At 40.2% G+C, this 144179-nt stretch overlaps 2 protein-coding genes across 3 annotated transcripts; one reads left to right on the forward strand and one right to left on the reverse strand.

The window, feature by feature from the left end:
- Positions 1-462: 462 nt before the first annotated feature.
- TAF4B (TATA-box binding protein associated factor 4b) lies at positions 463-69562 on the reverse strand (the record flags this gene model as incomplete). Its single annotated transcript, XM_084226811.1, has 15 exons — positions 463-627; positions 11581-11700; positions 23920-23976; positions 24936-25061; positions 29460-29590; positions 32258-32427; positions 37474-37579; positions 38179-38314; positions 43308-43886; positions 47025-47114; positions 49181-49303; positions 49410-49577; positions 53670-53777; positions 54507-54655; positions 69289-69562. 15 exons carry the CDS (start codon positions 69560-69562, stop codon positions 463-465), a joined length of 2502 nt encoding a protein of 833 aa, XP_084082937.1.
- Positions 69563-90506: 20944 nt separating this feature from the next.
- SS18 (SS18 subunit of BAF chromatin remodeling complex) lies at positions 90507-133088 on the forward strand. 2 transcript variants are annotated; one of them, XM_084209731.1, is made up of 11 exons: positions 90507-90671; positions 94165-94241; positions 95489-95573; positions 107247-107400; positions 113788-114009; positions 121997-122164; positions 122875-122979; positions 125149-125241; positions 125982-126104; positions 128771-128904; positions 131040-133088. In XM_084209731.1, exons 1-11 carry the CDS (start codon positions 90603-90605, stop codon positions 131064-131066), a joined length of 1257 nt encoding a protein of 418 aa, XP_084065857.1. In that variant the 5' UTR covers positions 90507-90602; the 3' UTR covers positions 131067-133088. The 2 variants fall into 2 exon arrangements, with proteins under 2 accessions (XP_084065857.1, XP_084065858.1); XM_084209732.1 differs by lacking the exon at positions 125149-125241.
- Positions 133089-144179: the final 11091 nt, after the last annotated feature.

The following is a 144179-nucleotide window of genomic DNA, read 5'->3' on the forward strand; positions in this document are numbered from 1 at the left end:
TCACACAGGCAATACATTAGCGTGTTTACTGACTGCTGGTTCATTATTAAATACATGCTATGCTGTGCCCTTATAATGTTATTTGTTTCCCTAAATAAGATGGGGTTGGAAGTGGCACTACACACAGAACAGTTGTTGCAGACTCTGGAGTACTGAAGCAAGTGGCATACATAAACTAGGGACCTTTATCAAGCCGTCAGAGCTTGTAAGACAGTTCAATGCAAGCAGATAGGTGCTTATGTGTGCAGCTCAGTGTTTTCACTGGTTTACAGACAGATTTAAGCCAAGTATTATTAAAAACCTTATAGGTGCTAAGTCAGGTATTTAATAAAAATGTTTATCTGTAAACAAGAGTTATCCTTACAACGGATCATTTTCCAGAAACTGGAATTTCAAGACAGTGCAACAATGCTTCAGTGTTATCTTTGGCAGTAGACAGCACGGTGAAATGCAAGATTCAAATCACTTCAGAAGGGCACGGTACAAGCGTAGAGAATGCTTCATCTCCCTCTCTTGTTCCATGCAGAATATCAAGTCCCTGAGACAGACACGGGTTACTCGTGGACAGAGCATCTGCTTCGTAAGGCTAAAACCTGATGATCCAGCAATTCCATTGCTTTTCAAACCCTAAATGGAGGAGAGAGGAAGAAAAAACCCATCAGAAACATTAGAATTTCATGTAAATAGAAGTTTTAACTCAACTGGTTGGATTACACTGCCTACTTGTATAAAACTAGCCCACTGATGTTCAGCTTTCCACATTGAAAACCAGCAATCCAAAAATCCTTGCAGATTAGATACTGAGAAAGACAAAGCAAGCGCTTGCCAGCTGATGGTTTATTTCAGTCAAAGCAACCACAAAGTTCTTTCTTCCTTTAAAATTATACTAATATGGTAAGATAAATAACTGCCGTTTCACTGAAGTCTGCTAAACAGACTTGCACTGAGACAGCATCAGCCAGCTATGAGGAAGGTACTAACACAGTACCTATGCAGAGCCCCAGACTGTGCACAGCTCTTACTACCACTTGCTCCAGAGGTTTCCATCTCTTCTTGAGGAAAACTGTCACTGTCAGTGCACCCTAGCTTTGGAAAATGGCCAGGTGAAACTCATCCCAGCCATCATCTGTGCTCTGTCCTTTAAGAGGGCAACAAATACTCAGTGAAAGCATCCAGATATTCAGAACACTGTATCTGAGCCTATCCACCTCAGTGAGCTGCCTTGCTTGGTTATGAAAATACAGTTGGTAGGAGATGATGACATTGAGTAGTTTTGTATTCAAGCTACTGGAATGAGCAACCCCCACGTTTTCCAAAATGCCCCAAGATTTATTATTAGGGGTGGGGAAGAGGAAGATTACCATGAGCTGCACAATAGACTGGCTACTTATCTTGGAGCCAATCTGTGCTGCACAGCCAGTCTCTTATCACTACTGGAGGGTTCTTGGTAATGAATGTAATTTGTACAAATACGAGTGCTCAGTCTCTGTAACTTCAGCAGGGCAATGCCTGCCAGCATCAACACCACTTGGAGATGGTGTTGCTTGGATGCAGTGTTAACTATATCAATTCTTACCCTAACACTCTCTGCAAGACTTCAGCAAAATGACTTTGCCCACTTTGCTTAGAGAAATCTGTTTAAACCCCCCATTTATTAGAAATGACTACCAGTGCTGGACTACATATAGCAGCAAATGCTACTGTTGTTAGGGTGGAAGCGTTGAAATTTATTAAAAATATAAAGAGATTCACCAGAGAGCACATGCTAGCCACAGAAAACCCAGGGCACATTGCAGAAATGGAAGCTGTATTTTTTTACAAGCAGCACGCAGGGTATTCAGCACCATTTCATTTGCTTTACAGTCAATACTATTAAACACTATGAAATGCCATCATTTGAAACTTTCAGTTTGTTAAATGGCTCGGAACAAATGCGTGCGTGGGGAAGACTGCTGGCCACATTGCACAGAGGGCACTGCTGTCCTGGTAAGACACAAAAGGGTCACAGTTCAAGTTTGTCACATGACAACCCTGAAGGATCCAGGGAAAAGATAGCTCTGCAATGCAGCTGCCAGCACGGGTTGAAAAGGAGGTCAGTCCAACAGGATGCAGCAGAAGGCCCGAGGCAATGTTATAAATGAAACAAACCCCAAGGGTTTTCAGTAACCCAACAGCAATGTCCTTTATAATTCAAAGAACTTTATTGAGGTGAAAGTATTTTCTCTCTATATAAGTCATTAGACTGGAAGTTTTACCTTTAGAAAGACACCAAACAAAGCCACCTCAATCCTGTTCACTCTTACAAAAAGGGAGACAGACGGCACAAATCGCCCAGCCCGCTTTGGAAGCTGCTGTAGCTGCTCTAGCTGCAAGATGCTACAACAGGGCAGAAGCTGCCTGAGTTTGAGACAGAGTTATGGATTTGTTTATTCTTAAATTCCTACCCATCATGCCCAGTGTAGAGACATAAAGCGATATTATGCTGTAATACCACATCCAAAGTCAAAGCTTGTCCTGGGCCCCTGTTTACTAAGACAGCCATTCACAGTTCTAAGTTTCCCACAGCATCACTCTGGCTTATCAAAGCTACCGAGCACAGCATTTCAGGGGCCAGGGAGCTCTTTGACAACCAACAGCTCCTACCACAGGGAGCTCTTTGACAACCAACAGCTCCTACCACAACCAACAGCTCCTACCACTTTAAAAGAAAGTGTCCTTCTCTCAAAGTACACGTTGGTTTAAAATTAAAGAAGCCAACAGACAGCCTAGGTCATTCCAGTCCAGATAGGGACCATGCTGGGGAACCCACTTTAAGGAGAATCTATGCAGTGCTGACCACCATCTCCTGTTTGCTACTGTCTTCCACAGTTTGTATTGAAACACTGGTTTTTCCTGATTTTGTTCTGGAACCTGGACCAAGCAGTGGTCCAAGATGTGCACATCCCAAAGAACCATCACAGACCCCTCTGTTCATGTCCGAGACTTTACTTATGAAATGCCCAGCACTGAGCTCTCAAGCTGACACAAGGGACACTTTAGGGGAGGGTCATCTGCTGCTCCACTTGAGCAAATTCCTATTGGGCAGGAAGTCAACCTTGTCTGGCCCTTGGCAACAGTCAATAATCCTCTCCTTTAGATCTCACATACCCTTCCTCAAAAGCACAAAACTTTTGAGACCTGAGAAACACTAGCTGACTCCTTGCTCCCACACATCTCTATTATGCTCCTTCCATTCGGGCAGCAACCACTTTTGTCCTGCTGGTTTGGGGGATTCTTCACTGCTAGTCTTCAGCATACCCCAAGACAGCTTTGTCTGTTTCTAGGGGAAAAGTGCTGCTTTTCAACCAGGTCACAGACAAGTACAAAGATAAACAAATAGAAAATGCATCCCTGTAGAATCAGTTCTAACAAAGGTACTGCAATCAGCCTGCATCCCCCTTTTGCAACATCTGATTATTAGTGCTCGAACTAGCAATTTCTTCTTTTTTTCTTGCTTTTTTTTTTTGTTACCTTGTAGTTCCTGCCTTTCAGTAAGCCCTCACCATCCTGCCTTCCTTCCAAAAGGGAAATGACAGAGACACACAGCCCAGAAGGGCCAACTACCAGTGCAGATTCTACCAGTCAGCCTGGATATCCCAGCTGACAGACCCTGTTTGTAAGCCAGGTGAAGCACTACAGCAGTGTAACTGCACCACTGTAAACCACCCATCCCAGTACTGAGACAACAACTGGCTTAAAATCAGCCCCAGGAGGTCACAACAGCAGCAGTCCTCCTTTTGAACTATCCTCAGAATTGAGCCCAAATCAGCACCTTTTCCACAGCAGCACACTGTCACCCTTAGAGCCTTTTACAAACACCTGACAGAGATCAATTACACTCACTTGGCAGCAGAACCCATTGTTGTGCTCCTGCTGTAGTCCCAAGCTGTTGAACAGCTAGTTTCATTCAGAGGTTGCTCTGAAACCTGTTTAAAGATCTCTAGAGCTCTCTCCAGTGGCTGGATGGAGAATGAAATACCAATTCTCTGAAAAGGCAAGAATGAAGTTAATACAGAGCCACCACTCCCACCTTACTTCTAGTCTGCAAGGCATCTGGAGCTTGGCATCTGCAAGTTTGGATCATGGATACCAACAAGGATTTCAGAACTACTCAGAGCTATTCTGCAGGCCCTGACACAAAGCTCATAGAGGTCTGCAGACATTTCCCTCTCCACCAAGTTCCAGTCAGGTTCAGTGAGCTGTTCCTGGTGGAGTACACACTCCCTTCCCAAATTCAATGACTTCACACCAACCAAAATTCAAAATTTTAAAACTCTTGGGAGGGAGATGCTTTAAGGGAGAAAAGTACTCAGTCCAATGTTTAAAAGTCAAGCCAAGAGTTCTCATTTCAATTTTTGGTGTGGCATAAACATATCACGGGCCCAGAGCCAAGATCCCAAGAGAGCAAACTGTTATTGCAGCTCTGCTGCACATTATAAAAATACCACCAGCAGAAGGAAGCAAAGTCATGAGACACTTTTCAATGACATCCCCAAACACTGAAAAATGACAGCTGTGTGCAGCAGAGATGTTGCTGAAAGGTGGTAAGAGCACCTAGTGAATTGAAGCAAAAGCTCTGTCATGTATGGTCACACTGAGATCAGTGATATCTACTGTATGCTCTACTTGGTTTCCCAGCTGTAAAACACACAACACATTCCTGACTCATAGGAGGAAACAAGGGTTAAAAAACCATTAACACATTGTGTTCAAGAACTTACCGTAGTCTCCTCCAGCAGCCAGGGCAAAATTGTGACATTTTTGCTCTTACACACAAGTGCCTAATGTAGGCCAGAGAAAACAAAGTGAAAGAAGTTGATAGCAGTCTGGTGGCAAGCCAGCCTACTGATGCTGCCTATTCTAACAAAACTGGGTCTGACAGAAATACTCACACATTCACAACACTAAAATATTATGTGACTCAATATTTATAGGATTCTTTTTTTTTTTTTAATAATAAAGTTGGTTGTGTTAGGTTTGGGGATTTTATTTTTTTTAACCTTATAGACCATTAGGGTAGCTCAAGCCAATGGCTGAAAGACTCAGATCTCTATATCCAGACTGCTTCTTGTGCAGCTGAAAACAAATGTGTATTTATGATGTTATCAGCAGCCTACAAAAAAGCCTCACAGAGCTGTCAGATCTATATAATAGAAAACTCCATTCAATTACACATTTTTCTTCAGATTTCATTGCAACATTCCTACAAGTCTTTTCAAATGTAGGCAACAACATGTTTTACATATTGAAACAAATTACTGTGAATGCAATGTCAGTTTATTCACTATTATGCCCAAGATTCATGTACGCATGTCACTTCTTATGGGTACATCAGATGCTTAATCTGTACCTGGAGGTAATGAATCCTATACAAATATGTCATGTTAGTTAACAGACAATTATTAAGCTGAAATTTCCTGGCTCTTTGCCACATCATTTTAAGCAATGTATTGTCAACTAAATTATAAATCTCTTGACCCTTCACATGTCATCAACATTTGTGCATTACCAATATGTTCAGCCTAAAGCTACAATGCAATTAGTCATTTAAATTGCAGATCTCTTTCACATATAAGAAGAATTAAGTTCATCTCTAGCATAGAGAAGGCACGATATGGGCCAGTGAACTGTATTTCTGAAGTGTGTGAATGGCAGTTGAGAATATTTTTGCCTATTTACACGGGGAAAAAAATTCAGATGAAGTGTATAGCCTAGACTGACAGGCGCCAGGAAATTCAGCACAGAAACTGAAACTCTTTAGCTGACAGAGCTGTGCTTTGTTAGGTCTTGATACAGGTAACTAAGATGCTGAAGACATTTTATAATTGCAATAACTTTTAGCTCCCTTCTTCCCCAAAGGTATGACAATGTCATAGACACTTCAGTTGTCCAAGAGCTTAAATAAGAACCAGAAATTTAAATCAAGAGTCTGCATACATTAAGCATATGCAAAGTAGAAAAAACCTCACCCTTCAGTATCACTTAATACCTATGGGCTGGGGGAAGGGGTGACAGAGACAGAAAAAGACACAGAGAAAGTGAGGGAAACTGAAGTATAGAAACAGATTTTGTAGCCTTGTTATGAATACCTACTTATATATAAGTAGCCCAATTTGAAGTGATTGTTTTTAAATTAATTTTACACAGCTTCTAAGAAAATACTTTAGCAGACTATCATGTACCCATGCCAAAGACCAGACAGTGGCCTCACTGCACAGGGAGCTATCATTTGCTACAGAGCCAATTCATGCCTTTAAATTCACACTTAGACACAGTCATGTCCTTAACACCAATAATGAAGCTGATGAATTGAGCTAGTGTTCCCTCATCCGAAGAAGCTATTGCCAAAAAGAGTGGCAATAGCTTCTACAGTTACCACTTATAACAGCATAAACTCCTTCTGGAAATAAAAAATAATTAAACTAAACTAAACTAAACTAAGCCACTAGATTGTCACACACCAGGAAAAACAAACCACGTCTCTTCCCCAGCCACTTGGAAGAGTTGGGTTTACTTCCATTGCAGAAAGGACTTGTTGCTCAAAGGCTTAGTTCTTCCTCAGTCAACCTAAAGAACGTATCCAAAGCTCAAACAAGCACCATGTACAGAATATGTTTAATCAACGTGCATACCAGCATCCCAAAGTTGTAAAGCAAGACGGGTAAGTTTAAGTTCTGCTAACAATGATCAGATGTGGCAGACACAAGAGAAGATGACAAGCTCATTTCCTCCACCCACAGTCAATACTAAAAATGGAACAATGACCACTGTGGTAAACAAGGCATTTCTTCCATTTTTGCTTGCCAAACTTCTTTGCAAAAGGAGAATGCAAGTGTGGACTGCTGTATTACTTGTGCACAACCCTGGAAGTTATCACATTATTTTAAGTATGTTGGCCAGGGCTAGGAGTTTGACAGAACGGGAGTATTTGAATGGCTCTGCACTGATCACAGCGTATCAGCTGCATGATTTACTAACGTAGCAACTACTTGCAGTAGCTTATGTTTCAACAGCCTGTGATGAGACAAGACCCACACTTACTAACAGAGCAGCCAGTCTTGGCAGGGGACAGAACAGACACAAGCAGTATCTAGAAAGAGGAATTTCCTTTGCCATTGGATCTGGCAAAAAGAAAGAAAAGACATGAGATATACAAACCTGAGTCAGTCAGTGGAACCAACCTGGAAGAAAGCAAGTGAAGAACTTAGCACCAATAGCACTTCGGGGCAGGAGAGACTGCATCACTTCTCAGTGCTTAATGTGTTATCATGGAGCCAGAAAATCAACGCTAAGCAAGTGTTCTAACCCGAAAAATTACACAGAAGTACTGGTGTGCAACGAAGTTTTCCTATACAAAGTAGAAGAAGGGGCCAACCACTGTATTCAGAATAGGACCATAAGTGTAACAGCCAGTCTTCTGAGTCCACTTTCAGAAACATCTGCAGACTTTTTCCCTCCCTGGTGCATGATTTTGCACGAATACACAGCTCTTGGTTAAAGGCCAAAGATGACCTTGCACCCAAGACACCTCTGAATAGAAGGAAACAAAGTTTAAGGACTCAGAACTGTAGTCTTCAAATTTCTAAGATTTCAGTTACGGTGGAAATGAGAAAAAGCTGTTTCCAAAATGGCTTTGTCAACAGAAAAGCAGTAAAACTTCATAAAAAATATAAAAAATCCTTGACTATTTATCAGCATTGAAAACATTATGGGGCGTGTTACCAACCAGTAAAAGCTATGAAACAGAACAAAGAATTGGGAAAATGAGTCTGTGGTTTCAAGTTTACTTTTTTCTTATTTGTTTTAAAAGTCTCCTCCCTTCCCAAGATGAGTTAGTTTTCAATTCTTCCTACCCTTTAATTCATTACTGTTTACCACATGCCCTCAACTAGGGAAGGAGGAGAGGTGGGTAACAAATGCACAAACCCCAAGACACATATAAATGAAATCCAAAGGCCTCTCCTATTCATTGTATCCAAAAGTGTCCAGAGGGATAAGAATAAGAGAGATGAAGATATTGCCACCTCTGGATTACAAGTAGCACCAATTAACACATATTCACAACAGAGGGATTTTCTTACCAAGGCTTTCTCAAATTGCTCTTTCTGAACAATACCATTCAAATGTTAAGCTGCAGTGAAGAGAAAATGCAAAACTACCCAAACTAGTGTTTCCAACAAGAAAGGAAAAAGAATTCCCATTATACTGTTGCCTTTTCTTAATTTTTTTTTAAATTAGGCCTAGAGCATTAGCTTTATTTTTTTCATTCCATGATCATCATGGATTTGTCCCTACTGCTATTTCAACTTTAGGATACATAAGCAATCATGGCAACATATAATTATTCTGTTTATATTGCTTTTAGGTCCAAATTAGCTGACAGGCACTCCTCGGGACAAGAGCCTCTTTCTGTACTTGTTACACTATGAGGTGATGAAGCTCCTGGCAAGCAGGCTTCTAGCTGGAAAGCACATGCTTGTGTCACCACATGTTCTAGTTACCACATTAAAATGACCCATAACAGGTGTCCTGGAAAGACCAAGTAAAGCACAATTTCAGACATCAAAATAAGATGAACGGGCAAGAATCATGTGCTCAAGTATCTTGGGAAAAAGACTTTTCAGAAGAGGAGCAAAGCCCAGTGCTGGGGTGTGGAGAAATAGAAAACCTTGGGCTGAAGAATCATCCCAGTTAAACACAGATACTAATTTGTGAATAAGTTAGCATACCATGCTCCCTAAAATGCTGGTTTGAGCCCTTCACATTTACTGCAAGAGTAAGCAGCAGATCCAACCAACCCAGTCTGCTGAACTGAACTTTCCCAGTCTTCATTCCGTTTTGGTACTGAATAAAGAAAGGCAAATATATGACAAATTTGCTTACAGAGTTTCACTTTTTTAATACATACTGTAACTGATTATTTCTTGCCTGTCTGCCCAAATACATTAGGGCTTTGGTTTGTGTCAATAATTGCTTGAAACAATTCCTTTCCTTTAATTATTGCAGTCGGCAACCATAAAAAGAAGCTGTACAGAGCTGACATGGCCATAGGAGTACAAAGAAGATTATCCAAAGAAAGTTGAAGTTGTTGTTAAGAATCTTAGTCTTAAAGCATCAGTGATTTCACTCAATAATGTTAAATATCATTCATATTTAGGAATAACTTATTCCATCACACATGTCTACCAAGTTATCAGTCTTTAAAAACAAAAATAATAACAGTAAATGTCACAAGAGTATTGTGCACAGATTTACTTGCCATTGCACAGTCGAGAAGTTCTGACATTTAAGATTATTTGAGAGTAAAGCTCTCTGTATTTTGTCTGTATTTGCAATTTGAAATGAAAAAGCACATCCTGCCTGTTTAAATTATTCTCAGACAGGTTGCCCAAAAAGATGATTTTAAAGATGCCCAAATGTGTATCAGCCTAAGGCCATATTGTACTTGCTTTCAGTTTCAAAGACCTCCTTTCATCTCTGAAGAATGGAATGTTGTTTACTGCTCAGGATGTTTTGCCACGTTATCATGAATGTATTACAAATGTTCTGCTTCTTGAACTAGAGAGTGTTTGTCAAAACCATTCTTTATTCTACATGAGAAGTCTTAAGCCTTTTATAAATCCTGCTCAGATATATTGGGACACTTAAAAACATTTAAATCTAAACATCCTTCTCAAGGACTGCTATCCTGCATAATTTCACAAAATAGAAAAAAAAAAGGTCAGCAGAGAAATGCTTTCCAGTAGCACGAAGCCTAAGAACTAGGCACTGGAATGCGAGCTTGCATGCGAGAAACACAAATGGTTTCACTGTCAGAATTACTTTCACCTACTGCCTTTACAAATCAGTCTATATGGCAACCATATGAGAAGCTGCTTAAAATACAGCAGGTAAATTTGTGACAATGGAATGTTATCAAGGTTTATGGTCAGCTTTAGGTGTGTCGTGTCCACATTCTTTTAAAGTGGCGAAGTAAATAATGGATAACCAGCTTTCAACAGCAACACTGTTATCTGTCTCGCTTTGGCACAATCTCACGAAGCTTTTAATAAAGCAGAAATACCACAGATGATGAGAAATAACTGAAAAGTACTTAACAGGCAGACTTGTTAAATATTCAGAAACAAATCCGACAATAATTACAGAAAACCACTATGAAGAACAGGAATAGTTACCCGATAGAAGCTTGGGGGAAGATGAGAAAAGGATGGGGGAAACTGCTCTTGTGCTAGACTGATTTTTTCAAGTTTTTCCAGTGGTATTAAAAAAAAAATAACCATACATTTAGCTTCATGTGAAAGTGCATTAAAAAACTTCAAAGAAGAGAAGAAAAGCTGCTCAAAAGCTGTGAACGCTGCTTTCTGCAGCTTGTTTAGAGAAAGATTGCTTCCCTTCACTTGTGGTTAACAGTGAATATTCAAAGACCTAATTCTGTATCCATTTCAGGGAAAAAATGAGTTAAAAATTCACTGAAACAAGTCTATCTCACCTGCTTAGCAAGGCCTCTTGTCCCAGTCCAGATGAAGAAAAAACTACAGGACAGTTGCCACCACTGTCTCAGTTACAATGCAAATAACTGAGGAGGTCCTCCCAGACTCTGCTATGCTAAAATGACAGAGTATTCTCAATCCTACCATCTATTTAAGCTTCCCAGACTGCAAGAATGAAAAAGACTAAAGGTTCATCAGAAAGGACAACTTTACCACCACTGCCTCCACACAAGAGTTACTTTCCAGGTTCCCGATCGGTATGATTATGTCAGGCCAACCAGCCTTTCACTTGAGCAATACTGAGGCTTCATGATAGAGGGGCAAAACTGGCTGTAACAGTTATTTATCCCATCTCCAGCAAAGATGATGACCTCTAACAGAAGTGGGCTGTCAGTTTCCTCAGAAAGGACTTCTGCAGCCACAAAAGCTTCCCTACTGGGAACAGCTGCTCTTCAACACATTGAGAGATTTGCTCAGAAAGGGTTTGTTAAAATCACTTTCAGCATCTAACATGAGCCATAGAAGATGCTATGGCTCATTGCAGGAAGTGAATGGTCTTGCTTTACTGACTTAGTTACTGCTTTTTGGGAGAACCTAGCCAAGGTGAACTCACAGAATATTTGAGAAGAGTCCCTGTGCATTGTGCATGGATTAATGTCCACAGTCAATTGTCAAATCAAGAACCATTTCAAAAGCCATCCAAACCAGGAACTGAGTTCACCTCAGGGGCCACATGACACCCACTGTGGAAGGCCACCACAGCTTGGTTACCCTCCACTACAGATGGGAATTTCTCTGAGTCATTATTTCATTTAGTCCTTTACACACAGCGTTCTTATGCACAGTCTTTCCTTTAACACAAAATTACACACTCCCATCAAATTTACCAGAAACAATCCTTTCAAGCACCTAACACACAAACTAGGTTTCTTACAGAATGCCACAAAGCATTTTGTGTGAGAGAATTCACACTTCTTCCTACAGGGAAAGATAAATGTAATTCAGTATGAAGACGTAACACAAGGCAAGTCATTGCAACCCAGGTCTGTACCTCAAGCCCAGATCCAATGTTCAATGAATCCAATGGTCTTTTCTTCCTTGGTCCAATGGCTGCCAAAGCTGTGAGGTTGGCTTCTCTTTGTTGCATCTGTGCTAACTCCAGCTGTTGCATCTAATTAAAAAAGAAAACACCTACATTAATTATGATACACATTATGTTCAAGTTTCTTTTTAGAGCTGTTTCAGATGGCTCTGCAGCTCCTACAGAAACAATGTGTTTCACAGCATCTCTCCCCTCGTTCTGGTCACTTCTGACAAATTCTAGCCCTCAGTCATGCTTGGAGCCCTATGGACAGCACTGTTTAACTAACACCTTTTATGGAGACCACACTGCAGTATCAATGCAGCCTTAACACGAGCCTTGCAGCTGCTTCCTTACCTCCTAAGGTTTGTTGTTTCTGGTTAATAGAAATCTTGGTCTGAACTGGTTTATGAAGCTGGATTAGTATTAAATTTCAAGTTACCAGGTTATGTGACCTGGTTTTATTCTTATTTCAAAATCTCAATTCCTGACTGCACAAGGAAGATGCCAAATTTCCTCTATCACCTGAACTCAGCACTTAATATTGCCTTTGTGAAACATTGTACTACCCGATTTAACAGGATGCTGCTAGCTGACTGCTAGTCTTTCTTTTCCCAGTACATATTTGAATGTTCAGGAACATCTGAAGCAAGGTAGAGATACACTTAATGTTTATTTTCACTCACCTCCAAAACTGCTGAACACTAAGAAATCATTAGAAATAACCTTCACCTGAGTTAGGTAAACTTGGGATGGGATAGAAGCCCCCGGTAAAGAGCATTAAAAAAAAAAAGTTTAAAAAAAAGTTTAATTCTTGTATTTTGAGATGCATTCTATTCAATAATTATCTATGCCAGCTGCTCTGGAGCTCAACCCAGTCTTAGATCAGCCTCCTCAGTAATATAACCACACTGCTTCCAGATCCACCAGCTGTCCAACTTGGAGCATGGGTGGAGAAGGAAGCTTTCCAAACATAAACCTCTGGGTGATGTCAACCCTGGGATGGTCTGACCTGCAACTAGTATAGCTCTGTAACCCATGTCCTCTCTATTCCCAGGACTTAGGAGATTGCTCAGATAGGGATTCTCTGCATGGATGTGTGTGCAGGTCTTAAAAAAATTAAAGTACAACCATAGCATGGGTAGGAAAGCATCCAAATCTCCTGCCCTCCCCCATCATAAACCAAATGAATTACCTGGATTTCCTCACCCAGTCAATACAGATATCTTGCTTACCAAGCTTGTAACACTCTATGATTTTGCTTGCTTTTCAGCTCTCAGAGGTCCCACGTGGAGAGAAGAGCAGCTGATAACAACTAAGCTTGCAGCCCCTACATGGTGTTAGGTCCCCTACTTGCTACCACTTAAAGAAGAATCCACAACAACGAAATACTTTGGGGCTTATGAGGAGTGTTTTGGGGGAGAGAGATTTTGGCTGGGTGGTTTCTGGGTGGGTGGTGTTACAAGCCTTATTTCACATCATATAAGTGGACTTTAGTGATGGTGGCAGCTTCACATCAGGTACTGCACCAACTATTTTATTTAAATAAAAACAGTATTTCAGGGCAAGATTCCTAAAAGGACAATGTTCCCTAGAAGACTCAAACTGCTCAAGGTTTTTCAGCAGAAATCAGGGAAAGTGAGATTTTTAACAAATACGTTGAGAATAAAGTTTTCAGGGGGTTTGTATGTTTCAGTTTTGAAAACAGCCCTATTTGCAAGTCATCTTTGATCACCCAACGTAGACTTTTATTGTAGTAGTACTTCTTCACACAGAAGTATTTCTTCAAAGCTAGATACCATCATTCCCTTACCACACACACTATTCTTGCTTTTGTGTGCAGTATACACAATTAAAACATAGTTTATCAAAATTTACTCAATTCAGTCAGCTTGTTTTTAGCCAAATATACAGGACTGCTTTTAAGAATACACACTATGAACTTTCAAACTACTAGTATTTTGCAATTGTCTGAGGTTAACTCCAGCCAGCTTACTAGCATAAAATGTTTAGGATAAATTTTCCTTTTATTTCATATATAGATTAAATCCCTTATCTTTATATTAAGTAACACACTCCAGCCAATAAGAGATGGGGGAAGGTGAAAATAAATAAAAGAAACACTTGAAACTTCACAAACTGTGAAAGATTGAGGCAGGAACAATAAAATGCTTAGAATAAGCGTTAAATCTCAGCAATAAAATGCTGAGATTTTTGGCAGAGGCAGGTGCTGACTTCCAGCCTCAGCTGCCCAGGCCTCCAAAACCTGGAGCCACCCCTCCTTACAGGCAGCTATGGAGCATCCCTGCAGAAGTAAAGCACTCCTTCCTGCCAGCAGTGTAGTTCAGTCATCACAATGGTCACAGGTACACCACAGTCTTCTTGCCATGAGAAGGGGCATTGCAGCATGCCACACACACAGCACCCCTCTGGGGAAAGATTAAACTCCTAAAGGCTCCAGTGGAAAAGAAAACCAGGAAGGGAAAGATGATTTGCTTTAATTTCAGAACCAATACACTCAAAGTAAAATGACTTTTAAAACCATTAAGCTTAAGACGAAGCAAAACAAACCAAAAGCCTTTATTAGTCTAACCGTGTGCTTCCATCCCTAGGAGTCACTGAAAAACACCTCTCCCTTTCCTCTCAACCCTACAAAACACACACCAACCAGCTTTACTGCAGTCAGACTTGCCAAAAATTGTGGCTGCTGAACACCTTTGGCTTCGAGCAGCATTGAAATAAGCCCCTCTCTCCTTTTTACAGATGTTGTTGATGGGCAGCCATGGTCAAGTGTGAGGACAAAAGGCAGAGCTATGAATTAAATACCAAGAGGGCTTTGGGTTAGCATCAGCATGGGGTGGAGGGGAGTGGGCAAGTTGAGGCTCTCACGGTGGAGCAATCAGGATGCTGCTCTGGTTGGACTTGGCACCATCACCATTACCCCATGGAATTCTAGCGGACCAAGCGTGCTGCTGGCACAGACACACTGCAGGAGGGAGCAATGCTGCTGGAGGGCAGTGCTGGTAGAGGTAACAAAGGAGAGGATGACACATGGGAGACTATAAAAAAAGATGTGCTTTCTAGAAACAGAACTGATGCATCTTTGACCAGGCAGTTTCCAAGACAATGCTGGAATCACACGTCATTACCAACATCTGCTCTCTCCAATACATTTTCCACCTCCTAGGTAGTCAAAGGATTTTTCAAATCACAAAGAATCTCACCAGGGTTTGGAGCAAAAGAAGAAAAAAAATCATAGTCTTGTTGCATTCTACACATCTCAGGGATTTTTCTGAGAACATAATTAAGACAAATGAATTTAAACACTCAATTTCTATAATGGACTCAACAGATCCCTGTTAAGCGATATGGGCAGGCATCCAAATTACCCTGCTGAAGCCAGCAAAATCATCTTTTCATCAAGTTTTGTTCCATTAAAAATTGCAGATTAAATGTCTAAACATAGTGTGAGCAGTTAAAAGCACAGGATAAGGATAAGACAGGCAGATAATGTCAAGGGATACCCGAGGATACTGGCTGGCTAACTACTGCCCGATTTTCCTAAACAAGATTAGGAGAGAGCAAGAGGTGACTGTGTGGAGTCAAATCTTTCTTTAATGGTTAGTTTTGTAGCCCGTAAGTTAGGGAAGAAAGATCACTGCATAAGGGGCAGTAAAAGCAGTAGATACACTTTATTAAAATATAACATGGAGAAGCTGCATGGTTTCCCTTCTAGAGGTCAGTTTTATTAACATTGGTGTCTTTGAGTACAATAGGATACAAAGAGAACTGTCACACCCAGGTGAAATCATACCATCATACTCATCTTGACAACAGATTGATCTTCCTTAAAGACCAAAGCATGTGATGGCAATTCCAGAGGAGCAGGGGGAGCTGCACTGGACCCCCAAACTAACAGGCTGCCCCTCAACCTGACCTACTTCCTCTGCTGAAAGATGCTGCTCTTCCATCACAGCACAAGAACCCAACACATGCTCTGTTCAAAATTTGCTCCCCAAGAAGGGCAATAAGAGGGGATGTGTTCCAGGCAAGTGGCAAATGCATGTTCATGATTCCTTCCCCCCTTTCTGATTTCACATATGCTAAGAATTGCAGTACAAAGAGTTCTAAAAACCTGTGTATAAAGATTGAATTGCTATGAAAACGTCTCAGAACTTGTAAAATAGTCTTTGTTGCTGCTGGCCTTTTTAATAATAAAAATAGGGTTTAAAGTCTGGTCTTGCAGCAAGCAGGAATCTCTAGGGTGACACAATAACCATTTTAGTTAATCTGACCTGCAGCAGAAATCAGGAAATAAGGTACGTTTTAAAGTCCTTCCTTATAGTGAAATGGCATTTGCAGCATGGCTGTAATCACACAAAATGAAAGGTTTTAAAATTGACCTCTCTGTTCTTCACTCAATCCTCTGAGAAAAGTATTTTTTTCCTGCTCACAGAAACTCTCTCAACGTCTCATACTCCACATTTCAGAGAATACGCAAAATCTATTTTTACTGTTACACCAACGACATTTTTGAGGCACTTTAATATTAAAAAATAAATTTCAAGTTGTATTAGGAGACAAGAAGTACTTCAGCTATGAGATGCTGAAACTTTTACTTAAAACAATATTGCATATTGGTTTTAAACTCTTTTGGTTATGAAGCACATGATAATGTGGTTGCCTGCCTTATCAGAGCCTCAATAATGCAAGTTATGCAAATCTTGAGGCTTTCCCTAAAGAGAAAGAATCCCTTAAACACAACTGATGAAAAGTATACACTGCTACAAGTAAAGTCAACTAATTCACAGCAGCTAATCCATGTTGTGTACAGCAGAGGGTGGCTGTATTATCAAAGGTGGGGAAAAAAAGACTGTTATCTAGCTGAATACAAGTTCACCTTGGAAAAAGAGTAGATTAAAGTCTTCGTGTCTGGTCACAAAGTCCCCAGGACAGGATTCAGATATTTGATTTAAGCTTTCATAGAGGACAAAGTACATGAAACATTTGCTCTCTAGATCCTCAAAAAACGGTTTTACCAGGGAAGGTTTTTCTACAGGTAGAGATGAGATCACCTGTCTTAGCCAGGGCTCAGAGAGCAGTAACAGGACTGAGGTTAAAGAAAAGCCAGACAGGCAGCCCTTGTCCAGCAGATGACATGCCAGCATTGTGCTGGCATGAGAAATTCATACCACTGTCTGCTTCTGCAGGCACTTCAATATACAAAGTACTAGGAAACAAATCTGAGGGGCAGAGAAAAGAAATCTCTCTTCATTTGAACGCTAGGAACTTATGCCTGGGGAAAAAAAAGCCAAAAAATTGTCTTGGCAATGCAATAACAAATAAATACAGCCCCATGAATGTAAATGAGCTCAGAAAAAATGCTGGCAAGACAGATGTGGCTAAATACCACAATTTTGGACTTGGTTATAATTAATATAAGAGAAAGACTTAAAAGTACATGTACAAGATACTGGGTTTAATATTAAGTAAAAAGTGGGGATGTCTCCACATATGACATTACAGGCAGATAGAGTACAGGACAGATTAAATAAATATTTAAACTAACAGAAGAACTGGCAGGAAAGGAAACCAGGGAAGGCTGAAGACAACTTAATGTATGCCTAAGGGTTATGTGTGCTATCCAGCAATAAGTACATCAGGAGTAATAAAAGCACTAAAGTAGATGAACAAGAATTTTTATAAGACTTGTGGCGGGGGGGGGAAGGAGGGAATATAGGCATACAAAAGAGACAGAAGCTCCCAATCCTATCAGCTCCCTCAATAAAGAAACTAAACAATAAATTAACAAGTAGTAGAAGTCAAAGAAATTGTGGCCAAATTTCAATGTCTACCTTTTCTAGCTCGCATCTGTGAAAGAGAAACCTCAGTACCTATCTGAGCCTTTTATTGCCCTTTACTGTGTATTTTTAAAGAACTAAATACTGAGGTACCTTTTTAATGGGTCCACTTATCCCACTCAAATGACTTTTTTTTGTATCCATTCTCTCTTTTTGACCAGCTTTTTCAAGCAAGGTTTCACTGGGTTTCATTATGTCCTCTGTTTAGGGCTTTGAAAGTTGTCTACTGCTCTCAGTCACTTCTCTCTTCATTGTCTTTGGAAGAAAGAACTGCAATTTTTTTCACATTCCCTTTAAGCATTTTAAGGAACTTGAGAAGAAAATGAAAAATAAACCTTAAAATCTGCTTTCAATCCCAAGCCTCTCACACTGGTTGTCATAAAGCTCAATGAGCATTACTGCCTCCAGCCTCTACCTTTCCTATACAAAATTTTCTGCCCTACAGGTTGAACGCGGCTGAATAGCAGACTTCTCATATGGGGGACATTCTCTGAGGAAAACTGACACTTGGAGGCTGCATATTTAAACATTTACCATCCTCTCCTCTTGCCTATAATGCAATTTCTCTTCTTGCAATTGCTTCCTTTCAAACTGTTTTAATTAGCCATACAATTAGTTTCCACTGACTTTTCCCTCTGTTGTAATTTAGATTTAACAGCAGAAAGGCAGAATAGCATGCACTGGTTTGAAATGCAGTCCTGACTTATAACAGAGCTGTATTTAGTACAGCTAAGTAGATTTCTTTCAGGTTAATATCCCACATACCTGCTTCAGCAGCAGAACAGGCCCTGCCGTGGCTGTGTGCCCCAAGACCAGGTGCTTTGCCTGTCTAAAAGGGTGCAATTAACTGTTCTGGAGAACAACAGAACATTTTTCCAGGACACCCACGAAGTAATCTACCCATAAGAGGAGGGAAAAAACAATTTGGTATTTTTAGTTGATATTTCCTAATATATAATTAACACCACACAAGGAGAAAATCCAGGGTACACAGTGATTCCTGACCCCTTATTTTGCCTCCTCTTGGTAAGAATTTCCAATGTATTGGAGCGTGTATTTCCTTTTATGATTTTTTTTTGTTTGTTTGCTTTACCATTATTGATACATTTCTGTTTTCTAGAACACTTAGAACATAATTTGCCCTGTGCAGTACCATCAGCTTGCCTTACTTGGAGGCCCAGGGAAGTTCTTGGGCATCCGGCATCAAGCTCTCTATGGGCTTTCAGACACTGCTTAGGCTAATTTTGCTGCAAGGACAAGAAACAAGACTACAGGACCCCACAGCAAAGCAACATATTCCACAGTTTTGTTTCAGATGCTATCACTTAGAAGAATGTTCAATGACCATTAGCAGGCAGGTTTGTCCATCTCATCATGCAATTCACCCAACTCTTCTTGGCAGACAACTCTCTGCATCTTCATTATAATTTTCTTTTTGTACTTTCAGCCCTAAATTTTCCTCTATTAGCAAATTTCTAATCCAAGGCCATACTTTCAACCAGTTTTATGTTCATTCTCTGTCTCTCAGACAAACTGAGAAAAGGCTATTTGTAAATCCAAGAACACACTTAATGGAGTTTTGTGGGGAGGCTGTTTTTCACTATAGATAGATAGTTTTTGCAATCTTTCAGGCAGATGGTTTTAGGGTATTAGATGCAGTGTCCCAGCTGCTCTTTTTTACATTCCTTCAAAACACCAATATGAGTGTCACAAACAGGCATTTGGTTTGCTTTGTAGCCCAATAATCCAACATGTTGTGGAATTTCTATTCCTGACTTTCTACAAGACTTGTAACACACTGAATCTCAGATGATTGCCCTTTGTAATTTGTAAGGCTACACTGGAGCTAATAAAATTTATGTCTCTTTGATTATCATGATTTGGTTTTTTTGTTTTTCAAAACATGCAGAAGGAGGTAAGAAACACTACAGAACAATAAAGATAATATAAATCAGGCAATTAAGCAGAAGCTCTTAGGCTGCCACTGAAGGCTCATAAAAAAAGCCAATTGATAACAGTGAGGTCTTGTTTTGTTTGCAGCAACCTGTACTTGCTTTTTTGAGAAGTTATGGTTAACTTCTGCCCTGCCACAAGAGTGGTCTTAAATAATTTGAACCATTTGGTCCAGAAGACTAGACAGAGAAGCAGCACAAGAGGAAAAAGAAAACAAACAGCTTGAAAATGTGAGTTGGAGGTGGTAGGGCAAGCAGCAAAGAATCAAATTACAGTAACTTGAGAGTGTGAGAGGAAATAAGAGAGTTAGAAGGTTATATAAAACAGGAAAAAAAGATGGTAACCGTTGAAAAGACACTACAGAACAACTAAAATTCAGTCATTACTATGTAAGACCAAGAACACCCTGGAATCTTGCTGGCTCTTTGTCTGATGTTTTCTATAGGGGTCGTTTTGTCTCTACAAAAACCTTAGGGTTTGCCATTTTTCTCCCAGTCGTTCATACTAAAGGTATTGAATTTTCTCAGCATCTCATCTACTGCCATCTTGTATTTGTGTCAAAAAATGCACAAGGGTGTCAAGCAGGCAGGAAGAAGGAGTGGGAAGATCTGTGCAGTCCCAGGTGAACAGAGCTGCTGAGAGGGCAAAGAATGGAGCAGGCAAATCTGCTGTCCCTCAGGTGCTTGCTCCACACACTCCTCCCCTAGCTCAAGATGCAGCTGCTCCCCTTCATGCGCTGACAGGCGCTGCAAGGTGACACAAGGTAAGAGCAGGGAAAAAGGTGGCTACCGTGGAAATAAGCAAAGATGCTCTCAGTAAAATACCTCTTCACCTGCTCAACACCAAGCAGGTATCTTGCCCAGATACATTCTGAAAGGTTTGCCCAGGCTCAGCTGAAGCTGTACTGAAGCTGTACTACAAAAACACTCACTTTTGAAGAGGATGGACAGGAGTACAAAGTAACTGGGAAAAATTTCTTCACCCAAAGGGCTGTCAAGTGCTTGAACAGGCTGTCCTGGGAAGTAGTTGAGTCACCATCCTTGGAGGGGTCTAAAAAATATTTAGATGTGGCACTTAAGAACACGGTTTAGTGATGGCCCAAGACTTGGCAGTGCTGGGTTAATAGCTGGGCTCAATGATCTTAGAGATCTTTTCCAAACTAAAGAATTCTGAGGGATCAGAGTTTATATTTAGAGTCATAGTACACACTGTTTAATACAGACATTTTTACAGGTCTTCTGCAATGAATTGTTCATATGGCTGGCTTGCACGTTTGACAGTATCCTACACCTACTCAATTTAGGAAAGCTCATTTCAGGAAAGTGGAAGAAGCCACAGATAAACTATAAATTCAGCAACAAGAATCACATTGACTGAACATTTTCTTTGTAACTGGAAGCACTGTGGAAAGTAGAACAGGAAATAGCAGAAACCACCTAAAAAAAGTCAGGGTTTAATAGTGCAAACATCACGGACAATGAGAGGGCTGCATCCTCTCAGCCTGAAGAGGCAGATAAAGCAGAATGAAAAACAGGGGTAATTTACCCAGACTGAAGGAATGCCACTGCACAAAGAGCTGGTCCTTGAGGAGAGCAAGGACAAAATTCTTGAATGCACAAAGCAGCAGCTTGGGGCAAGCCTTGCAGCTGTCTCAGAAGGAATGTGCACTTTCCATAGGTATTAAAATCTGCTGAAACAGGTGAAAGAGGGAAATAAATACAGACTTAATTCATGGCAAGCTACATAGGCTAAGAATATAGGAAAGTAAATGACTTAGCATAGGGGAAGTTTGAGGCAATAGGTCATGCAAAAAGGGATGAAAAGGTCACAGCAATTATGTATAGCCTTTTGGATAAAAGAATCCACTGCAGAGTCTCTGGATGTACTTCCAGCAATGTTAAGATGTTCCTTCCAGCTACTGGATGACAGCACATCCTGGATTTATAAGTATTCATTGTCAGGATGTACACCCTGCATTTTGGGAAACTTTGCTATAGAACATGCTACAGTGCCATTACTCCACATCCTCTTCCTTCTCCCAGGGGGTCACCATCAACATACAAAAGCTTTGAGGAAGGCAGGTCCATATTAATTCTTAAAGAACTATAAGCAGACAATCAGCAGATACTTGACTGGAGTGACCTGGAAAGGATCTGATTCCAGATGACAGAGGCATCAAAGTTTCCAAGTTTGGTTCCTTAGGATCAGACTATAACCACAACAAGACAGACAGACAAGGGTAAGCCATTTCAAGCCTTCATCCCACTGTAACACAATGCTTCTGTGTTACCAGTTTTAGTCTTAGGACATTTGTTGATTTTTATTTTGCTCTTATTCCAGTCCTATTCATGCTTGCATTTTTTCAATGCAAATGTCTGCTGACCAGTTTTCTCCAAACTGTCAATAAAGTGCTAATTTTTTCCAGCTGCATGTGCTCTCATTTCCACTCTCCATCTTGAGATGGTCCCAGATGAAAAAGCACCACTGGCACAGAAGGTGGGCGTCCCCATTCTCCGTGTGAAGCTTGGAGAGAAGCTTCTAGCTGCCTCATTCTCCAGAGAACAAAGCAGCAGGACAGAGGGCAAGTGAATACCAACACAAAGATCTGTGTTGCCCCAAGAGGCACATCTGCCTCCTCTTCTTTTGGTGGAGCAGTTGGAGACTGTCATTCTGGGAGCAGCACAGCATGGAGAAACACACAGACAAAGAGTGATGCAGGTTGTGCTAGTCTGGCACAAGATGAGATGCACTGAAGGAGGGGAACTCAAGACATATTAGAACACCAAGCACTAAACTTATATGGCTTCCCTGCTCTTTGGCTCATTTTTTTTGTAGAGTACCATGCCATTTTTTAAGAGATCTCATGAAAAATATCACTGAATCTAACCTTCTTTGTGTTCTAAATATGCAAACCACAGAACACTTTTAATGATTTTACACATTAGTGTTCAGAAAACAAGAGAAAAGAAGCTGCATAAATGGATTACTTTGCAGTCTTTATTAAAAGAAAGTACACCTAGAAACGATCAGATGATGCAGAGGTAAAGTCACCTACAAAACAAGACAGATTAGCATCACCCACTGATTGTTGATCCTGGTGGCACTAGAGGCAAACTGGGAAGGTCTTTAGGGCAACTTTGTACTCACAGATTGTAGCAATGAAGAAAGAGTTGTAAGCAGAAACAAAGAATTAAAAGATAGATAGTAAAGCAAGTTCCTTCTTTCTCATTTTATAAATTTCATCTACTGTGGTGCAAATTCAGAGCATTGATTCAAATACTATTTTACTGGATTTCCATTTGTTTTGCCTGGGCTCTTACATTAATCCAAACAATAAGGGCCTTTAAAGCATTCATAAATAACCTGCTGCTGCTGGCACCTAGGAGCCAAGTGCAGCAATGTTAAGCAACAACAAATTTCATAGTTCAAGAGGCACAGTTAAGGAAAAAGGTTGCTCAGAAAATCACTCTCATTTAGCACAAAGATCCTTAAAAATTGCATGAAATCAGTCAAGTAACTATAGAAACCAATTTCTTCAGCTCTGTATCACACGTCTCACACCTCAATTGTCTTTATTATCGTCTGCTGTCAGATCCTTAATCAGAAATGTGAACAGGCTTGATGATTTATTCAGCAGGGACAAGAATCTGTAGGTCAAGTGAAAAATTTCACACACGCATACACACACACACACACATCTTCAACCTTAGGTACTTTCATTTCATTCTGTTCCCAGTAGCTCTGGGGGCAACTCCAGTGAGATCCAATATTAAGGCTCAATTAAAATAAGCTCCAATTAGTGGAGCTTTTTTCTCTCAGGCTAGAAAAGTCAGGAAATGGATATTGGGAAATGTAAAAAGTCAGCTACTGAGAGGAGGCTGCAGACATAAATGAACTTATTTGTTGATTTCTACAGTTGCTATGCAGAGGCCTCTGGGAGTAAAAGCTTAACCAGTCTAAGCTATAAACTAAAACCCCTGCAGCTAAACATGAACTGTGTGAAACAAGGGCTCCATTCCAGAACAGAAAACTGCTGGGCCCAGAAAATTAAAAGCCAGAGGCGTTTTCCATTTAAAACTAAATCCCAGTACCGCCTCCCAGCCAAAGAATTATAAGCAGTATCAGATTTACAAAACGAACAATTACCCTGGAAAAATGTAGCCTATTGTACAGTCCCAGATGCTAAATCTCAAAGTTTCTTTTTTTTTTTTTTTCTAATCCCACATTATATTCCTACCAAGTGTACTGCTGCAGTTTACAAAGGACTGTTTCGAGACAGGACTGAAACTGCAAAAATAAAATGTTAAAAAAAGAGAGCTCATAATTCATTGACCTCATTTGAAGCACTGCCCTTGCCTGTGGCAGTTCCTGTCCTTCCCCAAGGCCTCTGCAAATGGTATGCAGCAGCAAAATAAACCCTGACCTAATTGCCAGGACAGGGCTGCCAACCTTCTCTCAACACACAAAGGCAAGCATGGTAACTGGAAACTCCTACCTCTTTTGCTTTCTGCTTTAACCGCAGATGCTCTGGATCTTCTTTATTGGAACGGCTCTACCAAAGGAAGAAGAAAAAGATTGAATAGAAATTACTGGAGTCCAAACACCATCCTATCTGTTAAATATTTAATAAATGACAGTTTTCTCTGGTGATTGAAAGATTTAGCTCCAGGGTTGAATGCCTCAATCCAGACTGGCTTCCATCCCCCTCCATGCACATACGTGCACACCCCTCCTCATCTGGGCCGGCTGCCTCTGCTCTAGCCAGAGGCAAGACTAAGCTGAAAATGATGCTAACATTGTCAGTCAGGTCCAGTCTAGGCATGATGTTGTTCATGTCAGCAGCAGACACTTAAAAAGGACAGGAAGTATAGGAAAGAAAGGAGTTCTATTCATGCAAGCACAACACTGTTCGTTCAACTCTAGATTAGGCTTCCACCCAAGCAGCTCCAGAATTCGGCTTGAAACAAAACCAATAAAAAAAGAATCAACAGAAGATGGTCAAGTCACAGCTGATGAAGCAACATCTACTATTGTGGGGTTTTTTACCTCCTCTTCCTGAGGGGAAGGAAGAGAGAAGAAACTTATTCTGTACTAGCAAGAGCTGCATCAGGAGTTCATGGATGCTGTGGTACCAGCTCCAAGGCTAGCCCTCTAAACTTGACTACAGAAAACAAATACACCTGCAAGGGTGGTGGATCTCACCAGACTTCTGTTTCAGAGGCAAAAAGAGATACAGGAAGGACTTACAGATTTTTTTACTTCATTTTGACCAGTAGAAATAATCTCAAAAAAGTAGTTCACCCACCACATGTTTCAAAGAACTCTTGTGGACTTTTGGAAAAATGTAAATAGGTTAAATCCTTTTCTGTATAGCCTCAATTGTCCTAAACATTATAGATTTTCAGTGACAGAATTAATGGTTACTATATTTAAAGCAGAAGTAGGAGAAACCTGAAGATGGTCACCAATCTAGAGGACATGACTACTTCCCTTGGAAACCTTGAGTCTCACCTTGGCTGCCCGAAGCAACATTTCACGTTCCTCTTCATCTTTTCTCTGCTTTTCTAGGTGATCAAGCTTCTCAAGAAATCTCAGTTGTGCTCTGGTGTCACTACATACGATGTACTTATCACTCCCCTGAAAAAAGAACTTTGTTATAGACAACCAGGAGCTCATAAACCTAATGGGAACAATCTGAGAAGAACAACACTATTTTTCAAAGCTGAAAAGTGTGGGCTGTTTTTATAAAGACTTCAGGTGGTAGGCAGTCATTTACATGTCCCCTCTCCACTGAAGCATGTTTCCAGGTGTCTGTGACTAGGAAGAGGTTATTGAACAAGTTGACGTTAACAACATCCAGTCTATACTGACTATAATAACAGAAGTCTTCCCTAACCTTAGACTAAAGAAATTTTGTTTTAAACCACCAACTTATTATCCAGTAAACATGTCAGGAAAGAAAAAAAGAATTGTAAAGCAGCAGGGCTTAATATCTTTTCTCCTTTGAAGAGAAAAAAAATTAGTATTTGACATAAATTTCTAGTGCTTTGTGTCTAGTTTCGGCCATTTAATGCAGAAGTTGAAACAAAAATCACCTGGTATTTCCAAAAAGATAATATATGTATTGGAGGGTGGTCTAGAACCAGTTATAATGAATCTTAAGGGTGAAGAAGGTGAAATATACCCTATATGGTTTATTATAGCTTTAAGAATACATATTTTTGCCTCAGTGAATCTTTAAAGTCCCAGGATAGTTTATGTTGAAAGGTAACCTAGGGAAGTCATCTGGCACAGCCACCTGTACAAAGCTGGGCCAGTGAATACTAATGATGAGTTTTAGTCCAACAATCACTGGACACACAGGCATTGAAACAGGACTGAGGTCCTTCTGGTCTCAGGAATAGCAATCAGTAGTTTATTTTACATTCTATTTTTGCCCCCACTGGAATGCCTGATTTGACATTTACTTTAGCTCAGAAAGGCAGAGAAAGGAAAGATCCAAAATACGGTGAACTGGCAATGAACAGCTTGGTTTTACTACTCTGCTCTTCCAAAGACAGACCTCTTGAGCCACGCGTTGGCCAGATGGCAATTAGGCAACACAAGACGGGGAGCCCATTCTAGATGAGGCATGTCTGTGCCACCTGTTTGTACCACTTCTACTGCACGTCCTGCAGCTGTCTTCTTTCTCTGTTACTTTGTGAACTTGCCTTTTTTTTTTTTTTCTGAGAAATTTATCCTGGGGTATTTATCAGCCAAAAACACCGTGCACTTTCAGTGTCTCTTCATTCTATCTTACACCAGTCTCACATTGTAATGAAACAATTCTGACCTACAACTATTCTAAAAGAAGCACAGGATATTTTACAGCTGTATTTTAGGCAAGGTGGACTATCCACAACTTCAGTTACTCAGTTTTTAGTTTTCAAGGATACTATACTCAGCCTCTTCTTCTCACACCCAGTCGTGCATTATGAAAAGACAGAAGGAAAGTAAAAGTTGTCTTGTGGAGCACTGTTGTCTCCTGATCTGAATTTTCACAACTGAGTCAGAGCATGAAATCAATCCCTTTTCTGGTATTATGTTTGATCCTTTTCAATGAGCCACCTCATTGTCACATATTACCAACTGTGGCTCAAAACACACCATATACTGCAACCAGAGGCTGTCCCAAGCAGTATCTGTGGCTTTGCAAAAAAGTCCAGCAAACCTTTTCCTCTCCACTTCTGTCACTGCTCGAGTCTTTTTTTAACTGCTCTCCACAAAGCATAAGATATTTCTGAGTCACTCTCAGTACATCAGTACAACTTGTTTTGAAGCAGCAGTTTATAATAATCCACCACCATGCCACAATCCTTTTAAAAGGACAAAGAAGAAAGCTGTAGTACCAGAAGATTATTTTTTTCCAAAGTTCAGAAGTGTTTAGCTTTGGAATAGCCAGATATTTATATGCTTTAAGACAAATCCATGACCCTATACCAATCAGCAATGTAAATCTCTCAAGCAGAAGCTCCCCAATGCACTACCATGAGCTTATATGGGACAAGAAATAGGTGCATCTATTTCAGTAACAGTATTTCAGCTCATCACCTGTTTTAAGATAGCTTATTTCACGAATTTTTAAAAGAGGAACACCTGCAGTTATATTTTGTCCTACTCAATGAACTTCTCTGTGGTCATATAGCAGGGAATTGCTGAGACAGAAAACATTACATTGTGCCCCTGTTCATGACTTGTAGCCAGCACTGTTATGATGAAGCATTATCACCCACATCCCATAGCCCCACAGATAATGCAGTTTAGTGCTGTGGGATTTCAGGGCTACTGCATGAGGGGAAAATGTTTTCATGAACATCTTTTATAGCTCAGCACCACATCATGCCTCTCAGAGCCATGAGCTTAGGGCCTCCAACCACAGGAGCATGGCAGCTGTTTCATGCTGGGATGGATCCACATAAAAACTTTTTCTCTTTATGGTCTTCCAAAGGCTCTATATGAGCACTGCAACAAGAGCTGCATCACAGAAAGCAGATCCTGACCATCTGAAAGGCTATTCCTACTTCACAAAAAGAGACCACCATCATAGTTTTGTCCCAATTAAGTCAGTGACTTCCAATTATCATTTATTTTCTTAAATTTAACTAAAAAAGGACTAAAGTTGACAAGTCTACATGATGGCATAGCATGAAGCTTTTACCCTGCCAATTCACTCTGTCTGCAGGACTATCTATCAGATGAAAGCTGCTAGGCATGAGCTGAGCAAACTGGAAAGAAGAGTTTCCTGACTAGGATTCCATTAATTACTGCCCTTTTTACACCAACTCCCACCCTAACAATAATTACTTTGGTTTCACCACAACTAGCCCCATTACTGTCTTTTTGTAATGAAGATGCCAACCCTCCTGGAAAGACTCTGGGAATTTATCTGACATAGATGTGGCCCATGTGGTGCAGGGGTACCAATCAAAAGCCATGAGGGGAAAAGAGAACCGGGGGTGAGCACCAGGGCAGATGGAATACAGGGCTGTATAAATACCTATATTAATACATAACAGGCCTCCAGCACCCTGCAGTGTTCTCTTCTTGAACTTTGGATTTCTGAAAGCCTGTCAGCATCTCTCACAATAGCATTGCTCACAAAGGCAATCCTGTAGGACACTCCTCTGTCACGTAATACCATCTTCCTAACAAAAGAGAGTATCTGTGCCTCTAAGATTACTGTGCCAGTTACTTTTGATTTTTTTTGTTGTTGTTGTTTGTTTTGCTTTGGAGAAAAGAGGAAAAGAAAGCCAGCTTATTGCAATCTTATAATCTTATCACTGCTTCTGGCAATTCAATCAGACAAAAACCTGTTTTTCTATTGCTTTAGTTCAATGAGAGAGAAACTAGCCCTATCCAGCCTACTGTCCAAAACCATTTCCTTCTGTTCTTGGTGTTTGCAAGACACTATGTCCTACTGGTTACTCTGGACTTCAGTTTCCTCCTCACTTTAGCTCACAAGCTCAATTGTACCTCCCACTTTGGAGAAAACAACATACAACAAGTGCAGGTTTCTGAAGTCTTATCCTACAAAACTCTGTACTTGTTCTGTATTGATTTTCTTTCCTATTACATCTTCTTCTGGGAAGGAACAGAATACTCCTACTGCTCCAGAAAACACCATAAATACTCAGAAGTTTCCAAATAGTTGCTCCTCTTTACTATTGCTGCTGTGGTGCTGAAAAGCCTATAAAGAGCATTCAGTACAACAATAATTGCTATTCCATCAGTTGGTTGCTCTTGTTAAATTTCATTAAGTACAAAGTTCTTGTAAAAAAACTCAACCTGAACAAACAGTAAACTAAGAGCTGACAAACACATTTGCTTCTCACTTTTTTTTTTTCCTCAAACTGCTTCACATTGAAAGATGTAAGGATTACTATATTGCTATTGAATGACAAAAGAAAAAAAGAAAGAGCTGGTTCGGCCAGTAAATTATCACTTCCCATTTGCACCATACAAGCATCTTCAGGGATACTAGCTCACTGGGACACAATATACTTTATATTGAATGAAGCTAAAAAAGACTTGAGATGAAAAAAATCTTAAGATAAAATGGGCCTCTGCCTTCATGGAGAACTTTCTAAAAGTAAAACAATCAATTCAGTTTCCCAAAGCTTTTTACTGAGCCAGTACTAACTGCAATTCCACCAACAGCAAATGCATAGGGAAAACACAAGTCCCTAAATCAACCCACCATCAAGAGCAATCAAAGTCAGCGTTCCATTTACTACGTAAGAGACTTTGTGTAACAGCCACCACTGCTATGGAAGAGAAGAAAAATACGCGTTTAGTCTTATGTTGGGTTTTAAGAGCACCTGTCCAACAAGTCAAATGGAACAGTTATATGCTGGGCTAGACACAACTAAAACCAGCCTTAGGTAGATCCTGAGAAAGCAAATGTTGCCTGTGATGTGCCCACACTTGGAAGAGGTTTACCTTCAAGGCTGCGAAGCAGGAAAACTTTGAGCAAAACTTGCTAATGATTTCTTTTACCTTGTGGGTTGATACTCTGTGCCGAGCAATTACAGTTAGTTTTTCCAGGAGCCCTCGTAATCTTTCCTGTGTAGCGTGGGAGATCAAGTTCACAACATCAGAGTTAAGTTCCATAATGTCATGCCTTTTACCTGTGGAAGCAGAGAAAATCCATTACGTGTTTTAGTAGTAGCTGATAATTGAAATAATTAGCACAGCAGGTATTCTGTTCCCCCTGGAAGTCATACCCATTATGAATAAAGGTTTGGAGATTATGATTTTCCTGGTAAAGTCACAACTTCAAAGATCTTAGACATTACATTAATAAAACCTAGCCTGGAGCTTCAGAAAATATAGACATTGTTTCACTTAGCCTCCAGAACCACTCTCCTTGCAAGGTCATTTATAGGACAAAGTTAATAAGAACACAAATCAAGCTTCATGTTCAGGGAGGGGGAGAAGCGGTAGCTGTAGAAATTAGTGCCATATTCTGTTAATTCCAGTAATTAAAAAAATACAGAATTACATTTTGCCCTGCTTGACACCGTGCTTGTTAACAACTCATGACATTTATTTGACGAGCAGGAATGGGTTTTGCAGCGCACTCCAGGCACACGAGACCCTCCAAAGTGCCTTGACCGACCGACAGGGGCAGCCAGACCCAGCCGAGCCACAGCGGCCGCTCGGATTCCAGTCCAGCCGGGCTCATCCTGCCACCACCTTCAACCTTTCCTCTCGGGCTGCCGCTGAATCTCAGCATCTCAGCAGCTGTGACCGAGGCTGGTGACAGCTCCAGGCAAGGCTGTGCTGGCCCTGCACCCAGAGCTGGGCATCACCTCTGTGACCTTCCCGCGGCTGCAGGCTGCCGACAGAGAAGCCTTCCCATGGCTGACACAATCCATCACTCAGCGCCGCTCCACCGACACACCTGGGCGGCAGCGGCTTCTCCCTGGTAGGCAGCAGTTCCACATGCCTCATACGTTGTACCTGTCAGAAGCACTTTTCCTTGCCCTACGCTGCATTTACAGCAGCTGTAATACTTTATGATGCAATATACAGCACGCCTTCCAAACCCATTTCAGTATTTACTGCCAAGAGAAGTGTTAAGAATGGATAAACAGCGCACTGTAAAAAAACTAATCACCTATTTCATTTGCTTTTGCTACTGTAACTGAAAATGAATGACAATCTCACAAGGCAGGGAGAACCTAGAATGTTTTCCCAGATACCATCAAAGCACTCCCCTGTCTGATCAGTAAGCACTGGCCAGTAACTTAACTGAGTGCAAAGCTCATCTTGCTCAATCACCTTTCAATATTTCCTCTGCAGCTTCTTACTAGACTATCAGATTATTGAAACACCAACTCAAAAACAAAATGAAATCCCCCCAAACCCCAAGATCTCCCTACACATACATTTCTTAATCCAAAGATGGCTCGGTTCAAAAGCAGACATGTTAACTTTCTGAATTGCTCTACTCCCTGGCAGCATTCCTTTCCTCACAAACAAGCACTTATCATTTATGACATGAATTATTGATATTCCTATTATTATTATTATTAATTTGGAACAACTACTATTCTAGCTATGAAACAGCCAGGCTTCTATTTTCCATCTTTCAACACAATGCCTTTACATGCACAACCAGCAAATTATTCTAGAAATACTCTCTCTGTTTTTGCAGAGCTCCTTATTTTTCCATATATCCACTTCCCACGAATGACTGATTCATCTTCTACTGAACTTTGAGAACATCTTCTGGGCACCAGGTCTGACATGCATTTTCCCTTTGCCACTAGTAACAGAGCATTTGCTACCCCTCATAGAGTTTGAGATGACACATCTGGCAGGAGCACCAAGGTCATAGGTAGCATTTGCAGGTTATGTGCTTGTCACAGGCTGGCTGCTCACTCTGGACTAAGAATCAGTTGTGTGTGGAAAGACTTTGTGAACATGTACTTAAGCCACTGTGACAGAAATGTGCCTGTACTTTCAGGCTTTACTGGATGCTCAGCTGTAAAACTCCATGTTCCAGTACATCAAGTACTGGGCAGAGGGCACGAGCAAGGAGCTGAGCAACAAGCACCGAGTTTGCTGTTGACAGGATTGGGACCAGCCAGTGTGCTCCTACACAACTGCACGCTCCCTGCTCTGACATAACATTACTAAGCAACATTTACTATTTTTGCTCAAAAGAAGTGAAATCTACATTAGAAACTTCCTGTAACACAGGCATTCAACATACATTCCACAGTATTATTCATTACACAGAAAACAGTTTCAACATCTCTTTTAGATAAAATTAAAAAAAGTTTTTTTCCATGAAGGGAGTCATAAACAAAGCTGTGCTCTGTGTGTATTGAAGTTTGAAACTTCTTCTTAATGTTAGTCGATAGATACATATACCTGAACAGGCAGAGGAATGCAAAAACTGTTAGAGAAGTCAGTGTAATGCATCAAATTGGAGGCTGCTGAGACAGAAAAGCACATTTAAGTGTTTTGATGCTAGCACCTTTATGGTTGTTAAGTGTTCCATTAGGTTTAGGAGTAAGAAAGTTGCTCACTTCTCACATATAAAAGTGGCTGGCATCAGTTTCTTTTTTCAGGTTGTGCTTCAGACAGTTTCCATGTAAAGAAAACCTTAAAGAACAGTTGTTTCCTAGAAAGGAAAGTGAAAACTCAGTATTGTTTGGTAGAAACACATGAGATGGTAGATCATAATAGCTCCAGGTCCTTCTTCAAAGATTGGAGGCTGGCTGATGAAAGAGGCAAGGAAACACTACATCCACACATATCTGCTGTGTGTGCTTTGTTCTCACCTATGTTCAAGATCTTACTCTGAAGAGCTTCCAGAGACAGAAATGGTTCATCTGCGCAAGAGCGAATCACTGTGCCAATGAGCTCAGAGTTTGCTGCCAAAATGCAGGCATTCTCCTCACTGAGATTAACCCCAGCCATAGAAGTCACATCATTTAGGTCATCTTCGTCTCTACAAAAGAGGAGACCAACATTTTATGCTTTGTTTAGAATAAGCACAAAGAAAAAGTCTCAACTATCAACAAGCAGCCACATTCACATTTCCTATATACAACAGACGTTCAGCATGGGTGTGGACAGGGAGCTCCTAAAAGCTCTCACACTTCTGCAAGGTGCCTCTGAAACACTAATTTGGCTAATGCCTCAGTTGCTAGGCATGCAAATCCTTTATATGAAACTGAAATTTTGAGCCAGCTTGGAAACCTAGGACTGAGTTAAACCCAGATTAAAAGTTCCCACAACCCCTAACCCTGCACCACCACTCTCGCAGCCTGAAATTTGTTCTAAAACTAATTCACCAGGTAGAACCAAGTGTGGAATGAAGTTGAATGTTGACTCACTGGACTATAAACAAGCCCATTTTCTAACCAAGATGCATATCTTGCAAACTGAGGCTTAAAGCACAGGCTTATTAGCACAGACATGATCTTCAGTTTTCTTTAGCAAGTTCCCTTAAAACACAGGACACAAACACTCCTTGATTACTTACTAAAACAAATGCAGACCTTGTACTTTGAATCAGTCCTACTATACTTGTGTACACAGCAGGGAAGATGCCACTGCTTCTGAAGCACCATGCCAGAGCTCTAGCTGGTAACACCATTAGCTGGATTCTCATGTAGCAGCTTTGGACTATATGTTCAAAATAAAAACTCAGTTAGGGTGAACATCACTCAGACTAGCTTTAAAGCCTGTGTGCTTCAGCCTAATGTTTTTTTTAGACATCATTTAAGTTAAAATACTGAATTAATCTGATAGGGAAAAGTTTTTGCACTACTTTGGCAGTGAAACAATCCAAGTTTTTATCAAATGAGTTCAGACCATCAAGAGAAAGCATTTTTACTTCACAATGTGACAAAGGCCCTAATGGCGGCTTCAGGGATTTAGGATCAATCCATAACAGACATCCATAGTATTAGGACAGATAAGTAAAATCACTCAATCTCAACATCTTTTTATTTGGAAAGCACAGAAAACAAAACCAACACACACACACACACCCCTCTTGAAGAGTATTCTCTGGCAAGGCTTGATAAAGTTCACCTTCAGAAAACACTGTGTGGCCTCAATAACTCTTGAACAAGGGTTAGCCAGGAATTTGTCATTCTAAGGTGAAATGATATTTCTTGAAGGCTATCCCTTGCCTGACTAGAGGCAGAAGCTAAAGTTATTAGAACATGAGTTGGAGTTGAGGTTAAGCAATACTCAAAAGACACAAGAAAATGTTAGTATATTCTTCTTAGAACTATAGATGCATTTTCTCCTTTGGGTTTCAGTATGTTTCTATGCCACAATTCTTCTGCAAACTTCCAGTGAGAGATCCAGACAGAAAAGGAGTCCAGCTTTGAGTCCAGCCTTCTTCTACCCCTCCTTCCATTCGTGTGCCCTCATTGCTAGCAGTTCCCGTGTGTGTGTGTGTGTGTGTGTTCGGGGAAAAATAGACCCAAGAGATTCCCAAACCAGCTCCAGCTCTTTATGTCTAACTAGACACAATAGCCTCCCAACCAGGCTTGTGCCCCAAATCCATCAAGCTAAGAAAAGTGTTATATCCCACGACTGTCAGAACAGTTAGATGTCCACAGCTACAATTTAAAGCTGAAGCCAACAGTGCCAGAACAGCTTTCCTGCTCCTACTCCTTCCCAACCAGCAGCTGAGCAGCTCCAAGTGTATACTCAGGCTCTATCAGCCTAACAGAGACCCTGCACTTTCAACAAGCATGTCAATGAAGCTTCATGGGATGATAATTGAGTGCTAACTGATCTTCACAACAACATTCCACTTTCCTCTTCTTAGTGACCACTACAGAGCAGTCAGAGAGATGGCAGAGACAAGAGAGATGGCAGAGACAAGAATCCCACTGAAGCACAGCGACTGCCACATATCTGCTGACAAAATCAGCACAACCAGCACCAGGAACACACATCACAAGCTATCGGCGCTGGAACCTGACATTACTGCAGTGGAATTGTTTATGGAATCCCAGGAAGGACGCTTGCATCCCAGGTACAACTGCATAGCATGCAGTTTCAGGAAGTCATTTCTGCTTTTAATCTGGCCACATACTCAAAACACTCAGGCAAACCACAGATAAACTTCTACAATGTACATCTATCCATTTTTCTACATAGAGGAGTTTCATTTCTTTATAACCTGCCATTACCAGGTTACTATTTCTTGATTATTTCCATGCACACAGTCTCTCTAGTGGGTACAAGCATACAGGTGTTTATATGCAAGAAGACATCTCTACCTGTACTGTCCTTCAGTACCCATTCTAACTTATTCACTGTGAGACATAAGCTTGCATCAAGTGAAGCTTTGATGAAATATATGAAAACACTGTTGCACTTATTTTACTTAACCCAAAGAGATTACCACAATATTCCTTAGAAAAGTGCTCACAAAAGATTAATGGAAGTTTCAGAAGCCATGGTAAGTTCATACTTTTTACTACTCTTTTTTCCTTTGTTCGAACAAACTTCAATCATTTTAAGTAAGGTATCACGTACTTTGAGTAAGCTGTAGACATAATTCTACTAAGGTTATAAATTTAAAATATTACAGAGTGTACATGAAGGTGTTTCTGATGGATATTGACTTGCTTTCACTTTCAGCAGTCCCTCCATAAAGCCCCTTTTCTGCACCACTTCCTTTAATGCTCTTTACACTTGATCATGCCACACTCAGGAATGAGCAGGAAAAACTCACCCAGCTGTTACAAGCCTCCAGTGATTTAAGCTTACTAGGACGAGGTGGAGAGCAGAACTCAGGAGTTCTGGGAGATAAACCACACAAAGTCAGGTTTGACATTTCTACGGGATATTCACTGCAAAAGAAGCCTGAGCAATGCAGACAGACCGCACATCTATGAATTTGCCTGCTGCCTGAAAAGTGAGTCTGTGGCACCCTCTGGTGTCTGACGACAGCACTTGTCTCCTGAATCCCTCTAATACTCCATTTCATCCAAGAGTCAAAGGGAAAACTAGAAAGACACACAGAACCCAAACCCCTGTGCACCATCCCTGACAGCTACCAAGGCCAGAACAATTGCAGCCAAGCCAGAAAGCTGCATGTACATTGGACAACAACTCTATTAAACAGAATAAATTCAAACCAAATATTTGAAGATTAAATACGTGATTTTTTTTCCAGAGTGCTCTAGCATATACTTTACAGAAAGGGGTAGATCTGTTTACAAAAATCTTGATTTTTCAAAACCAAACTATTTCTTGACAAGCCATGGTGCAATGTCCATGCTTAGCTGAAACAACATCTAGAAGGCTCGAATGCTTTGTCTTTTGTTGGGTTTTTTTCCTGTTTGTTTGCTTGGGGGGGGCAGGAACTCACCATTCTTTCTACTGCTTAGCTCAGGCAACCTAAAGCAGCGTGTTAGAGAGCAGACAAGGTCAAACTGCAGCTAATTAAGTACAGCTTAGTGAGTAGAATGTCCTCAAATCCCAACCTAGCCTATTCACACTATGGCAGAGGGAGTCAGGCTCGATGACACACTGCAGTGAGAGGGCACAGTAAGGGCACTCTCATTAGTGCCACATGTATAATCACATCAATTACAAGACACTCTCTGCTTGTGACAAATTTCATCACAAAACCTGAAAACAGGCCATGGTGCCTCTCTCTGCCTCACACATGATCAGCATTTGACTGGTCATAAGTAAGAAAGTTTGATTATAGCAGTGAATAGAAGAAACACCAAGGGTGTATCCAAAGACAAATTCTTCAGAGACAAGAGACTCTACAGAGAAAATTTAGGGTGAGTTAGAGATTTCCTATGTAGATTCTCATGGACTTATGCTACTTTGAAGATCACAATTCAAAAGCAAGAAGAGAAATCTCTATTGAATCACATTGTAAAAGCAGGTTTTTTCCCTACAGTATGAATTTAACAATTCAGGGAACAACTTACAGGAATTCAAATTCAATATAAGACAGCTAATATATTCCATTTGGAAGATCACAGAAATTTTTTTCTTTTTCTTTTTTGGGCATTAGTTTGTTCATTGTTTCTTTTTTTATTACTATATTTATGAAGGGGTGCTTTTTTTAAACATCACTACCCAAAATTACATCCCACATTACATTCTAAAGTATATTTCATAAGACCTTGAGGCAGATGAACAGAGCCATTGCTTTAATATGAGCTTTTCATTTCAGCTTCTGGCAACCACTGTTTTTAAGTGTTCACTGTATACTGTATGTTACTGTAAACAGCAGCAGCTTTCTGTCTATACCAGTGCATTCAAAGCTGCAGCTTTCAACAGATGATAAGTCAACTGGTCAACAAGAGGTGTCAGCATGTCTGCTTTTTTCCCTTGGAAGAGCAATGTCAAACTTGCCCTGAAGTGGTAAGACTAATAATGTTTATGGCAGTCTGTACCTCTATTCCAACATCACACTTCATAGCTGCAAAAATAATTTCTGCCTTTGAAAAGTTAATCAGTTGCCAGAACTAAAAGCTTTAAGCACTCTTGCAATCTAAAGGCCTAGAGAACATGTTAGAAATCATGATTAGAGATGTAGTCAAAGACTTTCACCATGTGCACAGAAACAAGGAGCTAATAAAAGATTCTGAAATGCAGCACAGAGTTTTAGACAGGTTACAAGTCAGTCCAAGTAACAGTTCAATGCTATCAGACTATATGCAAAAACCACAGGTTCTATCTGCTTTAATCCTGTTGAGACTTTACTACAAGATATCTAGATTAGTAATTGTACTCATAGGATGGAAAACATGTTAGTGAAAAGCTGACACAAAACTCAACCTCACCAGGACAGTTTTCTTACACTAAGAATAATTAATATCTGCCTAGAAGTTTTAAGGTTACCCATTGCCCATGAGTATTGTGACGTGAAAAACATGTATCAGAAAAAAAGCTTCTGAAGAAAGTTGCTATTATTGGGGCTCCATTCCCACCTCTATACTTGCTTCTTCCTTTTCTTCCTTTTTATATCTTAACTTCTGATATTGTTCATTTTTACCTGAAGGATGTTGCTCCATTCTCTTTCATTTTCACTTTTTGAACAGGAGATGCTTGAAGCGACAGAATTTTATTTCTTGGCAAGGTAATTTGCTTCAGAATGGAACCTAAAACAAAACAATGAACATGCTGTAGTACAAAGAAAAATGCTAAAACAACTGTTTAGTTAGTTCATTATTCTAGGTAAGGCTGCTCAGACTCAGTAACAACTAACTGGGCCCATCTGAAAACCAGACACTCTAGAATCTTACATTCTACAAGTTCTGTATGGCCCAAAGCCTCACACTCCCAGCAAACACCCTCCCTTCTGTGCTGACCAGGGAAATGTTTCAGTGAAAACTCACTGCCTGAGACAAACTCTTATTGTGCATCAACCTGAACAAGTTGAAGGAAAAAGCAAGGCCTCATGAAGGAACTCTCAAAATCATCAGCTTAGAGGAAGTTCACCTCAAGGAGCTCAGTCACAGTATTTTAACAAGTACAAATATTTGATTGACGTGCTCTTAACGAGTGCCAGAAGTAGATGTGACATTGATTTTCTCATCAGAGCTCCAGACAGTAAAGATGTTCAACTTAATGCACAGAACTGGCTGCTCCCAACTGACAGCCACCTTTTTGCACTCCTACAATCCACCAACAGCCTGCACTTATTTCTATACCTCAGCAGCCCTCCCCCTTCTCCATGAAAGTGGTTCTTGCACTTTACCTGCAGGAAACTGGTTGGTTTGAACAAGTGTATTCAGTGGCATTTTCTTCTCAGCAGATGTCTGTAGGGTGAGTACTGAGGGCTGTGGGAGCGTGGAAACTTGCTTGACAATAGCTCCCGATGGTTGCTGGACTACCTGGAAGTGGAATATCCAATATCAACAGTGAGAAGAGCTAAAATACAGAGAAGTAAACAGTATCAATGCTTTCATTTAGCCAGAAGTGCCACTGGGCAGGTATGCTTGTCTAGTTTTCAGTTTAAAGCAAACAGCACGCTCAGAAAAGACCCTTTTTTTAAAAACCTGTCAAGAAATCTTAACAAGTGGTAGTGAGCTTTAAGCTCATTCAGTGAGTTCTAACAGACACTTCACCCCTATTCTCCACTGATGACTCTATTTGACAAGTGTCACTAATTATCACACAAGCCATTCCACTGAGAGGCTTTCCTCTACCTCGCTCAGCAGGCTAACTATTAAAGAGTGAGTCTGCCAGTACCTTCAAAAGGGTAGGTATCACAAACACCTAGTCAAAAAGGGAGACCACCAAAACAACTGAAGTCTTGCATGAAATACTGTGCCTGCTAAGAATTAAAGAGTACACGCGATAAAATTACTGATGCGTCTTTGGAATTGCAACATCAATTGTAAACTGAGATGCTGAGTTTCAAAGTGTTAAGCTAAAATACACTCAACAGCTGCCAGGAACATGAAGTACTAAATAGCAACACCTATAGCAAGTGGAGCCTCTACGCAAAGACACCAGTACACAGCTGAAGGGTAAAAAGGAAGGCAGTTCATAGTTTTGTTTAAAGAGACTCTTCAAAGAAACAAAACCAGACAGCAGGATGTCATCACAACACAAACCTACAGGCACAGCCCATAAATACTAATCCTTCCTCTTCAGGGGCAACTATTAAAATGCAAGAAAGTAATAAAATTGCAGCATCCCTAAAAATCTCACTTCTAAACCTCCTAGCTAGCAGAATGTGGGCTGCAGCTTTGATACATGCTTTAAAAAGTTCTTGATTACAGGCAGTAGAAAGATGTTAGTTCACCAAAGCATAAAATCAACATCTTCAGACTGAATCCTATTTTTTTAGCAGGAGAAAACTAACAATGAAAATGTCAGGGTCAAGAAGATATTTTTCTCCTCTACATCTTTCATTCTTACTTCAAAAAGTCTAAAGGGTGCTTGCACAAGTGTAATTAAAGAATTGACATTTACAATACTTCAGAAATTAGGCTCTCTCCCGTCACCTAACTTCTCTGCTCTTAATAAATATCATCAACATAAGCATCATACATTGACAAAAAGATACTTTGTGTATTAAAGAGTCAAGATAACATCTCAACCATCTCTGTACTGGTAGCACTAAGGCTTGGTGTAGCAGAAGTAATAGAATAACTGATCTGAAAGTGGTATCTGAAAACCGGACAGACAGTTAACATTAAGATCTAGAGGAGGAAAGAACTACAGGAATACAGGGACAGACCGTGGACAGAGATGAGGCTCACACCTGCAGCACTTCCTCATGGAGCAGAACAGATGCTAAGGTTTACTTCTATGAGTTTTCCCCAAAGCTCAGTTTGATCTCTCAGAAAGGTCTGGCTTCCAAAACTGCAAGTTGTGAATAGCACTAGCAGCGTCTTTTGTGCATTCAGGTAACTAATGAGGAGCCAACCTGCTTGGACACACTACTCACAGGCTCCACTAGCACCAACACACACCTAGAGATGCTCCTTCCCACCAGGAAGAATGATGCTTCATCTTCAGCATGCAAAACACTGGAACAGCACAGGAGGAAACATAAGCATTCCAGACTGAGGTACAGCAGACAAAAGAACAGAGACAGCAATGTTACAAAAATGGTCTGAGTGGAGACTGGGATGTAAGTCAGGTAACCAAGGAGGCTACATTGCCAAGAAACAGAGAGGATGTGCTGGCAGGAGAGCTCATTGTCTGTTTGCCATTCTAGCTCTAGACTAACAAAAGCTGGAAGTCCTTGAGAGTTGCAAGGGGAGAGAACAGCAATACTGGAAATTTCAACAAGGATCCAATGCCAGAATGAAGCATTACCAACATCGGTAGTATTTGTGAGAATATCCTTTCTTCAGGTTAGCAGCAAGAAATAATAAAGAAAAGGGACTGTTCCTTTGTGTCCTGTTAAGCAGGCTGACACACACATCAGAATAAAATTATTGATGTTCTTAAATTAAAAAAATGCAACAGAACATTCAGCTGACAATGAAGAGACAGCTGACTGAAAGAGACTTTGATTAGCCTCACTGAACCTGTTTTACATTCATAAAATAAAGTTTGGAGATCAGCAGAGGAATGCTGAGGTATCATCACACACAAGCAGTATTGCTTCAGGAAGGAAGCCTCACTAATGGAATGCAAGAGCAATAACCAGGACAAAAAAATAATGGAGAAGACTCATGAAAGCTCACCTCTGAGGGGTCATGACACTAACAACTGACTAAGAACAAGCAGTTGCAACAGCATAAACACTTCATTCCTTGGTTCAGTCATTAATAATCTCCAGGCAGTGTGTCTCACTGGTAACTGTGGGGACTACACCAGAAACCCCTAGCTGGTTATGCCTGACATGAAGCTGTAATCTCACAGCAGCTTTCTCACCAATGGATGCCAGCATTTGGAACGTAAATTTCCATTTATTGTGCTTTAACAAGAGACAAAGCAATACTAGAGCAAGACAAACTGTATTTCCAAGATGAAATGTCTTTGTAAGCCAACAGCCTTAAATGAGGTGGTGTTAAGAATGTCACAGCAGAAAATCCTTCAAAATATGCAACTGCCACAGCACAGGAGTGCAATCAATCCCAGCAGCACCCCTGAAGAACAGGCACCTCAGTGTCCACACAGAGTTTTGATAATAATGCTACAGAAATGAAAAGTTTCATGTTGCATCACTCCAGTCCCAAATTTGATACTAAAATACAGCAGTGCTGCACTCTTGAGCACCACCAACATTATAATGGAGCTGGCACATCAAAGTTCAAATTCTCTCAAGCAGAAGAGGCCAAAATTAGAAAGGGGCATACAGAGGGAGTGAATGGCATCAGACATCCCTGTGGGCTGAAAAGGGAAAAAATTGCTGGCAGCATTGTATAGACAGATTTGCACAGCTGGCAGTGTGCTTCCTTTTTCAGCTGGCAGTAGGACCCTTCTGTTTAGGGAGGGCAAGTCCAGATTTGTTTTCTTATGGGAGAAAACAGACCCTCTGCCCTTTCAAGAGAAGGCATCAGGGTAGTAGCCATAGGAGATACAGCCACTTCTACTAACTTGCCCTTTGTGCTAGTAAGTTGTCTGAGCAAACACCAAGCTCCTGATATGGCTAAGCTGCGAAGCAGTCAACTCAGTCCTTCAACTGTATCTGAGAAGAGCAAGTATTTTAATCACTGTGCCTACCCAAATGAGGATAAAAACATGTTTTGTAGGCAATTCAATATATGTAAAGCACAGCAAAGAAAGGCAATTGCAGCAGACTGCCACAGTGCAGCAGTGTAGAGGCAGAAGCCACTTCTTGAGTTCACCAATATCAAATTCAAGAAGTGTTTTGACTCCCCTGTGTGGAGCTAAGCTTCCTTGCCTATTTGTACAGATGGTCAACCTTTCCCCTGGATTACAAGACTTGCTGTGTAGCCAACAAACTGCTCTCCTGCCCTTGTACTACCTAAGAAATTCTCCTTTTCTTCTGGCTGGAATTTCAAATGTAGTCCTCGAAGACAATATGAGCACCGACTCCTTTTCTAATTTGACTTTAGCTAGTACTAGCCAAGATTGTCAGTGCATATGCTTAACAACTCTTCTTTGGAGTTTTGGGGTTGAGGGTATTTTGCCTCTTTTTTTTAACAAATACAATCAGAAAAAGGACTCCCCATCCATAAGCAAGTCTGGAAAGCTGCAAAGTGCATGCTTACACTACCATAGCATGAACTCTTTATTTATAATGCAGGATTCTTATATCTACCTCATTCCCTTTGAAAGGAAAGGAACTAAAAAGGCAAAACATTTTAGGGGTCTGAACACTGTTAAATCAAGTATACGCAATATCCAAGCTAAAGAGAAACCTCACACAGCAGATGTCCTACCGTACCTGTGAAAAATGAATCAAGTTTCACAGGAAGTCTAATGGTTTTCCCACTTTTTAAAGAAAAAAAAATTTACAAGGAATACCTTTGCAAGAATTGAGTTCTTTATCTGCCAAAGGGAGACTTATTCTCTCAAAATACTTGAAAACATTACTTACAGGTAGACCAGCTGGACACCATACTACTTGGGATCTTAAACACCTATAAGCCAAACCTAATTTATTTCACAAAGTTGGTCTTTCGGGCATACCTGTGATCCACAGTTTCTTGGTATTTAATATTAATATTAGGAAGAAGTTAACCTGTGCCAAGAATAAAAAATGTTAACATATTGCTTTGGAGGGTATTGTTTTAATAAGACAGTTATTCCTCCTGGAATTTGTTAGCTAATGAGGCCTGATAGAAAAAACTCACTTTTGGACAACTTCATAATTAACATGTCTTAGTAAATGTGGAGGTCAGAACTCAGCTCGGAAAAGCTCCTTGAGGTAGTTCATGCATTTCAGGTAACATAACACTGAACAATATCAAACCACCTGTGCCTGCCAAGTACCCAGGGCAGGAACTACCAGGGGAGAGAGACTGGCATCCCTGGTGGCTAGCTGAAGCACAGTGCTAACAGGGCATCCAGGAGCAATTAATGTAAGTATCCCATCAGCAGTTTCTGCTTCTGACACTTGCATTTCCTGCCTTTTCTTCCAGGTGCCAACCTGGCTAGTGGGGGCTAGATCTTGTATCCATCCCCCTGCGTGTTCGCCCTGGTGAAATGGTGGTCAACATGTGTTACAAGAGATTAAGCTGACAGCTTGGCTTTAGATTCACCTCTCCAGCAAGGGCTCAGCATTTCTAAACTATCACAAACATAACTGATGGACTCAAGACAGACTAGCTTCAAAAATTAAAAGAAAAAACAAAAGAAGAACCAGAGGTCCAAACAGCTATCCCTCTTTATTAAATGGCAAGAATCAAAGTAAAGGAGGCAGGTTATTACAGAGAAGCAGAGAATCCATCTTACCAGCTGCTTCACTTTAACCACCTGCTGAGCACCCGCCGACCGCGCCACGATGGAGCTGGGCTGCGAGATTTTAATACCAACTGGGGTTCCCATGCCTGGTTTCAGAGGCTGGAGAGGACTTGTCGCAGGAGATGCCACTGTAGAGACCAGCAGTGGCTTTGCAGGCTGCAGAGAGGGCGCTGGCACGGCAGAGGTGAGGACGGGCTTGCCAGGCTGGACAGCGCTCGGCGCGGACGGCGCCACGGCCGCGCTGAGGACGGAGGCTGCGGGGCTCAGCGCCGCCGTCGCCGCGGCAGGGGAAGGAACGGCCTTGACAGCCTGCAGAGGAGCTGCTGCCGCCGTGCTGGCAAGGACTGGTGTGATAACCACGGGGGCCGTGACCGCCGCAGGGGCAGGTGAGGGTTTTACAGCGGGAAGAGCAGCTGTTGCTACAGCCGAGGTCGGCGCTCCTGAAGAAGGAGCTGGTGCTGCAGAGGGACAAGGGGAAATCTCTTCTTGGGTTGGAGCTGGCTGCTCCATACACTGCTGGATAAAGCTCTGAGGATTAGGCATGAGCTGCCGTAGGGCAAGCACGCTTTTCTAAAAGAAAAATGAAAGAACATTGAATGTAGTAGCAGCAGTTTTCCACAATAATAACGCATTTGTAACTAAATCCTCTTCCTAATTTTCCAATTAAATTTTTCATGAGACAATAAATGGCAAACAAGTTTTGCTAAATTTCAGGCATGCTTAAATTGAGGACAACCCTTTTCAGTGAAGATGACAAGAAACACCAACACCAGCTGAGCAAAGGTCAACCATCACCACAGCTACACTACACATAGTAATCCCATCTATGGGGAAACTCACATATAACTTTGTTCTTCTGTTTAGAGTTTTCAATTTGGAATTTATGTTTCAGAGTAAGATGATTTTAACTGCTTTGTTACCTCAAAGAATTTTGCTTTGCCAAAAACCCCTGCTATATTGGAACAGCTGTGTTTATTTCATGGAGCCTGACAGGGAGCTACGAATTATCCAATAAAGTGAGGAACAAGCTCTGAAGGCAAGAACACTTTTATACCAATACAGCTGTATCTACACTAGGGGGGGATACCACTTTAATAATGTCTGTAGAGCTGCAGCAACACAACTTCAGCCAGCTACTTCTCTGCAAGAGGAGAACAAAAGTAAAGGAATCTGGCAACATCTCATTTTTACTACAGCTGTGTTTGAGAAGGTTAATGGACAGAATAATCTTCAAAGTCTCTACAGATTTTTCTCCTTCACTGTTTATAATCTGCTATGGCTCTGAACCAGGGGAAATCAGTTCTGCAGCTACCTGTATATTCTTGAAAACCCTTGTATTTTTTCCTCCTCTCTTAACTAAAGTTTCTAAAGTTTCTAAGAGCTCCTAACACAGTGCTGCCACTTTGGACTTCATGCAAAAGGTCTCACATGCTAGCGTACCAAGTGATCATCTTGTTTGCACAACTGGACCTTTTGCAGCCCATCTGTTTTCTAACATTCACTTCCTTCTATTTTAAAAAGCTGCTTAGCTCCTGATGCAATTTATGTACCAAAAGCATCCAGCAGACTTGAAAATCAAGCAGGCTTCACAGCCAAAGCCACTGTACTTTTTCCACCTCTTGGAACACACAAAACAAAACACATGCACAACTTCATCAAAAACCTGCAGCTCAAAGATAAGAGCTGGCTCCAGAGAGACCTCCCTAAAATTCCACTTCACCAGCTAAAAGTGGATTGGCAGAGAGCCGTATCACATTTCTTTCCAGACTCAAGCTGCAAACATTTCCCCCACAAACAAGGCCAGCACTGATCCTCTTAGCACCTTCGAGAAGTGCTCCTGAAGTCATCCTCCATTTGGCACTCAGTCCTGTCACAGCTGCTCAGAGTTACAGATCAACCTAATTGTGTGCATCAGCCACACATCCTTACAGCGCTTCAGGAAAAGGCAATCTGGGTGCAAGATGTTTTAAAGGATTGGCAACACTGCAAAGCCAGCTAACTCTGACCATGTCTGAACAACACTTCTGAAGTCACAGTATATCTTTGTTAATATAGCACACAACAGGGAGAGAGCACCATGCCAAGGATTATGTGGTATGGATACTGCCCAAATCAGAGAACCCTAGATGATGCCAGTACCTGGCAATGCAATGCAGAAGAAACACACAAGGGCTCTGCTGTGACAGGGCATGGTCTGACCCACGCTGATGAACCCAACTTAACCCCTGCAGAATTGTCTTGAGTTCTCTGTATGAAGTGTAGCAGCTCTTCACATCGTTGGATGGCTTCTTGTAACAGCTGAGCACTTCTGTGAGTGCCAGTCACACTGACCCTGTACTCACAGCCTGGTCCTTCTGCAGCCAGAGCCACACTGGATGCAGAAAACCCATTCTCAGAGCTGTTATTTTTCTGGCTTTTGCATGGCTATTTAAGAAGCCTCCAGGAAATTAAACAGGTAATAAATGACCAATCATAAAATTTTTTGTATCATAGAATCATCAAGGTTGGAAGAGACCTTATACCTTTCAGATCATCAAGTCCAACCTTCAGTCCAGCACTACCACTGTATCCCCTAAACCACTAAATCTCATCACCCAGCACCAGATCCAGATCCTATTAAACACCTCCAGGGATGGTGACTGCACCACTCCCCTGGGCAGCCCATTCCAACACCTGACCATCCTAACAGTGAACATTTTTTTTCCAAATATCAAATCTAAATCTCTAATCTCTCTCATCTTAAGGTCCTGCAGAGATGACTGCACTCTTTCAGACTCATGGCAAACTTGCTAGCAAGGCATTTAAAAGTTGCTGCTGTAAGGAAAATTTTTATCCCAGATTTGAGCAGATTAACACCAGCCATCTAGAGCAATATCAGCATTATCACATGCATTGTTATATGGCCTGTCAAATACCAAGGAAAAGGGCAAACACCAGAAAAACTCTGTCTCAGCTTTACCACTCAACTAATTTTCCTTTATTCACCATCACACCTATAATGAATGAACAGATCTAACAAACCTAAGAATATGGTGTACATTGGAATTTAGTAAATTTAACATAGTTTTCCATGTTTTCACTGAGATTTAATGCTTGCTGTATAATTAATTTTTATGTTGTTAATACCATTCTATAATATGATTACAAATCTCAAGGAAGCATTTTTTCCTTTATATGATTATTTGCTTGAACAGAGTCCCTGGGATTCTTTTGCTAAGCTACAGCAGTCTTGTCAGACCCTTTCTGGACCAAGGGGCAGAGATTTTCCCTGCCTCCAGCTAAACATAAGCCAGCAAAAGATGAATAGCTTTATGCAGATTCTTGATCTTTAACATGGCATAAGCTTGTGCATCGCCACTGTTGTCAGCCTCTGAGTTAGAACTCAGAATTGCAACAATTTTGATGAGAAAGTAGGAGGCCATCTTAACACAACTGCTCTACTGTAGATTAGATGCACAGCTTCCAACACACTAGTCTCCACTAACACCTAGAGGGCAATTACTCTACAACATTAGGAACCAGCATAAATTACTCCTCAAAAACTCCTCTACCCCTTAAGAATTACCTTTCAGAGCACAACAGTCACAGAGGTATCCTAAGCACCATTCTTCAACTGACCTGAACAAATCTGAATGCCCCAACTCTCTTCTCTTCTGGTCCTCCTCCCTTGCCTCTTTAAATACTACATATCCATATCTAGACACTTACCTTGAGGAAAGGAACTAAATAGGGTTGTGGAGATGACTTAAGCTCTGTGTACAACTTTTTTGTAAATTCTTCTGGTTCAATTTTTGCTTCCTAAGAGGAAAATAAAATTACAGTTGTAAGTTATAACTGAATCCACCTCAAGATAAATCAAAAGATCATGGAAACTTATATTGTCATGGCATTGTTCAATTTCAGTACTCAAATGCTTTTTTCATGATTAAAAAAAAAAAAAAGAAAAAAAAAGGGGGAGTTAGGATAGAATAATGTTGTAATGTTCATATAGTATTACCCTAGTTGTTTACGCTTTCTTCAGCTACAGGCAGTTAACACACTTAGGGATAGGTGTTCACACCCAGTCACTGAAGTGATAGAAAAATGTTTATAAGCAACACTGATCCTTTTGAGTATCTCACTGTTTATGCAGATGTATTTTAAATCAACTACTAGTACTTCTTTCAGTAAAGGCAGTTTATCTGCATAAAAATAAACTTAGAGAAATTGAAGACTAATGACAACTTAGCAGTTTTTGTAAGACAATTCTAGACTACTGCATACACAGCAGAACAGAACATTTAACAGAGTCTTTCCAAAGCAATCAAAACATTTCTGCATACCTCATGGCAACAGTCCTCTGAATTGCAGAGTAGTGCTCCCTTTCTTAATGCTTTCCAGCCTGTCCCAACACAAACACCTGACTCGAGGGCTTGGGAGGGTTAGGAAGCTGCAGCAGACTTCTGAGACCCCTCACTTGTACAGAGGGCTAAGCCCCACACTCTGCTGCCCTTCCTCACCCTCCCAGCATCATCAAGAATATTACCTCCTCCAAAAAGGTATAAACACACAAAGAGAACACCAATCTCCATTTCTGCTGAGAAAGTACTCCTCTCACCCATATTCCCCTCTGGAGAAACTGTTCCAAGTTGCTGTATAACTAGGACAGGGATTTTAGAGACTGTTTTTGCAGACAAACAGAGCTTCCAGCAGCTCTCCCATTTAGCCACTTGATCTGTGGCCTGTTAGATCTCACTGAGATGCAGACACGGGTCACCAAGGTCTCCCTGATACAGATGCAAGTGGCTTGGCACACTAAGGCTCAGTGCATACAGGGTACTTGACACCCACTTCATGAAACGCTGCCTTAAGGATCATTTCGCTGCCCAGATGCAATTTACTCATTTCTCTCATACACACAAATGCATTTAAATCATGCACATACCAAACAGCAGATTTTTAAACTATCACAAAAAGCAAATAAGTGCGCAGTTAACAATGCATTAATGTCTCTCAATAACTGCTCTTTAAAAAGAAACAAAACCAAAAAACAACAAGTACTGTAAGCACAAGAAAGAACAACTCAATTTTTCCCACAGAAGGAAAGCGTACAGTCCAGCAGGGACAGAAGCTAAGAAATCAAATCTCTGCAAGGCTGCATTCTTCAAACAATCTGCTCTCTGAAATTACACCTATCTACATCACACCTCCCCAGACTGAAAAGCCCTTTGGTACCACTAGCAAAGCCACCCCCCTCCACCAGCACACAGCCTTCTGCTACGGTGGAACAACAACACAGCGGCAGCGGTCAAATGCCATGACAAGAAGTGGCAGGAGAAATCGTTACCAGGAAAACCCAGCTGTGCTGGGATACAGCACGAAGCACCATACGGCAGCCACCTGCAAAGAGAGAGAGGCTGGCAGCCACCACGTTGCTTGCTCCATCCTACTGTTTCCAGCTATTGATAATGTCATTCCTGTGCCACTGCTCAGTTCTGTCTTGGAGTAAAGCAGTAGTACGGACTTAGCGCTGCACTGCAACCTCCATATCAGATTCTTGCTACTGAGGACTCAAACCTACACTAATAGGAAAAAAAGATACCCAGAAGCTGTGTTAACACTACCAGCTCCTCCTGCTAGTAGTTACCTGTGTGCATAAAATGAAACAGAAACGTGAGGGAGGGAAATAACACAGCATGGGATCCAGTTAAAAAAAGTAAGATTTATAACGTAAGACTTAACAAGGGTCAGATGCATTCAGCCACAAATCCAACTCCTGAGCTGTTAAAAAAAAAAAAAAAAGCTACAAAATAACAGGAACAAAACTATGATAAAGTAGATGTCAAAAATCTATACACGAATGATTGTTTAGATAAAAGTCTCACCAGTAGGTTTTGCACGAGATTCTTCACATTCTGCCCCATCTCAGGGGCTTGAGGTCCACTAGATGACAATTTTACAAGTGTAGCAAGAAAATTCTTGCATTTCTTCACATTCTCTAGCATCTCCTAGTGCAGAAATAAAGAGAAGACTGTTAGATGTTGCACTGTCTCTTCAACCTCTGATGAACACACAGAATGTTAATTTTTAATTAAAAACTTTTTTTTTCCTTACTGTAGAAGCGCTGGTCTGTGCTACTGTTGTGCCCTCTGCTTTCACAGAGACTGCCTTTTGGGAGATAGCTTGTGCAGGTGGTCCTGTAACTGGAAGTTTTACAGGTGTTCCAGTACTCAAAGGCTTTACAGCAGTAACTGTAGTAACACTAGCTGTTGCAGCTGCTGGCTGAAGAGAAAAATTAACACTTTTTAACCAAGGAGCAACGTGACAAACATACAGGATTCTGCTAGCATATAAGGTAGCAACTTCCCTGGATTCTGCTAGCATATCAGGTAGCAGCTTCCCTCCACACTGCTATTTGAAGCACAAAGAAACTATTCTCCTTGTTTTTAGAGTTTAGATTAATTTGTTTTGGGAGGCTCTATTTAATATAGTAAGTGACAGCCACAGCCATAATTCTATTTATAAATCAAGGACGGGGGGAAGAAATTACAGAGACACATCCACACCAAAGCACTGCCTGTAACTTTGAAGAAAGAGAGGAAGGAAAAATTGTCTTGAAGAAACCAATATATTAATTTTGCCAGGCTCCTACAGTCTAAGACTAATGGATTTTGGACAATGCTAAGCCAGGTGATACTGTTCTGAAGACAAACAGAACCATAAGTCATTATTTATCTTCCAGTCTTGCCCTGAAGCTCCTCTCCCAATTGCAACACCTCTTGCTTTTCCTATCACACACAGAGTAGGCAAAAGACATCATGTCAACTTTGGAAGGATGCAAGTGCCAGCAGAAGCAGCCAGCTCAGCAAACGGACCTAACAAGTTCTTCCTGCTTTTTCCTCATGGGCAGCAATTTGGATCTCCTCCTCCTTTGCCTTGACAGAAATTCTCACAAAATCCAGTTATTTTGAGACCTCTTTTTAAAAGCTCATTATAATTTACCAACAGATTCAGAAGCTCCAGCAACAGGAGAGTAATTAAGGTTTAGGAAAAAACACCTCCCTTCTTTGCAAACTAGGCTAAATCTAAAACCCACTAAACTGAAGTATTTCTACTTTGGATTTTAAAGAGAACAAACAAACAAACCCAAAACACCAACACAGTTCATTTGATACAACAGAATACAATGCAATTAAAACAATCTGCCCATGCAAAAAACCACAACTTTTGATTTCTCAACTTAAAAATTGAAAAGCCAGAGGGAACCCACAGGCAGAGTTCCAGGTTAACATTTAAAACCTGAAGTTGGCTGTCTTCTTTCCTCCAAGCCTGTGAAGAGGAAGGGAAAGTCTGGTTTTGTAGTTCAAATTTTAGGTTCAGATCTGCACAATGTGATGGCTTTCACTGACTTAAAACATTTAAGCACCCCAGCTTAGTCAAACAGGCATAACTAATAGTGGCTAATTGCATCAATCATAAGAGAGTTAGACAGGAGTCTAACTTACCCTACCATGGATAAAACAAAAACTAACCAAAAGGGGGACAGACACAGCACAGAACAGCAGTCTTTCAGGATAGGGAAAATTAACAAACACACATTTAAAGTTAAAGCAAAACCATAATGCTTTGTCATACGTTTACATTTTTTTTCTTTTCTGGGTGGGGGTCCTCTCCTCCCCAAGCTGCAGCCAGCTTGACATGAAAGCAGCAGGCAGCTAGCAGAAAGCTTTCTAGCTTAGGCTCCCACTGTTGGTAACACTTTAATAGCTCTCTGCAGGATCTTTGCCACCACCACTGCCTCTTCCAAGGATGAGGCTCAACAGCCCTGAGACCACAGGGAGGCAAACTGGGCACAAGAATCCCACAAACAGATGGGCAGGAGGAAGACGGAAGGGGACACAGCGCAGATCTGCCAAGCTGCAATGCCCTGGGCTTTTAAAAGTCGAAAACAAGGGCTGATCTCTTGCAAATTCCAGCATGCTTACACATCAAGACTAGAACAGCATTTTAACAGCTGAGGGAGGAAACAACAGGAAGTCTGCTGGACCCTTTTCCCAGGAAAATGAATATATGGGAATTAATTTCTGTCATCTGCCGTCAACCGTTTTCACTACCGACAATTCTCATTCTCACTTTGAGCAACAGAGAAACGGTCACCACAAAAAAAAATGGCATTAATCCTGCATATTTTGAAGTCATTTCAAGAGAAGAAGTGCTCAGCATCTAAATGAAAGCGCCCCAGCATGCTGCTAATTAGACACTTTGCAGCTTTGTTACGCCATCTGGGAAACAGGTAAAAAATAAGAATGCGCAGGTAATTTTGTCTAACCTCAGAGCTTAAACATTCAGGAATGTCAGAAAAGCAAAATATTTTCGTTGATGAGGAGAATAATCCTGCAGTCAGTACCTAGAGAGTTTTCCAAGTTGTATTTCACACAAGACTGAAGATGCAGAACCAAGCCAAGTATTATTTCCTCTCCGCTCTCCACCATTTTCTGGTGATGACATCATACTCCCAGACCAACACTCTTCTCCTGTGACCTCAAAAAATTATCAAGACTAAGATCAGGAAGTTACTTTAAGACTGATGAATGAATTGCTGCCAAGGAAATCAGACTCAAGGGCTCTGCCATTCTTTCCCCAGATGGTTCCATCAACTTTTTGCACTGGCTCCCTTTTCAGCACTCTTCTCTTGCCCACCCCAGGATGAGGAGCAACGTGACCACATGATGGCAAGGGGCTTCAAGGAAGCCACTCTGAACAAAACAGCTCTGTTAATTTTTCCTAGAGTCATCATTCCTGCTGTCTAAACCTAGCCCTACAGCTCATTCCAAGTATTCCAGTTTCTACAGCTTACAAAAAATACTCCAAGTCTATGTCTTTAAATATCTCGAAGAACACAGGTTCAACAGACTGCATCAAAACTGAATTACAGAAAAACCAAGCCAAAGGCAGATAAAAGTTTTAAAAAGAGAAGTTAATAGCATGATGAATCTCAGTGTTTACCCACATGAGAGTGTGAGGATGCATGCAGCTTCATCCATCAGATGATGGATGACCTTCATCTCTTTTCCCCAGTGCAAGGGTAGTATAGTAGATGACTATTGTTTTTATATCCTAAAGACCTCTATGCAGAGATCACAAACACAGGGTTTGCAAGCTGGTATTCCAAAACAAAAGTAAGGAATATCCATTACTATATTTAGACACAAAGCATACACTGTTTCCATTCTGAGCAAAACAGGGACTGTATTAAGAGAGGTCTCTGGGTTTTCCACTTCAGCACCAACATTATCCATCTGTAGTGAGAGGGAAGTGAAAAAAGAGCACAGAGGGTGAGCAGTGTTCAGCTGCTGATACAGAAGAATAGCAGAAGGATGAACTTGTTAGTCAGACTGTTACACTGTCAGCACACACATCCCCCAACCCTTCAAACACCCTCAGGGTCAAGAACATACATCCAGCATGTTTTTATGAATGACTGATCTTGCTCATTTACTGAGTCTTTTGTCAACTGCTACACTTCAGTCTCCTTCTGTCTTGTCACAAATACAAGTACAAGCCAGAATTCTTCATGATTCCTCCTCCAGATTATGAACAGAACATACTACCTACAGAAAAATGTAGGTTTCTTTTCATTCCACATGCTTATCCAGAAGCCTGGTCCCCAAGAACAGAGGATGAACCGTATGCAGGAAAAAATCTCATACTCTGCAGGTGATAAAACCCTCTTCAAAAGAGGTCTACAACATTTTTTCTCTAGAAAAAGCAAAATAAGACCTAGGAAATAAGACAAAAATACTACCTGAAAATAATGAGGCATTTTCAACCACTGCCTATTTACAGCTGTACCTGTGGAACCCATCTGCCACACTCAATTAGAGAACAGGTCTCCAGCTATGACCTTCCTTCAGTTTATAATGAGGGGGAAAAACATCATATACATGAAAAACAGCTTGACTGGTGCAGACAGCTCATTTTCCCCTCAACATCATCTCAGGTATACTTTTTTCTGCACTAAGGAATCAGGGAACCCCAACAGGAGCACATCTCCCAGAAAAGATTTAGCAAGAGATTGAAGGAGCTCTATCACAGCCTACAAAGGCATTGGAAATGGCTCTCTGAACTATTTATTTTATTCATTGTTCCTGTGCTTTCTATTGTAGTGAGATAAGATTATCTGACACATGCTGACAGAAGCCTAATTAAATTATGCATTTAAAAAAACAGATTTGGGAAATAATTTGTTATGAGGACAAAGGTTACTCAGCTTACTGAAAACCAGATTACTGTAAGAAATAACAAGAATGCATCTGTATTTTCTCTAGTTCTTTCTGTCACTTATTCCACCATACTATAAAGCTTGCAAAGTACCTGTATTACAGCAGGTGTCTGAACAGTAGAAACCACAGCATTTGTTGTTTGAGATAACGTTTTCACAGGAGCAGCTGCTATTTTCTTTACTAACTGTGTGCCAGAATTCTTTGAAAAAATAAAAATAAAAAATAATTACACATGGGCAGAGAACAGCTGTCAGACAAGTCAATGACAAAACAGACATCGAAGCTGGGGTCAGATACAAACTGAGACACATCCTCTTAACAGCAACACTACAGGCATCATTCACACAGTCAATATCATTTAAACACTGCTCAGCAAAGCTCTGTCTACCAGTTTAATATTCAATAACAGATTCAGAGATATTTAGAGATAATGCATAAACAGAATAAAATGGTTAAAGAAAAATGTAAACTGTTACTTTTATGTAGCTCCTTACTCTTGAGTCCTGACCACACAAGAGATGGAAGCAAAAAGCCAGCAGAGTTCAGGGAAGGAGGAACATCCTGGGGACATGGGAAAGGTCCTCAGCTTTGGAGAAATATCCCAACAGATGATCACAAGGTTTTAGATACTAGCAGTAACCATTTAGGCAATTTTGGCTGGCATTTTTTTTCTTAAAATGGTTTACATCATTATCATCATCAGAAAGGAGTTCACTAATTTGACCATTATCATATGTAACAGGTCTCAAGCTTTTTTCCAAGCAAGAAAGCAAAGCACATGGTGATGTTTATTGGTGCAAAACCAAACACCATCACCCCACTCAGAAAGGGTTCAAACACTTATTTAACCCTCCACAACCTATTTGCAAACCCTGGTATAACTACATAACATACAGCTATGCCAAACTAAAGTGATGAGAGAAGTTACCTGCACAGCACATATTCTGATTGCAGGTGTGCTGGTTGGCACAGATGGTCTCACACTTGTGTTGTTTTGTGTCTGGTTCTGTGCTCGTCCTATTGACTGCTGAGATACCAGCATTAGGTGGCCATTACTGCTTCTGATAAGAACAGTTCCTGTTGAAAAAAAACCACATTCAGACTGTGAAATTAAGTTATGTTATGGCTTTTCTATATTTCCGTGGAAGAAATAACTATACCACACTAGACAATGCAATATTTAGTTTATTACTCCAAGGAACAGCTGCCAAGAAATATAAGAATAAAGTGCACATCAGTTTTACTATGCATCTTATGACAGAAAATAATTCCTAAATTCAAGAGAAAAGCTTAACCACTGGCCACGCTGAAACATGGTGTGCATAGAAGATGCAAATTGCAAAGCAGCTCACCATTTGAGTCAAAAAGATATTCTGAACATTAAAAAGACAGACACACAAAATATACACACACTCTGGGATTACTTTAGCACAAATTTTAAGCAGTTCTTCATCTGCAAAATTCATCACCACTATCACACTTGGCTGCCTCTTCAGTTTCTGAACACTTAGGCACATACTTGGAGGTGAAAATACGGCTTAGAGAAAACTGCAGTGAGAACTGAAGCCTGATTAGCATCAGCTTACCTACCTGTATCAAGATCATCCCCCCCAATCAAGAGGGCAGTGGTCTCCCATGAAAATCAAGGTCACTGAGATATTTCAAGCTGTGCCTCTGCCAAGGGTGTGTCCAAAAGCATTAAAACACAGAGTTTTATTGGAGCAGTTTGAAGCCAAATAGGGAGATTCCAGTGGGAAAGAATTAAAAAAGAAAGGGGGGTGGGGGGGAAAGACCATTCAGCTACTAAAGCCTCCTCCCCCAAGGGCTCATCTCTGAAAAATTCAGAGGATTCAAAACAACCAAAAATACAAAATGTCAGCTGGATACTTGGTCTGTACCATGTCAAATCCTTCAAGGGAGCTACAGAGGACCCTATCTTTGTGGTGTCTCACCTCCTTTGCCTTCACCAGCAGCTGCTGCAAAGTCCACCACTGAAAACACCATCCTCAAACACCCTCACTTAACACTGATCTTTCAAATAAAAGGAAGGAGGAGGTACAGGAGAATCCAGACACGTAAATAAGACTACCTCAATGTTTCTGGAAGACTGCATTAAACTTTCTTGCAAATTATCCAATATCTGAAACCCAGATCCATTCTATGCACACTTACAATCTTTCCTAGAGTAAAACAAGACTGTAATGAAAGTCTTTTTACTACTTGGTTAGTCTGAAAGCTGGCAAAATGTGACCACACAATACAGTCTAAAACACTGCTTCTGTCTGAGTTTAAATGCATACAACAGAAAAAGCCACAAGCTCCACGAGCTGGGTTTTGTTGAGTATGTTTTGGGGTTTTTAATAAAAAAAAAAATCAAGCTATAACCACATGCTTAGAAACAGCTTTTCATCCTCCACATCTAAAAGCATAAGAGGATATTGCAAGACAACACAAAACCTGGTATAAAATTCTGTAACATCAACATATTGCCATTTACATAGCAGACACAAGCTGAGAACTGCAAGAGCAGCATCTACATGATCCCCTCTTTTCTCAAGCAGCTTTTACTACATGGGCCAGATGCACAAGGCAAGTTGCATATTCTGAAAAATACTGTTAACTCCATCTGACAACTCAGCTTTCTCCTCCTCCACTGATGACTTGACTATAATTATATTTAGGTACAGACGGATCATTTAATTTAATCAATGAATAACCAGAATTATAGAAAACATATTAGATTTCTCATTTTCTTTTCACGCCATCTCATTTAGACAGTGATTCATGGCAAACAATTTATCATCAGCCAGGAAAAGGGCATTGTTTCCCTTGTTCAGACCACGTGCTTATGCAGATTTCACTGAAAGAGAGAAAGTTGACCATGTTTTGCTAGCAATAGCATTTCTCTCGGCTCTAAGTCTACATTCAGAATGGCAGAAGTGCTGCTGCTGGAGATTTTAGGCTTTTATAAGCCTGGTTTAAAACATCACTGACAGCTCTACTACTTTGAGAAGGCACATATAAACTTATAATTTCATTCCTTTAGAGGTTTGGAATGCTTTAAGAGTTAGTTTTCATGTACTTGGATATTTTGTCACTACTCATTACATTGTCTGTTAAGTCAAATTATCAGAAGCGCATTTTCTACTTCTGCATTTGAGAAACCATATTGATACCAGTCAACTTGATTACAGGGCAGGGAGTGGTTTTGCACTCTGTTCTGCATTTTCAGTTAGCATTCAAGAGAGATGGAGACCCTGCTGGAAAAGTATCCCATCCTCCAGTCACTTGAATGGCGTGAGTTTCCAGCACAATCCACTTGCTTGACAGGAAATTACCACAAGAGCCAGAGCTAGAAAGTTTATACAAATAGAATCAGTTTATATTTAAATTCATTAACATGTCCAAAAAAGAAAAGGTAACATTTGAGCAGGATAGCAGTGATTCCAAAAAGGATGTAACCCAAAACATAAAGCAACTTTCCAGCCCTAGCAACAGGATTAGGCAACATAAGGACATCCATACTGAATCAAAATAACTCAGTGAAAGCATCCACAGAGGAAGCTACTTAAGGCCAGTCCAGTGGTCATAACCTTGACTGGAACATTCAACTATGATAATGCCTGTTACTTGAATATAAGTTAGAGTAACAATCATTTCTCTATCTTTGTTCCATTTGGCAGAATTTTTAATAAAACATGGTAACCTTTCATGGCAGCAGCTCTTCATGACACTGGCAAAATGATAACTCCAAACCAGTATTATGGTAATCTACTAAATACTGCTTCTGCAGTCTTAATGCTGTTGATGCCTGACGTACAGATAAAGCTGAAGGCAAATCTGAAACAGCTGTTAGAGCTACAGTTCCACACACTGAAGAACCACATCTTGTCCAAGCACGAGAGACAGTTCTGGGCAGTTACAACCTAATGTCACAAAGGGACAGTAAACTGACACGTGAACTGCCTGGAACACTTTGAAAGCTGTTGAGAACAGCACTTATTTTTTACCTCTCGTTGCCACAATTTAATTACAGTTTTTCACAACTTTGATACTCCCCTTCCGCCTGGAAACAAAAGCAATAACCCCGTACTACAGCCAATAGCACAGACTCCAAGGGGCGGCACAGGAGGTCTCTCATGCCCAGAGAAGAGGTTCCATGGCTCTTAAAACCAATGCCTGAAGTCTCACACACTTTATACAGCTGCACGAGTGTGAAATGAGGGAACAGCAGGTGATGGTAACCTTGAGGCTCTCAACAGAAAGGTCACGTAAACAGACTCGTGCAGCTACCAGGACGCTACTATCAGAAAGGAAGGTAAGCGCAAGGATCCACATTCTTCACTTGGCAGGGGGGGAAAGATAGTACTTCTTACCAAGAGCTGCTTTCACATTCAGTAGAAAGCAAATACTAACAAAATAAATGTGAAAACACATCATGTCTTGCAGTGTCTGCAACTCCACAAGAAAATGGGGGGAAGAAAGAGAGAACACACGAAACAACACAGGATCTCTGAACAGCTGAAGCATGAAGTTTCATCTAACATCTCTCAGCACTGCATTTAAGAACAGAAAAGGTATTTGCAAATGGAGCAAATTATCAGCATCAATGGTAGTAAATGAAGAGTGATGAAGCATCCTCATAACACTAGAGAAGCCCTCTTTTGGGCTGTACTTCAGAGAACATTGTTTGATAGTTTTACTGGACTTGTTTCAGAGAATGGGAATGACTTCCTCATTATTCATGCACTTTGATAGGACAAGCAAGGCACAATGCCTTTGGGGCTACAAAGCTGTTCCTATTTTCAAATCAAAGTGACCAGTGACCATCAGGGATTATTCTTACATGCTTCACTGGAGGACTCAAGTGTCTCCTACAGATTTAAAAAAAAAAACAAAACCCTTTTTGCAATGAATTGAGACTTCAGTCCTTAGATATTCTGCCTGTCCTGCCAAAAACATACTTTGGAAAGTTATTCGGTTTTCCTACGCTGGCTGAAAAGGCAGTTAAAACACAATCAGCTGTTTCAGCCATTTGTTCTCTGCACACCTTTCTTCAGCTGTAACCCTGTGAAGGCAGCTCGAGGGGAAGTACCTGACAACCAAAACCCAACCCAGTTTCCCCCAAAGCTACACAGAAGGAGCCACACTATACCTTCTTACCTTGAAGAAGTCTCATTGAGATCTACAGGCAGTGCCCTGCCTTCTCCTGGAACCAGGGCTGCAGGTACCCTGCTTTGGTCAGGAGAGCCTGGCAACAGTCCTGCAAAGCTCTGGCAGCCACCACCCAGATCAGCCTCTACTGAGACATGCCAGCACTGTGAGCAATGGAAAATCAGAGACCTTCTAATGAAATTTCACTTCATTTCCTTCCACAGACCTGAGATCCCTCTGCTACAAATTTTCCCTGCCCCAACACCCTTGGTGAAGGAAACCCAGCTTATCCTGAACTTGGTTCAGCACCCAACCCAGGAACCAAGAAACACAGGCTAGCAGCTTCCAGATACCTCTGCATTTTAATTAGAAAGCACCAAAACCTCACTGGAGACATGAGCAAGAAGCTGTGGGATAACAGCAGAGATCTGTTTATGCCAGTGTATGTAATGCCACCTGCACGGGCTTCACTGTATTTCAGGGAATAGTGCTGAGGAAACCACAATGCTGTTAACACAAACCACTGCTGCCAACTGAAGCTCTGGGCTTCATCCAGCAGCACTGAGCACCAATGCATGCTGAAAGCATCCCACCGTAAGGGCAACTTCCACCACGCAAGACAAGCCTGAGACATTTCTGATGGGGAACTTCCCCCAGGAATTTCCTGAGATGAACCAGCTGGCATTGGAGCTCCGGTGGAGATACACCTTATGCTGTTACTACAGGTGAAGCTGAAGTTGTCACATTAAGCCACCACTTTGATTACAAGGTTTCCAACCCAACCGCTCAAGCAAACAGCTCTTGGGAACTGCTGCTTAGGGAATAACGTGAGGAAATGAAGAGAAGTCTTTTGCTCCTAAAATAAAATACAAGCGAGAACCGACCGCATGAGACCAAGCTCATTTAAGAGAACATAAGCCACAAAAGCTGCATTCAAAGAAGGGTAAATTTAGCTTATTTCAAAACAAGGAGTGCCTCCATCAGGTATGCTGCCAATCTTAGTAAAGTACACTTAAACCCAATTATAAAAACAAGGCTAAATGGGGACTTCCAGGTCTCAAATCAGGAACAAAACAACAAAAATGTTTTAAAACAACAGTAATGTGTCAGAGCTCTCTGTTCCTAAACAAATCCCATTCTTTCACTGAGCACTCAAAACAAAACAATAGCTTTTAAGGAAGTTATTTCAAGCTAAAACCAAGCTTGAAAGGGGATGTTTTAATAGGAAACTAAGTGGCAATTAGAAAGGAATATTGGTTTTAAGTTTCTTTGACTATTTAGGATCATTCAAAAGTTGGAAAATAACTTAGCAAACACTACTAATCCATGCAACAGGTTTGCATACATCTTTTCTCTATAAAGACATCCCTTAGGAAATAAAAGCCTGTTTTTTCCTCTTCAATCCCATTTACTGAGCCCCACAGACTAGGTCAGCTAAAAGTTTTAAAAAATACATTACAGGAGTGAATAAGACAGACCAAAAGAGGGCACTATTAGAGATGTAGACTGTTCTGGCAGTGATTGTACCAAGGTGCATTTTGTCAGTGTGTTAGCCGAAAAAGAGTGCTAAAGAGGCACAAAGTGTAAATAAAATACTGGGAAAGACAGTAACATAACTTCTACATGATTGACATAATCCTTCTAATATGAAGGGGCTGTAATGTTTTCAGATGGAAGTATGGTCTGGAGTGCCTGCAGGAGGGCTACTTATTCCCTATGAACTCACTCAGTACTTGAGTTTTCCTAGATATCTACTGCAAATTTCTGTAGTGGAGATGAAGAAACAAGGACAACAGCCCAATTTGGAGGCAACATCTACCTGTGATTTTCACTGTTTTAGGAACGAAGCTACAATAATGATCTACAGGCTATACCAGGTTACCTCATCACAGGCCCTTAATAATGAACTCTAACTTGTATTTTTAAATGCTGTTGACTTCAGACAACAGATCTTTTGTGAAGTCAAAGATTGCCTGGTTTAGGCTTTTCTTGGGAAAAGCACCTGCGATTGTTCTCATGTTTCCCAGATTAGCAGGGCAGAGGGCTCATCTACCCTCTGTGGGGTCAAGATAAATTGTTCAGCATCTACACTACAGCCACAAAACATTTTACTCCATACAGCAATTCATACCAACCTTTGGAAGTCGATTCTAGCTGCTGTAAGAATTCAGCAATGTTCAATCCACAATCAAACACTGCTATTGCAGCAACCAGAATCACTCACCACACATCCAGGCCCTCAACCAATAAATTCCATTCACATTTTGCTTCACAAACTAAATAATTACATCTCAGAAATCACCCTCTGTGCTCTTTTCCTTTGTTCCAGGGAAGCTTCTAAACTAATGGGTCTTCATAGCAATGGCTCAGGACCAGTGACTAGCATGTAGATATTGCAGAGTAACAATGAAATGTCAGATTTTGAATCTCAATGAAAGACACCTTGTTTCACCTATGGATATGGAAACAATTAATTTCTATGTCAGGAGAAAAATTCAAAGGGCACAATCCCCATATTCTTTCATGCTACAACAGAACACAGTCTATACAGAATGCTATACCTCTAAGTTCTTTAAAGATGTTGGTGGCATCTTTGCCAGCTGCACAAATGGCACTGCAGATTCATGTAGAATCTGGAATACAACTTTCAAGGCTGATGTTTGACATCTCACCTTTCCAAGCCAGTGACCAGCTTTCCCTGCAGACACCACTGGCCAGCTGACAGCACAGTTCCACCAGCATTAACGTTCCCCAGACTGTCTGGGTTGCTGTGAGCAGTATTTTAAACAACCACCATGTACACCCTAACAGCTCAAGGGGTTTGCACTCCCAGCAAAGGCTGCTGCCTCCAATAACTCCAACCTTTCTCTGGCCAAGCATCTTTCTGTGCTAACAGCAGGCACCAACTCCTGAGATAGCCAGTGCAGGCAGACACAGGCTTTCCAAGCATAGAAAACCAGGAAAGGGATGATGCTATCTTTCCTAGGCAGGATGGAGCAGACTCTGGTATCCTATTGTTTGAAACAGTCTGGAATAATGGACTCCACACATCTTTCTCAAGAGTGCAAAGTCCCCTCTCCCTCCCTTTCTCCAGGAACTAGACACAAAGTGCTAAAACTGCAAAAATCTGAAGCCAAGTTTCACACACTGCTCAACCAGCAAGTCTTATCCAAGCTGTTGAAGACTAGCTGCTCATCAATGTATTTTGATGCCCACATGGATATCTGTTTAACAGTCTAGCAACTGGGCCCCCTTAGTTGTCACATTTTTGGATGCCTTTTCACAGAATACAGGCCCACATTTCAGTGTTAAAAAAGTTCTCCTCGACAGCACATACAGCTGAGTTTCTTTCCTGAGAACACATTTATATCCACATAATTTTACAGTAGAGCTCTCAAGGAAAAGTGTAACTGTACAACCAACAACAAACAAACAACAATAGGTTTTCTGGGCATAGTTACAAGATGGCAACACCATTTCTGTTTGGATTCAGAGTGTATTTATTACACTTGAATCCCAAGAGGTGTTATTTTTATTGTGTGTAGGCATCAGGGATTCCCAGCCAACACTGTGCACCACAAGGCAGAGCTTTATTGGATACTGTGATAGCATCCAGCTCTTGTCCTTGGGCCATGCCTTTCAGCAACTGGGATCACTTCCCATCAGCATTTCCCCATCATATCTTTGTGGTTTGCAACTTTGCACCTCGAGGCTTGGTTCCTTTCCTATCTGAGTAATCAGACAGTTCTAGGACTGTCTACAGTCAGATGATCTGACTTGAGCATTCTCTGGGACCGAAATTACCTCATACAGGAGCTTCAAATATTTGCTGGGGACTCAGCAGATGGCAGTGAAATAGTACCTCAAAGGAGCAAAGTGACACTTCCTTACTCTCAAGACAATTCCTATGGCACTGAAAGAAGCATTGAGTTTCTACACCACATTCTCTTGTGTACTCCTAGTACTCACTGTAGTGAAATTCTTTAAACAGCGAGTTATATGTTTGGCACACTGCAGCCATATATACACAGCAGACAGCTTTCTAAGGACCAGAAGGTGTGCCAACACCCTGCACTTACCATTTCTGGAACAGCCATTTGGCTGTTACAGAGAAATCTGAAGCTGAAATGTTGAACCACAAATCTTAACTTTAAACCAAGAGTTGTTGAAAACATCACTGGTGTTTTGGAGGTGCTTTAACAAAGGACAAGATCAGTCCCCTTTAAATCTCTGTCTCCTTTAAGTAAGAAAGGAATCAAATCAGTTAGTTCAGATTAATTTTACAATGCGACGTTTGTTTCCTCATTGCTCACTTGGGGACCAGAAGAAAGTTGAATTCCACTTCTGAAAGTGCTGGATGTTTTTTCACTTGCAAACAAGGGATCAACACTGAATTTTAACACTGATCACCACCTTGCTCTAAGTGTGATGGAGCAAACAAAAATTATGCAGAAGACAGCAAAACCTTCATGGGAAGCATTAATTTCTGTCTACACAGATATTGTGGAAACTGTCACCAGAACTGTGTGATATTTGTCAAGTGCCTAGTACGGCAGCTACGTATAAAGGTGTTCTGAGTGCACTAACCCCCTTCAACAGAGAACACTGGCTGCCCCACTGAGCCTGCCTGCTAATGCACCCCCCAGCAGTCAGCTGGACCTGGCTTCCAGGGCTCCACTGGGAACAGGGGGCAACTGCCACCGGGCAAGCTGCCAGGGAAAGCCTTCAGGTGCTCTGCCAACCAGGGCATGCTGCTTCACCCAGTTGTTATTCTAGCCTGGACATCCCCCCAAGGAACTCTGATTTCCCAGGTGACTCCTAGGAGCAGCCAGTACTAATGAAAGCATCTCCTCTGCCTCCACCAAACTGGAAGTGTGCTCTGGAAGAAGCCTGCAAACATGAGCTGTGAAAATTAAGTGTTACCATATCATTGGACTTTTCTTAAAGCACAGTAAGATCACTGAGCTTCACCAGTCCTCCAGCCTTAGCAGATCTAGATTTCTTCATTAGCAACAAGGATCTTCCATCTATTGCCATTTTCACCCCACTTCAGTTGCAATCAGAGCTTATTTCCTCAAGACACCGGTGGAAAAGATCTGTTAGTGGACTTTGTTCTAAAGGTGATCCAGATGGCAGAGCAGACCTTAATCCTGACAATCTGAATAGTAAGACACTTAAAAACATCTATGGTGATTTTTTTCCATTTTGCAAATTATACCTGGTTTTCTTCTGACATAATCAATTTTCAGAAAATGCCAAGAGAATTATCAAAAAAGTATTTGCATTTTGCTTTTGTCGAAATGGTTAAGGCAGTACTAATTATTCGTCTTTGATAGTAATCAAAAGTGTTGCAATTTACACCAAAACATGCATACACATATATCTGTAAATACAATCCTACCCACTAGGCTCAACACAGACTCCAGTCAAGTGGCATAACAAATACCTGGTTCTCTAAAATGACTTTAAAAACCTGGTATGGTTACTGCTCAAAATAACAACACATGAGCTTACCTAGATTTTATCACCATATTTGGGAAAAAGAATACTGAAACATAATTAGTATTTCCTCCAGCTGTGTGTATTTCCTCCATGTCACCTGTGTGAGTGATGCTATTTTTACTGCTACAAGCTGAAAGGTCCTTTAAATCCTGCAGAGGCAACACAAGTCATGCTCACATTCTCTCTCTCTTAAAGATTAAAAAAAGTTTACTGTTCACCAAACTGTAGCTGTAATTCTTTGCAATACACTCCAATCAACGGTAAAATCTGAACAGCATCTAACATTAATTTTACTGAGCATCATATTTCCATGCTTCAGTATTCAGGATGCATCTTTTTTTTTCAGTGTGTTGGAAAACCATAAATCTAGACATCAGCTTTGCATCTTCTGCCAAGATTTAAATCTTAATTCCCACATGGCTGTGCATTTAATCATATGAAGGCATTATTTTGCTAGACATACTCAGTCCTGAAAGCAAAATCAAGTCCTACAGCGCAGTTGAAATTTCAACTAGTTACAGCACAACACATTTCCTCGCTATTATCTAAGTTTGACTTAGTTCTTCAAGCCCACCAAAGCTTTGTTCACCCTTCCTCAGGAAAAAAAAGAGTTGATCAGCATCACCTAATGTCAAGAGAGAAGTTTGCAGAGAATCCATCCCCAGAAGCCTGCTAAACAGAGGATGTTATTGGGATACAAAAAGTTACAAGCACCGATTATTTAGCCCCTACTGGTCTAAGCATGAGTACTATGCTCAGACTTTATGGGATTACCAACATCCAGAAACTGCATACTTTAAAGGAATTTTGACAGTTTTCTGCCTGTTGAAACAAGAAATCTTTAGCTAGCCTACTCCTACTCAAACATAATATAAATTAAGAAGTGTTTTAAAATCAGCATTTCCTCCTATTCTAAAGCAATGGATCAGATACAAATATCACCAAATATTCATATCATTGAATTCCTCATGGTTTTACCACTGAAAAACAACAACTAGAACAGAACAAGGGAGAAAGCAGAAGGCAGCAGCATCCCAATATTTATCAGCCCTTACCTCTCCAGGTTACCTACCTTATGTTCTACAGACAATTAAGAGAAACTCAACAAGACCAGGCTCCATACCCCCCCAATTCTGTTTTGGAATACCCACGCCAGGTCTCTCCTTCCCACCCACAGGAGTCCACATGCTGCCTGCCTGCTCCACGCCACACAGCCCAGCCACCTGACACAACAGTGGCAGTGCTTTCTGAAGTTACCCACTATCAGCCTAGATAAGCTGCAGGCAGTGGAAAACCTGCCACAGATGAGGCAAAACATCCAAGCAGAGACAACCGAGCTGCAAACAGAAACCAAGAAGCTGAACTTGCTGCTGTTCCTCTCTAAGTCAGGAAACCTTACACGGAGACCATGCCTTGCACCACACTGCTAGTGAAATTACAGCACACTCAGGACACCTTTTCTTTGCTGACACCATGCTTGCTCAGCCCCACTGGTGTTAGAAGTAATGGAAAGCATAAAACAGAAATACACACACCAGAGGCATCCAGCGCTACAGCGGAGAGTGATGGCAGCTGCTGCCACAGCCCTGTGTGGCATGAGGTGAGGTTTTCAAAGAATTTTCCTGCTCTAAGCAAATTGAAGGTAACAATGGAGGATACTAGCATCTGTTTCAGCTCTGTCCTTTTCCACCCCATCAGCAGAGAAGCAGATTTATCTACTAATTGTCCTTTCAACACCTGCCTGTAATGAGCATTCCAGGGCCAGGGATAGACTAAAAGTACAGACAGAGAAGTGACAAAAAACTAAGTTCAAGAAAAATAACCAAAACCAAGAAACAACATTCTTCTTGTTTTTATGCTCTTTTTCTATCCTCCACTTCTCCAAAGCAGTGTGGGGCCCAAAAGACACGAAGGTGAACAACAGACATTTGTCACGGCCCTTGTCTCTCCTTCCCCTTCCCAATCATTTCCTGCTGTCTAATAGCACATCCCATCCATTTCTCCCCCCCATTAAGCTCAGGTTAACCAAGGACACAATTTCTTGTTAAGCAGATGGTCCATGACATGAGACTTTTGCAGGTTTGTAGGCATCAGCACAGGCCACATGGAGCTCAGGACTGAGGCAGCACTGTGCTCACCACGCTGCTCTGCTTTGCTACGTGCAAAGCCTTCTGAAATGCTGCTAGCCTTGTTGCTCTTGTCAGCAAAGAGGGCAACTGAGGAAAGGTCCCTGTGGCAGACCAAATTCCCTTCATTTGGGAGGACATAGCCCAACCACTGAGTCTAAGAGCTGATGATATGCAGGATAAGAAGACCAAAGCCATCCCTGAAGTCAGACCAGCTGGAGTCCCCCTGCTAAAGCCTGCAGTGGTGGTCAGCCAGGGATGGACTGGAGCAGGAGGATGGCCCTGGGTATCTGCAGCACTGCTCTGCTGAAAACCAGCACTTTGTAGAGGAAATCATAGGGAGACGATGAAAAACCCTTGTTTTACATGAGCAAGCCTGAGTCCTTCCAGACCAAGAGAACTTGTAAAGGTCTTTCCTGGGCAATCAGACAAAAAGAGGCACTTGGCAGATAGGCAATCGGTGCTCAGGGACATGAGGAGGGAGTCATTAGCTGCTTTTCCCAACTCCTGGCTTTATTCTGAGCAAGAGGAAGGGGGAGGTAGAGAGAAAGAGCAGTGTAAATCCGGGATTTCCATGAACCTCCACTGCCCTCCAGGTCACAGAGAAGTTCCACTGGTGTCCTTCCTTCCCCAGACTGCAGGGCTGTGGAAGCAATGCCCACTCTGAGCCACAAGCAGTTCATCAGAAACTGAGCATGACCAGCAAGGGCAGTGCTGTCCAGCCTTCCTCAGAACAAGCCACCCCAAATACTTCCCTGTGAAACTCAAGGGAAGGATGTTTTCTGTTTTTTTCTTAACAGGTGCCACAAAAGATGAATGCCATGATTTTAAACCTAAGTGCATCCTCCCTTCTGTACATTATCCTGTATGGCTGGATTTGGCAGTTTATTTGAAATAAAAAACTTTTCAAGCCTGGGAATCTGGTGGTTTATTCCACTTCTTTTTCTTAATGCCGCTAACACTTGTAGTTTTAATGCTATCCATCTTGCATTTTTTATTATTAATTAAAAACTGAATCCACCTCGAAGACAGAGGTGGATTCAGTTTTTGAATGCATTTTTTATATAACCTTGCAACAAATAGATAGACAAGTTCCCCTGAAACATTGATCCATTTAAAATCTGACAATGTCTAGTTTTTTCTGAAGCACTGAAGTCCATACAGTTATTTTTATTTACAATGCTGCAGAGTACCAGCACCTCTGAACTTCTGATACAAAGACTGCATTGTCCCAGGAGCAAGGAAAACAAGCTGATGCAACTGAGCGGTAATACTACTTTTGTGACATCTGCTTCCTACCATGATACAAGTAAGATGACATTCAACAGTATACCTGGATGCAATCAAACCTAAGCCACTACAAAAAACCTGTAAGTTTTGCTAACTTGTAGTTCCCAAACCACAGGAAACTCACATGATCATCCACCTTCACAGAAAGAGGTTGAACTGAATGTCACTACGTTCCAGAAAGCAAAAGTATTAGATACAAAACCTGAATACCTGGGAAGCCCCTCTACAAGTTAATGTATTTCCTTCATGGTTCATTTCAGAGGAAAGTTGGCAAGGATTTAAACTCATCCTTGACTGCTGACTACCCAGACATTACAGCATCATGAGTGCTGGGAAATCTACAGCGAAACTGACTGACTAAAGACTTTTTCTTTAATTAGCATTATATATCTCCTTGGGAGGTGCATGTCTTTGATAAAGACATTAGGATTAAAAAAAAAAAAGAGGAAAGAAAAAAAAAAAAAAGCAAATATGCACTACCAGCACAGGAATTACTGTAAAGCCAGTCATCCTTTTCAGCAATATCCAACCTGAAAGTAATTGCAACAGATGCTCCAACAACAGAACTGTCCTGGCAGGAAATAATTATAGCATCAAATAGCAATGAAGTCATTACATATCTTAGGGTCTGAACAGAGCGAGACCAAAACCAGTGGAAGCAAAGTAACTTCTTTTTTTCTTTTTTTTTTTAAAGCACTTAAATACAGCCCAACGGGGAGAAAGGAGATCAGGACCAACGGCACCTTCTCCCTCTTAAGAGAAAGTGCAGGTAGAAGCCCTGGCAATCCTCTGTTGCTATCCAAAGTATTAAGATGTCTGTATCAGCACTGCGCAACTCCTACGTTAATATTTTCACTGCTGCTATAGGAAGCACATCTGCAAGGGCGGCATCCCTCCAAACTCTTCCGTTTCCCACAGAGGGTTTATAGAAAAAAGGGTTTCAAGGAGCAACACGTAACGAACTTTCAACTCTGTCCTCCTTAGGCATGACAGTATTTTGTTCCACGAACAGTCGCATCGGCCTGGTTGTGCCGGTGACAAGAATTCCCGCGGGGGTCGGAGGCGAGTGCGGGCAGCCGGACCCGCTCGGTAAGGTACGGAGCCGCTCTGCAGTCGCCAACCCACGCTCACATCCCCTCCCCTGGATGCTCCTTCAGCCAAGTTCCACTAAAGCCTCGAGCAGTCTTTCCCAAGTCACGCGTAAGGGTAACTTGGCCGCTGAGTTTTTGGTTACTTCTCCTGCTCTTCGTGCTATCCAGCAAAGTAAGTTGCCTTTATCCAGAGACTTCCAGATCCATCCTGCAGACAGGCTGTAAGCATCCCCGGCGCAGCTACCCGACTGAGCCCAGACACACTGCCCATGCCCATGCCCCCCACGGCAGACGCACACTCCGGTTCCCAGAAGTTTGGGGCAGACAAGCAGCCCGAAACAGACACTACATCACTGGCCCGCTACATCACTGCCACCCCGCCACCCTGCCCGTCCTTTACCACGGCTCGTCTCCAGCAGCAAGGGCAGCGCGCCGGGCTCCGTCCTGCCCACCGGCCCCTCGGCAGCGACGACGGCGACACGCCGGTTAAGTCGCGACACGGGACGCGCCCGCAGCTGGGGCAGCCCGGGAGGGATCATTCACTCACCTGGGGGCAGCTGCAAGTTGGCCGGCAACTGGAGGGTGGCCGCGGGCGGCCCCTTGGGCGCCACCGGCCGCGGGACGCCGGGAGCGGCCCCCCGCACCACCGGGGTGCCCGCGGGGGCGGCGGCGGGACGCGGCGGGGCGGCGGCGGGGCCGGCGGGCACAGCGGCGGCGGGGCTGCCCCGGTCGGGCGCCGAGCCCGCGGCTGGGGCGCAAGCGGCCGCCTGCTCCGTGTGCCCGCCGGGCATGAGCCTGACGGGGGCCGCCGAGGCGCTCATGGAGGAGGAGGCGGCGAGGGGACGGGGGGCGGCCGCGTCGCGCAGAGCCCCGCGGCGCCCCGCAGCATCGCGGGCGGGGGGCGCTCAGGCGGTGCCACGGCCGGCGGCTCGCCCGCGGAAACACATGGCAGCGCCGCTCCTCCGGTTCCCGGGCGCCGCGCACGTGGGCCCGGCCGGCCCGGCCTCCCCTGCCGGCGGCGGGAGGGAGGGAGGGAGGGAGGGGAGGAGGAGGGAAGAAGGGCGGTCCAATGCCGCCAGCGCGTCCTACTGCGGCGGCGCCCGGCCCGGCCCCGCCGCCCCTTTGAGCACACCCGTGTTTATGGAGCCATGCGGACTCCAGCCCCTGTGCCGCGTTGAAGGTGGCGGCAGCGGAGAGAGTCCGGGCGGCCGGAGGGGGACGCGCCCGGGGCCCCGGGATGGGGATGACGCGTGGGTGGCCACGGCAGAGCCGCGGAGCTGCTCCTCCCGCCGTGCCAGCCTCCGGCCCGCCTACCTGCGCCAGACCATCCCCGGCTGCACCTGGGCTGCAGGTGCCCTTGGGGCTTCCATTCAAAGCAAGAGCGGCTCCGGCAAGTGTGAGAGTTCGTCGTGCCGTGATGGGAGCGTGCCGACAGGCCGAGACGGCGAAGGGAGCACGGACCTGTACGGATGAAGGGGACAACGTTGTCCCGTTTGACCTTCATGCACGGGGCTCGACTTGAAGAAAGGCTGAGAGGACGTAGAACTCCTCCCCCCTTGTAAAGCAAGGGTGATCCTGACACAATACACGCGACGCAGCTCTAAAAACAAATTTTAGAATAGAATGGAAAGTTTTTGCACTTGTGATAGGGAATTCAGCACGACCTTCAGTAATTCTGCTTTGAGGTCGTTGTGTATCATAACCAAGTCTAGATTAAATTTCAAATCATTCTGAAGCATGTTGATGGCCATGCTTTATTTTAGGCATAAAATTTAAGGAGTATTGCTTATAACTACCCAAACTGAGCACAACATAAGTAATTACAAAATACAGGGCTTATTATCTGGTTCATTAAAGTGGTACAAAAAGCTCGAAGCCCAAAATATATTAGGAGAAAAAAAAATTACTCTTGTATTAAACTTCCCTTGCAACTATGTTTTTCAGGTAGCAATGCAGACAAGAAAGGGAAACACTCCTCTTTTTGGCCATTTCGAGTAACAGTTTGCTGGATTCCACAGCGTTAGTGCTATACATTGCTGTCAGCAGCAAGAGAAACAGAGAAGAGAAATTGCTCACCTTTTGCCATGCCTACTCTATTCCAGAACAAATCAGCCCAAAATTTCAAAGAGGTGGCAGCAGCAATGGTCAGAGTTTCCAAGTGTCAGAGCAAGCTAAGAAGATGGTGAAAAAGAAGAGGTGGTAACACAAGAGAGGGCAACCTCTGTACAACTCTGCCAAGTCTGACCAAATTACATCACTTCTTACGCATATGAAGCTGCGTTGCACACATAAAGTAACAACCAGGCTACAGTGAGTTACCTCCTACATGCCAAAGGATGCACAGAGACCAGGAGAAAGGGATGCTTCAGTTTCAGCAAAGACCAGCAGTGACTGATGGCAGAAGGGAAGAGGATGCAAAGCAAGGCATCATGTTTATTATTCTTGGACTTCAGGAAGAATGGGGTTGGCTTCTTGCTTAAAGCCAAGTTTTTATCTTCTTGCAGCCATTGAACTTTAGAGACAGTCTCTGAGACCCCCATGCAAATGCTCAGGAGTGAAAGTGCATCTGAAGGAGGCAAAAAGAAACAGCTAAAGACAACAGAATTGTATGCACCAAAGCTGGAAAGCACAGCAGTGTGGGGAAATGAGAAGTAGAAAATACAACACAGTAAGAGAAAGAAATACATGAATCAAGGAGTGAAGGAAGCAATATGAAATGCATTACAAGAAAAGGCATACCACAATTACAACAAAGAGGAAAAATCCCACCATATCTAGAAGATATAGAAAAATGCATACCTTTAAAAAAATTTTGAAGTACCATAAGTATCTTCTCCAAACAAAGCAGAGGCACCCATCATTGTATGAAACTGCACAGGAAATAAAAGGAAGAGTCCTTTTCCCACACTGGAAACATGTTATCATAGAGGTCCAGTATGCACTCTTTATTACCAAAGTTAAGGGAAATACAGAAAGTCATTCAGAATAAAAAGGAACAAAGAATCTGGAACTTGAAGGCTGTTTTCATAACTGAAGAGGCTACAGCACCTGTAAGGAAGTTACTTTTGTCATTACCTGGAGTTTTGGAGTTTTTAAAAATCTTTATTTTCTTGGGTAAATGCCACCATCAAAAAAAATCCCCAAACCCATACATTAAAAAACTCTAAATTAAGTCATCATTCTTGTCTACACTCTTTTTTTACCCTGAAATCTTGTCTGAGGGATACTGCTAAACATGGTAATTGCTTTTCAAAGTCAGCTGAAGATGCCCCTCACCATGGGACTCTTCCTTCCATGAACACCTGGCCTTGGCAAACTGACCTGCTCTACTACTTCCAGTAACCCATGAATGGGCACACCTGACATTGCTATAGAAGTCCCTTCTTTACCTTCCAGGCACAGGAAAGCATTACAGCAAACAGCAGCTGCGATTTCCTTTCCAGGAGCTATTAGGTTGGATAGATACTGCCCATAGTTTGCTCTGCATGACCTGTTTCCAACAGCTGAGACCTTCACAGTGCACATTGAATCAGTCTGTGCTACTCTAAGTTTCTGGAGGCTTTCAAATAGCATATTTAAAACACAAACCACCCCCCCCACAGAGCCACTCGCCCTCCAAAATTTCTGTCCACACAGCCGGCCTTAACTCTTCCAAAGATGGACCTTTTTAAGTCCTTAGGTGTTAAGCCAGTTTCACATACAACAACAGTTTCAGCTTCCTACAATCCTATAAAATCTATCTAGTATGCCTCAAGGGTTCTTAATCTGTCCATGATTTTTTTACAAAAGTTTTATATTCTCTTAGTATAGAAATTCAGGAATAGAATACATAGTAAAAAGACTAAGTTAGGGGAATCAAAGTTGCAAACGTGTATTTATTTACTAATGAAAACAAATGAAATCACAGATAATTATTTAATACCAGCAGTTGGTTGCAATTTCACTAGATTTTTTTGTTTGTTTGTTTATAGTCAGAGATACAGTCTGCCCTGTTTTTTGTCTTTACTGATGATCTTTTTATGGAGGTGTCTCTTTTGGATATTCAGGTCACAATGTATATACAGATTTGCATAAGTCAAAATCTTTGTTCCATGGGGTACAATACCCTGCAGTTTTAAAACTTTATAAAACATTTAAAACTACAACAGGAAGGTATAATAAAAGAATTGGGCATATACTTTATACCGTTAAATAGTATAAAGCTTGGTTGACTATACTGAGGTACTAATAGCAAGAGCTAACAGTGAGGCATGTGAAGTCCCAGCAGAGGAATTCCTGTCTGGCTGTGCACCTGCAGTGCCAGCTGATTTGAGGAACCCCAAGCTACATCACAGAGTCATAGAAACATGTGTTGGAGAAGACCACCAAGACCATCAAGTCCAACCATTACCCTGCACTGCCAAGTTCATCACTAAGCCTTGTCCCTCAGTACCACACATACAGATTGTTGCATTACCTCCAGGGATTATGACTTCCCTGGGCAGCCTGCTCCAATGCTCAGCAGCCCTTTCAATGAAGGAATTTTTTCTAATCTCCAATCTGATCTTCCCCTGGCACAATCTGGGACCATTTCCTCTTGTCCCATCACTTGTTAATTGGGAGAAGAGACCAACTCTCAGCTGGCTACAGCCTCCTTTCAGGTAGTTGTAGAGAGCAATAAGGGCATCCCTCAGCCTCCTCTTCTCCCAGCAACTCCCACAGCCATTCCTCAAACAACCTGTGCTCCAGACCCTTCCCCAGCTCCACTGCCCTTCTCTGGACACGCTCCAACACCTCCATGTCCTTCTTGCCTTGAGGGGCCCAGAACTGAACGCAGGATTTGAGGGGCAGCCTCACCAGTGCAGAGTACAGCGGGACAATCACTGCTCTGGTCCTGCTGGCCACACTGCTCCTGATACAGGCCAGGGTGCCATTGGCCTTCTTGACCACCTGGGCACAGCTGGCTCATGTTCAGCTGGAAGTGACCTGGTGAGGTGGGAAAGTCTGGAAAGCACAAGCACCTCACAAGGTTGGCTCTAAGTAAAAAAGATAGATCAGAAAACTAAGTATACAAAAGAAGAAAGAAGGGAAGAATGGGCATGAACAATAGCCATGAGGAGCTGAAAATATACAGTAACAGGAAACAGGTCCAGTAAAAATACCTCTACAAAAGAGATCCACAAATTAAAGCTTAGCCATTGGGCACAAATGTATTCTCAACAGAACACAGAATAAAACCAATTGATCTCAGACTTAATATGGTAAGAATTATAGAACTATACTATGAAATTATACTGGATAACACTTGCTATCCAGCAAAACTCACTCAAAGAAAAGAGTTTTACCACTGACACTGCAGTGGCCTATAATAATACAGCATTATGTAAGGTGACATCATTGCTATTTTATTAATTTATTGATATTGCTCATGAATAATGTACAGTATTGCAACACTTAGTAAATGAAACAGAACACAAATAAGAACTTTACTGGACTCATAGTACCACCGAGCAGTAATTAGCCTTTTTGCAAAAATTACAATAAAAAAGGAGGAGGAAAAAAGCGATTCTGACAGATTTTACATATCCTGTACTACCAATAACCCAGGCCAATCATCAGCTTCTAAAACACGTCAGTAATTTTTCATGGCAATATATGTGCAAGGGGGGAAGAAAGCCTCTTTTTTACACAACTCAGGCATATTGGAAGTAGCATAACTCTAGCTCTATCATGTTTCAGGAAAACCACAAAACAGCTTAGATAGAAACAAGTTCATTCAGCAACTCTGTACACTGTAGACAATTACTGCCTCTTACAGCTTCAAAAACATTATGCTTTCATAATTGTTCTCTGACTTAGATATTTTTCCCTTCTCTGCTTCTGTAACTTGCATTTCAGTACCTTTTGCATTAAAAATCTGAGTAAAACAAAATGATTAATGCCTTGGATTTCCAATTGTGATGCTCCAATCTATTTTTCCTTTATCCTCACAAGTATCACATTGTAGAAAACTATTGCTGGGGTGGTGTGTTAAATTTCCACCTCCCTATGCTTGCATATCGTCTTAGATTAAGCAGGTGCATGTGTTTTAGCTGAACTGCTGGTCTCCCACTGGGAATTTATAATTTGATTCACCCTTAATGCCCAAAGAGCATAAAAGCATAGAAAGCTAAGGCTTGTTTCCTTGTTTTTGTTCCATGGATAATTCAAAGAAACTGGTTTACTTGATAAAAAGGGCCTGCAAAGAATACCTGGATTTATCTTTTTTTCCTTTTGGTAATTAATAAAAATATTGAGATTTTTTTTCCCTTCCTCTTCCTTCCGTCACACTGTTCTCATATTTGAAGGGGGAAATAGGGGCATTTTAAACTTTGAACAAATGTTGAAACTGAAAAACTAGTCTAATTTCAAAAGCATTAACGCAAAGCAAATTGTTTGCCCTATTTAAACATTTGGGAAAATGCATGTACATATTGTTCCCCCCCCTACTTTTCTGGGCTGTTTCTGAAACATCCAAGTGATGGTCACTCACTGTTCTGTCATACTGGGAGAGAGGAATTGCATATTGAATTTCAAAGAACACACTCGTTAAAATTTGTTATTCAAGCTGAATACGTAGAGACAGGCAATACCCTCTGGTGCTCCATCATCCTAGTTGTAAATAAATAAATAAATAAATAAATAAATAAATAAATAAATAATCCTGATGTTCAGTATAACTTCCTTTACTTCCTGTTAAGGAAACTGTGTTTCAGTTTGAGCCTGTTACCTCCGGTCTTGTCACTGAACACCACTGGTGCTGTCCTCTCCGTACCCTCCCATTAGATATTTATAGACATTGACTTTATCTCCCTGAGCTTTCTCTTCTGCAGGCTGAGCAGTCCCAACACTCTCAACCTTTCCTCACAGGTGAGATGCTCCAGTCCTTTCATCATCCTTGGGGCCCTTTGCTGGGCTCTCTCCAGTAGATCCACGTCTCTCTTGTACTGGGCAGCCCAGAAGGGAATACAGCATTCCAGGTGTGGCCTCACCAGTGCTGAGCAGGGAGGAATGTTTGTCTTCCTTTAATCTGCTGGCAGTACTTTATAGAGGCAGTATTACAGTAACTATTATGAAAAATGAGAATACTGCATTCTGATAATATTTTAATGCAAATGTTTTATACACTATATAGCCTCTGTCTTCCACTTGTGATGGAAACTGAAGCTATTAAGCTACAAAGGGACAACATCATGTCAGAAACACTGTGGTAAGGGTCACTGTTGGATAAAAGACTGCTATAATTTTCATCATTTTCAAAGACAATGATAATGTCTTATACAACCCACACAAGTAGCATGTTGCCATACACCTTCCTACACTGCTTCCTGCATGAAATGTTCCCAACAGTGTCTTACACTATTATAAATCAGCAGCAACCATTATAGCTCCCAGCACTATCAATCTACAGAGACACTACAAAAGTCACCTAACATTGTAACACCAGATGTTAGGGGAGATTTCATACATCAAGTTGAACGCACAGGTGTCACCTGGAATAATTTTTGTGAGAAGATTTTTCATACCATTTATATAATTGTTTCCTATAGAGTTATTAATATATACCTGGGATGGCTGCTTTCTCCTTATTATAGCAAGTTCATTGTTTTTGCCACCAGATTTCACAGTGTAGCATACAATTAAATCATTGAAACAAGTATATTTACCAAGTATCTTGCATTTTCATGAAGGAAAGAGGCCTTACCTTTTCTTGAAGCTTTTAGCATGCACTTAGTACTGGATGACTTCTTGGCTAATTTGATGGTGTCCTTTGAGCTCCTGGAGCAACTTTGGGGTATTTCTGTTCCAAAAACTCTTACCCAGCTTTAGCAGTGCCAGCAATTGCAGATGACAGAAAGGAAGTTGCTAATCTCACCACAACACACATGAACTTGCCTGCTTAAATTGATCTTATAAAGGCTCATGTACATTTTGCAAAGGGACTCCCTCACAGTCACTGTGCAACATGCAGTGCACAACTTTTCTGTCTGCCACGTCAACCATTTCTCCTTGCAGCTTGTTGTTAGACTCTGCTAACATTCCAGTATTTCACTGTAGGATATCTAGGAACATAAATACATGAGCCTAGAAGCTCAGTTTGAAAGAACTGCAAAGTTTGGTACATACTTCATTACATCAGAGAAGAAAAAAAGGCATGCACAGGGTTTCTCTCAAATGGAATTCCAAACTTTTCCCAGTTTCATTGGCATCTAAATCACTATCAAGTTCCTTGGTGAATTGAAAATTGTCCACATGGTCTAATGTGCAAGACTAGCTTCTAGTGCTGTGTTTTCTTTTCTTACATTATCTAGAGAATAAATATTTGTAGTAGTTCAATTATTACCTTTCCCACCCTGAAGTTTAATAATAAAAAAATTTTTCTAACATAATAGCACTAAAAAAACCCCAGTAGCATTTGTTCATTTAGAAGACAGGCAGAAGGTGGGCAGAAGCTTCACCTGGGTTTACTGAAGATCTGATTATGACCATTTTCACCTGTGCCATGATTTTTCAATAAATGGTATCCCTGGTGGTCCAACTGCCAACACATGTTCATCAGTCCTGAAGACAAGCATCATCCATCAGCATTTTTTTTAAATTAAAATCAGAATGGCAAGAAAAGTGTTCTGCACTGTTTACAGTGGGGGAAAGAAAGTATATTGAGAGGATGGGAAAAGCAGATGGGGCAAGGGCTTCCCTGCTTTCTCTGTTTTGGGAATCAAACAGAGAATATGAACAGTAATCCAATTAACTACACTCTTGAGGCAAAAATTAGGGAATAAGAGGCAAGTACAGGCAGGTCTCAGGGGGATAGAGAGCCAAGAAGGTGTGACGGGCACATCGGAGTATAGAACAGTAGAAGACTGCAAAGTTTAACACCACCACTTGCACTGCTAATTAACTCTGCTGCCTTGGGAAAAATAAAACCACACAAACAAACATGGAATACTTAAGAAAGGAGAAAGGAAGGAATTAGGACTCGTCATTACCTTTTGTCCATAACCTCCAAGTTAAGAGCCCAAATCTCTGAGCAAATAGGAATCGAGAGAGAGATAATGGTATTAGCAAGAATGGCTATCACCTGGCAAATTGTCAAAAAGCAACTTTCCCCACCAAGGTTCTTAAGTAGAGACAACTCAAAGTGTGTACTTGCTTACCAGTTCTAGCAACTACTTAAAGCATCAATAACATTAAGAAAATTGGCAAAAATATCAAATTGATAAAACTAGCATTTACAGTTTCAACACAATGATGAGAAGTACTTATGTAATAAAAATGCCCACTTAGAAATAAAGATAACAGAAGTGATAATCACAATTCAGCCTTGAATTTTTTTATTTCATTGATGGACAAAAGCAGAGAAATTCATAAAATACACAGAACATACATAAAATTAGTGTAAGCCTTTAAAGGATCCTTATGTCCTTCAGTCCTTTGCCTCAAAGCCAGTGTAACACTTGATTTTGCCTTTACCAAGGTCTGGGGGAGGTTTAATTCTACAGAAAATTTGTTCAAATTTACTCATAACCAAAGAATGGAAGCAATTACAAAATGTGCTGATGCACTATTTTCCTCCCTCCTCTTCTCCTACTAAGCCTTACCAAAGAGAACTAATTAAAACTGAGCAGTGACGGTGGACACCACTCCTGCTGTGCACTGGGGAGACAAATCCAGTGCAGCAACTTCCAGCTGCCTTAGCTATATCTATGCCAGAACAGAAAGGTCATCAGACATTGGAGCAGGCTCATCTCTATTTCTTCTATGGTGTCTGGCACACATCAGGAACCTGCAGCCAGGGCACAGCTGGTCCATTCTGGAAACAAGGAGACTCTGGTTTGAACACGGTCTCAAGGACAAAACCTGGTCTTCAGCAGTTTTGTTCACTAGTGAAGAGGCACCCCATCAGCTCAGGCACTGTAAGAGCTTCCAGAATCCACTAAGCACAAACTCAGCAATGAAATTACTCCACTGGGTTATGGTGGTAAATACTTGATGGACTGAGCACAAAGTATGGACAGCACCAGCTGCTGCCAGGTGTGACAGTTCCTTTAGCCAGAGGATTTCCTCAACCAGCTTCCATACCTCTTCATGATACTCACCATCATCTGACACTTTTAAGCAGAAACCAAAAAGTGTCAAACCTTACCTGGTAAAGTTACAACGCAGTGTGTGATGTATTCTGCTGTGGCTGGACCCTCAAGAGTCAGTCTATGGGGCTTTAAATCACTATTGTAGCACCAGCAGTCAGGTCTGCATAATCACAATGATAAAGTCCTCACAAGGAGTCCTTCATTAACTAACAACAAATTGTTATTCAACAAGGAGAAAACCACTGCAACTTTTTTTTAAAGTCAAAAACTGCTAAAAGAGCAATGTAGGTGAAAACAGACAAATTTAAAACCTGACACAGAAATAACTTTATTCTGACAAATAGCAATTTAAAGTGAATTTCAGGCCATAACAGTTTTTAAGTTTACAAAAAGTTAACTTTCATAACTAAATATGGGCTTAGCCACTCCAAAAACACATATGAAAAGCACCTTCTTCCCTAGATACCACATATCATGGTTTTGGTATTGTACCACTCCCACCAACCACAGTACCAGGAAATGGGGGTTGCCAGCAGCATAATAGTGTGTAAGAAGAGAGGGCTACTGAGGTACATCCTTTTTCTTCTTGATAACAAGATACTGTAGAGAATCCAAAGCACATACCACATCACAAGTTTCCTGAAGGTAAAGCCAGTTGAGTAAGTTCCTTGCTTCCCAATTTCCTAGTAAATTATTTGCTCTCTGGTGTAGTTCTTAATTCTCCTATTCTCCCACAAATTCACCTGCTTGTGAGGCCAGTGAAAACATGCAGTTTCCAAAGGTAAAAGATATTTTTTTTTTTAAGTTGGATCATTCTGATGAGCTGTTTACTACAAAAAGCTGAAAATTTCTTTGATCACTTGGACTCCCCTTTATGGGAGCAGTTCCACATTTAGCATCAGCCAATCTAAGAGCCCATTGCTACAAAAGAAGAAGTTCTCCTCTCTCCTGACTCTCACTGAATATTTTGATTCTCTCTCTATTTTAAATGAGCAGTTCTACAGATGTTAAATTACTGTTGATCCACCTGTGTGTGGATCAAACTCAAAACCAATTTTTTTGACAAGCTGAATTTTGTTTTCCTCCCTTTGAAAGGACACAAAGAGGACAGTGTCACCTCCAGATAGCATAACCTAAATAGAGATTGCCACAAAATACAGCAGCTCTATTCTTCCCAACCACTTCCACAGACATTCCTGCAGCTTTCCTTGAACTGGATTTTACAATCACACAGCTTTGTGGCAACTCACAAAAAAAAGTTCACTTTGCATCAGATCAGTGAGTATAGCACAATTATCCTCAACAGCAGCCTGCATACACAATTGGTTAGGTGTAATATCAAATTCCACCCTCAGTGGGTGACATTAATGGTCTGACCCCCAAAAAAGGACAGTTACATCTCCTCCCCCAACTTCTTCCTTCACTCCCCCTTTCCCTCACAGGTATGGGATACATATGGCTGCCCACTGAATCAATACAACAAGCAAGTGAAGATTTTTTTTTCTGGAAGGTTGGTGAGCTGAGTCCACTAACAAGGGTTCCAAAGCAGCATCAGAAAGGGCACCAGGGAGAAGATGACAATGCTTAGGATTGAGCAGAGGCAGGAGGAAGAAGTGCCACCACCCAGTAGCACACATTAATGTGAGAGTTAAACTGAGTCAGTGCTGTGGCTTTGCTCTTTGAATTGCTTCCTCTTCTGAGTCTATGGCTCTCACCTGGCTGGGGGGAGACACTGCAAGAAAACTTCTCTGATTTTCTTGGCTTATCTCGCTGCTCTGCAGGGCTTCCAGCCTTGTTTACCATGCCCCAGCCAGGCAGCAAGGCCAGCACAGAAGTGACAGTGGGAGAGCACAGCCTGGGGTAAGACCTTTGCCATGAGGTGCCAGGTGGCAAGGACCAGTTGGTTTAGGGGTGCCATGGAACTGTACAGGGGGATGATATGTATGCTCTAGGTAGTTCTGCTCACCATCTGCTGAGCTTCCATGCAGTTTTGCCTTCATTCAGTCCTCATCTGAAGAAAAATATTCCTTGTGGAGGCAAATGTTCTAAAGCACTGGCTTATATATGTTTGGAAGAGGGGTCTCTTTTAAGAGATGGACTTGTCAAGAGGCAGCAGCTAGGACAGGGGAAAAGGAGAGCCGCAGAGATTTAAGCCCAAAGTTGTGTTCCAAGTCTCCAGAAATATTTCCAATATCATCCTCATTTGTTTTGATGAATTTTATCTGTAGGTTAGCATTTCTTTTCTCTTTCAGTCTGCCTATTGCCATTGGAATTAGTTAAGAGCAACTTCTGCTATCCAAGTGGCTTGCTCATAATAACGAGATGCAAACAGACATCTAAAAGATGATTAAAAAAAAAAGTTATATTAATTTTGAAAAATCAAAATTATTCCCACTGGCCTCATAAGAATCCCTTGGCCATGTTCAAAATAGTTTTGTAGAAGCCTTCATGTCCTAGTAGCAATGTCCCAAACCATAGTGTCCATCTTCACAATATTCTTCATGAATTCATAGTTATTCAGTTATCTTCATACATTCAGTTTTAAAGGTCTCCTACGTACCCTATACTTGCAATACAACATATTGTGGTGCAATAACTGGTAACAATACCTGCAATAACTGGTGTGATCAATAACCTACCAAAAACTGGTGTGAGCAACCAGTGCACACATTCTCCTCACAGTTCTTTCATCTTGAAGCTCGGCAACATTTTTGTTTTTGTATATACAACACAGCTGTATCCAGCCCTCAAATTCCATCCTGTTAAGAAAGGATAAATTTTTCTTATCCCAAATATTTATTTATGTTATGCAGAGGAGATGTTGTAATAATAAGCCTTTTCACAAGGACATTGGCAAACAGTTATCTGGAGGCTGTGTCATCCTCCCCAAATTAGAAATAAAAATAATGTCTGACACCTGTTAGGAAGGAAAAAATTCTAAGGTAAAAATCACACCAAAAAGTTTTGAAGTTGCAAGAGTTGTGGTTTACAAATACAGTACAGATAGGTAGCCCCTGGACAAAAGGCTTATAATTAAGTAGGAAAGAAAGGAACTAGGGTGGTTACAGACATGAGAGCCCAGGCAGATAGCAACTCAGCACAGATCAATGTGGTGAGTAGTATTCTCAGTATATTCACTGTTTCTGGGTGCAGTCATGGCTACAATCTTCTAAATAACTGCTGACAAAGAAGGGTAAAGCTGCCCCACTCTTCTGCCCCGGAATCATCTTCCCTTGCTTTGATATTGAAACTCATCTGCTCCAAATCTGTGAAACCGATCAGGCAGAAAGGCACTTTTAAAGAAAGGCAATTGGCTTTCTGCCAATTTAGCTTCCTTAAACATCTCACTACATGATCAGACAAGTAAAAGTGATGGCATAGGAGACAGAGTAGGAACACAAGTGAGTGTAGAGGGGACTGAAGGAAAAATACAAATTTTGGTAACAGGTTGCTGTGAGGTTTACTTAGCTGTAAGGTAATACCAGACTGGAACTTAAATGCTGTCACTGGTTTCATAAGTATTTGGATTGGGATGAGTTTTGAAGGCAGATGCACAACAGAGACTTATGAGAAGCTCCTTTTATAGAGAAAGAAAGAAAGGAAAGAAAGGAAGAAGAAAAAGAAAGAAAGAAAGAAAGAAAGAAAGAAAGAAAGAAAGAAAGAAAGAAAGAAAGAAAGAAAGAAAGAAAGAAAGAAAGAAAGAAAGAAAGAAAGAAAGAAAGAGAAGAAAGAAAGAAAGAAAGAAAGAAAGAAAGAAAGAAAGAAAGAAAGAAAGAAAGAAAGAAAGAAAGAAAGAAAGAAAGAAAGAAAGAAAGAAAGAAAGAAAGAGAAAGAAAGAGAAAGAAAGAAAGGTGACAACTGCTGCTTTGAAAATTTCTGAGAGAGACTAATGGAACAAATGTTAGTCAGCATCTCAAGAGCAGATAAGAACTTTGTTGCTTTCTCAGTTGTTTGAAGCCCAGCACTTCCCCTCATAAAAGCTTTTTTTTAGAAGATGCAAATAAATTAAAAAAGGAAACTGTGCACTGTGTCAGATCTGTCAATGGGCTGAAGAAATTAAATGAATGATAGGGTGATAAACAGTGAAAAACAAGGATTTTGAGCTGAACATCTCGAGCAGGGTTGAAATACAACATAAGCAACCCCTCCCTTGCTTAGTCAGTCTTCCTCATAGATGCTCTCCTACTAACTCTAACAAATTGATGTAAAAGAGGGCTTACAGGAACACACATAGTCTTTCTCTTGCAGAAATGTATCTTCTTATCCAGTACTCAAGAAAGAAAAGCTCTTTTAGTACATTACATACAAAACTCATCCCTGTTTTACACAATTTTCTTATGATAAATATTCTCCCTATCGTTTACCTAAGACCAGAGCTTTGGTATATCACAACCAACATCAAACTTTACAATTTCTGTGACTATTTTATATAAAGTATATGCAAGGTAAAATATCCCATAAATGTAGACAATGGTGTATTATTTTAAAGGACATAAGCTGATATTTTGGTCAATTAAGAAGAATAACAGGCTATGATTTCATACTTCTAATATAAAATGTTTGCTCTTTACAAAAATCCAAACCAATAGGTACACAGAATCTAGCCATCAATTATACTTGTTTTAGAGCTCATAAAACTTCTATTTTAAAATATGCCAGCAAAGAGTTTTTATAGACAGTTTCGTGTTACATGTCAGTCCACTAAAACTTTATCCTTTGTTCTAGCCTTAAAATGCTTTACATTGCTTAGAAAAAATAGGTCTAAACCAATAAATATCAATAAACACAGAAGGTTTAATCTTCTTCTCCTCATCAGATTTGACTACTCTCTCTTCCACTTGGCTCTCCTTGTCATAATTTCTGATGAATTCAAATTTTTTTGTTTCCTTTCTCCACAGAGTAAAGTTATTTCAATTCTTCATTTGTAGGTTATAATTTATTTTCCTTGACTGTATCTAATCTACTTTCCAAGTTGATGCTGACCAAGTACTATGAGGAATTCTGACAAAGAAAAATAAAATCCATGCTTAGTATTTTCAACAGATACCTAAATATTGAATCCTATGAAAGATAATTATTCCAAACTGCATTATTCTCACTAGCTAAATCAACAGGGTAAAATGATGCATCATGGATGGAGAATCAAAGGCTCACTTGGAATGACTAAGGAAGAATATTTATGAGTAGCAAAAGAGCAAAAGGGGGTAATGAATTTATTTGAACAATAGCACCTTATTCCTTCAAAAATATATACACACTAATAGCTAGACTGTGAATGTATTTAGAAAATTACACAAAACTGCATTTTGTCATTACTCGAAGACTAGGTTATTTAATAATGAAGGTTACAGTCTAAGAAAAAAACTTGCTTATTCCTATAGAATCAACATAAAGGATGCATAAGTATTTTTATCACCCACATTCCCCTCAGCAAGGCTTCTAATTAGTCTTTTAACTTAGAATTTTTCTTATTGATACCAAGAGCAAACTCAACTTGATTTTCAGAATGACTTAATAGTAAGATATATGCTATTTTACTTGGAAAAGAATATATTGCAATTATGGGATAACACTTTTTTAAAGTATTTTTTTTATGAGAGGCATGATTTAAAATCTCATGCTGGATAAAAGGAATAGAAAGTGGTAAAAAGCATTGCTACATCCATAAAGGAAATACCAGAAATCAACATAGTTACTATTTTTTCTGTTTTCTCCTGTTTTTTACAGCAGACCTTCTCTGCCTTGGGACCCTCTTCTTACAGACAGTACTGACACAAAGCATCTTCCTTCTCCTCCTTTTTGCTCCTTCTTGAAAAGAAACACACATGCATAGATGCAAGGGGTCTGCATGGATGAACATGAGCAAAGAGCTCCTGATAGAACCCAAACATAAAATGCAGCATACCAGAGGTGGAAGCAAGGACAGGCAATCTGGAGGAATAATACAGAAATATTTCCTGAGCAGAGAGGAGTATTTTAATAGTCTCAGCTTTAGTTAAGTCTTTAGACATTATCTCCCACAACAGTCTCATAGGCAAGCTGATGGAGTACAGAGTGAAGAAGTGTACAGCGAGGTGTACTGAACATCAGCTGAACTGTCAGTCTCACACAGCTGGGATCAGCAGCACGGAGTCCAGCTGGGGCCAGCCAACAGTGATACATCTCAGGAGTCACTGCTGGGGCCAATGCTGCTCAACGTCTTCACTACTGACCTGGTTGACAGCAGGGAACTGGACCCTCAGCAAGTTCAGATATTCCAAGAGTGAGAGTTGGATGACCTCAGCGGATTGAAAAAATAGACATGAACCATATGAAGTTCAACAAAAGGGAGAGCAAAGTCCTGTACCTGGGGAGAACCAACCCCATGTACCAGCTCATGCTGAGGGATGACTTTGCAAAAAGCACCTGGGAGTCCTGGCGGACAAGGTGGTTGTAAGCCAGCAACGTGCCCTCGCCACAAAGGGCAAGAGCATCTTGGACAGCACTGGAAAGAGCACTGCCAGCAGAATTAGGGGGCTCTTCTTTACCTCATGGGATCAGAGTCTCTGAAAGGAAATCACACTCAACATAATTTGCACTTTCCCTTCAGTTAGTTGATTGGAATTGTGACAAGGTGGAAGTACTGCCCTGCAGTTGTTCAGTCATCTCCTCTGTCCTTCATGGTCAGGAGTCCTCAGAAGGCAGATGCTGCAGATGATGTAGATGATGCAGAAGTGAGAGTCCCCAGAAGAACAGTATGACTCTCTACTGCAAATGTGTTGCCTTTTACCAGATATGAAAGTTCCGTGATCTTCAAGATCATTGCTACCTTTTCTTCAGTATGGCTTGGCAGTGCCTTCTCATGTTTGTCTTTCCTGCTTTGCTTTCAACATTCAAAAACTGAAGAAGTTAGTGAATTGTGGCACTTTGCTTCTGTTCCATAAAATAAAATATTAACCTCTAAGAATACTTGAGGAATTTGCAGCTCTAAGGAGGCTTAGATTAGATGTTCTGCTATTTTTTATTTATAGCATATGTTCCTAGTAGCTGGAGATTCCCTTTTGAAGAATAAAATCAGGACATGGAAAGATTTTCTCACTGCAGATATTGCACTTACTCCCATTAGTGCAAACTGCTGAACCTGCTGTGAGCTCCTTTATTCTAAATATTTATATTTGCAGACTAAAATGACAGGTAGTAAAATAAAAGTTTAGCATCCCAACGATTTTTTCTGGGTTTGTTATTGCCTCTCTGGAATATGGCAGAGCTGCCAATATCCTTGAAGTGTGCAGTGCTGTTTGAGTACTTTGTTTTATACTGGAACATACAGGCTTGCATTTCACGTGCTACTTTTTATTACTATTCCATACAATAGCCAATGCAGAATGGAAATTACAAAATTCTGTGAAAAAAGACCCCCAACAATCAGGCAAGAAGCTGGCAGAATAAATTCAAGACAAATTTATTCTGTTAGCATCATCCCTTTTAGGAAACAAAAAGCACCATTTACCCTAAAAACCACTCTGATATTGTTGTGTATTTTGATAGCAAGTTGCTGGGTTTTAAATAAACAGAATTTGAACATCAACCATTTACATAGGCAGACCTTCAGATGCAAGCTTCATTTTGCCACAAGATGAATTAACACAGAGACTGGGCATGTAGAAAATCCCCCAAAAAATTATCAGATCACCAAATTCAGTTGGTAAAGAAATACTAAACCAAAAATGGCATTTTTTTCCATCTTCCTTTTTCATCTACCAGAAGACCCTTCTTCCTTGGGATCTGCTCTGTTACCTAGTGGTATTGTTGATGTTACAAAACACCAGCATAAACACACCGTCTTTTTAAATTTTTTTTTTATTTCAAGATGAAAAAGAAGTCTACCCTGAAAAAGAGGCTTAAATTCACCAGTCTCCTATCTATAAGCAGTAGATCCTGAGTTACCATATTATAAAGTGGGTGGGTTGCTGTCGGTTGGAGTGAGGTCACAATTTAGGCGCTCTCACCAAAAGAGATGTTAAAAGCTTTGTCTAAGAAACACCTGGCTCATAGGAAGAACCTTTAACTTTCACACCAAGACCTGTAGTAATGAAGGTTTTTAAGCAAGTGGTACTACCATAAAATTCTTTGCTGTCCCTTCCTTGCATATATAGTTTCATAAATACTATGTTTAACTTTTTAAAATTTTAAATGTAGATTTAAAAATGTTAATGAATCAGCATTCTGTACTTTCCTTCTTGTGAGTGGAAATGTCTGTGACTCTGGAAATTTAGATAATACAGGTGGCAGAAAACAACTTGTTTCTGAGATATATGAGTCGGAAACATAGGAAAAAGTATTTCAGAAAAGGACTGATTCTCCTCTGTCGGAATTCCTCTCTCTCCAAAAAATATGACATACTCAAATGCACATCAACAAAAAAGAAAGACTACACTGACAAAAGTTGGAATAGAGGTGGAAATAAGATCTCATTGAAACATATTTGCATTTGAAACTCTTGATGATGACTGAGATTTATGCATCTAAATTACAATTAAATAATGTTAAGGTTGTGAGTAACTCACAAGGGCAAAGAAATGTGCAATTAAAGGGAAAATATACCATATGTCCTTTGATATCCAGGCATATTGCAGTGCATTAAGGAAGTCATAAAAGAGACACCCTGTTGTGGTTATGTGTTCTGAGACATGTGGCACATTTCCATTGTAGCTATCTATTTCCCTGCTTGTATGCATCTGTGCCATTATTTTAATGTTGATTTTGAATGTGAGCTTCCCTTTGCATGGTAAAAAAAACAAGCTTCAGACTTGCTTTTTTCAATGTTTGTTTAGATTTGTTGCTATTTATGAATGTGGAAGTCCAAAATGTTAAACACATGAATGAAAAAAACATCACAAATAGCAAAAAAAAAAAACAAAAGAATTTAATTTAATCCTCAGACAAAATGAGGCAAAGGAGATAGTTTTAATGACTATGAATGAATGATCTTATATCTTCCCTCTAGAAACGGAGAGATTTGCATTTCAAACACTGCTCTCCTGTATTTTGCATGGAAATAGGAATGTACTAAAAGAATTCACATATTTAGTTTGGACCATTTGTGGAAATAAAATGGGAAATTACTCCTTTTGTTTTAAGGTTCCTCACCTGTGGCCTCCCATAAGCTTTTTTTTTTTCCCTTCCTCAACTCAAAAGCCAGCCTGAAAGTGTGGAAGAACAAAATGGAACATTCAGATCCTAAGAGCAGTGTTCGTGTGGCTCACATCTAACCCACATTGTCTCAAACACTGCTATCACCAAGACACCCCAGTGCAAAATACTTTATACACAGGGGTTGGATATAAAGTGTGACATCTGGACGTCACACTTGTGGAAAAACATTTTGTGGCATTCCCAGTGTTCAGTGTATTTTGTGGGACCATGTTTGTTATGCCTGCAGCCTTGGGGCACCTTCAGACACCTCACCAGTTCTCTAGGGACAAGTATATGCTAAAAAAACCAGTCTTCATAATTCTGTTACTAACAGGGTGGGAGATGGTTGGTTCTGATTACACTGATTTAGCCATGGCCATCATGCATTCTTCACTTGTAGGGTTCTTTACTTCTGTTTGTAGTAACTAAAAAAGTGCCAATTTGAACACACAGGTACTACAACAGTTAGTCTCTGAGCTCACTCCAAGACCATGTAATAATAACCATAGATCACCATGAAGCACATCAACTTTAAAAAAATACGGTTTCTTCAAATTTTCTTTTTTAATTTCTGGTTTCCTACAAGTATTATAGTAGTGACGATGATGATGATGATGATGACGGTGATGATAAAGTGAGTAGCAGACAGAAAAAATAGACCAAAATAGTCCAAAAAATGGACCACACTGATGAGCTAAATGGTTAGAAACACAAAGTAATGGACATGCTAGCATTGCTCCATCTTAGCATAACCTACAGAGCGAGCACTGAGTCACAGATATTTATTCTGTGATAAATAAGAAAAGCAAGCCAGATTAGCATCACATCAGCTCTGGGTCCTGTACAATCTGAAGAGACAGGGCAGAAGAAGTGTCATTGTGGTCACACACAGCATCAGGCCCAGGTGGCGAGCCCTTGGGGAGTGCTGTAGGAATGCAAAAACAGCTTGGAGCCAGCAAGCCTGGGAGCTGGCTGTCAAGGGGAAAAAGCAAGGGGCAGTCACAGCACATCCTCAGACAGCAGAGCCAGCTCGAGTAATCGGCATGGGGCTGGGGACAGGAGCCAGCCTAGACCCAGTGTGAGGAGAGAGCATGCCAGTTGGGAAGCAGCTGCACAGCCATGGATGCCACTGACAAATGTGTGCTGTGACCAAAAGGGTCGGCTAGGGCTGGAGGGAAGAGCCAGGGCCTTCCACCAGCAACTGCTGAGAAACAGAGCAAGCAAGTAAGGATCGAGATTCCCGTCTTGTGGCTGTGGTATCCTGTCAGCGGGCAGGCAGCGTGCTGCCAGCCAGGGAAGCACACACACCTCGGCCAGCTGCATGAGCAGCCACCAGTAGGCCAAAGGCAAGGAATTCTGTACCCACAGCCTGTAGTGTGGCACTGGAATGCACACGGGCTGAGCAATGGATGTGCCCAGGAAAAAGAAGATTTAAAATGCTTTGGCTGGGGACTTTCAATGTCCCTGTACCAACTGCCCGTCGCAACTCTTCATTCTTCCAAAAACTGTCTTTGTCTTTGCAAACTTGTTCATGAAGCTCTTTGGCGACACCGAGATTCCCTCCAGTGGCTGCACTGAAACAAATCAAGGCTGGTTTCAGGGCTTCCAGCGTTTGTAATTTTATGTTTAATGTTGCAGCCAAGCTTCTTCTTGCTCTGTTTCACTCTCAGGGCAGGGAACCTGCAGCCGTCCAACTCATCGGGGAAAGCCGTCCCAAGCCCCTGGGCAGCCTGTTCCAGTGCTCTGCCACGCTCCATGTAAAAAAAAGCCCTTCCTCATGTCGAAATAGGAACTTTTTGGTGTTTTAGTTTATAGCCATTGCTCCATGTCCTGTCGCTGGGCTCCACTCTCTCGGCCCCCTCCTCTGAGATGTGTACATGCATTAATGAATCATTTATTCTGTAGACTAACAGGGTCAGTTCCCGCAGTCTCTCCTCATGAGAGATGCTCCAAACTAGGCAGGCTCCCTCCCTCCCTCAGTACCTCCCTCAGTACCTCCCTTCAGCACCTCCCGTCCCGTCCCGTCCCGCTCCGCCCCGCGCTGCCGCCAGAGCGGGCTCCCCGGGTGCAACCAACTGCGGCGCTGGGCAGAGGGGGGAGTAGAGACTGCCGCCCGGCACAGCCCGAGCGTGTCCCCTGCAACGTGCGCGCCACAGCACCGTCAACCCCCGCCCCAGTCGACCGTACCACTTCCCTGCTATGAGGCTCGTCGGGCCGGAACGTACCAAGGCGGCGGAGGGAAAGGGATAGACAAGAAAGGCGCGTGACAAGGCTGTGTGTGGGGGATCACCTTCGAAGCGGCTCAGGGTCGCCTCTCGGTCCATTTGTTTTGGTCGGGCCGTGCGGGGCGGCCACGGTCTCATCGAGGCGCCCCCTCGCCAGGGGGAAAAGCAGAGAGGAGCCGCCGGTCCTCCTTAACCCCTTCCCCCGGCGGGATGGGGATGGGCCGTCCCACCGGGCGCGCGCCCCCGCCCCCCCGCGCGCCGCGTTCTTCCCGGATCGCCGCCGCTGCTGGGTCCGTGGGGCGCGCGCGCGAACGGGCGGCAGCGGACGCGGAGCCTCCCGGCACCCGCCAGACATGTCGGTGGCGTTCGCGGCCCCGAGGCAGCGGGGCAAGGGCGAGATCACGCCGGCCGCCATCCAGAAGGTGAGGAGGGCGCGAAGAGAACGGCCCGGCCCGGCCCAGGCGGCCCCGGGGGCTGCAGCTGCCGCTTCCTGCCGCGCGGGGAACGGGGGCGGCGGCGGCGGCTCAGGCCCGGAGCGCCGAGGCCCCGGCGGGGAACGGAGGCGGCCGGGCCGCGCTCGTTGTGCCCGGGGCTCGGCCCCGGCGGGGCGCTGCCCCTCTCTCTACGCTTGGACACTTGTTGGAGGGTCCCGGGGCCGGCGGGAAGCGCCGGGCGAAGGCGGGCGATGTCCCCGGGCGCCTCCAGCCCTCATTTTTCTTCCTCCACTTGGGCTGCCCCGATCGCCCCCGCGGGCCTGAATTAAGCCGAGAGGACTCGGCCTGAAAGTGGAGGAGTGGAGTAAGTCCTTCCTGCGGGGGGGCTCTGACAGCGGGACCGCAGCCGGGTTGTTCCAGACCCTCTGCCTGACTCCGGGCGCTGCCGGGTAGGAGGCGGCTCCAGTTCCCAAACTTGGTCGACCTGGTAGTTGAGGCTGCCTCCCAGTAAGCCCTAGGTGTGATTGAAGAAGAATATCGCGTTCGGAGCCAATGACAGCCGCTCGGGACGACTCCACCTAAGCTTGTGTGGGAGGGAGCAAGTTAACTCGCTAAAGCGATCAAAGTAAAACACATGCAGGATTAATAATAATGCGCAGCAGCAACAGAGGAGCATGTTCAAGTTCACTGGTAACTGTGTGGTATTTAGGAACTTAAGACTCATACCACGATTGGTGTGAGTGGCCGTGGATCAAGCAGATTTCAGATTAGTACCAGCTCCTTATGAGGAGGAGTCCTTTAGGTACATAGAGCTAGCCTCTGCTTTAGTAAAGAATTAGAACTTCTACAAAGCAGGTCTTGCAGCGATACGGACCTCAGAAAAGACCGTAGAGTTTTAATGGGAATCTCCAGAGTACTGTAGGAGAAGTCAGTGGTTGGGAACTGTAGATGAAAAATACATATCCACTGGGTGGGAAGCTGCACATAGGTAGTCACTAGAAACTTCAGGATGCTGAGGTGCACATGGAGAAGACAGATGATAAAGTTCTTTTGGGTCTGTAGTCAAACCATTAGTTCGATGGTGGTGTGCTGGCAAAACTCCAGTGTTAAATTTGAAGAGTTTTTGTAATGTACCTGAGTTGTCAGAAGCCTTGAAGGTATCTTCATCCAGCTGGAAACTAAATTCTCTTTTGATGGTAGATGTTTATAACTATCCCAATTTTCTCTCGGCAAGCACTCAATTAAACTTGTGAAAAACAGATGTCTGCAGCCCCACCTAGGATACAGTAATACTCCTTCTTGTTCCCTTTCCTCTTAGCCCTAGCATTCCTGCCCCCCTCCGGTCCTTTCCTCCCCAAAAGGTCTGGCTTACATGGCTATAATGAAGAATGCAACCATCTAATGGGCAGTTTCAAGGTCTACTTGTCTGCTAAGCCTTAAGAATCTGCTGCTTCCCTCAGGACTGTGGGAGGTATTCTGAGAAGAGCCTTGATTCACAGCTTCCTTTGCAAGTGCTCTATTAGACTTTGGTGTTAAAGGTATTATCTCTTTTTTTCCTTTTTTCTGATGAAAATGGTCACTATGTTTCTTAGAAAACTTGAAGTTAGTACATGTGCTGCGTGCCAGTGTAGCAGTGGGTTTGTGATCCTCTTCAGAGAGTGAAGTTGTAGCTTTGCCTGTTTTCTGAGACTCACATAGTAGCTGAAAATACTGCAGTATGTCTGTGTTTAGTGCTTAGTGTTTCCAGATCCAGCAGTTTCAGGCAAAATACTTGCACTGGGATCATTCTAGTCCATTCTGGTGAATCGCTGTTTAAAGTTTAAGAAAACTTGGCTGACTGGCTCATTCTTACTGGATAGAAGTCCTGAGTGAACTGCATAAGGTTTCTGACTCCATACTCTTTTCATGGTAGAGATGGATTAGGTACAGAAAAAAGTGTCACTACTATTTTTTTTCCCTCCCTATAGAATTTGTTAGGGAAATAAAGGTTGTGGAATGATGTTGTACTTTCCTTGTGGAAGGATGAGTCTAGTCATGGCCAGTTTCAACCATGTTTGAAGAAGGAGAGAAGCTGTGGGATGTTTTAAGATTCTGCTAGTTTTGTGAAATTCAGCTGCTGGGTAAAGGGATCTAAACTAGCTTTCCAGTGAGAGAAAGCAAAGGAGTAAATTGATGCAAAATTTTGCATTTGGCAGTAAATTTTCCATTTCTGTAAGTTCACTTGGATAACTTGGCTGGAGGCTCAGATTAGCCATGGTTCTGCTGAATCTTGCCTGGTCAGAGTGCAGAGCATGAGCTACAAAGATGAGTGTGGGCCACGCGCACTCCAGGATACCAGGTTGTGTGGTTTTTCCCTGTTTAGAGAGCTTGGAACACTGACTTCATAAACTTTTGTAGAAAGTTGTGAAATTGGCCATTTCCCATGATTTTTAGAACTACTCTTTTTTGGTGAGAAAATTAATTAATTAGTAGGTGTTCATTTTCATGGACACTGCTGAAGTATGATAGATTTATTCTGTCCATTTGTCCTGGTTCTGGCCACCACAGAATTAATTCCTGCAGTAGCCAGGCGGGCTCGTGGCATGGACCTGGAGGTTATTCTGTAGCACCTCACTCCATTTTCCAGGCATGGGGGAAGGGGTCATGTATTGTGGTGTCCTCAGGTATTGTTGGGGGCTCTGTGTTATGAGCACTTGCATGTGAATCATTTGCCTCTTGTACCCTCCATTAGTAGTATTTTTGATATTATTGTTTGCTTCTTATTTCAGTGGTATTTCCAGTAAATTTTTGCTATCTCAGCTGGTGATCTTAACCTTTTGTACCTCCAGTTCTCCCCTCCACCCTTCCAGATGGGAGAAGGATGCATGGTTTGGAGTGTTTCAGTGGGAATACTAAATTGGGCAATACCATACCTAAACTATAATGTGCCATTATACCAAATATTTATAAAACGCAGCTTAGTTAGAGATTCATCATGTAAATATTGCCTAGCTTTGCAGTGCATTTGCTTTGAATAAATCTGGTCAGCTCAGTTTTCACCAATAACAATTTCAGTGACTTTTAAAGTTAAATTTATAAGCAGTTGCAGGCTTTAGAAGGAGAAGAGAAGCTCGGGACATAGACTTTTAAGTGAATTTCTTGTTAGCAATCAAATGAAGAAATGCAGAAAACTTCTAAAACTTTCTGAAAACTTGGTGCAGAATCAGCATAGGTGTTTGAACAGGATGCTTCACAAATGTGGCTGCTGATGGTAGCACTGTGAAACCCTTAAGCCAAAACCTGTAAAACTGATCAAAGGGGGGAAATGGGAGCAAAACAGTGTTCTGCAAATAAGTGGTGAAGTAGAACTTTAGGGATAACAACATTTTTTGTTGTTTCTTAGAACAAAGAAGAGGAGCATTACTCAAGACTCAAATTTATCTTCAGTTTCTTTCCAAAAAGAACATGGAATTTACTTCAAATATCTTCTTTATTGTTTCAGATGTTGGATGAAAACAACCATCTTATCCAGTGTATAATGGACTATCAGAACAAGGGAAAGACTTCTGAATGCTCTCAGTAAGACCTTAATCTATACCTACTGTGGACTGGGTGAATTTACATCTAGACCATCATTCTTGATTTGTTTGGCTTACCTTACAGGACAGCTGTGCTGTGAAGAAAAGCATTGCTACAGATAGTACACTTGAAATTCTTGTCGGGGGTGGATGGGTTTTATTTGCTTTTTGAGCATAACTTCTGTCACTGAAATGCTGCAACTTGCCTGCTACAAGTTGATGTCATGATGATGATGCTTATAAAAATAAGGACTGTCTAACAAAGATTTTTTTTCTGTATTGTAATTACGTTGTTGAAAAGAGGTAGTTTTGTTTGAAAAATTCTCAAAATCGTGTAGGAAAATGGACCTTTCTGCTTCCTGATGGCATGTTTGAAAATTGCCTGCTTTTCACATGCCCAAGAACAAACAGGCTTGTTGCAGAAGTTTGGCTTGCCAAAATATCCAAAAAAACTTGCTGTCTAGTGGGGTCTTTGGAGAGTGATCTGAGAGAACTATAGAAGGAGTGAATTGTTAAGGAGTGTTATTTTCCCGTTACTCTTCTCTGTCATGAGGTGATGATGGCACCCATGTAATCAGACAAATATGGACAGATAGGACGTCCTACTCCCTTGCCAAGAGAACTGGTAATCTGGGAATAGGAGTGGGATCATAAACAATAGGTGCTTTTGGTTTAAGGGACTACTTTTGTTTGCAAGCCTGTAGTTATGTACTTGTAATCTGTTCCAGCTTTCAAGGTTGTTTTTGTGACTGTGAACTAGATACTGAGAATCAGGACTGTGGTTCTCTAGCAGAAAAATTATTCCATAGCAAACTTCCAAAGCTCAGAGTCCTGATGAAATGTGGTCAGTAAATCTATGATATCTTGAATATGGGGACATAATAAACAGCTCTCTTTCTCTAGTATTTGTGATGGAAAATACACCAGACAAAAACACACTCTCTGTATGTATTCTGGTGATTTAATTTAAGGCAGGAAGTGAAATAAGCGAGAACAGTGTCACCCAGCTTTAGATTTTTTTCATAGCAAGACAGTAGCACAGTTAGGCACAGATATGATGGAGACATTAGGAAAGATTGGAAATAGATAAGTGTGAAGGAAAAGGCTTAAGACTGCTAGTTATGGTACTCTTGTAAGTCTCTTGAGTCTTGTTTTGCCTAAGTAGCTTTACATATGTGGAATTAAAGTAAATTCTGATGTTACCGTATTTATGAATTAAGATTTGTTTTCCTTTGCTTATTTTGATAGATACCAGCAGATGCTGCATACAAACTTGGTTTACCTAGCCACTATAGCTGATTCCAACCAGAACATGCAGTCTCTACTACCAGCAGTAAGTACAAAGTAGTGTAAAAGTAGGGAATATATTTCATTTGGATTCCTAAAGGTAAAAAAAACCCACCCAAACTGAAACTCACTCAAACCAAAAACCAACAAACCAAATGTTTGAGATAATGTTTGGCCTCTAATATACTCCACAGGCAATAGATGATGCTGTCTCTTTATGCTGTATTTGGAGTAATCTCACTGCTTAGGTATTGTTTAAAATTTGACTTGTTTAAATGTAGACTTTTAGTATGAATTTAGATATGCAATGCTCAACTATCTGGTCTGCCTCAAAGACAGAATTTTTTTTCCTCTTTTGTTTTTCCCCCTCAGCTGAGAACTGTAGTGGTATGGCTCCTAGTCAACTCCTTCAGCACTGCTCTTTTTTTTCTCTTAGATTAGGGAAAGGAAAGGGAATGGGATTTTTTTTTGTCTTTTTACTTTTCACTGGAATGTAATCCATTCTCTTGCCCCAGTGGAATGAGGCTGGGTAAATTTTTTGCTGCTTCTCCACCTTCTAGGTGAGTCTCCAATTCTTTGCCTTTCTCCTGTATTGGAAAACAACCTTGTTTTAAGGTGGATTATGGTAATATGAAAGAAGTAAGGGCCCAAAGACCCTTGAAACATTGCATCACTTTACATGTCTTGGATATTACTTGCCATCTTTTTTAGTCTGAATTTTTTCTTAATCTGTATTCCTGAACTCTGTGTTTTATAAGATGCCTTGAATTTTTTCTCCTTTTCCATTGTTTATGCAGCAGTAAGAAAAGAAACAGCAGCATAAAGATAGCTTGCTGTCTGTTTGCTTTTTGTGCTAATCAGAAAGCTTGGGGAGTTCATTGGAAGTAGCACGAGGAAGTTCTTTGTTTTTTGGTAATAAGATTTTTCTTGAATTAATATAGTCTTGATTCATTTCTGCAAAATGAAGCTAAAAAGAATGTCTATAAAACAGCCATTCCTAGATACTAGTTTTCACCAACTGAAATTGAATTACTTTTTCTTTGGTCTCTGGAGAAGTGTTCTCCAATCATTGCTACTAGCAAAGCATCCTTTCAAGTTGGTACCTAGAGGACTATAGAACCAGTGCTTTATTATGTCCAACCTGTTGTGCTTGTAGAGGTTTCTCTTTTATAAATCCATGCTTGTAGCTGAGGGGGAGGGAAAGAACCCTTTAAGAGGGCTGTGTGTGTTCCTCAACTAATATGTTTTTGGAGGCTTAATTCATATCCTGGTTCTGATGACAACTGGAAATGAATTTGACCTTATCCTAGTCCCTGGTGGACAGCCCTGTTGTTAAAGTTGAATGTGATGACATTCTCTTCCTAAAAGAAAATGAAGATAAGGCTGGGAAAGGCTTTTGCAGATCTGGACGGGAGTGTGTTTCTGATCTTCAGTGACAGGAATATTCCATGGTACTGAGAAAAATAGCATAGTGTGTGTGTTTGAGTGGGTAGAGAAAGTCTCTTTCAGACAGGTGAGGAAGGGAATAAAGGTTCTTGAGTTTTTTTGGGTTTTCTTTCAAAAATACGAAATGAAATTTAGATCTTCATTCTTACCTAAATGTAGATGCTCTGACCTACAATCTTTGAACATTGTCCCAAAATGTAGCATAATTAGACAATATGATTTTTGTTAGGGTTTATAGAAAAATATTCTTTAAATTCTTTCTGTTTTGCTAGTAAATTTTAGCTAACAGAATTTGGGAACATGTGACATACCATATCATCTTTGTTTTTTCAATGAAAGATGAAGTACTTCAGGGTCTTTTCCTCCACTGGCTTTCCATGTAGGAGCTGATGAGGCTCATGCTGACTTGGAGGTAGTATTCTTCACTATGCTTATGTTTCAGCAGTTTCAGTCTTCAAGGTGTGGATGGTAACAGTAAATACAAAGCAGGATACTGTGTGTGTGTAAGCATCTACTATTTTTAATACTAAAATATATCAATTTTATGCTACTACTATTGCAGTTTCTTTCCACAAAAGTTAGGAGACCTTGGGTTTGGATACCTTCTGAAGTTGGGTTGTGTCTCATCTGTTCATTTCTGGAAGATTGTTCCCCCCGGTAGACTAAATTTTATTTTTTGCTTAAGTTTTAACCTGTTATTGTTGTAATCAGGTAAAAAAGCTCTCAAGAAATTTCACAACTTTTAAAGCATTTAATAAAAAGAGTAATAGTTATGTGTTAAAGTGAGGTTGGAAAGAGAATGCTTCTCTTCAGATATCATTCACACTGAACAAAAGACATGAGTTACCAGGTTCATTGAAATTTTTAATATGAGCAAAAATTGCTCAATACTTTATATTGTTAGGAAAAAGGCTTGTAATCGGCTGTTGTGCCTTTTCCCTTGCCTTTCAGAATTCACTATTCTAATGAAACTCTGGTATTGCCTTAGAGAACAAAAAGTGCAGTGAGCCAATAGTGCTGTGCAAAGAAATGTTTATATAACTGGGACCTGGAAGTGTGGAAAGGTGAAACAGGTGAAGCAAGCACTGCAGAGTCTGGGTGAAGTGAGCCAGGAAAACTTTGAAAATACAATGTCATAACAAAGCTCCTGTGGTTTTGTATGCCTACTAGAGTACTAAATTATTACTTTTGGAGTAAGACACCTTCTTTCACATCAAAAGACAAAGTGTGAGGTTCTTGAGTCAACCAGTCTTTTCTCAGCTTTGTGAACAGCAGTGTTATTAAGGGCAGGGCTGTTATGTGGTGTCTTCCCAGCTGGATTAGAGCTGACTAAGTTCACATGTGAAGTTGATGCAACATTTTGCTGTGTGTTTCTGAGTTGTGGCAGGTATTCTTGGATCACTGTCAGGAGTCTCTTTGCCATCACCTTATGAGATAAGCTAGCTTCCCAGAAAGGGCTTTTGCACCATCAGGAACACAACACTTGGTTTCTTGTGATTTTTCACTGGTGCTGCTTTTGAGGGAGACTTACAGCATGATATTGATGTCCTTGAACTTTGGAGAGCAAAGATACAATTGAAGTCGTGGTGAGGTATTGTGTGTATTTGTTTCTAAACAAATGGCATCTCAAACTGCAGAACAAGCATCCTCCTTGACTTGTATTTTTTTTGTTTTCTGAAGTGTTTTTAGTGCCCTTAAAAATTAATTGAAGACTACTGAATTAAAAACCCCCAGCTTTTCTATTTGGACATCTTCCCTCTCTTATATGTCTTCATTTTGCCAGATATTTTAAAGGAAACAACCCGTGACTGTCACTTTATTTGATATGTAGTGGGAAACTCTCCATTTTATCATGGGCAGATACTGAGGTCTGCAGGAATTATTTGAGAGCACTGGTGTGTGGGTTTTTATTGGGTTTTTGGGTTTTGTTTTGTGGGGGGCAGTTTTTTGAGTTTTTTTTTTTTAGTATAGAAAGTGATTTTTTTCAGTTTTTCTTACATTCTGTCAGCATGCAGAGCATGACATTTCAGTGTCTATTTCAAGTTGTTGAAAATAAGTGCTTCTGATTATTACTCACTTGTGTAACATCGAGCTTTCTTTTATGTTGGAAGTGCCACTTTCTTCCAATACTAAGCTACAGTCTGTGTGTGTAATGACTTCCAAGAAAACATACTGTGTCCAAGTCATAGACAAATCTGGACATTGCATTAAATAGTTTTTCTAAATTTCATAATATTGTAAAGGTTATTAATAAACTTTCTGATTACAAACCAGAAACATCTTTTGTTCTTGAGCTATGTCTTTCAAAAATTAAGCTTTTTGTAGCACTTGCGAAATCCCTTATTTTGTGCTGTTCCCAAATTTGTCACATAGATTAGGAGATTCCATGTCACTTTAGTTATACTTCTTTGAAAGATCATGATAACTTTTTATAAACACCTGATCTCAACAAGCACTGAATGCTGATTCTTTGCAAAGCAACTGCTTCAAGAGATAGGAAAAAACCCAAACCACAACAAACCAAACTAACACAAAAAAATCTCCCAAACAAAAACCAAAGACAACCACTGCCCATACACAAAATAATAAAAATATTTCCAAAAATTAACTTGGAAGACAAGCTTTCATGAAGTGTTAGTAATGATGCTTAATGGTTCTAAGTTGTGGAGCTCTGCAGGCTAAATACAAATCTTCAATATAAGCATGGTTTCACTCAAACAATGAAGATTCATATAATTTTACACACTTTATTTTTCAAAGGGGTGATGTTCAGTCTATGGTTTTAATGTACTTGCGATGTGGTTGTAGAAAAAAATGTGAGTCTTAAGAAATGAGCTGTGCACTCTGTTTTTTTAGTAGCCATTATTTTGTGCACACAAGTTGCCTTCAATATATGTTAACTGAATTACCTTGACTTTTCTTGAATAAAGCAAGGTGGCATCCTGAGACTAAAAATATGGCTCAGTTTTCACACTTTAAAATAAAATTGTGAAGTAAAACTTTTATTACTGATGATAAGAGGAATCCTAAATTAATGAGATTCTTGTCCAGTTATACACCAAATGCCTGGTAAAGTTTGATAGCTGTGGTGGTGGTGTGGTGGCCATGCTCCCTCCTGGCTTCTTGCATACTTTGCTGGCAGAGCCTGGGAAATGAAAAAATCTTCGATTTAAGAGGAAGCCCTGCTTAGCAGCAACTAAAACATCAGTATGTTATCAACATGATTCTACTGAATCCAAAACCCAGCACTGCACCAGCTACTGGGGAGAAAATCAACTCTATCCCAGCAGAAATCAGGACAGGTAGCATAGCAGAAAATCTGTTTCTGGTATGTGGAGTATGCTGCATAATTTTGCATTAACCTTTCAGAACACAAGTCCATGCCCAGTTCATGTTCAACTATTTGTAAAGTATTGTAAACAGAGCAAGAGGAAAGTTGACTGTTTCCTGTCAAGAGGCAAGGGAGCTGTTAGTGATTAGTGGAGCTTGGATTTTGAAGAATAATTGCTCTGATTAAATATTAAATAGTTTTGAAAAAAACAATAATAATTTCTTAAGATGTTAGAGAAGAAGGCGGCTCTGTTGGCACAACTGAAAAAGGGTACTGTTGGAAATGAAGAGTCGCTGGTGGGAGCTTCTTAACCCAGCAACTATACTAAGAAAAAAATAAATGAGGGAATTTCAGTTGTTAGGAGTGAATTCAGAGCCCAGTAACTGCCATTTTAAACCAGAGCATTGCTCTGAGTTCTGCAAGCTACTTTGCATGTATTGTTAATCAGGTGTGTCCACATGGGGAGCTAGTGCACTGTATACAAAAAACTACTTCTATTGCCTGTGAACTTCTGTGGCTGATTTAGAAATCAGTAAAAATCGCTGGCAGTTTGAATGAGGAGTATGCTCTAAAGTATAATTCTTTCATACTCAAAGATGTCATTTGCCTCTCTGTAGTGCAGTATCTGCAGAATAAATACATTTCCAATTGCAGGCCGTTGCCTGAGAGCTGTACCAGGTAGTCTGGTAACATAGGTGCAGAGTCTGTATGGTTTTGCTCTTTCCCAAATGCTTTGCTGTGAGGGTTCTGCTGGATTCTTTCTGCTTTAGGTGAGTTTACGTAAAGCCTTTTAGCTAGAACAGAGGTGGATTTTTTTTCTCTTAGACTACTAAATGCAAGCAAAACCTGTAAGTATCAGTCTAAACATTAAACCATCTTAAAAGCAAAAGAGACAAGGGCTGTGGAACGCAAAGCTGAGGACAGATAGGAACTGCATTTTTTGGGGGGAGTTACAGGGCACCTCACAAGTTCTCTAGCTTGTATAATTTAGTGATCCCTGAGTTAACACCCACAGTTAAGTGATGCATGGTCACTCCTAATAAACCCATACAAATTAATGTAGTTGTTAAAATTTCTAATTTAAGTAATTTTTAGTTCTACTAAAGTCCCCCACAGAATTTTTGGAGGATTAATTTTATGTGTATCAGAGTAGCTATTGCTAAGAGGACATCAGATATTTCAGGGTTAAATTTTGTTTGTTAAAATGTTGTTAAAGAATATTGGGACAGTGAAATATTTTTATGCAGTGAGATGCTATTTGAAACAATTAAAGATTCCAATTTCCTTTTTAAACAGGATGTTTAAGTCATAATTTCTCTAATTTTTGAAGATACTGATGTAAATCAAGATGTATAAACTGGTTGTCATTCTAAATTTAAAATTCTTTACTCTGAGTCACAACTGGTAATCCAACAGTGAGAGCACAAATTACATTTATAATTAACTTCACTATTTAGACATGATTGTAAATGTTTTTCCTATAGAAATCTCCCTACCCGTAAATATTACACTAGCTGAGAATTGATACGGGGTCTTTATTTTTTAATGGAGGACACTCAGTACCAGAATATCCTGTACCTTGTAGGGGAAGAACTGTAGCCCAATTAAATCTCTGCTCTTCCAGATCTCAAAAGCATATTCCTTTACAATCTTATTTCCCAGTCTGACACCTCAGTAAGTACTCCACAGGTGCCATCACCACCTATCAACAGAGTACTGCTCTCTGAGACTGGGACAGGTCCTGTGATATTAGCAATGTGATATGAGCAGGGCAGAGTACCCCCTGGGAAGGGGTGTTTTGCTTTGCAGAAAATGGTATTTGAGAATTGAAAACAAAGATGATTGATTAAATCCTGAGTTAAAGCTTCTCTGTAGAGAAAAGAAGGCTATTTATGTTTTCATTTCCTGTAGCTTTTAATTGTTATTCTGAGAGAATTTCAAGAAAATTGTATTTTTGATAGTGTACTTTAAGTACCTATTGCTAGTGGTATTGATTAGCAATAGTGTGTTTTAATGTGCTTGACAGTATTTCCTGGTTTTTGTCTTTTCTTTCTTTTTTTTTTTTTTTTTTTTTTTTTGGTGACTGAGTTGATATTCCGCCTCAATTTTCATAACAATAGATGTTCCCTGAACAAATCTTTGAACCTGCTGATGGTGGTAAGAAAAATCTTACCATCTTCAGGTGCACATTTTCACCCTAGGAGATTTTGTTGTTGTGTCTTGTATTTGATCTATTTTATTATTTAAAAGAAATTCCTCTAAAAAATGCAGCGTACCTGTTGCCTTTAATGCCTGCTTTCAAATAGCTTTTGGATTTAGTAGGATTTTGTTTGCTGGAACTTGTCAGTTAAAATCTAATTTTTTTTCTTGACTCTTTTTTTTTGTTGCAATTGTTGGGTCAGTTTCAGTCTTTTTTCTGTTCAGATTTCTAGAGTTTCACTAAATAGCTTATAATTTTTTTTTCATGCTCTGATAAATTTTAAATGCTCATAGCCACTATAAGTGTAATCTGTGTTTGGGGAAATGAGCCAAAAGTTAGCATTTAGCAAGTGAAGCTATATCTAACATTTTCTAAGTCTTTAATTTACCTTTTACTGAAGTAAAATATTTAACATTTTCTACTGCAGCATTGGAATAAAATCAGCAGTGATTTTAATTCTCATTCCTTTTTGTCATGCTTCTATCAAAAGGAGGGGGGAAGTAGCCTTTCATTTGGTTCTGTTAACCTGTGTTTGGATGTCATTTTACCCTTCAGATCTAGGCTTAATGGCTAGAATCAATTTTGGGTAGCTTTTCTTTAGCACAGGGTGGGTTGTTTCTTTTGAATACTGTGTGATCATTTTGTATTTTAAGAAGTCTTTGCTGCATTTAGTGCATATTTCTGGGGATAGTTAATTTTCTTAACTTCTGTAAGGTTCAAAATAGGTTAAATAATTTAGTTTATGTAACTGGGTGGGCTTTTTTTGTTGTTGTGGGATTTTTAAATTGAAGTTAATTTAAAGAAGTTTTTTATCTGTAAAAGTCCGGATCAATAGAAATCAGGAATTTGCCATTTAAAAACAATTTTTTCTTGTTTTCTTCTGTCTGCATCCACTAGAAAAATACTCTGGAGGAATTTCACTGGGGAGTAATTATATCTGCAGGAGACATTTCATTTTAATTACTATCAGGTAGTGATTGGTTTATGATCTGACAAAAAGGCTTGCAATGCTCTTTTAAAATATCCTATATAATATCCTATATAACCGTTTCTATTGCATATATGTATGTGTAATTATCTCTTAATCTTATTTAAAATTAGTTCTAGCGTACTGTGTTGATGAATACCTCAGATTTATGTGATTTATGGCGTGTCTTGGATGTTTAATGTTATTCTTCAATTTACTTACTATTCTCCTGAGGTTTTCTTTCTTGTTAAACCATAAATTGGATGATCTACTTTTTGTATGTATCATACACTAAATTGTCTTTCTGTCATATCCTCTTAAGTTATATTCCTTTATATGTAAAAAAAATATAAATCTGTTCCTTTTGCAGTTTCAGGTGTGAGCAAAGTTTTTAATCACTGATTGCCTCTCTTTAGAATCCTGCTATTTTTACAGTATCTTTTTGAGATTCTTTTGCCCAAACTGAATGTGTATTATGGTATCAAATACATCGGCATTTTTTCTTTAGTATTCTACCTGACTCTGGATATTACTGAAGACAATCAGAAAGTGACCACAGTTATTATGCATAGATTTTATGGGGGTTTGAGTTTTCTGTTTGTTTTTGGTTTAGTTTGGGATTTTTTTTCCCCACCTCTCTGGACTGTGGTAAATTCTTTTTTGTTTGTTACTTTTTTTGTGGATTAATGGCAATAGGACCTTCCTCTTTCTGAAGAAAGTGGTTTACAGTTCCATGTTATTGCCATATATTTATCCACATCACTTGGCACCTTCTGCTTATTCTTTTTTCCACATTTTCAGTAATGCTACAGTAGCTTCATATGTTGACATTTATTAAAATATTTTCAGAAGAGCTCTGTATGTTCCTTTACTCATTGAACTCCCCTTTGGGCAGTTTCTGATCAGTGCCATTGGACAATGTATTGCTCCAAAAGGCTTCATCAAAAAACTTGTGTTAAGAGGCTTCTGTTAATTATGCAGCTAGGTTTAATTTATATTTGTAAAAATTTCTAGTAAATTAGAAAGGCTTGACTTTACTATATTGGTCCTACTACCTTTTTTATAAGTAGATGTCTACCTTGTCTATCTTCTGGTTATCTGATAGGATAGTTTCCTTTAATGGAAGATTGATTTTTTTTTTTCATCATCTTGGACCTTTTTCTTGCATTATTTTCAGGAATCTGATATGGATTCACACAGGTCTTTGGGCTGTTTCCATATCCAGAAGCTCCTCTTGATGAATTACTGTCTGCATGTTCAGAGTATGCACAATCCCACCTCTAAACCACTTCACTGGGGTCTCCTTTTTAGGGATTTTAATTATTTAAAATATGTATTCTAACAGTGTCTCACCATTAATGTCCCCCAATCCCTTTTCCTCCCCATCCTGGCACTGCTCAGCTCTTGGGATCCCACCTACACCTGGATCTGAGAACATTTTAACACTTACCACATCCATAACTCTTATTTTAAATGTGTAACACTTACCCAAATGGATAAAACTTTGAAAGAAGTTTTGAGTGATTTTAGTTGCTCCCTCAGTTGACTTAATTCCATGTGGTTTGTGAAGTCTCTTGCAGGATTTTGTATCTAAAGTCCTTAACAATTTTTTGTTCCCTGTCCTTGCATGTCTACACTCTCTCATGCGGTCTTTTTGATAACTGCAGTGTTTTTCTTGAAGGATAGTTGTTTTGAAAACTTCAGGCTAAATAGGGTTGGAATATATATAGTTTTGTTTAAATAATCCTTGGAGCTTTTTTCATCCCTCTTTCCACAGATAAGGCATGGCCATGTTTGTACAATAACATATACAGGATAGCTAAAACCTAGGTATGAGCTGATCTTCTTTAGTACTTCCTTGGACTTTCCAATATTTCATACTTGGAATTGAAGTTCATTTTAATGCTAGAAACTTTTCAGCCTGTATGATTTTTGACTTTGCTCTCAGTTTGCTGGCATGGGCCTTCTCTGAGGCTGACATGGAACAAGCTCGGAGCTCTGTTCATGTGGAGGTTACCAAGTGTGTTGGTTTTGATAGTATTCCTGAACATGCTTTCCAAATAAAAATGAAAATTGTCTGTTTTCTTTTTTGTTTGTTTGTTTGTTTATCAGTTTTAGATAATTTCTGTTAGATTCTCTTAAATGCAAAATTAGGATGATAGTAAGTTTTGAAGGTGAAGGGACAGAAGAGTAACTGAGGGGAAGCAGCCTTGCCTTCGTTGCTCGCTAGTGGAGGAAGAACAGGCAGAATAGAGCAGCATTTCAGTCACAGCGTTCAGAGGGTAGAGCTGCCTTTCATTTTTACCTTCTTCACCTCATGCTGCGTCTTCAGCTTTAGGCTGAAGAAGGAACTTTTCTTATAAAATGTTATTCTCTTCATCATGGAGGAATGAAAGGAATTTAGTAAGAGAAGTTGCATACTTGCTTATATTTTTCTTCATCTCCTTCCTTCTTCCTGCTGAAAAAAAAGCCTTCGCTAATTTCTTGAAGAATTTTTTAAAGTACTCCAGGAAAAATAATACCTGCTTGAGGTATTTAAAGAAATATTGAGACAACAAATTACTACCATTCAGTCCCCTCCCCTGGTAGGTGAATGTATGTGTGTGTCTGTGTTACCCTACTGTTACCATCTCCAACATACGCTCACTGGGAGTACTTTACTACTGTAAAGTACTACTATATTGTGTTTTGTCTTTATGAACCTGGTGAATAGTGTAGGCATAGGCAGGGACTGGGCTAGAGAGGAACTTAGGCTTCACCTGCTTGGTTCTGTCTGTGAAGAGAAATGTTGAAAAACGCACCCGTGGTTATCTCGTGGGGACAGTTTTTCATGAATAGTTATAACCTGTAGACAGAGTCCTCAAAAGCCAGAGTGCCAGGAATTTGCTCTCACTGAGATGATTTTTACTCCCCTGAAAGTGCTTGGCTAAGGTATGTGAGAAGGATCGTAGAGTCTCACAGGTGTTTTTAGTGGGAAAACAAAGCTGGCTACTAGCAGTTTCTCTGTCTCCTTACATTGCTATGAGGAGAACCTACCAGTAAATTCCCCCTTGTATGTATTGTTTTTCTTGCTCTCCCTCTTTGAACTCTCAAGGTTATTCAGTTATTTTCCTCACAATTTCATTAGGAAATTTGCCAAAAACATCCTTTCTAGGCAGCTGTCTCTGGACCTTTGGAGGCCAGCACTAATGTGCTTCCAGTCTGTAGGGGGTGTTTGGCATGGAATTATGAACTAGGCCTTCATTGCTTTGGGGGAGAGCAGGGAAGAGATTGCTAGTGTTTTACCACACTCAGGTGCAAATTTTTTGCTGGTCTATGAGCATTTAGAGGCTTTCATCTCATGTTGTACCTGTTTTGTCCCAGTGTAAGCACTGTTACAGCAACAAATAGTTGATGTGAGAGAATTACACTGAACACTTATTTCTCTCTTGAATGAAAGCTTTTGTGTGTGTGTAAGGGAGTGACTCCAGCAATCTTAAACTGTTCAGATGTAATTTTTAATGAGGCATTGATCTGTTGTTTTTTTTTTTGAAGTGGTGCTCAAAGGTGCTGCGGTGTTGTCTGCATGTAATACTTCATGTAAAATTGATTAAAATGTTAAACATTTTGCCAGAATTAATGTTGGGAGGAGTTAAACAGATAGAGAAAGAAGTACATTTCAGCGCTTTCTTTCATACGCTGTTGAACAATATAGGCAAGTGCTGTACCATATGTACATATAATATATTTGTCAGACTAACTGCTTCTCGTGTTTGACTAAACTGTCTCCTTTCAGCCACCCACACAGAATATGCCTATGGGTCCGGGCGGGATGAGTCAGAGCGGCCCTCCCCCACCCCCGCGCTCGCACAACATGTCTTCAGATGGCATGGTAGGTGGGGGCCCTCCTGCACCACACATGCAGAACCAGATGAACGGCCAGATGCCTGGTAAGTTTTTCTCCTCTAAGACATTAACACCAGCGTTGCCTGGCAACTGAAACGACATGGGGGCTCAAGGGATACTAGATTGTTGATGACAAAACTGCTTTGAATGCCCCCGAGTACAAGCTCTCTTAGAGTTTGTTAGCTACAGAGCTACGTGACCTGTATTCAGTGTTTATCAGGCTGCCCTTGGGCTTTGATGTAGCTGACACACAGCATTCCTCTGATGAACAGAACTGGCTAAATTTAGTCTGTTTGAAACCATGCAGTACAGCTGGCTTTAGAGGGCTTACTGGGGAAAGGTATTGGCCTGTGGCTGAGCGAACACAAATCCTTCCATAAAAAGATAATGTGAAATCATTGTAGCTAAATAATTAGATAATAATAAAATAGATACATCTGAAAGCGGCTGTTTCTGATTTGGTTAAATGTTTAAAAGAAAAAATAGGCTTTTTTATACAGCTTTCACTAATCTCCTGTGTTCTTTATTATTGAAGATGTGTTGAATCGTAAGGGATTTGTAAAGGAATGGCCTCCAGATTATTGTTCTAGGTGTAAATTTTAAGTCAGTTTCTATGCCATCCTGTTTTGTAATAAAAATAAATGTACTTGGCAAGACAGAAACAAAGCAGAGAAGGAGGATGATAAAATTCCACATTGTACCTACCAATACTGGCTTCGGGGTAACTATTCCCTTTAGCAGTCAGATCAGAGTGGAGTAGGCAATGGAAGAGCATGCTTCTTTATATAGAGGCTATTTTCATGAATTTCCACTTGTAAAATCATACTGCCTATTTCATGTGAAATGGCTTTCAGCTTAAAATTGCATTCCCAGGATTGCTTTTGTTCAGGATCCCTTCTTCTTTTTTTTTTTTTTTTTTTTTTTATGGAGGAACTTTTCATACAAAAGCTCCTCAAGGTATTGATACTTTGAAGAAAGGAAACTACTGTCAAAGGATCTTTGAAAATTCATGTCTCACTGGTGTCAAGGATAACCTTCCTGACAGCAAACACAGTAATAACTATGAAAAACTTAATACAAAGTAAAAAATAAAATAATTTTCTGTACTCTCTAATTTCTGTGCAAATCTTGATAAAATGGACTTGATAATGGCAGCTTTTCTGAAAGAGTAGCTTGAATAGCCTCCAGAGGCTGTGTGTAAGAAGTGCAGTAAAAGATCTAGAGAAGTTAGTTTCGTGATACATGTTGGTCATGGTCTACATTTGGAAGTGTAAAGAGCAATATATGCTGCTCCCTAAGTAGGGCAGAGATATTCTGATTATGATGTCCTTTATCCATCTAAGATCCATCAGTTCCCATGGAGAATAGCATTGCCTCTCAAAAATCAGTCTCTTTGACCCTCAAGTGTAATCATATTATTGTTATTATAGTGATCTTTTCCAAGGAGAAGGATTACTAAGTCACAATGTGAGCATAATGACTTCACTGCAGAGCCACAGGGGAGAAAAGTCACTCCTTAAACATACATATTTTGTAATTAGATAGAATAAGAAAAGAGCTCTTAGGAAAATACATGAAAGGTAAATAGCTTTGTTTTGGTATTCACCTAGACAGATACTTAAATACAGTTTCCAACTAAGCTTTAATTTAGCCTTTCCTTCAACATATTCCCTTTCTTGAATGTCTGTTCTTTCCATCTCAGTTTGAAGTTTTCTCTGAGGATGTGAAGATAAACAGCTTAGGATGAGGGCATCTCTAATATCAGAAAGGCTTGCTAAAATAATTTCATAGGTTGGAAAAAGGGAAACAGAATCATCTTGGTAAGTGTATAGCTGAATTACACATATTTTTTCAAGTGTGTGTTAGTTTACCTACTTGTGAGCCTTTCTGTGTTTCACAGAGATATTTCTCTGTATTTCTCTTTGTAGTTCTAATAATTTCTGCATTGTATGCATTTGCTTTCTGGTTTTAGGGCACTTACTCTGAGCTTACATAAACATTCGTACTAAAAACCAGATAAAAAATCTTAAATATCTGTAGAGATGATATGTATAAAAGGAGTAATATCACTAATCTTAAACCAAGAGAATCCAGGACTGACAGCAGTTGACCAGCATGGAAAAAATAAAATGCAGGCTCTTAAAAATGCCAGCTAAGGATTTCAGGTATGACCTGAGCAGGGGCTTCCACAGATCTGAGTATGGGCAGAAGAGAAGGATGATAATGAGAGGATTAGAAGAACTGCCTAGTGATCATCAGGGCATGAGTAATTTTAAAGTTCTGCTACAGACCTGTCCCACTGCCTGAAGGGCAAAGGATGATTTTTCTTGTACTTATGTCCTGGTTAATACAGAACTTGAAGTGCTGTTGGGGCCTTTAATTGCATCCCCTGACAAATGTGTGTTTGTATCCTCTTGCCAAAGAAGACAGTCATGACAAACCTTTTTCAAGTAGTGATACACTTGAGTGTTATTTGTACCTGTGACAGATTGTGGTTTTTAGCTGAAAAAATTGCTGTCTGAAGAGTTACTTTGACTGGGTTTATGGGATGCAAAGTAAGGGTGGTTTGGATTTGGAAGGAGATGATGAACTAAGATGTGCTGGGGGCAAGTTATCTTCCTGATTTCTTGAGGTTGTTTTCTCACATATAAAAAGTTGAAAGGTAAGACTAGCTATAAGGGTCTCTGTCCTTTGTTGTGGCACTAGTAGGTGACCTTCCTGAATAACAGGTCCTGGTTCCAGCCAGAACAGGGTTAATTTTTGCAGTAGCCTGGAGGAGGCATGGCCAGGACCTGGAGGTTATTCTGACCTGCAGGATATTGTGGGGATTCTGTGTGGTGAGCAATTGCCAGTGAATCCTTTGCATTGTGTACACTGTTATTAATACTGTTGCTGTTACTGTTCTTTTCCTTATTTCATTGCTGTTTCTAGTAAATTGTTCTTATCTCAACTTGTAATCTTTACCTTTTTTGCCTCCTGTTCACCTCTCCAGCCCAGCACAGGAGAGGGGATAGAGGGGAGCAAGCAAAGTGGTGTGTGCTTTGGAGTGTTTTAGTGGAAATGGTAAACTGGGGAATAGCATTTCTAAACCACAACACAGTTGTTTGTGTGTTCCCAACAACTTCTCTCAAAATCTTTCCTTCCTTCAAATGTAGTCTCAAATGTATTTAGTTTGGATTACAGCTTCTTGGAGGTAAGATATGTGCATAGGTGGTTAAAGGAAAAAGGACTTCTGTTTATACTCGGGATAGATAGTTACTCTATTAACTTCATTATAACACAGATCTAATTATAAGTATATATATCTAAGTATAGCACTTTTAGCAATTACTTTAAAGTGGAGATACATACTTCATGCCTCATTAATTCACTCTCAGTTCATTCATATTCTCTTCTTCCTATTTCATTTATCTGTATAAAAAAGAAAATCAATTGTTTTGTGCTTATATGCAAGAGAACTCAATGAAGTGTTTTGACAAGCTACAAAAAAACGTAAAAAAGTTTGACAAGTTATAAAAAAACATGTAAAGTGTGTTTTTATTATTTTTCATTTGCAAGGTTTTTGATCCTATGGTCTTAGCTTTTTTTCTCTTCTTGTTTTCTAGCTTCTCACTAACAAACCCCTAGATTTTGACCACAGAAAATACACATACCTCGCAATTAATGTGACAGCTTTTTCTTATGAATGCTTTCTTCTGTTTTAGTGCTATCTGAGTCATGAATATAAACCAACCTTTTAGAGGCGGTGTGTTATTTTTTCAGGCTATCTCTTGTGATGGTTTTTGCCTTCCTCATTTTGCTTCTTATATTACCAGTTTTTAAAAACTTGCTCCCTTGTGTGCTTGTCTCACTCTCTCAAGTCTATCACTGACAATGTCTTCCTTTAATCAGAAAGAAACAAAGCTGCTCTCAGGCCCTAACTTTCTGGCACCAACCCTATGTATTCCTTCCTTTACTTAGGAAAATAGTCTTCTAGCAGCTCTGCAACAGTTGCTTGGCACTACAGTAGGAAGCTTTTCTTCACTGTAGCTTTACCTCAGAGCACGTTCATGACTGAGCTCGTGGTTAGAGACAAGCTCACTTTTTCATAATTAAACTGTCTCCATGTTCTCATTATTACAGAATTAAGCAGTGTTGAATTGAAGAGGGGCAGCATAGGCATCTGTAGTACTCTTGTGGGCATAATCCTATTCACTGAATTACTTTTTCTGTATTTGTGGTGGACCTGCCTTTGTACATATCAGCAATCTCTGCTTACCTTGTTTTGCAGGAGCAGTGAACTGCATGTTTGATGCCTTTTTCAGCTTTTACACTTCCCTTGACAAAATAGGTTTGTGTTTATTTCAGTAAGGTGTCTTAAGGGCAAGAGGATAAACACATTTTAAAACTTACTCTCTGTTTCTTCACTTTGGCTTTAGTAGCCATGTTCATTTATCGTTGTTATCTTTTTCTTCTGCATCTTTTTGTTTCAGTCAGTTAGTGACCTTTTGTCCAGCTCTCTGTGTCCTTATTTCTGCCTTTATTCTACCCTAGATTAGTGCATTTTTTTTCATTAGCCAAGGACTTAGGAGCTGTTTACATCTGGGGGGGGTGGGGGGGTGGTTCTTTGTTTTTGTTTTTTTTTTTATTTTCACTGGGAAATACGTAAACAAATCAGTACCTTCCTACAGCTCTACTAGTGTAGTTTCTTTTAAATTCCTCTTCTTAGACTTTGCTAGCTTAGCAAAAAACCTGTGTCATGTTAAGCAACAGCAGCATCTTAGTGAAACCTGTACCTATCAGCATTTGCCTTGTTTGCTGTGGACCTGGTCTGTCATGCCCTCTGGTTCTACATATTTTCATGAGGTCTTCATGTGGTGCTTGTCATGGGCATAATCCATGCATTTCATCTACTTTTTTACTTGTCATAGTTCTATCTAGTCCCACTTCTTACTAATTTTAGTTCTAGCAGCTGCTCACCTATTCCACCTAAAGTAATGAGTAAACTGACCAGATGGTATTATAATGTTGTACTTGTTTAAGTACCTATTGAGAGTAGATTGAATTCAGAGAATAATCTGAATTCAACCTCTGTTGTCAGGAAGAAGGGAAATAAAAGGTGAAAAGATGTTGTTGGCACATGGGTGTTGGAGCAAGTTGCTTTTCCTTTGCATCTTCATGAGCTGAACTGATAGTTTGGAGACTGTCGTTCCAGTGATCATCCCCTACTCTAGTAATCTGCAAGTACAGTTGCAGAATATTGGCTGTATAGTATATGATCAAAAATGTTAAATAGTTCTTCAGCCATTTTTATTTTTCATTGTTTCATACTGTCTGAATCACTGCAATGCTAGGTCCATTAGAAATCAAAAGCCTTGATTTTCTGTTGTGTTGAAATTTTCCACCTAATTTACAAGTAGAGAAGATGCAGCACATTTCCTGAGACATTTTCCCTTTGTTCCTTTTTTCACACCTTTCTCTGATTTCCAAGGTTGTTCTTTTACGTATTCACAGCAAGGTGATGTGTTTACCAGCCTAGGTCACTAAATGCTTTCCATTTACATGTCATTCTTATAAAAAAGTCATGATTGAAGTATCAAAAAAAAGGCTTGATGTCTTACCACAAAGATTTGTTCTCATTCCCATCTCAGGAGATAAACTCAGGAGTCGTCCTCTTGTCATGAGCAATTTTTGGTTACATTTTTATATACGGGGGCATTAAAACACCTGTGTAGAATGAGTTTGGCTCATAGGTTTTCCATAAAAGCCTTTGCTGTTGTATCAGTGATCCATGGAGTGCTTGTCACCTTCTCTTCTGTGGGTGACTGTATAATCATTTGAATGAAAATTAGCCTAAGCTAGCATTTTGTGGTGGACTTGGCAGTGTTAAATTTGTTGTTGGACATGACAGTCTTAGTGGTCTTTTCCAACCAAAATGTTTCTATGATTCTATGTAATTATACCATGTTAATGTTAATACTGACTGCATTTAAAAATAATAATAATTGTTAGTTTCAAAAAATTGCCTAGCATGGGTTGTTTGAATACACAGAAATGTTACATCTATTGTAACAATTACAGCTCTGATGAAGTTTCAACCTCTCGTTACACTGGTCCTCTGCCATTCAGAACGAAATTCAGGCTGTATTATGCAAGTACTAAAAAGGCTAGTTTTGTGTGTGATGTGGATAGAAGACGAGCTACAAATTCACCTTTGTTTCAGTAGCTTTAGTTACTCAACAAAAGAAAATGTATTTCATAGTAGAGATGAACTTTATTGTTCACTTTGTTATTTTTGAAGTGAGGAAATCATGCGCAAACTGTATTTTAAATTTATTTTCATGTAATTGTATTCAATGACTTCTGTTTAATTTTGTGATTCAGTCTGACTTTTTTCACCTGCTTTTATGATAGTTAATGTACAACTATTTTCCCTGTTTTTCTTTCTGAAGGACCCAACCATATGCCTATGCAAGGACCTGGACCTAACCAGCTCAATATGACAAACAGTTCCATGAATATGCCTTCAAGTAGCCATGGGTCCATGGGTGGCTATAATCACTCAGTGCCATCGTCACAGAGCATGCCAGTGCAGAATCAGATGACAATGAGCCAGGGACAGCCGATGGGCAACTATGGGCCCAGACCAAACATGAATATGCAACCAAACCAAGGTAAGTGAGGTATCTGTTAGCTTCTGTAAAAGGAAAACATCTTGTGTGCAGATTTTTTTTAAAGGTCTTATCTTGTAGATTTCTTTCTCTAAATGTGTTTGTACCCTGAGATTGGCTCAGTTGCTTAGAGCATGGTGCTAAAGAACAAAAATTGTGATTTCAGTCACCCTATGGGCCATTTACGTAAGACGTGGGCTCAAGGATCCTTGTGGAAGGATCACCTCAGAATACTCTGAATATTCTGTTTGGAGAATTGTACATATTCATGTTTGGAGGATTCTACACCTCTTTTCTCCCATATACCTTTGACTTTTTGTTTATTTGCAGACATTTAACTGTTTTCAGGCGTAATGTGAGAATCTGGAAATCTATCTACTTTCAGCAGTTATAAGCTGGAGCTACTGTTTGTCTTTTTCAGGCATTACACTTCTAGCTAAGTGTTATTGTCATGCAGGTTGATAAAATACATTTTTACTTTTAAGTCTCTTGGTTAAATGGAAAAATCAAAGTCAGATAGCCCTCAGATAGATCTAGTTAGTCTTTGTTTTCTGCTGCATGCTGTTTCAGCAGTTTTAGCATGGAATATCTGTTTAGTCTTAGAGAAGCAAAATTCAGTTCCAAGAACAAATCTGGTACTTCCTACTGTTTTCATGAGATGTCCTTGTGTATATAGTAAAAATCAAAGCTAATTTTGTATCTAAGGTATTTCCATTGCATAAACTGATGGTGTTTTGATGTCCTTGTTGAAGAGCCAAGGACATTGTGGAATTAAAATATTGCATTAGAGTCACAGCACAGCAAATTACTAAGTTGTATATGTACTGCATATTCTTATAGAGGTGCTTTACAAGTCAGCAATCAGTATTTTCAGCTTACCTGTTAAGTCTGTTACTGCACTGGATCTGTACATAGCACCTGCTAGAAGACATATGACAAACCAAAGCTCCACTTTTTTATGTGTAGATACCATCTGTTCCTGAGGTGTACAGACAGACCAAGTCATACTGGTCAATTTGATTATTAGGTTACAGAAAGGTGCAAAACAGACAGAAGACTAACTTAATGAGAGGCTAAAAATAAGTCATGATAAGAGAAGCTGTTTCTGCTCTTTTCTTACCAGATCTCAGGCCTTTAACATCCACATTGTTAATTGCATTTTTCTTAATGTATAACAGTGGAAGAAACAAAAGATTGGTACATAGTAGGGGAAATCATACGTGGGAATACTTTTGACTGTCTCTCTGAATTAGGAAGTTATGTCTGTATTCTGGGCAATACATAGTGTAGTAATTCTGTTGTAAGATGCTTTGGAAAAGTCCTATGCTGTTTCAATTCAGATTTTTTAGTTGCAGAGTTAGCAATAATTATGTAGCAGTATATGTGAGGGAGCCATCTAGTAAGTCACCCTACAGAAAATGTTTTTGTGTGACTGACCTAAAATTTAGGAGGTGATTCCATCTCAAAGTAGCATTCTTTACTCTTCCACATAATATTCCCTTGTTGTTTTTTCAGTACTCTTGTCAAACTTGAAAATTGGTCATTAGAAACTAAGCAGAAATAAACTTCAAAAATTTCTGTGCTGAACAAATAGCAGTACTGAAGTGACTGGGGAATAGAGAATAAAACAATATTAACCAAATTATAGGTTCAAGAACAAGAGCAAAATCTTTACTTAGAACAATGGTACCAATGCCATTAGGGCCACAGTAGGCTTTTGCATTGTGTAACTCTAATTATGCCAAGTTATGACTCTTTAGGCTGAGACTTTTCCCATTTCAAGTGTCTGCTTGAAGGCCGGTTCTATTTTGTGCAGAGGTTTCACAGAAGGAGAGACCAGTGGGGTGAAAAATCATATTCTTTAAAATGTTTCAATGTCTCACAAAAACATAAGTAAACAGAGCACTTAATATATAAATGTAGGAGTGCATGTGCCCCTTTCTTTAAAGCAAGACTTTGAAACTTGTCTGTTATGCAAACAAAGTGTTATTTGCTGTTAAATGAAAATACTGTTCCAAATACCTGTGAGAGAGGAAGTCTTAAGTCTGAAGATGGGGATGTTTGTTATTTTGATCTGGTTCCCAGTCAGGTCTGCTTAGTACATTTCCTCCATTTTCTACTCTCAGTTGTTACATGTGTATTGATGTTTGATGACAAATTAGAGGAATTTTTTTTGGTATCTTTACTCTCTTGTGACTCCAAGACAGCTGGGCAGAGAACAACAGCAATCTGTGAGACCATGAGAAATTTAGAGGTAGGTAGCCAAGCCCCAGTCTGGCTGGGCAGATGTCTCAGCCAAGCATGGCCACTTCAGGCTTCTCTCCTAAGTGAAGAAACAAGAATGAGCTGCTAGGAAATGCACCCAGTGCAGTTTAAGAAAAGGGGAATAAACAGATTGGGACTCAAAGATTTCTTAACTGGTCATATGTACAACAGTTCAGAAACACAAGTGAACCAAAATTTCTGAACCTCAGTGCTGTTGGTCAGAAGACATTTGTGAACCCCTAAGTGGGCTTTGTTTCTTTGTCTTACAGGATTGATACGTACTGAAAATGGGAGATTCTGTTACGTCTGTCAGTTAATAACAGCACTAGCTAAATATATCTCCACAAGATGAGGTCTTAGCATCTCAAGTTGACTGTTAAAAATTAGATGTTTTTGGCCTTAATCTTTCCCTATGTGGGTTCTTCATCTGTAGAGGAATGAATCTGATGGTAGGATTACAATACCATTTGATTTCACAGGAGAGTTGTCAAAGTATATTCATTATGAAGATTTGGACAAATTACTTATGGGTCGCATAAGAAAACCTATGAATAATTTAATAATTCTGTCTTCAGTGTTTGACTAGGCATCACATCTTGCATGAACTATTAGGAAGAAACAAAATATTGAAATAGTTTTTCAGTGGGTAAAACCTACCATGTGCTGAATGAAGCCAGTACTTCTAGGGAAAAAGAAGCATACTGTTATATAATAGATAAAACCACCATAACACTCAGAAAGGCTTGCTCTGACACTTGGGTTAGGCTTGAGCATAACCTCTTTACGTGCCCTTGATACCAAAACACCTTGCTGTATATACACCTTGTGAGGCAGATGGTGTTAGGAAGAAAAAAATGAAAAAGTGCTAATTAAGAAATAAAATGCATAGTAACAGAACTGTTTGCTGGATTCACTTGCTGTATCCACTCTGTACTCGTTACTGATTTGCACTAGTTATAAAATGCTGTCCAGAAGAATACGGTAAATGAGAAGCAAAGTTTTCATGGTATTGATTTTATATAGTCAGTCCAGTTTAAAAGAGGAATTCTAGTAATTTTGGACTTAAAAAGCAGAATATTTTAAGTGGGAGAGTCTGTAGATGACTCTTAATTGAAAAGTTAATATAGCAGCCTGGGACATCTGCTAGGAATATTGGCTACCTTTTTGGAAAAGATAGGAAGCAGAAGGAACTGAATTAATATTGAAGAAACTATGTTCTTATGGGTGCATTTCTTCTTGTGTATGGTAAACTACTTAGGTTGAAAAAAAATTTCACGTGTTGCCAGTTTTTGACTTTTCAGAGGGAAAGATAGAGGCATGATTTTTCTGAAACTTGCATGGAAATTCCTATTTTTTTTATGTTGACCAAATCTTTCACACTCAGGGAATAATATTTAATGTGGAATTAATACATTTTATAAGTAAGAACCAAGAAATTGGTTCTTGGTCATCTCAGAAACTCTGTTTGGTATGCTTGGCCATCCCAGAGACTGTTTCTCATTTGTCAGATCCCTTTGCTGGGATTCCATTCCAGTACTAGAAGAGCTTGACACGAAGTTGCCAAATTCCCAGTGTCTGTTGAATGAGCATTATATGTTTCCTGTGGTAAGGGAGGAGAACAAGTTTACAGGTGACTTGTACAGGACAAGATCATGTTGACTCAGTCATTTGCTGACCAGTTGTCAAATCTGGTGCTGAAATTTTTTAATGATAATTTCATTTATATAACCTTGGAAAAATTCCATTAAAATTTCACATCTCTTTCACTTACCTACAAATACGAAGATATGGAAAGAGTAGAGATGAGACAGATGTAGATTCCAGTTGTTTTGTTGTGCACGTAAAGAAAGGAACATAAAGATAGGAACATCCAATGTTATTTGAAATATAAATATATTCAGGGTGTATGGCAGGTCAGGATAAAGTGATTTCTGAGTTTGACTATCTTTTGTGAATGTCTTCCCATCTGTTCACTCCCATGTAAGCTGAGACTGTTAGGTTTCAGTACCTCGACTGTTTACAGTAGTCAAGATGTTATGGAAAAAGCCGGGCAGTCTCAATTTTTTTGAAATCTAGCCTATTAAAGGGAAATAAAATTGCCTCCGCATTCTGAAATGCCATCATACTGTAGCTGCATTGTGTAGGATGTCTAGCTGTAGAAGACACTGTAGTTTTGTCATAAAAAAACCAAAAGATATAAACAGCTGCCACAGAGCTTGTGCTTTCATCTTCTTTCCCTGGAGTAAAACATGAAAAGCAGTGTTGGTAACTAAGGAATTTTTTTTCTATGACATTTTGTGTTCTAATTTTTTTTAAATGATACCTGAAATTGTGGTTCAGTTTGAGATGAGAAATTTGTGGAGTAATAAAGTGTGGAGAAGTGTCTACTGTCTTTAATTTGCAGCCTGAATCATACATTAGGAGTAGCAAAAAGTTTTGTATCCTCAAAGTCTTTTGAGATAATGTTTAAACTGCTCCTGGTGTTAAAACACTTCTAGGATGGTGGTTCATTTGACTAAGCACGTCTTAACTGTATTGTTTGTCAAGTTAAATTGACCCTGCATTATAGTTTCTAAGATAGCTCACACAAGGCTTAAAACCATCATTTAAAAAAGAAGTGTTTTTTTTAAAACACGTGGAAAAACATCAAAAGGTGAAGGCTGCTGCAGTTTGTTGTTTGGTGTTACCTGATTGGGGTTTCAAAAGCTGTGTTTTAGGGTGCTTGTAAAAATCTGTGCCACAAATAGGAGAAAACATAGTCATTGAATGGTTTGGCTTGAAAGGCACCTGAAAGATCACATAGTTGCAGCCTCCCTACTGTGCTACAGCTAGCCTAGGTTTCTCAGAGCCCCATCCATCCTGGTGGCTTGAACACATCCAGAGATGGGCATTCTCAACTTCTTTGGGCAACCTGTTCTAGTGCCTCACCACCCTCACACTAAAGAATTTCCCCTAATATCCCATCTATACCTGCCCTCTTTCAGTTTAAAACTATTGCCCCTTGTCCCATCACTGTCTGCCTGTATAAAAAGTCCGTCTCCTTCCCTTTATAAAGCTCCCTTGAAATACTGGAAGTGAGGTCTCCCTTCAGCTTTCTTTGCTCCACACTCTCTTAGCATTTCCTTATCTATCCCTCTCATAATCCTTTTGGCCTTCCTCTTGACTCGGTCCAACAGGTCTTTCTGTGTCTTTCTGTGCTGGACCCCCCCTAGAGCTGGATACACAGTAGGATCTCACCAGAGCAGAGTAGAGGGGCATGTTCACCTCGCTTTACCACCTGACCATGTTTTTTCATGTAACCCAGGATACAGTTGGTTTTTTGGGCTGCAGGCCCACATTGCCAGATCAGACCCAGCTCTTCATCAATGCAAACCCTCAAGTTCATCTCAGGGCTGCTCTCAGTGAGTTTCCCACTCTATACTCATATCTAGATTTGCCCCAATCCAGGTGCTGCACCTTGTACTTGGAATTCTTGAACTTCATTTGGTTCTCTTGGGCCCACTTCTCAAGTTTGTCCATATCCAATGAATTAAGAGTCTTAAGTGTTTTATTAAGTTTTGGGATTTTATGTCATATTAAGTATTACACAATGAATAAACATAGCTTTCTCCTAGGCTAGGTTTTTCAAATGTGAGAATAAAGTCAAAGTTTCCTCAAAACCACTGCATAAAATGGTTATGTAGAGTAGAGACCATGGCGGTTCTTTTAGGTATCTTTTTAATAAGAAGAACCAAACTGGAAGGAAGCCAGGCCGTCTGTTATGAACACAGCACACAGCCTAATACAGGGTAGTGAATTCTCATTGTGGCTCTACAAAGCGTTAATGAAGTTCTAATTTAAAAAGCAAACAGAAAATCTCTACATTGCACCACAGGGACCCAACACATTTTATCACATTGTATTGTGACTAATATTAATATTGTTAATTAACAAGCTTTCTTGAGATCTAGGAATATTATGGCAACAAGTTTCTATTTTTTATCAAGACTGCCTAATGTTTCTCAGTACCTCCAAACAGAGGAGCAATGAAATGGAATAATCTAAATTACCTACTCATTTAGAAGATCAAAAAAAGGAAAAGTATTTTGCCAGTAATTAAAATAAGTACATCTGAATTTAACCCCCTTTTTTTTTTTTTTTTTTTTTAAAGTTGGGACGCAGAAATTTGTCTTCCTGAATGACAGAAGCATAACTGGATCTTCTTAAGAGTGGCCAGTATTTATCTTTAGTGGAAAATGAAGCTTAGGCCACCTTACTTCTCAGTGAGAGATCCCACACTGGGGTTTTATGGGATTTAACTAACGCACTTTGAATTCATACCATTAATTAATTTGTCGTAACTTTCCCTTGTAACTCTGCATAGAGAGTATATAACTGACTACATATTTCTTTGCCTGTATAAATCCATTGTCACTTGGCTGTATCTAGGTATTTTTCCAGTTTCACATAGGACTTTCTGCTTGTGTGTCAGCACCTAGTTTTTCAAAAATACTGAATGGAATGGAAAAATGTAAGCATACAGAAAGAAGGTGATGTCTTCCTTTTTCTCCTTGGACAGTACTTAGGAATGGCTCTGCTAGTTTGATGTTTGATGTCATGGTTTGTTTTAGTTTTTAGTGAGGCTGCTAGTTTCTTCTTGTCTTTGTAGTTTATAAAATAACTTGTTTTTTAAAAAGTCAAAAAAAGCTTAGGATTTGGCCATTACAGACTGGGCAGTATGTGTGAAGTGGTTTGAATTAATATATTACAAAACTCTGTTGTTTTAAAAAAAGTTTACCTCCTTGTCAAAACTTTTTCCTCCTTGTGTTTTTGATACTGGAATTACTCTTTTCTGAAGTGGTACTACAGAGGAGGCACAGAGGCTGTTCTTTGTTAAATGTTGCATCAGTCTAACTTGCAATCTCATATAATGAAATTGTGTAATCATCACTTTCATTGCTGTGTGGTGTCAGTAGGGTGCTCTTTAACTGTCTGTTTTCATTACTGAAATTTGCATTTCTCCAAGTACAGCTGTAATCAGATTTTGTCAGTTGATAAAACATGGACAGTACTTGATCTCTCCTGGTCTCTTCCTGTGGTTTATAGAAGCTTAGTGCAACTAGGTATGAAAGATTTTTTTGTTACAGGTTGTTTAGGACTGTTCAGTGTCAGGCAGAGCCTGTGTTCTGTGGGCCTTCTGCATATGCCTGTTGTGTAATTACCTGTCTGCTTCATGTGGTTTGTCTTTACAGGCTAAATAAAATTGTTGATTTTGTGATAACAGCTTAGTGGTTTGTTGGTGGAATATAGCAGCAACTATGTATGTGTATTGAAACTATGCTCTGAGGAGATCACAAATGTTAAATAATTTTTCTATGACTTACCAAGGTTTCACGATCAGGTTTTCACCTACACTTCTTTGGAAGATATTTTTTAAAACAAAAAGTCGTGAAAGTGTTTCACGAAAGTTATCTTTGTGTAGGTGTAAACTAATATCTGTGGTTTTGAAGAAAAATCATCTAAAAAGCAACCTTATTTAGGCTGATTTCTGTTTTGTAGTTTGGCTGCTGAATTGTTCACCTATATTTGCATAGGTCCAGAAACAACAAACCTTTACCAGACCAGTGGATATACAGAGCTTTTTTTGGTCCATTTTTAAAGGTTGGGTTTTCCATCTTCTTTTGGAAAGGTTTAATCACAAATAATTTTTGTGTATTTGACATTTTTGCTGCTTCTCCTTTTGCAGGTCCAATGATGCACCAGCAGCCTCCCTCCCAGCAATACAACATGCCACAGGCAGGTGGCCAGCATTACCAGGGGCAGCAGCCACCGATGGGAATGATGGGCCAAGTTAACCAAGGAAATCACATGATGGGGCAAAGGCAGATTCCTCCATACAGGCCACCACAACAAGGTAGGAGTTCACTTCAGTGTTTTTGCATTGATTTTAAATAACCATGGTCAAAAACATTTTACATCTCTTTCTTGCTTACACCAAATTTCTTTTTAAGTCATTTGGTGTGACAGACTTTGTTTGCACACACTTTTTGTTACCCATTTTAAGGGTGGTTCTTGCAGCAAGAGATTACTGCTGTCACCATGAAATGTGAAGACAAGTTTGTTTTCTTTTGATTCTTTCTGAGATTATACATCTGAAATTATGCATCTCATATATGCTGATGCAGAATTCTGTTTTGATATTTAAATGATAGGTACAGAAAAGGAACAGAATACCTACTTGGTTCTGGATTCATTTAATTACAAAAAAAAGAATGATGTTCCACGATTTTGGTTCTCTTTTTTCTTTTTAGTCCTTTTCAACAAGCAATGATTTTATTTTTAACACCCTAGTCTGTTATACGCATTCCTAAAATGAGCTCAAAATTGAAATTTGATATATCTAGTCTCAGTCTAGGGCAGCTAAACAACTGTGTGTTTGTTTATGTGGATAGATACATTTACTTTTTTTTTTTAATTAAACCAGATTACATATGTTGTCTGTAATGCAACAATACGGGTGGGGAATACATTTGAGAAATATTTCTCATACTAAAATCAGAAATTAGCAGGCTTTATAACAGAGAAAACAAGTTATTTACGTATTGACTGGTTGTGGTTTTTCAGGCCCACCACAGCAGTACTCAGGCCAGGAAGACTATTATGGGGACCAATACAGTCATGGTGGACAAGGTCCTCCAGAAGGCATGAACCAGCAATATTACCCTGATGGTAATCTCTCATAAATGTTAACTTTCCCATTTTCTATACCTGCCCAATACTAATGTAGTCATATGCCCAAAATTAGGGGATGAGGCAAGAATAGTAATTGGATATCATACCTCACATTTTAAAAACCCTCCAAATTCAGAATTGTTAATACAGTTTTAAGTTACTATGACTAGTTAAATTTGCAACTTAAAACATGCAATTTGTATTACTCCCATTTGAAACTTAAAAACAATTGTAGTATTTCAAAAGAATGGAAATAATTTGTTTCTCTCAAAGAATGGAGAGTTCCGTAGCACATCTAATATGATTGATATGAATTTAAACAGTCATAACTTTATTATCAATAAGAGAGGGGGCGATATCCTTTTATTAAAAATTTTACTGAACTGAAAAAACTTGCTAAAAAGATGTGGGTTTTTTCTGTAAATACTCTACTTTTTTAACTTAGTGTTTCATTTTCATGTAAGTCGCACAAATGTGTTATTGCTGACATGGTACGGGCCTTCAGTTTAACATTTATATAAAGTGGTCCCTGCCCTGAGGATATTGAAAATGTGAATCCTCTTTAGATGTCCCCTCAGTGCTTTCAAGACAAGACTGACTCTTTAAATTTCATAAATCTGTCCTCCTACCTCTTGGAATACAGAGTGCTGAAGACTATTGGATTGTGTTATAAGTTAGAAAAGTTGAAATTAACTTGTTTTCAGGCTGAGCAGAGACTGGGAGAACAAAGATGCTAACTCTGTGATAACCATGTGTGCAACTTAATGGTATCTTATGAAGCTCAAGAAATTTGGGAGATGTTAATGTTTAAAAAATATATACAAAGCAAAGCTGTGTAATTGCCAAAGCAACTACTCATAGCAAATAAAGGGATGCAAGTCAGTTGTTTGAATTGGATTTCTGTCAAGCTGATTTTAAGGTATATTGAGCCTTATTTGTATAAGCTTACATTAATTTCTGGAGGTGTGTGTGCAGTGTTATTTTACAAGTTGCATTAACTGGTAATTATTCAGATTTCATTTTGGAACATTTATGTATACACATGAACACTGAATTGTTACAGGCAAGTTACTCTAGTAAACGCAGTTTGATGTTACCATCAACAGCTTTGTGGCAGCACAGATGACTTCTAGGATCTATTCCTTCTAAAGAGACATCTTTATCATTACCTCATTATTACTCTTATGTAGAACACAAGTAGAATATTTTAAGACTTGTTTTAATGGTTATGTATGCATGTAAGATTCAGTCAGTGATGTATTGTACAGTTGCAGACGTGATGACAAAACCACTGAGTTTCAGAACTATTTCCTCCTTTCCTTACTTGCATGTAAAAATTTTGTTCCAAATTTATACTATTTAATTTCAAATGTAAACGAAATTTTGGCGTGTTTTCTTGACCAAGTTAGCAATAAGATATATTTTGATCGTCTGTAACACAAAATATATGTGTTCTAAATACAACAACAGGTGGGATGCTTACTGCATGTGTTGGTTTCTTAATCAGAGATGCCTGTAGTCTCTGAGTAGAAAGGTTTGTTTGTAATGAATCTGCTCAGGACTGGAATTTAAGAGGAAAAGTTTTCTTAAGACTTTAAGTAGGAATTCTGTTTGTAGGGAAAACCTTGAGAGTGTTGTATTTCTGTCATTCAAAACCAGAATTTAATGTAGATGATGGTTCATAACTTCATTGAGCTTTATTTGTTATATTTCACACTGCTTTTAGCATATGCTTTTGAATTGGAGATCAGCAGAACAGGTGTTAGACAAAGTATGATAATTGCTTTCTTTGTTCATTCTAATTTAATTCAGGTTATTTACATGTGAAAGGCCTAAATGCTTTCATTTTTTTTTTTGAGTGAAAGATGAAGTACTCTCCCCCCCTCCGACTCCCCCAACAAGGATTATTGGAAGGTTAAGACCATCCCTTACTGTGATGTTTCTAGAACTACTGCATTAAGCCTTTTTTTCCCCTGTCACATGTTAATTCAATATGAAAGGAAATCATATTAATAAGTCTTTGGCTAATACAATTGAAAATTCTTTTTCATGTATATCCAGTTGAAAAACTTCTTTTTTTTCATTTTTCTGAGAAATGAAATATTTTTAGGGTTTTCACTCAGAGGCCATTAACGTTTCTTCCTGTCTCTTGTCGAATTGATGTAGGTCATAATGATTACGGTTATCAGCAACCGTCGTATCCTGAACAAGGCTACGATAGGCCTTATGAGGATTCCTCACAACATTACTACGAAGGAGGTATCTATATACCTTCACACACATACGCACAGACATTCCCTTTCCTCCCCCACCCTCAACGGGAACAGAAATTCTTACACAACACAACTTATACCCATGCAAAGCTCTTGTAGAATACTAGTTGCTGGCTGTCTTGGAAATGGCAGGGAACTTGGAGCCTTCAGAATAATTTCTTGCAAACACCTTAAATATATAACCACAATTTGCCATTCTAACAACAGTAAAATGACTAAAACACTCTAGAGACTTATTTTTTTTTTTACCTCAATGGAAATTTTTATTTTAACATAAATTTGTTGGTTCAGTTATATATCTTTTTGTGTGTGTATATATTTTGTATAATTATAGTGCCGTTAGGAAACAGCTTGCTGATCTTGTGTAGCTAGTCTGTGCTCTTGTAGCTGTCCTTAATTTTGTCTTTTATTTTATTTTATTTTATTTTATTTTATTTTATTTAGCATAGTCATGATCTTATGACTGTGATGTTCCAGTAAATGTAATGCTCGTTTGGCAGAGATGCTGAAAATGCTGCAGTTCAACTTCGCAAAATTGGCTTTAACTGCAGTTTGTTTGGCCGAGTTCCTTCTGTTTGGTTTGAGTTTTCTTTGTTTTGTTCAGTTTTTGAAATCGATATTGCATTTTCATTTTGTTCTTGTGTTGTTGGCTGTGCATCTTAGAAGGAAAAAAATAATAAAATAGGTATCTTTATGAGTTTTTGCTTTCTTGCAATGATCTTACAGGAAACTCGCAATATGGTCAGCAGCAAGATGCATATCAAGGACCACCCCAACAGCAGGGTTATCCCCCACAACAGCAGCAATATCCCGGCCAGCAAGGCTATCCAGGACAACAGCAGGGTTATGGTAAGAACCTGAGGACACAGACAGCTGTCACAGAAAGGACTGAGACCTTTGTTGTGTGTTACTCCATCCCTGTCTGACTGTGTCCAGAGGCCAGGCTTGGACAGAACAGCTCTGTGCCTGCAATTTCACTGGCCTGAGACAAGAAAATGTAGAAGGCAGTGTCTTTGGGGAGTTAGATCTGTTTAGGATTAGGCAATCTAGGAGAGTGTGGTAGCACAGAAAACCAAGGGTGACTAAACAACATTGCAGTGGGTGTCTGTAATTTAGAGGGACCCCGAAAGATTCTGCTCTTTTCTGTCTTCTGTTGGTGAACATACTCACAAAGATGACAAAGAACCACTTTCATCTGTGGATTTGCCAATTAAAACAGTCTTTTAAAAACCAGTTTGAAACTTCATTCAACATACATGAACCATTATTTTCAAATTCTTGTACTGATCAGTAGAGAAATGACTGTAAGCATTGACAGCACACCTTTAAAGAAACTGTGCCTTATAAATTTGCGCTAGTAGTCAAAACCTTCTGATACATGGCAGGAATGAGAAATCCCCTTACACAAGTCCCTGGATTCAAGGAAAACCTCCCAAAAAGGAAACTTTAAGCAGTAGAATGTAATTTTTGTGCATTAATTATAAAAAACTTTGTGTCAGATGATCATACTGAAACTACTGCTCTTTTAAGTTTTATTTGCTAGCATACTGTAAAGCAATATACATAAATTTATGACAGAAGAAGGAATCTCTGAAATTCCATAAATTCCATATATTTTAGCTTTCAGCTCTTTTGCAGGCTTAAATGCTAAAGCTTTCAGCATTGTGTGTATGTGAGGAAATGCACGGGTAATTTGTTTGCCGTGTAGATAAGATGTCAGATTCACATGGATGTGAAATCCAGTTATGTTGAGACAGAGTTAAGCTTTAAGAGGATCCACTGAGATTTACCAAGTTCTACTTCTGGTGTTTATGGATGAATTGACAGTTCTGAAGTAATACTTGTACCTACAGTATCTACTTGTATCTACTAAACATAATACAGGGACAGACTAAAGGTCAGAGTAGAGGTCCATGTGGATCACTGCTCTGAATTTTGTAAGTAAAGAAATAAAATCTGATTTATTCAGAAAGTTTAGGTTAAGAAATACTAGAAGAAAAGGGATTAGGAAATCTTTTGGAGCCACTTACCCAACATAATTTGTAAAACAGAATAACATATTTTTCAGTTTCTGGTTTTTACCAGGAATTGTTACTGAAGTTCCATTTTTTTTCTGTGAAATGTGTCAATGAATATTTAGAATTCAGCTATAAAGAATTACCATGAATAAATAAACCCATGTTCATTTATCAGATGAACACAGCACTTTTAGGATATCGTATTCTTGCTCAATTTAATATTTAATTGCTTTCTAATTTTCAGAAATAAATCAATATCTCAGACATTATTATCAATCTTTAAGGTTTTGTTTCACTGTGGAAAGCAGAAACTGCATAGTTCAAGGGGATTTGAGGCCTGAGGAGAATGGTAATAGCTTATGGAGCTTTTCTTCTCCAGGTCATCTTTTCACTGTCTTACAGATCCAGAATTACTGAAGGAGATTCCAGCTGATGTCATCTTGATATCCAGTGCCTGTAGCTCACACTAGCCCTCTCTAGCACTGAATCACTGTTGCTAAAAGCACATTGTTTCTTCTGAAGGGAGGGAAACAAAAATATTGGTTTGTTTAAAAGAAAAGCCCTTCTGAAAAGCTGCAAATCTTCAGCTCAAAAAAATAGAGACCCAGTTTTTAACGGGTGTTGTTGAAAAAGCTAACAGATCCACTGCAGAGGATTCATAGGGAGTGCTGCTGAAATACAGAGTACATCTTTCCCAGTGCTGGAGGGGATGGGGATAATTTTCTTTGGAATATGGCTGCACTGCCTGATGGTGGTAATGTGCAGCTTGCAGTGGTAGACAGGCCAGGTCGCTGTGAATAGTAACAGAGAGGTGTACTTGAAAAAGAACTACTTCTTTTACAGACAAAAAAGACTAGAGTCCAGGTTTTGGGTTTTTTCCTAACCTTTTTCTGGAAAGGTAATATTACCAAAGGGGTATGGAGTAGAGGGTGCTTTTTTCCATCTCACAGTACCTTTTACTGCTTGTCACATCCCACATTTTATACTTACATACCTTGCTTGCCTGACACTCCATCCATGATTGCCTGCTGTGGTGTGGGACTTCACTTTCTGGCAGCATAGTACTGCTGGTCTCTTCAAAAAGTCCAAATGTTAAACATAGCTGATTATCTGACTCATCTTGGTATTAGAAAATTCTGAAACTCAAGCAGTGTACATCAGGAGACTGGCTTCCTAAATCCTGGAAAGGGCTCATGTTTATCATTTCTTGCCTTGTTCTTCTCTGTCCTGTATGTGGAACTACATGCATTGATATTAAATAGTGAATATATAAATAAATGTTTTTGTGGTTGGAGCACAGGCCCTGGCAGCCAAGGTGCTTTCCCAGGGGAGGGGGGTGGGGCACTCAAAAGACCTAATTGCATAGTAGTGGTATTTCTTAGTCCTGGTTAGCTGTAAAATTCAGTGGTTTCCTGTTCTCTTCTTTCCAGCATCTTAAGCGCTCTTTTTTTTTCTTTTTCTTTTTTTTTTTTTTTTTTCCAATTTAATGATCCCCAGGTCCTTCCCAGAGTGGTCCAGGGCCTCAGTATCCCAATTATCCACAGGGACAAGGACAACAGTATGGGGGATACAGACCCACACAGCCTGGGCCACCACAACCACCACAGCAGAGGCCTTACGGATATGACCAGGTATTCTTCTGTTTGATGAGAAAGTTGTGATTCTTACACACTCATTTGATAATCTTAGATTCTGGACACTTAAACTAATGAATTTTAGGACATGGTCTTTCAGGTATGTACGTACAATTCTCATGGAGTTTATTTCTTGGTGAGTTACCAAGAATCATTTGTATGGAATTGTGATTAGTCATTCTCTCCCGAGTTTGATAAGTTTTAATGCAATTTGGCAAAGTGAGGCCTTCCCAGCAGTATTTTTGGATGTTAAAAATTAAGGTGATGTGTTTCACAGCCTTATGGTGAATGACTAATATGAAAGATGAGGCTTCTAAATCTCATGGTGAATCATTTTTCATTACATCTTTGCGATAGAAATGGTTGAATTTATTTTCCACAAACACAAATCCTAATCATAATCTTCCTCTTCAGTCGCAAAAGCACCTGAGGCATGCAGCTGAGGTCCTTCAGCTGCAGAGCTTATGGGGAGGCATGAACTTGTTTTTGCAGATTTTCTCTGAGCAGTATAAGGGAGCAGTGAACATGGGAAAGAAGTGACCTGAAAATCAACTGCTTCATTCCCATCACTGCTAAGACAAGATTAAAACAAACAAACAAACAATTGCCACCAAAACTTAAGGCTGGATTTGTAGTGAAGGGCTCATGTAAAAAAGCTGTATTAAAATTTAAGGATGAAACAGGTTTTGTTCCTGTAAAAGGTACTAACTTGTGAAAATCCAAACTTTTCACTGTGAATCATTCAGAAACGCCATTAAAATGTACACTATTACTTTCCTTAGTATAAATAATATTAAGAGTAACTAAATGGTAAAGTTGAGGTTCTAATGTTTAAATAAAATCCTGTTAGGTCAGTAGAAGATCAGTTGAACTTTCAAGAAAAACTCTGAGGAAGTGAGAATTGCCCACAATTTTGAAGAACAATTGGCTTTCTTTCTAGAGAAATTAGAAAAGACAAGGAAGAAGGAACAAACTCTCTGTGTGGTAGTTTAGAGATGCAGTTACTTTTAATTATTTAACAGATAAAATGTTTATGCACTGAACCAGTAGCTTCCTCTGAAAACAATAAGCTACAGGAGAATTCTTTACTTGTGGCCAGTACAGAGTCAAAGAAAATCACAATTTGCTGGGTTTTTTCCAGCTTTCCTTGCAGTAGATGTGGATAACCCTCTCTGTTGATAGGCTGTGCTCCTCCCAGTTTGTGCACTTTTAAGTTCCACTGGGAAACTCAATTATAGAAGACCTCTCTTTCGTCCTGGCCATTCCCATAGGAATTGTGCTGCTTAAATTCTCATCTGGCAGCTGTTGTGAAACTCTTCTTCGTGACGGATTTTATATTATAATGGAACATAACTGACATTGCAACATAAAACTAAAATGTAAAACACTGCCTTGTTGTGGTAGTACTTTACATGGAACCAGTGGCAGGATCAGTTTGGAGCATGTTCCTTCCTAGCACAGTACTTCTTTCTGCAAGCCTTGAACCCTGTGGTGAAGGATCTTGGTAAGCTTATAGCATTGATGCTTTCACCTCTGTCTACCTCTGCAGTACATGGCATTCTGTCAAAAGAAATAGAAAATATCAATAAGAGTGGTAATTCTGTGTATCAGATCTCTGGAATAATTGCCTCCTCTAGGATATGTGGACTGGTTGTTCATGTTCACCAGGATGTGCCTTATTTTGAACTACATGTACCATTATTCTGTAATGCTTGATAGATTAATAATTTTATATACTTCTGTATGATGGTTAGTTTCCTAAATCACTTTGAATTTCAGTGACCTTGACTTTTTGAAATAATTTTCAAAGTTTAGGTGGAAAGTAATTCCCTTTTTTTTTTTTAATGATGTTCTGCTAATTTCCCAGCAGCCTGCTGAATGTAAAGGTATACTCTTTTGATCAAATGAGGTTCCTGGATTTAAATTCATGTCTTTGGTCTTACTTCTACATTAAATCACAAAGTATTTTTAGTGAGATGAAACTATACTGGTTACTCATATCAGTATATCATTTACTTGTATTTGTTTCCACCTTTTCATATCATGGTTTATTTGGATTGTCTTCCAATTACAGCTTTAAATGCAGGAAAATATGCCTTGTGGTCTAATTATGTATTTTGAATTTTTTTTAGGGTCAATATGGAAATTACCAACAGTGAAAAAGTACTCACATTCCGGTAGGCAAAATCAATTAGCAGCCATATTTTCTCCTCAGCACTGTGGACATCTTCCCAAGATGAGAACCTCCCATTCCATCTAGATTTTGGAAAAATCTTGTGGCTGTTTTATGGTATACAGTCTTTATGGGTTAATTGTTAAAGACTGTAGATTCTCAGAAACTAGTTTCACATCTCTACTCTAGATGGCAATATTGGACAGAAAATCTGTGACACAACAATTTGCAGTGAATCGAGAACTGTATGTCAAATATACTGTTACAGACTGAGAGGTGTGAACAGCTTTGTATGTTTATGAAGGTTATGGGAATTTAATATTTTTTCCACAGATTTTTTTTTTGTAGGGGGAAAGGGGAAATGCACACTTTTTACAGCAGCAATATTTTGTATATTATGTTTTACATGTGGTGAATATGCAAGACAGTACACTACTCGCTGGGCAGGATAACAAATCTACTGTTAAAATGGGTAGGGGCATGGTAAATGCTTGATTGTATTAGTCTCAAAATGGTGTACAATAAAGATAACAGTGAAAAGATGGAGAGCATTCTATGTCACTGATGGGTTCACGTACAAAGACTGAGAATCCCACTTATCTAAATGGGAACATAATTAAGGACAGTGTAATATAGTCTTGTGCAAAGATAAATTTTTTAAGCTTTCCAATTTTTCTGAGTGAAGCGGTTTTGTAAAAATTGTTTCTAACATAGTTTGACAATTTTCTGCAACATTTTTTGGGTAACAAGATAAACGTTTGGGTTTTATTTCTCAAGTGTTTTGTCAGAGCTTTGCATAAGCAAGCTGTAATCCTTCTTAATAATTGCAATAACAAAGAAAATGACAAGTGTTAATTTTACTTGGCTTGAATATGCAAAGAACTTGAAAAAGAGTATGGAGAACAGGACTGTATTGTATAAGTGTATTTTAACCTTTAGTTGAATAATTTGTATGTATCAAAATAGCCTAGAGGACTTTGTAAAACCTATCTAAACTTTTGTCATGGTTTAAAAATGGTGTCCCCCAATTTCAGTCTTCCCACTGACACACTCCAAGCCACGCGCCGCTCACTTGCTCCCCACTCTCCCTCCCCTTCCCTTGTGGCAGGCTGGAGAGGAGAATCAGAGGCACAAAAGGTAAAGATCACGGCTCTAGAGAACAATTTACTGGAAACAGCAAAAGGAAGGTAATGGCAGCAATACCAGTGCCAGAGGGTGCAAGAAAGAGGTGAAAGCTTCACACGTGCTTGGTTGCTCACCACACAGAGCCTGGTTCCACCCCATGCTACACAGCCTGGAAGGGTCCCCTCAGAATGAGGTGTCCCCTCCTGGCTACTGCAGAAAATAACCCTGTCCTGGCCGGAACCAGGACAGCTTTCCTAACTGGGAGTTAATAATTTCAGAAAAGGGGCATTTTTGTTTGTGCCCGTTTTTCTTATTGGTTAACATGAGACCAAGGGGATGTTTTTTAACATTAAATATAAAACCTGTTGGTGAGGCAAATGCCAAATTTTGTTTGGAACTGCATTAATGCTTATAGTGTTGCATGTGAGAGAGGCAGCACCTTGATCAATAACAGCAGTACACAAAAAATTGGTTTTGAAACTGCCCTAAAACTGTGTATCAGATAAATAAATGGATATTCTATTCTGCAGAAATATATGCATTCAAGAATCCCTTGCAACTTTTATAAATGATAAAACCTAAAATTAACCCAGGAGTAAAATAATATTTTGTGTTTTTTCAGTTTGCAATCAATGTTCAGGGGGATAAAAAACAACTCGTGTTCATAGTATGTGTGACATTATATATGGAAGGCAAGATTTTCAATTTGTGCATCCTTTTTAAAAGGAAAACAGTTTTCTTAAAGTCAATAGAAAATACACATCAAGGTTTGAACAGATATGGCATGAGGAACATTATTATGAATTAAAATCTTGTAGGTTCTGTGCCAATTTTCCACCACTGTGTACTTCATTGCTATTTAAAACTGTACTCCATCAATTCTAACGGAAGAATAAATTATTTGTGATTTTAATTTTCTCATTTGTTTCTTTAAATTAGATCCCTATCACTCTGATGTCTCATCTGGAGACTCTGCTGTGGGTTTTGATTTTAAAGATGTTTGGCCAGAATTACCAGACCTTATTTGCAGTCTAGGACTTTATCAAAATTCTCTTGCCATAGCCAAGTTAATTAGAATTAACTGTTCAGTAATCAGCATGTTGTGTAGGTTGTTTGTTAAGAAATTCTTTCTCTGAAAATGAAGGTCCATGAGGCTATAATCAAGATGACTGAATTAGATAAATGAGTTGACGAGGCAAAAATGTGTTGAACCCAACCTGGTGTAGATACGTTATCTCATTTGAAATAGGCTCAGCTGACATTAAGAAATAATTTGTCTTGCCAACCCATCTTCTGTTGTCTTATTCTCCTTTTTAATGGAAACTAAAATTGCAGTTTTAATAAGCAGAATTTCCTCCAGGGTTTCCCTCCTAGAGACTACTGCATTTGCAAGGTTTAATTGTTTTATAACAGTCCTGTTTCGTAAAACTTTTTAATTGGTGGTGACAAAAATTACCTTATTCCTCTGATACTATGCCAAAAGAACAACTTGAGAGGAGATAGCTCCATGCAGAAGTATTTCTACTAAAACTATATATTAGAAAGAAATGTGTGTTCCCTAAACAAAAGAAGCAGCAGAAGTGCATGACAGGACCAGGAGAAAATGGCAAGACACAAAGTTTATTTTAGTAAGTCTTCCTTATTAAATAAATTCCAGCCAACAGGAAACTAGTAAAAAAGGTGTTGCAACTGGCATTTTACAGTCAGAATGTAGAAAATAAGGGGGACTGACATAGCAAATCAAACGCATGAGCAGAAATGATAAAAATGTTAAAAGAGTAAAGAGGAGGGGTTAATGCATTCAGTGACTTCTAGTTATCATCGGGTTATGATTTTTGCTGTTGTTTTTTTTTCTGTATTCAGTCTGTTTTATTTCCTTTTCTGCTCTATGAATGACTCTCAGAAGGGAGAAGCTGGCTCCTTGTTTCAGTTGAAATTGACTTCACAATGTTGGCCATAAGAAAGCAAATGTGCTGCTTTACAGGCAGGCTAAATGTATCATTTTGCAAAAGACACAGTTCCATTTTCATACCTAAATTACTCTAAAATGTGTAAAGTAATTGATTTTTTTTTGAGAAAATGCACCTGAATAAAGAGGGGCAAGGACTTCACTGCAAAAATATCGTTGTATTTCTACAGTTTTCACCACAGAGGATGCTAAAAGACTACAATGTGATTAAAAAAATCAGATTTTAGATTCAAAAAAAGAATACTTAAATTTACAAAATTAACAGAAACTGTTACTTCAGCAAGTCTAGGTGGAGTTCCGCCAGAAGCCCTGAAGAAATTCAAAAAGAAAAGTAGCAGGCTTTCCCTACAGGAACAACAATTGCTGTATCATAGAACAGAAGCATAAGAGTGAAATCCTGAGAAATAAAGCCAAACAAATCTTCTTGACATGAATAGATACCTGGATAATATAGTAAGTAAAAAAAACCCCAACAACTTAAGCTAAATATGTTCATTTACTGTTTTACATCTTTTTTTCTTAAAAGGTGACCCTCAGTCTGGTAGAGTTATGGTAACAACTCACAGCACAGTCTGATGGAATTGATCTTCATGTTCAGAACGCCTGAAGTTCTCTGAGAAGCTGCTATCATAAAAATGAAGCATGGAATAAGGTTGACTGTGAAGCACTAGGAATGGGATAAGACAGCAAAAGGGGCATAGGAATAAATGCTAAGTATCACAAGTAATAGAGATGGATAGTAAGTTACTTGGACCTCTCTAAGGATCACACTTAAAAATAAATTGGAGAAAATAATATGTATTTCAGTAGCAACATGAGGTGGAAGTGGTGCTACTTAGAGTATGCAGGACTTAAAACTAGAAATGCAATGGAACATACATAGCAGAACTTAAGAAATTACTGATGTTTATAAATACAGTACTGGGTGAGATAATTCCTTTTTACTCATACCCAGCTGTCAGGAGTAGTCCAGCAGCTAACACTGTAAAAGTTCTGTTCAGTGGGTGTCTGGAGTTACGGGGCTACCAAAATACTCAAAAAGCTGTGCTGTGGAATGCTTAGCAAAATAATACTGATAAGAATTCTTTTCACTTCAGAATTATTGTTCAGCCTTGTCTCTCCCACATCAAAAAGATAGCTCAGGTAAAAGGTAAGTGGGTAACAAATGGCCAAGGACAAATACGGTGTGTTAGGGATTATTTCTAATGTTAGTATGTGTAAACCAGCAGTAAATAACAGATAGTGTAATTTTTGTCAGGATACAGATAACATGAGCAAAATTAAAAGCAACACCTTTGAAATTGATAAATGCTTCTTATGGCATGCAGAACTGCAGACTCAATCCCCTGGGTTTAGCAGGATTAAAAAATGAATTGGATAGATGTACAATAATGTAAAATTGGTTTAGGTTGGAAAAGACCTTTAAGACCAGTGAGTGCAACAGTTAGGCCAGCACAGCCAAGTCTACCAGCACCCACGTCCCCAAGTGCCATGTCTGTTAAATACCTCCAGGGATGCCAACTCCACCACTTCACTGGGCAGACTGTTCCAATACTTGACAACCCTTTTGGAAGAGAAGCTTTTTCCAAACACCAAATCTAAACCTGCCCATGTGCATTTTGGTAAGTTGGTGAGGGGAGAATAGGGCTCTTGTCCTATCAGCTGTTATTTGGAGAAAAGCCTGTCCCCCATTTTGCTGCAGCCTCATTTCACAGGAACAATTAAGATGAAAAGCTTAATTTGAAAGAATGTTAAAACCTCATGTCTCACAGCTTTGTGCAATAAGCTGTGTTCCAGAGTGTAGAACTTTGTTGGTGGCTTGACAGTAAATGTTAGGAGTATATTTTGATGATTCTTTTTTAACACTTGTCACATTTAGAATGTCACTGCAAAACCTGGAAGTAGACAGCAGTAGCAGAAGACTGTTGGTGTATGTTCCAGTATCAAACTGGAGCTGAACTGGGGTAGCAGTGTTGTATTCAGAAAGCTATTTTTTTGCTATGGCGACATACATCTCCAAAATAATGTGAACAGTGAAGTATTTCAGTCTTGCAAGATGCTGGCTGGGTACTTTCACTCAACTCTCTTAAGCTTCCCATGACATAACTTTTCAGGAAAGTTCTGACTAACCCAGCAGAATGTCTGTTTTTCCCTACTTGAGATCTGATGATTTTAAGAGAGATTTTTCTGTTTTCCATAGATAAAAGTTTTCTAATTTTCTCTCACTTGTTGGTCTTAGGAAATGAAGGTAGTTCAGTGTTGTCATCTTATTGCAAAAGTTCCATACTTCTTGGTGATTTCTCATGGGCAGCTCCTCATAGCACTGCTTCCTTCTTCTTCACAGCCAACAACCCCAACTCTTCTCAACCGCTAACCCACTCTTTTGTGGCACTCTTCTTATTGGACACAGCTGTGGCCTATTAAGGGCAGGCCTGTTCCTAATCTTTGGTGATTAGTACAGCTGCAACTCCTTAGGTGTGAGACTACCTTCTGCACTATATTTTCTTACATTCCATCTCTCCACGGTTCAGTATGTCAGTGGCTTCACATAGGTACACCTGGAGTTTTTGGTGGGAAGAGTTGTGGGGCTGGAAAGGAAGCTGCTGGAATAGCCAGATGCCATAGTCTGTGAACTCTTCAGGGCAGTGTTATTTTCACTTGTTGGCTTTTTTTAAACAAATGGCGTAGGTGAATTGCCATATAAATGCTTTTGCATTTTGGTTCATAATTTTCATTTAATCTCACAGTTGATTTTACACAGCATAAATTCTAATCACCTACGGCAGTTGGTGTTGCCAGAAGTGCGCTGGCATCTTGACACAGGTTTCATTACAGATACTTTTATAGAAAAATGCCATTTGCGAGGGCAGGCTTGGTAGAAACACACATTTTGTTTTTATGAAATTAAGTTCCATCAGTTGTATTTCCTGATGCTTTTAGCAAATTTCAAGTCAAGAATTTTTGGTGTCCAGTGTTAAGTTGCCAGGTTGACATTTTTCCACATGTAACTTTTCTCAGCTCAGAGCCTTTAGACTTTCCACAGGGCTACAATGTAAACAAGTGCTGCAGTTCTTAGAGTTTCTTTCTAAATGCTAATTATGGCCTTACTTGTTAAGGTAGTTTTTTGGCAAGTTGATGCAGTGTCAGTTTCAAAGGTTAATGATCAGAATCTCTGTCTCTTTTTTTTTTTTTTTCCCACCCCAGCAAGGATGTAGATTATTTAAGAGCTAGCTCTTATTTGGACACCTAGATAACGGTATCTGTCTTCTTGCAACACTGTTTCCAGTTTGGCAAAAATGTTTGCCTTCTATCCTGGAATGCCTTCTTAGTTTACTAGTGTGTAAAAAGGGTCCTGCCTATAAACACCAGAGTTTCTGATTTCGTAAGCACAGAGATTCAGCCCATCTGAGTATGATGAAGTATTTGCTAGAGTGACACTGGCTTAGAATTTATTTCCTGCTTCAGTGTCCATGTAGGCTCAGGAAAAGTGCATTTGGCAAACCTGAGGCAGCATGAAGGTTTCTGTTGTATCGCCCAGTGTTTTTGGTTGATGGCAAGAGGTTGATTTTAGGACCGAAATAGATATGTGGTGAATACAAGGATATCTGCCACAGCTACAAGCACCTTGTGTGCATGCAACCATGTCTAATGGAACCTGCGTTCATTGGTGCTTGTTACAGCTGCTGCTGTGGTCTTGCTGTAAAGACAGCACTGATAGTCTATTGCCTCAGAAGCTTAGTTCTAAGTTGCCTGTGTTATTTGTCCATCAGTTTCACATTGCTTCATGTTTTCTGCCTGTCTGGCTGCAAAAGAGGAAGGCAGAAAAGCAGGAGTCTTATGTGAGAATCTGCTGATGAGGAACTTGAGACTAATTGATTGGACTGCTTCAGTAGTTCTTTTGACTGTTTAGAAATTTGGAGTTTAAAATGTGACAGACCTAAGATCTGTGACAGACCTAAGATCAAGCATGATAGAGGTGACCGGCTGTCCAGGATTTCTTGATACTATGCCCTATTATCACTGTTTCAGTGACCACTGACAGCAGCTGGTCACTTGGCACTTGGCTGCATGTCCAGTTTGTATCAGCTGTTTCGTAAGAGTGATCTTGTGGGTCAAAGCACCTTTTGGGCTGCCTGCTTTTCACTGAGAGTCACTGCAAGAGGATGCTGGAGCGTGCTGCGGTGCTGATGAGTGTGTGGTTGTGTCCTTGCAACAGGCTGACCCAATCACTCAGTAACTTGTAGGCTATCCCATGTTATGGCATCAGTAATGCAGACAGTTTTTATGTATAGATCAATACTCAAAAGCTCTCTCCTTTGCTGCTGTTTCTCATACAGCAGTGGGACTATGTTGGCCATCTGTTTGTTGTTGTAAGGCACAACAGCTTATCTTTTGACCATGCTCATCTTCTAGAAAGGTAACAGGCAAGCCTCTCCTGGACACCTGACGAAGGTGCAAAGGCAGAATTGCTGCTGAGGATACTGGGAGATATCTGTGACATGGTGTGTGTTTTGAGACTGCTTTCTCCATTGTTGTGAGTAGGCTCTGAGCCCAAGGGATAGCTATGGTGTAGTGAACTTACGTTATATTTGGAAGCAGGACCTTTGGGTGAAGGTCTCTATAGTGAACTGCTCCCTGAGTTTCTAAAAGATCACAGCATCTTCCAAGCACCAGTGCATGTGAGGGAGAGGCTGCCCAAGAGGTTTGATTCTATTGTTCACTGACTGATGACTTAGGGAAAGTTTACTGCAAGGAAGATGGACAACAAAATCTGCTTTGGCAAATTTTGCCTGAAAAAATCTGTAAAGTTGTGTGGAACCTATCCCAGCACTGAATCCTCAATTTTTAGTGCTGTGAGCACCTGTGACTCCATCAACAAGAAGTTTGCTACTCCTGTATGAGGATTCCTAGGTTTTCACAGATGCACTGACTGACCTCACTGGCCCAAACCTTTCTTTTCACCATCTTCTGCACAAGCAGATCTTGATAGTTCTATTTATTTATTTACTTGTTTTGAACATTAACATACATCTTTTTTTACAATCGAAGAGAAGAGATGCTTTGTCAGTGAACAAGGCATTTCTCTGAGGCATGGAAGTTTGACCAGTTGAGAATGCATGGCAACAACAAGTTGGAAAAGACCAAATGCAGTCATCATTGTGAGATTTCACCCAAGGAAATGTTAATGGGGAAAAAAAAGTCTAAAAAAGGAATTCGGAAAAGCTGGCAAGTCCTTAAAGAAAATTACACTATGGTAGATGTACAAACTATCCCAATGTGGAGGATCAAGAGCTCATCAGTGCCTTCAAACAAAGGACCACTGAAGGCTCTCATTGTTAGGAATTGGCTTAAAATAACAGTAGAGCACATTGAAGTAAAATCAAGGCAAGCAACAAACTGAACTATAATTATTGAGAGATACTGGTAAAAGAAAAGGTGATCCTTTACTACTGAGAGAACAAAAGCTATAGACAGTGTTGCTGAAGAGTATTCAAGCTTAGGACGTTGTTCCTAGACTTAGGTGGGAATAATCAGTTACACAAATACCAGATGAAGAGAAATTCATTAGGTCATAGAATTTTACTATTGTTGCCACAAAGATTGCTAGCCCTATTCTAGGATCAAGGAACTAGTAAAATAACAGCAATAATAGCAATAGAGTTCGGATTTGTTATCAGACCAATTTATGACAGAAGGAAAGACAGTGGGCACATTAGAGGTAGGATCTTGGTGGGGATAATTATCCCCAAATGACTACTGGCAAGAGGTGAGTATGGAAGGATGATGGTGGGGTCTCTCAGAGGGGAATAACATCTATTGATCATATTTATCAAACACAGTGAGCTGACCACAAGATCCATAATAGTATATTGGCTCATTATAGTACAAAACATATATTAGTTCTAACATAGATTACACCTTTACTTTTAATCCCCACCAGCGCTGAGGGAGTAATGAACTTCCAGCAAAGGAGAGAGATGGGGAGAGAGTAAATAAATGATCTTGCAGAGAACCTGCCAGCTGCCACATCCCATGGAAATGAATGCTGGGAAACCAGCAGATAAAACCCATTTTGAACATCAGTTGCTGCTGTTATTCAGTTGCACTCTTCCTATTTTCAACTTCAGAAAACATCCTTTAATTTTAAACTTTGCCTACACTAATTTGCAATGTTATGATTCAGTGCGTCCTGTACTCCTGAGTGATTTTCAACCTTATTAAACTTTATTCCAAGTTTCCTATCTGGTGCTAAGAAACTGTGATTTTTGGGCAGGTGAGGAACCAAGGTCTTTACTAAATAGGCTGCTCTTGGGCACCATCTTAGAATCAAAGAATAGCTTGGGTTGGAAGGAATCCTAAAGGTCATATATCCACCCCCTGTCACAGGCAGGCACGCCTTCCACTAGATCAGGTTGCTCAAACCATCTTCTGTAGTTTTTTTTCTTTTTGATACTAAGAACATAATGCTGTTCAGAATATCCTTCCATTATCCTCTTCTGGAGATGGCCCAGCTGGAGCTGCAGACAGTGCCTGTGCTAGTGAAGGAGGCTGAATTGCCATCATGAGTTCCCATTCCCTAAATACCCTGGCTTTGAGTTGGGAGGAAGAGGAGTTAAAAAAAATCTTGTATGCTTCTTCCTTCTTTTCAGGAAGAAGCAAGTGTGCAGAGCAGCTGAGTGCCAAGTGCAGGGGGAACTGCACTTCCTAGAGTGGGGAACACTGGAGTGGCACTGCAGAGCCCTTGCAAAACACAGAGCTCAGGAGAAACTGGGCGTCAAAGTTCTTTAATTGACCCATAACCTGTTTTGGACCATGCTGGCTGATGTGTGCACAAAAGCAAGTACTGCTTCCGAGGTGTGCTGATAAAATGCATTTGTACCACCTGTGGGTACTCCTTATCTAGTAAGCACGGGGATTTGGGAGCAATGGAGGCGGGATACACTGGGAAACGACAATCCTAGTATGCATATTTTGGGCACTTGCTGCCACATCTGAGACCACAGGAGCAAAAGAACTATTTGCTTGTTACCTCCAATCTCCTCCCGCTCTTAAGACTTCAAAATCCCCTTAAAGGTTTCTGAACAGAATCCTAAAGGCTGAAGCTCTCCTCAGCAGCTGTAGCTCTACCAAGTTACCAAGACCTAGTTCTTTAATTTCAACATCCCAACCTAGCAAGTCATGGAAGCTTCGTAGCAAAAGTTGAGTACTTCAAACCCTGCCAGTTAGAGCTCAGTCCTCATTCCCACATAAACACAACCATTTTGCAAACATGATCTGATATTAATTACCCCCCTGGCACCAAAAGTCAGGATTTCCTGATGCAGCCCGCTAATGTAAAATGCATTAGTGAAAATGCTGGCTCCAAGGGGTTAGGTTCTCTAAATAAACATAGCAAAGTTCTTTTTTATTTGCAACTCCCAGGCTATTCTGAAAGACTGATTTCTCCAGCAAGAAAAAAAAAAAAGAAAGAAGACTAAAATCATCCTTGGGTTTTTAATAGGTTATAAATGCCTTTTTTCTATTCAGTTGCAGGAACTGAATGTCAAGTTGTAGATCAATGAAATCTGAGTCTTTGCCTTAGAATGAAGTTTGTCCAAGCTCCTTTCTACAGTTGTGTGCTTTGTGTTGTGTCTTTCAACAGATGGCTGAGGATCAGCAGGGCAGGACTGCAATGCTGACTTTTGGGCTAAGGTGACAATGCTAACATTTGTCGGTAAAAAAGGAAAAATTGTGCAAGTAACTTAGAATTGTTTTTCTTCCTCTGAAAATCAGAAGTAGGACTCAAACAAAGCCAGCTTGCAATGAATGAGAAATGTTCAGCTCTGTTAACAAAATATGGCTGTGAGGCCAGTGATTTCCATCTGAGAAATTGCCCGTGTCCTCATTGGCAGTACCAGCTTAAGGCACTGCCACCTTCTGCCAGTACTGCAGTGCCTTGCCTTCACACGTGTGCCAGGACTTGGACACAATCCGGAATTTCAACTGGCTTGAGCAGAAGAAGAAAACCTTAAAAAAAACCTAAACCTAAACAACAAGACAAATCTCTCAAGCTCTTGCCAGCAGTACTGTCCTGGGACACCTGACAGGCACAGCATGACAAGAGACAGCAGATGCAGGGGATAACCCAGACAGGAGAGCCCAAAGCTGCCCATTGCCGAGCTGCTGCTGCTTCCCAAGTGCCAGCAACAAACAGCTGGGGCTGGGGCCTTGTGCTTTGCAAGGTTGGAGCTGCCTGTCGTGCCTGCATAGAGCCTGGCATGCTGGGGCGGACTGGGGAGGATCCCAGCATGGGCAGGAGTGGAAAGGATCAGGGAGGGCTGTGCTTCATGTCCAGAGAGGTTCTCCTGGCTGTCTCTGGCCAGAGCTCCTCCAATTGTCTCTGGCCAGAGCTCCTCCCGTATTGTAAAATTTCCACACTGGCTAATAAAAGCATCCCTTAAATGAGCCTGGGAGATGCTACAGAAGTCATACACCAGCGAGTCTGGGCATCTCTGCTTCACTGGGTGCACCCCATCCTGTGTCCCAGCTTTTAGAAGGGTCTTTGGAAATTAGACCCAAGGTATCCATCCTTGCTTTGCTTCTGTTTGTACATCCTGTTCTTAGGGATGAGAGCAAGGAAGTGTGTTGAAGCCCTAGTCTACCTTGGGGATTTCAAACCAGAAGCATATACATATAGCTAGTACCATGTAACTGAATTGCTAAAAAAATGTCTACTCAGTCCTCTTCCCATTTCAGAGCAACTGGAAATTTGTGCACTGGTATGATAAGATCAGGTACCAACACAAGCATCTCGTCCTCACCTGTTTTGAAACACAAGCACCTGTTTAACATTACTCCATTGCAAATAAATTTGTATCTGAAATGCTGTTCAGCACCTATAATAGAGTCTATTCAGATAATGGTCCCTTCATATTTATAAGAAAGGCTGAAACCTTCTTATATGTTGAAAGAAAATTCAATTACAATTTCGAAAGAATACTTGTCCAGGTCAAGTTTTGTTTGAATCATCTAATGAGGCACACTTAATCACTGGGAAACTGCAGCATTTTTTAGACCAATTTTCAATTGTTAATTCTGAGAATAACTTCATCTTTGTATTCAACAATTTCTCTTTACCATGTTTGGTTGTAAATTTGACTTTCTTGATTTCAGCTAAAACAAGACCTGTTTCTGTTTTGATGCATCTTTCTTTTCTTTCTTTTAATCACATCCTAGAAAATGTTTTCCTTTTGTCTTCTATGCTTGTGGAGGGACGAGTAGAATGCCATCTTCAGTCTACACCATTTTTTTTTTAAATAAAAAAAAAAAGGTTTGCTCTACAGGTTTTTTCTACCAGGGTCAGGATCTAGGTGAGGAGGTAGAGGATTCTAAAATTTCAAACCTAAGTACCTCTTTTCTACCCAGAGTTTTCAGAATTTATTCTTTGTCTTGCAGGTCCAAAAGGTTAAAAATAACAGTACCTCCTGAGACTTCTCCCTGGGCTGTGCTCTTCCCTGGGATTCTGTGAGCTTTTTCCACCCAAACTGGGTCAGCCTCGTGCCTGATTTTAAAATCTCTGGGATCCAACACTTTATAAAAATCAATGAGAACTTTCCCATTATATAATCCCAGCAGTCACATATGATATGCTCTTGACTGATTCTGCTTAAGCTTGATTTTATATATTGAAATGATGATTATTAGTTTTAAAGAGCTGTGGGCTTCTCTTGAAAAATTATGGGGAAAATTCTTCATGTGTGGAGTCTTTTCTCTACCTCCTTTTGCAACCCCTTCTCTTTTCAGGCAGGAAGACTACTGTTAAAATGAGAATGTTTCATCATTGAATTTAGGAAATTGACTTTTAAGCTAAAAGGTTGAGAAAGTACATTTTCTTATATTTGCTCTGACTGTGTTTGCAATCTCTTTTACTCTCTGAAAATGTAATTACAAGAAATATTGATAGAGCTTACAAATATCTGTACAAAACTGTTTCTCTAGACATTTTGATACCCAAGTTATTCCTGC

Source organism: Fringilla coelebs, assembly GCF_963513975.1.
Source record: "Fringilla coelebs genome assembly, chromosome: 1".
Lineage (NCBI taxonomy): Eukaryota > Metazoa > Chordata > Aves > Passeriformes > Fringillidae > Fringilla > Fringilla coelebs.

Excerpts from the sequence above, each read along its gene's own strand:
- SS18 (XM_084209731.1), top strand. The coding sequence starts at position 90,603 with ATGTCGGTGGCGTTCGCGGCCCCGAGGCAGCGGGGCAAGGGCGAGATC. Across the intron at positions 95,574-107,246 it reads TGCAGTCTCTACTACCAGCA|CCACCCACACAGAATATGCC; the intron begins GTAAGTACAAAG and ends GTCTCCTTTCAG. Across the intron at positions 126,105-128,770 it reads AGGACAACAGCAGGGTTATG|GTCCTTCCCAGAGTGGTCCA; the intron begins GTAAGAACCTGA and ends AATGATCCCCAG.